General features: G+C 41.0%; 4 protein-coding genes, 1 long non-coding RNA gene and 2 pseudogenes across 8 annotated transcripts; 6 read left to right on the forward strand and 1 right to left on the reverse strand.

The window, feature by feature from the left end:
- The first annotated feature begins 15,303 nt into the window (after positions 1-15,303).
- Positions 15,304-16,202, forward strand: LOC140263735 (tubulin polymerization-promoting protein family member 2-like; annotated as a pseudogene).
- A 5,849-nt stretch (positions 16,203-22,051) lies between these two features.
- On the reverse strand, positions 22,052-84,224 carry SYK (spleen associated tyrosine kinase). 2 transcript variants are annotated; one of them, XM_072358848.1, is made up of 14 exons: positions 84,100-84,224; positions 73,596-74,048; positions 72,860-73,020; positions 64,396-64,534; positions 62,490-62,571; positions 61,521-61,567; positions 57,956-58,024; positions 30,674-30,767; positions 29,853-30,030; positions 28,601-28,810; positions 27,977-28,166; positions 26,527-26,667; positions 26,169-26,281; positions 22,052-23,792 (listed from the first exon to the last, which is right to left on the reverse strand). In XM_072358848.1, the coding sequence occupies exons 2-14, from the start codon at positions 74,007-74,009 to the stop codon at positions 23,720-23,722; spliced, it is 1,911 nt and encodes a 636-aa protein (XP_072214949.1). In that variant the 5' UTR covers positions 74,010-74,048; positions 84,100-84,224; the 3' UTR covers positions 22,052-23,719. The 2 variants fall into 2 exon arrangements, with proteins under 2 accessions (XP_072214949.1, XP_072214950.1); XM_072358849.1 differs by lacking the exon at positions 57,956-58,024.
- Positions 32,471-33,260, forward strand: LOC140263737 (tubulin polymerization-promoting protein family member 2-like). Its single transcript, XM_072358854.1, has 3 exons — positions 32,471-32,640; positions 32,799-32,952; positions 33,078-33,260. Exons 1-3 carry the CDS (start codon positions 32,471-32,473, stop codon positions 33,258-33,260), a joined length of 507 nt encoding a protein of 168 aa, XP_072214955.1.
- LOC140263738 (tubulin polymerization-promoting protein family member 2-like) lies at positions 36,507-37,399 on the forward strand. Its single transcript, XM_072358855.1, has 3 exons — positions 36,507-36,779; positions 36,938-37,091; positions 37,217-37,399. Exons 1-3 carry the CDS (start codon positions 36,610-36,612, stop codon positions 37,397-37,399), a joined length of 507 nt encoding a protein of 168 aa, XP_072214956.1. The 5' UTR covers positions 36,507-36,609.
- Positions 47,063-48,011, forward strand: LOC140263734 (tubulin polymerization-promoting protein family member 2-like; annotated as a pseudogene).
- Positions 84,225-88,767: 4,543 nt separating the features above from the next.
- Positions 88,768-119,208, forward strand: LOC140263739 (uncharacterized). Its single transcript, XR_011905948.1, has 4 exons — positions 88,768-89,113; positions 89,860-89,977; positions 94,869-94,991; positions 119,078-119,208. It is a non-coding gene; the product is annotated as an uncharacterized lncRNA (long non-coding RNA).
- Positions 119,209-122,249: 3,041 nt separating this feature from the next.
- On the forward strand, positions 122,250-137,914 carry DIRAS2 (DIRAS family GTPase 2). 3 transcript variants are annotated; one of them, XR_011906048.1, is made up of 3 exons: positions 122,250-122,567; positions 135,303-135,508; positions 136,045-137,914. XR_011906048.1 is itself a non-coding variant. In XM_072360115.1 (2 exons), the coding sequence occupies exon 2, from the start codon at positions 136,084-136,086 to the stop codon at positions 136,681-136,683; it is 600 nt and encodes a 199-aa protein (XP_072216216.1). In that variant the 5' UTR covers positions 122,430-122,567; positions 136,045-136,083; the 3' UTR covers positions 136,684-137,900. The 3 variants fall into 3 exon arrangements, 2 of the variants coding, with proteins under 2 accessions (XP_072216216.1, XP_072216215.1); XM_072360115.1 differs by lacking the exon at positions 135,303-135,508 and having other exon boundaries at positions 122,430-122,567; positions 136,045-137,900; XM_072360114.1 differs by lacking the exon at positions 122,250-122,567 and having other exon boundaries at positions 135,372-135,508; positions 136,045-137,900.
- The last annotated feature ends 6,265 nt before the right edge of the window (positions 137,915-144,179 follow it).

A 144,179-nucleotide genomic window follows, 5' to 3' on the forward strand; every position in this document is an offset into this window, starting at 1 on the left:
AACACCAAATTAAAAATGGTTGGAATTTCTATCTGCAATCTCTTCTGGATAAGGAAAAGAATTAACAAGACAAGGCTGCCAAGCTCACTATTAATGTAGACATCCAGGATGTCCTGCAGTAATGCTTGACACAGGCAGCACCTTCTCAGAAAAGTCCTTGAGTAAGGTGGGCTGCTGCCATGGGGAGGCACTGGGGAAAGATGGATGTCTCTGCCATGCTAGAGGTGTTCTCAAAGGTCTCAAAGCCTGCCTTTGGTTACTTCAGCTGTTCATCACTCCTATTGCTTAGAAAAAGGCAGAGAACAAGTAGAACTGAAAGCCATATTGCTTTGGAGAGCACAGGAGGTTAAAATGCCCACTTCTGTTTGAAATCTGTCTTTTTCCTGTTTACTCCTTTGGGTTTAGGAATAAAGCTTGAAGGGTGACCAGGAAAGGAAGATTTAGGCTAACCACATCTGTACCAACACCTAGTCCCACCTTCTGTTTCTGTTCTGACCACAAAACACAAACTCTATTTGGCCTGAAGCTGCTGTAAATACCTGCATGGTATTTACAGTTACAGGAACATTCAAGAAAGGCGTTACTGCTGTCAGTTACAGATGCCATGGCAGGAAGGAGAGCTAAAACCTGCACACATCTTCTTGTGTTGGTGACAGAGAGTAAGCACAGCCACAAATTGAAGATCTGAATGAGAAGCAGGTATTTGTTAAACAACAGCAAGTCAGAATTCTGAACTGGAGCATCTGCAGGCATGGGTCCTATATCCCAAAGCCACAGGGTCTGAATGCAGACCACAGCACAGCCCTGAAGGGGTAGCCAGCCCATTGCTGCTGGGCTCTGGCCTGGTGCTGTCTGTTACTGCAAGCAGCATAGCATGGGTGGATAGTGGATGGGTGAATGCATGGATAGACTGATGATGTCATATTCAGTGATGGACCAGTAACCCCATCTTAAAACTCCAGACAGTTCAGACAGGGGGAATTGCAACTGGGGGTGACCCACTCAGCCCAGTTAATTCTCCAAACCCTGTACAACTACTCTGCTCTAAAACAATATGGCTGACTGGTGAAAACAAACAAACAAACAAACAAAACACATGAAATGTTCAGAAGATCAGTTATTATTTATAGTTTAAATTAGCAGCTGTGCCCTGTACACGATCATTAAATATCAGAGGGGTTTGAACAGCAGTTGCATCTTACACAGTATTTTCACCTTTACCTGTAAGACAGTGATCTGTTCCATGTTGTTCACTATGCAAGTAATGTTCTTTTAATTCATCCGCAGGGCAAGCTTCTGTTATTTATTTGAAAAATAAGTTCTCACTGTTTACAGTGAAGTATTAACAGTATTTATTTAAAAACTAGCTAAATTTGGCATTACAGGTGAGGAATGGGGAGAAAGCATGCCCTCAAAATAACTTAAAAAAAGAGTTTATGTCGTAACTATGGTTACAGCAACAGAGCTAATGACTCGGTACTAACAGTTATGGCATAGAAACTATTTGGGTGGTATCTGTGGCTGAGGAAGCTCCCTGATGTTTTTTCTCCTTTTACCATAGAGACCTGATTAGCTATGTACTGAAAGGATCCAGAAGCTGCTCCTGCTGGGAGGTTGAAGGTGATTTAGGCTTGGGCAAGTTCAGTCTAATGGGGATACGGTACTGAGGCTGTGTTCTGCATACGTGTATGCTGACAACATCCAAAGGAGGTCCATAGCTAGAGGCTGGTAAGTCTTCTGAAACTTTTCATGAAAACACGCTAAGATAAGCAAGGTCTCGTGCAAGGGATTTGGAAAGGTTCCTATATCCCATAGCCACACAGTCTGAATGCAGCAACCAGTGGGGATAAAAGTAACGTCCCATAGCTCAGAGTCAGTCTGTATCCGTATGTCTGAGCAGTCCTGTGTGGAGCCAAGAGTTCTACTCAGTGATCATTATGGTTCCCATCCAACTGAGGATATTTTATGATTCTATGAGATTTGGATAAATTTGGCGTGGTAAGAATCTTTCCACCAGGTACTGAGCTAGTGATAGATGGGATTGAATTAGTAAGGCAGATAGATAGATAGATCTAAACTGATGTCCTGGTTGAATCAGTTGTTGGAGCTGTGGGTTGCAGATAATCCTTGGGGATACATGTTCCAAACCATCAAGGGAAAGAGCAATGTGAAGAAAGATTTTGTATTTGTTAGAGCTCTGTACTATGATACTTGTCCCAGAGATCAGCCTGACTTTGGAACTACTGGCTGAATGTGGAACAGAAGCCCTCCTGACCTTGATATGTGAGCTTTACATTGTAGCTTCTACCTTAAAACACACTTAATAAAACTTTCAAATTACCACAATAAATGGTGTATTACTTCTGATTTAGCATCGGCCTTCTGCTAAGAGTATGTGGCAGAGTTTTCCAAGGATTTTTAAATGCGGGGTGGTCCCACTGTAAATTTTGAACATTGCTCTGCTGACCAGCCAGGTCTGGTATGGATTCAGTTAGCACAGTGCTGAGGAACAGAACCTTTTGGGTACTATATGCCTCTGAGGCACATAGTGGGGTAGTGAGTGGAAGTCTGAGACTCTTCTTGCTCCTCTGAGATCAAATGTGAACTTCCAGATGCCTCAAATAACCATGTAGGGGCCAGAAAGGGAAAATGAAGATAAGATCTTGCCCACACTGGAGAGGACGTAATACAGTCTTTCAAAGGACCAGTATTAATGAAACACTGGGTTTTTATTTTTATTTTTGCATTTATAAAGTAGTTCCTTTTAGCTGTGTTGGCAGTTGCAAACCTTTTGCCAGATGGAACCGGTATCTAGAGTTTTTGCCATCACAATCGTGTTATGCAGGGAATGAGAAAGAAATCACTTCTGTGCTGGCAGTACCTTGCAACAATGGTTAGGAGCACCTGTATCACACAGACATAGGAGATGAGTAATAAACCTGAAGTTACACCCTACTTCAGCTACAGTCTGAGGCTGAAGAACAATAAAGTGGAGCACATTGCTCAGGAAAGTCTCTCAGGATGATGGGATGCTGGATGATTACTCAGTACTTTGGGAAAGTAATAGTAACATGTCATAGAGAAGAGAAACAAAGGCACATAGTCTTCTGAAAAATAGTCTACTAGTTCTCTGTTTTTTTCTCCTTTCAGTCCAGGAAAAAACACTGTGCAGATGATAAAAATGTTGCATTTACTATTTCAAAAGATGAAAAGTCAGTTCTTGCAAAACACTTGAAGGATCTCTCAATAGAACAGACCTTGTACTATAAATGATCTGATCATGAATGTAAATTTATACATGTGCTTCTGTGTTTCTACAGATAAGATCTTTATGGCACATTGCATCAAACTTTCCTTCTGTTAGTGGAATTATGAGACAACTTCTGCTACCAGTGAAGCAGAGTGTCAAGCTGCCTTGCAACCTTAGCCTAAATGTTGGTGACAGACAGAACTTTGATCTACAAGATTTGAAAAATTCAGGTTTATTTGTGCATGCACTTTCTGCTTGGGGTTTCTCGTGACCTTTCTCACCAAAATCCATAGATGCTGAAATTCCGCTCATTATTGCCTTGCCAACATAAATATTTCTGTTTGCTCTCTACTTGCAGATATCTGAAGAAAACATTATTTGTCTTTTAAGAAGAGACCTCAAACAGTTTACCTGACTGATTTTCATTTGTAAGCAGTTTATTGCTGGGTACAGCTTTTTATTCTCCTATAATGGTATCAGCTTGCAGGCTTACCTTTTCATAGTTTAAACCTTAAGAGAAAAACTCAGTAAATGAATAATTGACAATCACCAAGCCTTTTTATTGGTATTATTATTTTTTTATTATTTATAAAAAAGTATTTTTTTTAAAAAAAAAAGTATTCAAGTTTAAAAAAACAAAACAAAACAAAAACTTACAACTATGCTAGCATGCCCATTCCTATGGCAAAACTTAGTTTATGTCACCTGGTTTTTACTTGCAGTAACTGTCCCTCTTAAATTACAGAAGCACCATCTTTAATACATTCTTTTCTATGCTTAATTAATCTAATGATACAGCACAGTTTTTCATTCTGTTTCTAAAAATTCTGCCTGTTCTGGCTGCTTTAGGAAGTGTTTGTGATCATGTTCATAGAATCATAGAGTGGTCTGGGTTGAAAGGGACCACACTGATCATCTAGTTTCAACCCCTCCACCATGCAATGGGTTGCCAACCCACTCCCACAGGCTGCCCAAAGCCACATCCAGCCTGGCCTTGAATGCCTCCAGGGATGGGATATCAACAACTTCCTTGGACAACCTGTTTCAGTGCATCACCAGCCTCTTGAGTGAAAAACTTCCTACTAATATCTAACCTAAACCTCCCCTGTCTCAGTTTAAAATCACTCTCCCTTGTCCTATCACTATCCACCCTCATAAACAGCTGTTTCCCCTCCTGTTTAGATGCTCCATTCAAGTATTGGAAGGCCACAATGAGGTCTCCAATGAGGTCTCCTTGGGGTCCACAAGGAGGTCTCCATGAGGTCTGTTGAGATGAAGATCATCTATTTCCAACACCCCTGCCATGAGTGGGGTTGCCATCCACTCGATTAGGTTTCCCAGAACCCCATTCAATCTAACCTTGAACGCTTTCTGTTCTCAAATTAAATTAGCAGTAATATTCTTATCGCCTGAGGCAAGCTTTCTAGTAAAACCAAAATGCATTTACAAATATCAGCAGACAAATAAGAATGTCAAATCTCCTACTTTTCTAGGTGTTAGGTCTTAAGACCTCATCAGGTATCCAGAACTGCTGATGCAGACCTCTAACAGGCAAACAAGAAAGTAAGTTCAGGAAAGATTTCAGTATTTTTTACCATCTCCACATCTTTGCAGTGATCTACTGCTACTGTTGCTTTTTATTTATTTTTTTTTTATTTTATTTTTTTATTTTTTCCCAGCCAATCGAACATCAGCAGTGGAAATTAATTTGGCCCTAAAAAATGAGAAAGAAAAACAAAATCTTTAGTCCAATACCAAAACAACTTAAGTTCACCTTACTGAGAAAAACAAAAAAAAATTGCCATCAAAGAACCACAGAATCACAGAATGGGGTAGGTTGGAAGGGAACTTAAAGATCATCAGTCTCCAACCCTTGCTGTGGGTAGGGTTGTCAACCACAAGATCATAGATGAAAGATGCTGGTGATGCACCTGGTTGTTTTAAACCCTTCCTTCATCAAGCCATGTTCCTAATTCCCAAATAGTCTTCTTGCTTAGGGATGTGAGAAGAGGAAATGTTGGTATTTGGACAGCACACAGCTCTGAAAAAGGCACTCTTGTCCAGCAGCTTTGAAAAACTGGCTCTGGGGTGAGATGGGTGCCCTTACAGCAGTGTTCACCTCTGGGGGCCACAGACCACAGACATGAAGCTCCTGGAGTGGGTACATAGGAAAGCAAGAGAAAGCACAGAGGCCAGAGCACCTCTGTATGGAGACTGGAGAACTGGGAATGTGCAGCCTGGAGAAGGCTGGTGAGACCTCACTGCAGCCTTCTACAAAAATTTGAATCCTACCCACTTTTTTTGTACATTTTCTTTCAAAGCATAGGAAAAAGATTCATGTGAGGCATTAAAAGCAGTGAACTGCTGGGACAGATTGCATGATGAGGCTTTGGGGTCTCCATTACTACTGTTTGATATTTGTCTTATCATAGAATCATAGAATTACCCAGGTTGGAAAAGATGTCAAAGATCAAGTCCAACCACAGCCTAACTATAATACTCTAACAACCCTCTGCTAAATCATATCTCTGAGCATCACATCCAAACAGCTCTTAAACACATCCAGGGATGGTGACTCAACCACCTCCCTGGGGAGCCTATTCCAGTGCTTAACTACCCTTTCTGTAAAGAAATGTTTCCTAACGTCCAACCTAAACTTACCTTGGCACAACTTGCGGCCATTTCCCCTCATCCTGTCACTTGTCACCACTGAGAAGAGACTTGCCCCGCTCTCACTGTAAGCACCCTTCAGATACTGGAAGAGGGCAATAAGGTCTCCCCTCAGCCTCTTTTTCCCCAGACTAAACAGCCCCAGCTTCCTTAGCTTCTCCTCATAGGGTTGATTTTCCAATCCCTTCACAAGCCTCGTTGCCCTTCTCTGGATCTGCTCCAGTACCTCCTTGTCTTTTTTGTACTGAGTTACCCAAAACTGAACACAGTACTTGAGGTGAGGCCTCACCAATGCCAAGTACAGGGGCAGGATGACTTCCCTAGTCCTGCTCACCATGCCATTCCTGATACAAGCCAGGATGCCATTGGCCCTCTTGGCCACCTGGGCACACTGCTGGCTCATATTCAGCAGACTGTCCATCAGCACACCAAGGTCCCTTTCCATCAGGCAACTTTCCAGCCTGTAGGGTTGCCTGGGGTTGTTGTGACCAAAATGCAGGATCTAACACTTGGTCCTATTGAATCTCATGCCGTTAACCTTGGCCCATCAATCCAGTCTATAATATATCCACTCTATATATATATATCCAGTCTTATCTTGCCTAACACAAGAAAAACATCTGTAGGGAACAACATCGTGATTTTGCCCTAAGTAACAGAATAGCTGGCCTCTTGAAGTCTGTTTCAGGCTTCTTCCCATCCCCCTTCCCTAAGATTTATAGTTCATAATTTCTGCCTGCATTCTCCCATTTTCTTGACTGCATATTATGAAGAACTTGCATGTAATTGTTGAGTGTAGCAAGACGGTTTTGATTTTCTGACTATATTTTGGTTGTTAAATATCTGAAATAGCTTATGACTTTGACAAACCACACACACATCACACCACATCATTACAGCATAGTGCAGACTGGAACAAAGAATGCAATTTAGGATTTGGAGTTTGGCAAAGAACAAACTCATCCCATGCAACTGTCCCACCAAAGAAAGATGCAATACACTTGTGGCGAAGGTCCTCAGACAGCTCTTAGAGAGTCTTCTTCATAGGCATTTACTGAGCCACTAAGTGTATGGCTGGATCACAGGGAGGGTATTAATCCAAGGGTTGCTTGGGTGCTCTTCTCCATTAATTAGCCTATGGCTAATTTGCAGACTATGTCAATCTTCTCTCTGCAGATAAACAAAGGAAAAGATGGAAAAGCCTTATTTTATTTTATTTTTTCATGATATGTAAGCGCGCATTTCATTCAGCCCTACAGCCTACGTGAAGATTCTGCCAAGTCTTAATGCTGAAAGTACAACTGAGATCCCCCATCGTGTTGAAAAAGGTAAGGCTTATTCTCCAAAATTGTTTTTGCATACAGAGACTTTAAAATACCTTTTTGTGAAGGATTTTACAAGACCTTAGGAGTAATACTAGAGGGTTATTCTCTCCTTTATGTGTATGATCATGCATATGTATGACTATGCCCTTGAACAAGCAACAATCAAGGCCAAGACTGGGTGCTGCCGGTACTCTGGCAAAGGTAAAGCCCCAGATTTTGTTTAGAATATTTGCCATAGATACAGCAAGAAGTTCTCAGGAGAGTATAAAAACATTGACTGTGCTACCTTCATACAGTCTCAGACAGCATTACTTCTGAACGTAAAACATCATACTGCAGGCACAAATGACAACTACCTTTGCTGCAACCAGAAGAGCAATTAGAGAGTGAGGGTTTTTCACTCTGCACAGGTAGAGGGACTCTACTAACTTACAGCCCCCTAGTTGTGCCTGGAACACCTATGGATGGTAACATGCGCTAGTCTAACTGTGTGGGCACATGGGACAAACGCAACAGATGGCTCTACATGTTGGATTTCATATCACAAACTTGACCCTAAAAATTACCTTCAGGAAAGAATATGAGGTTTAAAACTGAACAAAAAGAGACCTCAGGGCCAAGAAGGTTTATATTTATGTCTTGGCATAAATGAGGAACCCAGGCGTGAAGTTGGCAGTTGAACAGCTGCACTCGCAGAAACTGAGTGTCAACATGTGTGCAAGGGGGTATATTTTTCTGCTAGTACACGCTAGGGAGAGTTGGCACCAGGGCTGCCAGGGGCAAGGTCCTGCCAGGACTTGAGTTTACTCTGACTTCACCCTCAAAAATAGGATCTGGGGAAGCAGAGATGCACAAGGGGTATGTTGCCGTTTCTTTATTTTTACTCAAGATGCACCTAACACGGTAACGCAGGATATGATTGATATCTGTTTGAAGCAAGCTAGATTTTATTTTTTACCATCCTTATCCAGACCTGAGAAGCAGTCCCAGGCTGTGGGCTCAGCAACCTGCAGGGTGCCACAAGCTGAGCTGTGCAGACTCCCACAGAGTGTCTTGCTCCCAGCAGATGTCCCAGATACCAGGCCATTCGATCCCACTTTTCCCTCCAAGGAGAGTGAAGTGCCTCTGTGTGAGAAAGGGAATGTACTGGAGAGTTCTGTCCTCCTTTTTGAGGCTAGGCCTTTAACAGTTTTTTCATATTTTCCTAGCTGGATCCTTGTGTCTAGGCCTGTTGCCAGGAGGGACCAGAGGAAGAGCACAGCTCAAGGTTCCTGACAGATTTTATGACAGTTGCAATGCCTTCAGGAAGATAAGCACATACAGCCAACCTTCAGCTGGTGGTGACTGGCAGACACTTGCTGACTGCAGTGTCAGGGGAGATCGATTGGTACCTGCTGAGAGTCTGGACCATGAGAAGAAGTGCAAAGAAAGCAGGGCCTGTGCACCAAAATGTGGTAGGGAGAGCAAAATTCCAGAGTGGTGGCTGCTGCTGGCCTTTCCAAAACTGCCAAGCATGCTGTGACCCTCTCAGACTGGATGGGAGCAGGATGGTGCATCTGCAGAATATTCAGCAGGTAACTGTTCTTAACCACTGCATATCTATCTATCTATCTATCTATCTATCTATCTATCTATCTATCTATCTATCTATCTATCTATCTATCTATATCTATCTATCTATATCTATCTATCTATCTATCTATCTATCTATCTATCTATCTATCTATCTATCTATCTATCTATCTATCTATCTATCTATCTATCTATCCATCTATTCTCCCCAGAGAAATAATTGTGCCACAGATCATCCCAATTGCTCAGAACAATCCCACATGGCTCAAGCAGTGAATTCATGCAAGACTGCTGCTTCTGAAAACAGAATGTTCTTAGCCAGAAAAGGCTTTTTGTGTTATTTTGTGGGTTTTTTAAAGTTAGCTGAAAAATGGCTCTGCTCCCTTGTCCTTCTTTCTGTTTTTTGTTTGTTTTTTTTTGAGTCAAGTATTGTCAAAGTGAGCTGTGAAACTGAGCAAGGCAACACATTCAAAGAAGCAAAAGCTGGGTACTGGTATCAGTGAAATGATGGCAGCATCCCTCATAGCCCTGGACTGCTGCTTCTGACAAGGCCAGTGATGCTTGCTTTGCAGGCTGTGGACCTCCCTCTGTTGGAAAGTTCAAATGTACTCATACATTTCAAATGTACTCATACATTCAAAGGTAGTCATACACACTGCCTCAAGCATCTGTTTCCACTGACTTGCACTGCTTGAGAACTGTAGACTGTACAAAACAGGTGTCAGCTCTTCCTAAGCGGGCTGAAGAACACCACTATTTCTTAGGAAAATATCACTATTTCCTAAAGTTAAAAATTAGTCATTTTACTAGCTGTAAATCTAGAAAATGAGTGCTCCCTCTTTTCAGCTTCTCTATATCTGTAAGCCTAAAAGAAACCATGTCTTGGGGTGTGCTAGCAGTTTGCTTGTTTTAGAAGAATCACTGATCACAGCAGCTTTTCACATTTTCTAGTAGCAGCGCAGCGAATCAGAATAATGGAAGAAATTAAAACTGGGAAAACATATGATAGACTTTCCTAGGCCTGGAAATCAAGAAAACTGTGATCACTGTGAGCACAAAAGCAACTGCATGGAGTAAGAAGAAAAGCCCATCCCATCCATGCACAGTATTTTACACACAAGTCCTGTATCTGATGTGTACTCAGACCAGAAGAAGCACGTGCTCCAGTCCTAAACCTCCTAGCTATCAGCCATGCTCAGATACTTCCTCAGCCCGAGGATAGTGCCTGCTGACCTTCTTGGACTTTTAAAAACTTCCTTCCATGAATTTGCCAAAGAACTTCTTGAGAATCCTTATATTTCTCTTACAGATGTTGTTCTTGCAGTATTGGGAAGAGGATATGTAATAGGCCTACAACAGCAGTTAAAAGGAATAGAAGAATCAGCTTTGGGTGTAAGGGCAAGAGGATTGGATGGACCTGCTCATCCTGGAGATCATGTATATGTCAAATCCTTTTCAGATTCACCACTCGAGCCCAAGTGGGAAGGATCGTTTTTGGTAATATTAACATGATAGACAGTGATCTAGGTGAAAGAACAGGTGGATTCATCATCCAGGAGTCAAGGAGATGACAAAACCACTGTGGACTGTTGAAGAACCACTTGAGCTTAAACTTAAGAAGGCAAAGTATGTATTTAATTTTCCTTGGAATACTTGTATGCTACCTTGTTTTATGTGGATGTATAGATAAACAGCTGATAGCTAATAACAGAATAATTTAGCAAAAGAATTTGCTAGGACATAGAAAAGGGAATTGAATAAAGGGTTAATCTGTTATATTGAAATTGTAAGAGTAGTTGAGCATGAACAATGAGAATAATATGGGGTCATCAGTTAGGGGTGGAGTTTGAGGCATAGAACAGGTGTGGAATTTCTAGAATTAATAGTAATAACAACTCCTTGTACCATGAATATGCATGTATTCCCTCTAAAAATAAGGATGTTTTCCTGCTTTCGGTGTTCAGGCTAGGAAGGAGTTATCTCCCCTGTGCCCAGCCAGCCAAATAAAATGTACTTGCTCTACAACTACCTCGTGGTAGCAGAGTTTGTTCTGAAAGTCACTTCCAGGATCGGCTATTGCCTTGAAAATGTTTCAGCATGGTATTTCTTGTACCTCCTCCCCATACAGAATGCTTTCATGTGTTGTGGAAAATTATTAGCATCAACATAGATGCTCATACAGTAAGCGTACACAAAGGCTGTAGCTTTTCAGATGGACTTCTGTGTTGGAGTTGAAGAACGGCCAAGACTTTTGCATGCAGAAGGATGTTATTAGAACAGCATGAAAACATCCCCACTTGTTTCAACAAGCCAAAACAAATCACTTATTTCTAGACAATTGCATCAAATCAAGTTTCATGTAAATGTAGTTTTGCCTGTGAAGGAAGCTAATAAAATGTAGCCAAAACAGAACAGGAGAGCACATTAGGAGCAAAATTAGTTCCTAATATAGTTTCAGTGGAATCAGCAGATGTTGAATACAATTCACATTCTCATATTGACAATATGAAAATTACATTTTTTAAGAATATTACTTATCACTTTTATTAAAGCAATTATTGCATGCCATATTTCCTAACAAGTTAGCTAAGATCTTGCAACAGCATTAGTCTTAAGAGGTTGGGGTTTTTTTGAAGTCTTGCAATACCTTCAGCAAAGTGGCACATCTGTTCAGCACTCAAACATTTTCATGTGATACCATGTGCCATAGTCCACTCTCACTGATGATAAGAAATGTAATAGGAAAGCCGAATGCCAAAACCCCTTTCCTTCTGCTCTGCGAGGATTTATCATGCAGCTAAAAACTACTAGCTACAGGCATCTCACTTTCAGAAAATATTTCCTTTTTTTTTTTTTTTTTCCTCAAACATGTAAGTATTGTTTGGATTGTAATAGAGAGCAGAAAAGTTTCTGAATCTTGAGAACAGCTTTTCTGTATTGTGAGAACAGCCTTTTGTGTTACTTGAGCAGATACAAACGGAAGGATGGAAGTTTGTGTAAATGTAAGCTCAAGAACAGAGTGTGGAGGAGACTGCAGACGTCTTGTCAAGTGAAGTAAATAAAGTAAAAAATATGTCCTGTTGTTGAAGCTAAGATGGCAAAACAGATGCCTTAGCTCAACATAACAACAGTGGGAAATGGTTTGGGCTACTCCCCTTAAAAGGTTGGAAATTTACAGCAAGAATGCATCCCACAACCACCAGAGATGTTATTTCTGCCCACGTCCTTGGAATGTAATGAATATGTATACTCTATGCCTTTAAATGGTTAGTCACTGCTTCTCTCTGTGTGCATGTCTGGTGAGAGAATCCCCCCATGCACAAAATAAAAGAAAAAAAAGAAAAAAAGAACAGTTGTTGGTACTGACAAGAATAACTATCTGAAGAATTTTGTTGTAATACACTGACTTCTATCCAAGAGCAACATGTATTCATCCTAGTCAAATTATGTTGGGTGAGAATGGTTATTCTTTCAATATTCCATTAAAAAATAACAACTTTAACATAAAGCTCCTGTTCCCAAAATGAAGTTACATGCTCTTATCAGAATGCATTGACTAGGCTGTAGCACTTTCCTGTGTTACTGATGTCTTTAAAAGGCTTTTTCCTTTTGTCGTTGTTGTTATTGTTGTGACTTCATATTCTTGAAATAACCAGAACCAATTGTGGGAAAAAATACTCTCAAATTTTCATGAAAAAGGCTTATTTTTGCTGTCTACAACTACTCAATCTGAAGCAACAAACTTCTTTGTAGAGTTCAAGAACATGAGAATACATCTAGACCATCAGATGATTTCACACTGATTTTACAGTGCAAAGAGAACAGCAAAGGAATAAGGCATGTGAAAACCAAGAGTCCTTGTGTAAGGGTAGTGTTTGAAGTGCAAAACTTCATTAAGCTTTCCAGCTGAAACCAGTCCCAGCTAACACTTATCCAAAGGGCAACCAAGCAGAGAAAGAACTGTGACTTGTGCTTCCTGAGACAGATGGCTTAGCCTTCTATTTATATGGTTTATGTACTACAGTAATATTTTCAGACGGATAATGTCAGATCAGGGTACTGGTGTTGCGGGCTTCAGTCCTTATCCATTGCCATCCACCTTGTCAGCACTGGAAGACACTAACACAGCCATGTGGAGGGTCTGGCACAGATGAGACAGCATGTCCAATTGCAGCAACAGGGAAATGCCACCCACTGTAAACATGTTTCCTAGTCATCTCTGGGATGTCTTGCTATAGCATACAGTTCCTGGAAAGCCACAGTTACAGACTGAATGCAAGTCAAAGAAGTCATCAACTCTGTGTGTGTTCAGCCTACAGAACAAGAGGCAGGTAGTTTCCTTGACAGCAAACAAATTCATTGTTTGTAATTATCATTTTTTTAACTAAATGCATATGCTCGTTAAGGCCAGTCAATCACCATAGGTGTAAGGAAGTCTTTAGATCACCAGAGGCCCTAGCAGAGTGGAGAAAAATTGTTTTCAATGTCAGCTTTCAAGTAAAGAACAGGGCCTTCTGTTCACATGAGATAGGTTGAGGAAAATAAGTAAAGTCACTTCACTACAAGATGACACAGGTTTTCGACTTAGAAAGATCAGAGAAAGAGACTGCATGGGATTTACCCAGGCTGAAAATGTTCAGCACAAGCTTATTTATAAAACTACACAGTGTTTATTAAACTTGTTCTATTTTACTGCCTTGAACAAAAGTTTGATCTATGTATCAAAAAGAGGTTTTCTAGTTGTTTGTGAATGTGCCTGACAAATTAGAAAAATGCACAAAAGCTCGAGATACTGAAAACAAACCCCACAAAACCATTTTTACACAGAACAGCAGCATGTTTGGTCTCTTAAGCTCTGTTTAATTACTGAAAAGTTATTTCAATTTTATTTTATTTTATTTTTTCCAATGCAGGGTTCTTGTTCCTTTGGCTGTTCTGTAAAGCTTTTCTTTCAAGCCTAGGTATCAACACATTCCTCTGTTCTCTCCTTTTTCTCCACACATCTGCCTCAGACGTTGTATTTGTTCAGCAAGACAGCTAAAGTCACCGCCTTTCGGACTTGCACTATGCATTACACTTCCACAGCTGACTCTTGTTTTAAAGAAAACTTTATTCTTTAACTACCCAGAGACCAAAAAAGAGACAATTTGACTGCAGAAACACATGATCTCAAATTAGACTCAGAGGGCTTGTAGAATGGGTACAGTTCCATATGTGAATTCTGATCTACCTTCATCTTCTCTCTTTTGGGGTTTTCTTGGTCTAGATATAATACGAGCAGCTCATCTTGATAGATTTAGAATGTTTCATTCAGTAACTGGAATTTCATAGAATTACAGAACAACAGAATCACGAGGTTGGACTGGTCTTACAAAATCATCTAGTCCAACTGTCCCCCTATCAGTATTACTACCCACTAAGCTACCAAACCATATCTCAGAGCACCTTAACCAGATACCTCTTGAATACCACCAGGGAGAGTGACTCCACCACCTCCCTGGGCAGGCCACTCCAGTGCATGACCACTCTCTGAGAGAAGAAGTTTTTCCTTGGGTCCGATAGAGATCTCCCCTGGCACAACTTGTGGTCATTTCCTCAAGTCCTGTTTGATGCCTGGGGGAACAGGCTGACCCCCTCCTCATCACAGGCTCCCTTCAGGAATTTGTAAAGAGTGATGAGGCTCTTGTGCCTTTAAGATTTCTGTCTTGAGGAGTGTCCAAGCTTCCCTTTACCCTTCAGGAGCAGCTACCAAGAGACCCCTGTGATAAATGTCCTGAACAGGTCAAAGTCTACCCTCTGGAAGTTAGCTTTACTGCTAAAGCAGTCTTTATTCAAACAGTTTCTCTGAGCACAGCATTGAAAGGGAAGTCTTATGCTATACACAGTTTTATATGAAAAGGGAGGTTTATGTGATTATGGAAATAGTTCATAAAATCTAGCAGACAAGGAGTAATTTAGAATTCATTTATTCATAACAGCAGAAGTTAATATTCTTCTTGCCTACAAAAGAGTTTCAGACACTAATCTTTTCTCCTGGATTTCTGCAGGCTTGGGGCAGGCTTGGGGCAGAGTGGCTGGGAGACTGCGTAGAGGAAATGGACCTGGGGGTATTGATTGATGCTCGGCTAAACATGAACCACCAACATTCCCAGGTGGCCAAGAAGACCAACGGCATCCTGGCTTGCATCAGAAACAGAGTTGCCAGCAGGAACAGGCAATTATCTGAGGTCTGGAAGATAAATCTAGTCCTTTTATTATCTGCAAATGCTCACATTTGTTCTTGAAGCCAAATGAAACTTTTATTTCCAAATGGTTCAGAAGCTTTGGCTGTCCCATTACTTCATGTGCAAAAGTGATCAGTTGAGCCCAAAGGCCCACTTTCACCTCCTTTGCATCCCTTGGAGAGATTAAACCCTCTCCCACATGGATCCTGCCTGTTCTGTGTCGGTGACCAGTTGGTTGCCTTGGCAGCACCAAGGTAACACAATGCCCATTGGTGATGTCACTTGTTCTGAAGGAGACCAGCCACAGTTGGGACATAGACATCAGTCCAGCAGCTCCTCCCCTGTGAGCTCCTTCTCTCCACAGCAGCAAGATGTCTGGGCTGGAAGAATCTTTCCGTAAATTTGCAGTATATGGTGACACAGCTTCCAGGGGTAACAAAATGACAGGGAAAAACTTCTCCAAGATGTGCAAAGAGTGTGGAGTGATGGATGGAAAAGCTGTGACCAGCACTGACGTTGACATTGTATTCAACAAAGTCAAGTAAGTGAGGCAGTGAGGTGCTTTGGGCAAGGGAAATGGTATGGAGCAGCCAGGCACTCACTCACGGGGCAGCCATGGGGTCTTTAATTCCCACTGCCACCCAGCTTGCCTCCTGGTAACTTTTTTAATAACCTTCCTTTTCTTTTGTCTGGCCATAGGGTGAGGGGCTCCCGCACCATCAGTTTTCTTGAGTTCCAGCTGGCCATGAAGGAGATCTGTGTTAAGCGTTTCAAGGGCAAAACACCAGAGGAAGCCCTGCAGGCTGTGTATGGACTCATTGAGGGGAAGAAGCCAAGCAACGCGGGCACCACAGTGAGTAGGAGTTTCTTTGTCCACTGTGCACCTGGAGTTGCCACAGGCCTCTACATCCCAAGGGTTATAATTGTGCCCAGGGGCAAGTCTGAGTCTGCTCCTAATTCTGCTCTCCCTTCTTGCAGAAAGTTGCCAAGGTAGGTGTGGTCGACAGGCTGACGGACACCAGCAAATACACCGGCAGTCACAAAGAGCGCTTTGATGAGAGTGGCAAAGGGAAAGGACTCGCCGGTCGTGAGGACCTGACAGACAACAGTGGCTACATTGGTGCCTACAAGGGGGCTGGCACTTACGATAAGACACACTAGGACTGATGCTACTCAGGGAAACAAGGATCTTCTTCCTCTAATACGTTGAAGGAGAAGCAAATAAAATCTCATGCAACTGACCTTCTGTGTATACTGCCTGAAGGCTTTATGATCGTTAATGACTTTACGACCCTAACTCCCTAGAAGCCCGCAGCTGGGCCAATTACCGAAGTAACACCAAGGAGATGATCGGTAAAATGGCGATTTATTGAAGCAAACACACACTTATTTAAACTATGCTCTTCATGTAGGCCTACTGCATTACACGTCACCGATCCTTCCAGAAATGGGGAAGGGCCTGCCTCATAACAGCCCGATATTCCCCGTATTTCGCCTAATACACAACATCTCCCCCTCCCCATGCTAAGAAAACCTAACCCGTTACAATACGCAACACTATATGCCCACTAATACAACCCACTAGTAAAACCCCACTAATTCCTAATACCTAATCCCTAATTCTTACCCTAAAGCCTATCCTGCATCTTATGATATTCTATTTGCATGGAAATCATCTTTTCAGCCATGCGTTGCAAGCAACCTAATAAGCAGTAAAATACACATGGCACACACGATATTAATGCAAAAAGCATAAGAAGCCCTATCACTAACATCTTAAGCAAGTGCTTGAGCCATGGTGCAATTTTACCAAACCAACTCTCCAACCAATCCCCAAAAGGATCATCCTGTATTCCAGTCTTTCCTGTATGTTCTTTTAGCCACTCCAATTTCTTATATAATGGTTCACTGTGATCACTCTGATTAAAACAACACATCCCTTCAAAATCCTTGCACCCATGATCCTGTGCTAGAAGCAAGAAATCAATCGCCGCTCTGTTTTGAAGCACAACATGTCTAATACTATCAACGTCCATGAGCAGATCACTTAGCAGTGTGGAAGTCGCGTTGGCCTGTCTTGCGGACCAACAGGCTAGTCTTTCTATCTCCTTTAATGCTTGCGCTGCGGCAACTCCTGGGGCTAAAATGGATGCGAAGATCCGTGCCGTTAGCTAGCTGGGCCATTTCAAGGCCTCGAGCAGTGTTCCACCACTCAAGCGATCCTTCCATGCAGCTCTGTAAGATCTTTTGCCAAGCTGCAGCCATTTCGTTAGACAGATTTTGGGGTTCTTTTGCATCAGATCCCTTTAGCTAACCATACAAGGGTTTCATCAGTCGAGAAGGCATCCCCAAAACACCCTGAACCCACTGGAGGGCTCCTACCATATTCTGCGCATCCCATAGTGTCTTAACATGTGGTGCAGCAGGCAGAACCCGGCAGTAGGGAAGTACTGCCCACCCCCTCACATTTCACCGGCAGCGCCACACCTCCCCCATTGGGGAGCGCAGCTAGTGTGCTCTATAGTGCAGTATAAAACTCGGTTTTGAGGTTCTTCAGTACTTTCCAGCCCCATCCTCACCCCTTACAAAGGCTTACTAACACATGATGGGCAGCAAGCACCTGGCATCAAGCAGAAAGCCACACTGGATCCACCAGTCCTGCAGGTTGTTAACACCCAGACAGGTGTTAGCAGCTCAGGCAGACGATGCAGGCAGCAGCAGTCTCACAGCCATACCAGTTTCCAGGCTTTGTGTGGTGCCGGGTGCTTCCATTCCTCCTTGCTGCACTTTAATCAGCTCAGGATGTTTACATTTTGCAGAGGGTGACAAAGGTTGTCCTCAAAACCCAAGCAAACTTCCTTACATTTCTTTGTTAAGGCCTCGATTTCCTTGTAATTAAATCAGACAAGAAATAGCCTACATAAAATTCTGCCAGTGCATACAGGAATGTGTTGTAGTACTAGGTTTTTTAGTTGTTGTTTTTTAGGGTTTGTTTCAATATAGCTGGCACAAAAAAAAAAGCTGTGTGAACCTAGGGAACAAATCGAGAGTTTTGTACTCGTGCTTGTGTACTCTGAGTTCCACGAGGTCTGGTTTGCATTAGCAGGGTACAATGTGACACTGGAGAGTGAATTTCTGAGACATGATTCAATCTGTACTCCATCCTGTGCAGCACTTCAGCTCCAGCAAAAATCCCTGGCTTGTCCTGCCTACTTCCTATGGGCAGAAACCACGAAAAGAAGAGGAATGCCATGCTTGCTCCTTCTAATAGCTACAGAGCAGACAGATGGAAGTCACAGTTGACTAAGGAGTTTAAAAATAGTACTTGATTGCTACATGCTCCTGAGGAAGATTAAAAAAACAAACATCAATGACAGCATCAGTAACATATCTGCAAAGAAACAGATAAAACAAAATTTGTTCTCTAGTACCTTGGGAGCATGCAGAAACATAGAAGATACCCCACTCTGAAGCAGGGTAGGAGGCTCCCGTCACATCACCGCCATCTGGTACCAAATGTTTCCACCATTTTTGTATTTCCTTTAAAGAGGCCATATTGCCCAGCAAAATAGGAAGGGTGGGAGTCATCCCCCAGCAGAGGCAGGAGTGCACTGTGCATCTTCTCCCGGTGCTACCTGCCCCCTGATCTTTGTGGAGGAAAGGATGGCTGCTGTGCTCCTCTGCTGCTGGAAGAGCTGTACAGATACAAATTGCTGGATTTGGAGAATCTGGTGGGAACTGTGGAAACCTTACTGAAATAGAACGGTTCTCATCTAGAAGTTTATACTGAACTGTGGCTAGATCTCTCATGGAAAAGAGAGAAGCATTGGCTTCAAAATATGCATCTGTTGGGGAAGGAAAATCTGGAACTAGATGTGCTGTCAATTTACAACCATGTTAAAGCAAGCAGGGCAAAATAGCCCTGAATCCCATTGCTTGAAAAATTCAGTGAGCTGGTAACTGTGGAGTAGCTCTTCACATCCCTACTGTCCCTTGCTCCCTGCCTCTCCTATGGAGTTTTCTTGCTGTCTTCCAGAAATATGACTCTCAAACAAGCTCAGTAATTCTTTGCCAGCTGGTCACTGCTTCAGTATACTGGAACATGTTGCCTGATATGCCAGGCAAATATAGAAATAATGGGACTAACAAAATCTGCCCACAAAGGTCTAAGATACAGCTTCATGACTGACTAGCACAGGAAGTCATCTAACACTGGTAGGAGGAAAAGATAGGAAAGTACAGATGTATGTGCATGTAATGGTTTTAGAAAACAAAAGTCTTCAAGCTTTCTTTTTTGGAAATGCTGCATGATGATTGCAGGATCCATGCAGGATGCAGCAAGCAGAGTGATGCTCACACTGCAACATTATACTTTTGCACAGTTGCTTTGTTGTTGCAACAGCAGAACTGGGGAACCGAACACCTAGTTCTGGCACAAGGCATGCCAGGCAGGCAGCTCTAGCTCTGGCAATGGGACATGCCCCAAATAGGCACTCGGATTCAGCTACAGAAGGCATCTAGGTGTAACCAGCTCTTGCCCTAGCAGCTCAAGGCATCTGCAAATGGTAGACAGACACAGGGAGTTAATGGTCTATGTACCTTTACGCAGACCATCCAAGTGATATTTAAAATCAAAGTCATGAATATTAATGAACAACATGTAATGCTTTCCCTCATTTTCCCTGCTTCTCTGATTAAGCACACCTCCTGCCTCAGGAAACAGTGGTTAGATTTGGCACAGAATTAATGATGGGCTGAGAAAGCCAGTGGGTATTTGCCTCAACTGACACATATGTAACAGAAAAGGAAAAATAATAAAAAAAATATCACACGTGTGGATATTAATGCATGATGTTAGCCTGGATTCACAGAGCTCCAAGTAATTGGAAGACTGCTGCTTTAGTGAGGCTACCAGTATGCCGCTCTGGCTGTTTCATTGGAATTCATGGTGAACTGCAAGACTGAAGAAAGGTGTGTATGCCACAGGCCCGCCTCTTTTTCTACCAGTATTAACCAACAACTTATTTCCCTACACACGCTGCCTTTCTGATCCCTGCTGCATGCCCCACCCATATTCATCCGCTCCTTTTCCAGCTCTGAGGCTGGCTGCAGACTTCAGGGTATCAAGGCAGGCTGTGTACACCACTGGCTGCTTGTAGTTGAAGTAGAAGGGCTTGGTGCTGAGCCTGGCTACTCCACAGCAGCACTGGTTCCACCTGCAGCGATGGCCAGGACCAAACACGTCATGCCATAGCTTTGCATTGCACCACGCTGCGCAGCACTGGCACAGTCCTGGTATATGGGTCACAGCAAGTATGAGGTGGCTCTTTTCCTTCCAAGCTTGGGATTGTTTTGCATCCCATGCTGTTTCTCTATTTTTCTTCACTGTGGTTGTCAGGAATCATGTGGTTCTTTTTTTTTCTTTTTCTTTTTAAATCATTTTCTGCATGATTTACTATGGTTTTGTCCTCGTGAAATGTAACACTGCTGATTTTAATTGCTCGTGTAATATCCCTTGTATTCAACACAGCTACAGCATTTTTCCTTAAAAAAAAAAAAATATTCTTGTATGGCCTTAGACGATGTTATAATTGATCTTCAGGCTGTGTCCATTTAATTCTTGGTAAGTCCTCTGTCAGTTCATGCCCCACTCATACCCTTCCACGTCCCTGTGGGATGTACTCTGTAGTGTGCTACTGCGATTTCCCACTTACAGCACCATGTACAGAGGAAGAATCATCCACAACCAACCATTCACAGTATAAATCATTCACAAACATACTCATGTGGAGCTCTGCTTTGCAGCAAGCAGTAGATAGATTAGCAAGTTCCTCTGTGCTGCATTGACACAGCAAGAACTAGGATGGGACAGACTGCCAGCAATAGTCACCCAAGTGCATCAGCCTAGAAGTGTTCATGTATTGCCACCTCCTGGCAGGGCCATGTACAGCTGATTGTGCATAGGCCCCTCTTGATGCTCGCTTTTTTGAACCTGCGGTTCTGGCTGCACTCAGCTCAGAAAGGAAAATTATGGATATTTTCCATTATCCAATTAAAAATCCCTGCTCTTCACAACGTTCGAAGCATGCAGAGATTGGTGTGGGGACTTTAATCAATTTGGGTGGTAGTGCATGAAAAATGCGTATAGACTCCTGTGCTCAGAAACTACCATACATTCACTGTTTCCTTCAAGGAAAAGCTGGCTTTACACATTCTTGCCTACTCCTTCCTCGATGGGCCAATTATATCAGTTCCCCCTGCCCTATGCTGCAGTTTGCTAACCCTTGGCTCTGCTGTAACAAATACTTATGGGACTACACTGGCAAATGACATTTCTGGTACTACTAATAATAAATCCACACAACCAAAAAGACAAAAGCTCCTTCATAACAGTGACTCTGGACAGTGCAGTCCACCAGTCTTGAGGACACGTCCATGAGACAGTGTTTCCCATGAGAGGGAGTCTTTAAGTACCTGCTGGAGGAGCTGTCTACCTTTAAGCCTTTATTACTATTATTCAAAGTCACATTCAGTCACATCCAGTCCTTTGCTTTCCTGAAAACTTGACCCTGCAGCAAAAGCTAAATCAAAGAGTAAGATCTCTCTGTACATATTTCAGAACTCAAAAGCAATTGCCTCCACTTCTAAGAGAGTTTTCATGTGTATAACGTGCTGCTAAATCCTGCATGGCTGACACCTGGCATGGTGCAGAAATCCCTGGATAGCTGATGCGCTTCACTGACTCTCAATACCTCTAACTTCCCAGATCCAGCACAACGTCATTGAAAAGCAGTGTCTTGGACAGGCTTAGGTGTGAAAACAGCAATGCACATTTTTAAGGATTTTGGGGAATTAGTGGGTTTATCTGTTCTGCCAGGTACCGCCCAGTGCCAATAAGGAAGTCTTCAGTCTTCTGCAATAATCACAGTAATTCAGCAAACATATACAAGCTTTGCACATTGGCGACAAATTCAGAAATTTAAATAATTATTGTTAAAACAACGTATTTTCTAAAACAATGCATTTAATCTCAATTTACAAATTTAATCCAGTTTTTTTCACAGTATTTTATATTCTTAATGTAATTACAGAATAGCGAAGCTAAAAACAACTAACACTAGAAAGAGACATCTGCTGCAAAGAGAGGGGAAGAACTATTCCTCCCATTTTCTTTAGCTTTCTTGTATTTAGTAAAACTTTGGTAAAACACACACACATATTGCAGGGAAGTAGTGCTGTCGCTCACTGGATGTACAATTGGTTTTGATTTCTGCAGCCGTTTCACAACTGATATCCCCATGAATGTACTAATTGCACATGTAGAGCTCGACAGTTTCTCTGCAACAGGGATAATGCTAAAAAATGGCTATATATAATCACAAGCAACATCTACACGAGCAGTTCTTGTAGAAAAAAGTTTGTTAAAAAGCAATAAAATAGATGAAATCGTCATCAATATAAGTCATGTCTGAATCACATCTAAAACATGACCTGTAACACTCAGTATCTTTCAGTAGCACGCACCTTCTGAACTACCTTGCACTGGATTCCCAAAAGTTAAAACTACCAAAATCACTTGGCTTTTTATTTTAAAACAAATGATGAAATTAGCATCAAGAAATACACTGCTTCACAGTAAATCCAACATTTTTATAGCTGTATTTCATACGTATTATTTCATTTTCTCAGTGTAACTACCCAAAAAAGTCCTGTTCACATAACAATTAAACACATATGTTCCAAACATTTGTATGCAATAGGCTTATCTAGCGCTAAATCTTACTTCTCATATTTCTCTAAAATCTCTGTATCTAGTAGAATCCCCAAATATACACAGGTACCTGTCAAGTGGCTGCTTGTGGGGAACACACAAGAAGGAATTTTGATGGAAAGCTGCTGCTCCTTCAACTTTCAAAGAACAATTGTTTTTTCAGGAGCTGCAATGATGGACTTCAGGTTAAAAGACAGAGTAATTGCCTTAGGTGCTGATAACTTTTGTCCCAAGGTGAGAACAAGCCTTTGAATTCCCTGGTTTTACCATTAATAAAGTAATTCTCAGTTGGGATTCCACAAGAGATGAGGCAAGAGAGGAGCTGATAACACCAAATGGAGTTGATGATTCCTTTTATTTTTCTACATTCCAGAAATTCACATCTCCCACCTCCTGACTGCAGATGTTACTAACAAGATGAGCACTAGTTGGTTATAAAGTGGTGGGGCTAAAATCAAACACACTGTCAGTCAAAGTGACTGTCACTGTCACAGTGACTTTTTTTTATGGTGAAAAATGTTTATGTCATTCTTCTCAAATAGGGAGAAGGCTGGAACAACGCAATTTGAGAGCTAAGAATATTAACAACAAAACTTAAAATCCCCATCTGCACTCAAATAGATAAGAGGAAGACTTAAAAATAGGTTTTACATGACAGAAGAATGTAAAGACAATAAAGCTGTAAATAAAATGGAACGTAATGGAAGTCTACGCATCCGCACTTATGTTGCGCTGCTCTTTGGAGCTTGATATTCCAGAAGAAAGCCAAAAAAAAAAGGCAACCTCACACACAGGGCTTAGCTCTTCACTTTATATGGTCAAAGTGACAGTACAAAAATAAGTCACTCAGTTTCAGAATCTGAACTACTTCTCTTTGCTGAAGAAAGGCAAGCTGCTGTCCCCACTGTTAGTGGGAAATGTCATAATAGTAGTTCCGTAATCGCAGCTCCACTGCACTGAATCCTGGTCGGTCATCAACACTGTGGAAACATAACAAGTATGACAAGGTGATGTATCAGGTCTAAGAAAGCTGAAGAGGTATGTAGGCCCTGCAATATCTGGGACTTCTCAGCAGTGACAACACCTAGGGGATACCAAAATGTTGCTACAAAATAAATACCAAGAGGCTAATATCACTGCAGTGCACTCAGTCAGTGGATTTATCGTCATCAAAGCTATTTTGTGATTGTAGAAAGTACTATGATAAATGGTAAATCAATCTCAATCAATCTGCTACTTCATTTACTTCTATCATAATCTAGAGAAAAGAATACTTACAATGGATTAGCTTCCTTATAATGAGTTCTACAGCCATATAGATAAGCTTTGGGCCATTAAGAATAGCCTCTGTAAATACTATATGGCTGTTTTGTCTTGATTTCCTCTGTATCTTACCTCTTTTGATTTGGGAGAATATGATTAAGCTGACAATAGTATGTTACATATTGAGATAGACGCTCTGCGTAAGCTGAACTTTTTTTGTTTTTGTTTTTTTTTTTCTTTTCCTTTCAAATATTCAGGATATTCGAGTACAAACAAATAAAAAGCAATACCCTTAACAGTATGTATACTAAACGATGAAAATGATCCTGTTTCACTCTACAACTGCTATTGCAGTACTGTCGTACAAAAAAAAAGGGCAGAAATTATTTAGTGGTTCCAAGTTCTTTCTAGAATAATAGATGTAATAAAACTAACAAAGAAGCAAGGTACCTAGAGGAGAAATAGCATGACTCTTCAAGCAGAACCTAAAGATCTTTAATGCATGTATTATTCACAAATTCTCCAGACAGAGAATTTGAGCAGTAAGCCATATTACAGTGGACTTTATTTGCTTTATGAAACACTTTCTACAGCTAAAGATAACTTCAACAAAGGAGTTCCCCTCCCAGTCTTTACTTCAGTTTAGGATTGCTCCTGACCTAGATGCAGCACCCTGCATGTGGCCTTGTTGATCCTCATTAGGTTCACATGGGCTCTCTTTTCAAGCCTGTCCAGGTCCCTCTGGATGGTATCCCTTCTATTGTAACACCCTCCCTTCTATTGTAACAACCACACCACTCAGCTTGGTGTCAGCTACAAACTTGCTGAGAGTACAATCAATTCCACTATCTAAGTCATTAATAAAGATAGTAAGGAGCACTGGTCCCAGAATGGACCCTTGGGGACACCACTCACCACCAGCCTCCACCTGGACAGACAGCTGTTCACTCTAACTCTCTGGCTATCCTGCCAATTCCTTCTACACTGAATAGCTCACCCTTCAATTCAGATATGGCAATATAATGTGAGACCGTATCATAGGCTTTACTCCAGGTGTATGACAGTCTTTCCTTGTCCACTGATGCAGTCACTCCATCACAGAAGGCTATCAGATTGCTCAGGCCCCAGTGAAGCCATGCTGGCTGTCTCAGACAATTTCCTTGTCCCACCTTTGTCCCTTTTGAAAACCTTGTAACCCTCAATCATGTTCTCACACCGCAATTCATCTCACCTTGTTTGCATGAGAGCAATAGTAATTAGGCCATACTTTTCTAATTGTACCACAGTTTCCATCTCCTCCTTCTTATTTTCCCCGCTGCATGCACTGATGTAGAGGCACTTCAGCTGGGCTATTGGCTGCACTACCTTCTTGGAGGAGCCCTCCAAAAACTTTCTGGGACAAATCTAAGGTTCTTCCCTCACTTACTAACATCCTTCACACTGAGTCCTGTATGTGTTTGGTAGGGCTGTTCGGGGGGCAAGGACCTGTCTTTCTGTTCTGCGCAGTTTCCTTTGTCTTGTGTGATAGTGCAACCCATCAGCTCAGATCTGGATAGCTGTTTACCTTCCCCTTGCAGGAATTTAAAACTTTCACTAACAGGAATCCAGGTATCCAAATTGAGGACATTTAGAAATAACAGAAAAAAAAAGAACAATAATAATTACAAGAATTAAAAACTGAGACACAGAATGAATAATTTGGCAACAGGACTTTGAAATTTCTGTCCTGGAAATCAAAATGAAACAAAAACATTAATTTTCCTTAATTTCAAACTTACTTTTCTAAATGCATCAGACTGATGTTTTGGTGGAATAAATTGGTTTTGATGATACACAAACATTTTTTTTGTACATTTTTACTCAAGGAAAAAAATGGGTCGTCTGTGCAAAATCAGATTCCTGTACTATACTCATTACGTAACACTGTTCTCATTTGAAAGCACAACCGACTCCTCCCTTTTCAGGTTGTTTGTAATCTGAAATCTAGCTGATACAATACACTTTGAAATATTCTTATTTCATGCTTTCTAGCTACCAACCATGCAGATTAAAATATACTGCTATTAAAAGAGAGAGTATTACATCACACTCACTTGTACGTCCAACATAATTTCATTAAGTCATAGACTTCCACTGGACATGCTTCAGGACGTTCCATTCGTTCTCCTCCTTCAATCATCTGTGCAACTTCGCCACCTTTCATTCCCTGGAATAGGATGATTAGAGCAGTCTTCTGAGTTGCAAATGATTACAGCACACATTAGTATAGTATAAAACAAAGAGAAGTCTGGAGTTGAACTGGGGGCTGTCCTTGGACTTGTCTGTTACAATAGATAGGTTCTAAAGCATTATTTGACCAGTAGCAACACTTCCAGGAAGGAAAAGAAAGGTGAAGGTTTGAATTTGCTCTACATTTTTATAGTGAAAGAACTGCCAGATAGAATTACTCACTTTATAGGGCTTTTGCCCATAAGAGAAAGCTTCCCACATTAAAACTCCAAAGCTCCAGACATCACTTTTGCTAGAAAACTTGTAGAAATTCATACATTCTGGAGCATACCACTTGACTGGCCATTTTCCATGACTTTGTGCCTAAAGTAAGGAATAACAGAAAATAAAAGAAGCAGATTTTAGACAGCAGTTAGTAGTGAACAACATTCATATCCACAGAAGCCAATTTAACTTGGATTTTCATATGTTTGTACTAAGTATTTCTGATACAGTTTGCCGTAGAGAAATTGGCAGCAGCTTCTTCAGTGCTGTTACAAAATTGTTCCTCATCTCCCAAATTCATATAAAGCACTGGAATTAATGCTATGGTAAAGCAAAGAGTTAAAGGACCTAATGTCATGTTTGTTAAGCTCTGTCAAAGAAATATTTTTCAGCTATTACAGAAGAGACACCAACTCAGCCAGAAGGAGTCTTGAGCCTTATTTTCAGATTAAATCGATGCTTTACTTCAAAGCACAGCAACTGCTTTGTGACAAACTGCAATTTGATGAAATTATGCTGTAACGCGCTACAGAATTGCAGTCACAGTGCTGGCACAGTGCTAAATCTACTGAGATAACCCTGCAGCATTTTGTGCAGTTGTAAATGGAATGAGCCAGATCCAGATTGCAATCCCCCTGACAAACTAGGCAAGTTGGAAGTGATTTAAGATGCTGCTGCCTTTTCTAGCAGTGGTTACTGTTCCCATAGGAAGGTCATCAGAAGGGAGCATGGGCTTGCTACTCCTCTGCACTGTTTCATGGTCTGGCTTATTGGTTTTAATCAACTGATGAAAGGAAAGGCAGTGGGATGAAATAATTTTAACTGTAAAAGCAATATATAGGAAAAGAAGATGCACACACAACTAGAGGCTTTGGTTCCCAAGGATATATCTATCTTACTCAATGTGGCACATACTTTAGTCTCTTTTGCTGCACAAAGATTGTTGGTAATTGAAAATCAAGCTCAACAAAATTTACCTAGATCAAATGATTATTTACCGCCTGTACCTCTTTGACAAACTCCCCAAATCTGATTCTGTTATTTAGTTAGACAGTTTGCTAGCCTGTATTTTCCACTAACATGATGTAAAACAAGTGCTAAATTCGTATTTGCAACAGATAGTTTCAACTTTTATGGGAGGAAATATCTCATTTCCACAGTAAATTTTAATCTTCTAATGGCAAATTTACCAAATTAATAACTTAATAAGAGGCTAGCTTTTCCCTTTCTATTCATCTCTTAACTTTGATCACACATTGTGGAAATTCGTGACTACTTGTAGGCTATAAAATGATTTGTGTACACAGTATTTCTTACTTTCAGCTTTTAAACACAACTGCTCTTAAATAAAACATAATCTTCTTAGGCCATATTAGTAAACAGTCATGACAGCTTGTGCAAATCTTACCTTGTAATAACTTTCATCAGCACTAAGAGCCTTAGATAGTCCAAAGTCACTGATTTTGGCATAATGCTGGGTGACTAATAGCACGTTCCTTGCAGCCAGATCCCTATGTACAAAGTTATTCTCCTCCAGATATTTCATCCCCATGGAAACCTGATGTACCAGCTCTGTTATATTCTTTTCTGTGACGTGTCTGAAAATCATAATTGAATCTTTAAGAGGTCAGTAGTTCATTTTCATTATTTTTCAAGGAGTTCAAACACAAACTTGTACACTGAACTTCCTCATACATTAGTAAAGTTATCCATTTATGTTTAGCTAAGATTTAATTAGAACAGGCAGCATAATAATGTCTTGATCATATCAATAAACTGTGATCATATCAGTAAACTGAAGAACACCTGAAAATTCCTTTATTCAAAATGCACTATTTTACAATAAATATGTCATTTAGGAGACATTTGCAATATGGCTATGTCCCAGTGAAGATTATCTACAATAGATAATTGTTACATAAATTACATCTCAAAGTAAAATATCCTACAATTTTAAGATAAAAAGACCTTTCTCTTGTTTTTTTCCACCCCTTTGGATAAATACTCTGAAATGGAATTAAAGTTTACACACCTATTCTTTTGCAAAAACTTGTTCAGTGGTCCAAGTTCAGCCATTTCCATTACTAACATCCACGCCTCTGCTTCACATATACCTATCATTCGGACAATATATGGGTTGTCCAGTTGCTGCATTACATTCGCTTCTCTGAGTAACTCATCCTTTATGGCTGGATCATTACTCTCATTTTTAAGAATTTTTACGGCCACTGGCTTGGCCCCCCTGCAAAAGAGAATCCTTTGGGATTAGTGGATGAAAAATCTGCATGCAAATCTCCAAATGATGCTTCTGCACACATAGTTCAAACTGTGACAAAAGACAGAACTGAATACTTGGACAGGAAAGAATTTGATTGCAACAGGAATCTTGCAACTCTAGCAAATGATCAGAAGACAGCTTAAGCAGAAGAAATAAAATGGAGGGAACGAAAATCAGAAGTAATCATTAAAAAATCTAAACAAGCCTGAAAACAAAGGCACTGAACAAAACTATCTTGCCCATCCTGACTAGTCCTAACTAATAAAAGTGGAAAGATTTCCAAAAAGATATCTGTTATGATGAGAGTCCTCAGAGGAAAAGCTGTAAGGGCTTTCTCAGCATTGATGTGTTTTGGACCATTGCAAAGCTCTGACCTGCTGAGAAACCCTGCTCCTGCAACCTACAGAACACGCATGTGAAAAAGTCACTGATGACAGAGTTCAAATGTGAACAACTACTGATAAACAAGACTACAGCTCTTCAAATTCCCTCAGACAATACTGGACAATGAAAATTCCTTGATTCTAAACATCTCAGTTAATGAACTGCCTTCAGCTTTGACTGGTGAAAGCATATACATAATCAGCCCATGCATTTAAGCAACACACTGCTAATGGTTTATAAAGAAAATGCATGAACAGTCAGTTGACCTGACTTTTGTCAGTATAAACAGGGTCTGTTCCTACTGTAGTTTCATGATAAGAGAAGCCTCAGCATTCTCTGTCTGCTTCATGAAACAGGTATTCATCATACTTGCTTTAGGTGAAAATCCATTTGCTACAGGTAAGCTGTACATGGCTCTTTATACTACCTCTCACAGAGAGAGTATGAGACCAGAAACATGAATGCCCACACGATGTCTGGAGAAAGGCACAGAGATTCTTACTCTACTGCAACTGACAGCTGAGTCATAAAACTATACGAGGCACTTCCCCACTTTGAAGACAAAAATAACAGCTGGGCAGTGACTATGCTGTACTTCCTGAAAACAGAAGGAAACACTTACTTTTTCATCTTATAGAACCCTTTCTTTACAGTACCAAAGTTGCCAGAGCCAAGTTCTCCTTCCTCCAGTGTTAACAATTTCCTGTCAAGAGTGACATTTTTTGGTTTAATTTCATCTGGATCAGCGTATGGACTTTCATAAACCTCAGTGTCCATGGGTAAGGCCTCTCTCTGATCACCTGCAATTCAATTAATAAACACGTTAGAGATTATGTGAGACTATTTTGCTCCCACAGGTGCTATTTTCAACATATCCATGCTTAGGATTAACTGCTGCATCTTTATGTTTGCCTTATGAGAGCATTATAAAGAAACCTCATACATTCCAGCTACACGCACTTTAGAACATTCTCAAAAAGAATGACATTTGTCTGGTGACACACTCTAACTACTGAGCGACTGCTGAACGTGAAACAAGGATGTTCCTTGTCAGAAGGAAGGTCAAAGATATGCTTTTCTCCTTAGCACTTTCTGTTAGTGCTCACACAGTTCTTCACTCCAATTGCAGTATTTGCAGCTTTCCTAAAGCCTAGGCATCACACCGGCAGCGTGGATTCAGTGAGGCACAATTTTCTTTATGAAGGGCAATGATGCAGCTTTTAGTCAAGGAGGTAATAAACCTCCACTTTGACACGGAAAAAAGAATTCCTGTTAAATCACTTTTATTATAGACAATGACATCACGCTTGAGCTGTGGTAGTGAAAAACCAATATTCAACAAGATGTAAAATACAAGCAAGTAAAGAAGAAGAAATATAGGTTGTGGTAAGAGCTCTGGAATAAAGAAAAAAGGTGGTATATGTGTAATAAATTACTGCCTACCTTTCTCTGCTCCTATTAGACCTCTTGCCCTTTGCAGTACATAAGGATTAAAAGGTGTTTGGTCATCAGATGGGGGACCAATAGGTATCTGGAGCTGCAGCACACAAACAGAATTTTTAAACTGAGCAATACAGAGTAAGTAAAAAACTTTTTGTTTTTTCCTCCCAGAAGATTATCACATGATTGCAAGAGAAACACAGGTGAGAATCAAAGAATAAGACAGAGATTAAAAAAAAAAAAAAAAAAAAAAAAAAAAAAAAAAAAAAAAAAAGCTTATTTAATTATTGAGGCTATTGCTTGAGTAAATATGCAGGCCAAAAAAACACAGGCATTGTTGTATCTCAAGAAGTTACAGGAGATATTTCAAAACATCTAATCTGCGAAAAGTAACTGGAATAGGTCATGCACAAATCTTATCCTGCAGATGTTCAATCTACATGTGATTTTAAATCTGCCACGTAACATTATAAGTATTCTAATTTCCCTTTGATTTGTCCTTCTTCCCCCTCCAAGTTCTCTCTCATCATATCCGGGCCACAGAGAAACTGCCAGTACTAATGAAAAAAAAAACAAAAAAACAGCCAACAACCTTCCCCGTTTATCTTGTGGATGTTACAAAGAAACTCCAAATGAGTTGTGATACAGTTCTGACATAGGAAAGGGATAAAACTGACTAGCCAGCTTCAAGAACAAGGAGAACAACGCTAAGAAACAAGATTCATTCTTTCTCCTAGTCCTAATTCTGTTTTCTAGCATGGCAAACCTTGCCAAATCTGCAATTTACAATCTGCATTTGCAGTGCTCAGATCACTCTATTTGAAGCACAGGTCACATGCTTTGTTTAAAATAATAATAATAATAATAATTAAAAAATCACTGAAATGGTGGAATGGTTTGCCCAGGGAGGTGGTGGAGTCACCGACCCTGAAGGTGTTCAAGAAACATTTGGATGTTGTGTTGAGTGGGAACTATTGGTGATGGGTGAATGGTTGGACTGGATCATCTTGTAGGTCTTTTCCAACCTTGGTGATTCTGTGATTGGTTGACTGATTGATGATTGATTCTGCGATTGGTTGACTGGTTGCCTAAAAGCAATCTTGAGACCTGGAGACCTGGGGGAAGCTTGTGGCTTTAGGAGTGGCTGGACTATTTAAAAGGACTCGAGCGCATCTTCCTAGCAGCAGGAGTTGACTGTCCACATTGCATCGGGCTGATTTACTATTTGAGCAATGGCTTTTATTCCCTCAGAGATCCCTAATACCCAGTTGCAGTGGTCTAAGTTAATCACAAGTAGAAAATTTACAGGGGTCAGGAGGAGGACAGCCTTGTTCAGAGAATTGTTCAGATGACAAGGTATGATGGGAAAGATGTGAACAGTTTGGTAACTACTTGAAAGAAGATGTGCAATATGTAGGCAATTATCTGGGGTCTGGAAGATAAATCTAGTCCTTTTATCATCTGCAAATGCACACATTTGTTCTTGAAGCCAAATGAAACTTTTATTTCCAAATGGTTCAGAAGCTTTGGCTGTCCCATTACTTCATGTGCAGAAGTGATTAGCTGAGCCCAAAGGCCCACTTTCAACCTCCCTCTGTAACCCTTGGGGAGATTAAGCCCACTCCCACATGGATCCCGCTTATTCTGTGTTGGTGCCCAGTTGGTTGCCTTGGCAGCGCCATGGTTACACAGTGCCCATTGGTGATGTCACTTGTTCTGAAGGAGACCAGCCACAGTTGGGACGTAGACATCAGTCCAGCAGCTCCTCCCCTGTGAGCTCCTTCTCTCCACAGCAGCAAGATGTCTGGGCTGGAAGAATCTTTCCGTAAATTTGCAGTATATGGTGACACAGCTTCCAGTGGCAACAACATGACAGGGAAAAACTTCTCCAAGATGTGCAAAGAGTGTGGAGTGATGGATGGAAAAGCTGTGACCAGCACTGACATTGACATTGTATTCAACAAAGTCAAGTAAGTGAGGCAGTGAGGTGCTGTGAGCGAGGGAGATGGTATGGAGCAGCCAGGCACTCACTCACGGGGCAGCCATGGGGTCTTTAATTCCCACTGCCACCCAGCTTGCCTCCTGGTAACTTTTTTAATAACCTTCCTCTTCTTTTGTCTGGCCATAGGGCAAAGGGTGCCCGCACCATCAATTTTGCTGAGTTCCAGGAGGCCATGAAGGAGATCTGTGTTAAGCGTTTCAAGGGCAAATCACCTGAGGAAGCCCTGCAAGCTGTGTATGGCCTCATTGAGGGGAAGGAGCCAGGGAACGTGGGCACCACAGTGAGTAGAAGTTTCTTTGTCCACTGTGCACCTGGAGTTGCCACAGGCCTCTACATCCCAAGGGTTATAATTGTGCCCAGGGGCAAGTCTGAGTCTGCTCCTAATTCTGCTCTCCCTTCTTGCAGAAAGCCACCAAGGTAGGGGCAGTCGACAGGCTGACAGACACCAGCAAATACACCGGCAGTCACAAAGAGCGCTTTGATGAGAGTGGCAAAGGGAAAGGACTCGCCGGTCGTGAGGACCTGACAGACAACAGTGGCTACGTTGGTGCCTACAAGGGGGCTGGCACTTACGATAAGACACACTAGGACTGATGCTACTCAAGGAAACAAGGATCCTCTTCTTCTAATACACGGGAGGAGAAGCAAATAAAATCTCATGCAACTGTCCTTCTGTGTATACTGCCAATCTGTAATATGATGGGATGGGAATGGCTGGGGTACACACAGGATGATCAGCAGTGCCTGACCACAGCCCAAAGACCACTCTTACTGTGCATACAATTTTATATAGGCCATCCCCTGGAGAGGGTAGGAGTCCCAGTAATGCTGCTTTTGCCACTCCTGTTTCCTAGGTAAAGCCTCCTCAGCCAATCATCACTTGGCATGGTGATTCATAGCTATTTCCCCTGCTTCAAGCTGCTGGCATCTGGGAAGGTCCATGATCAAGAGGAAAGTGAATAAAGAGTTATGACTGACTCTCATCTCTTGCTCTGCTCTCATGTTCTCCCTGAGGAAGAGGGTAGAAGTGGCATCCAATGGAAAGCCACAGTGTTTTCTATAAGTGTTTGTAAATTACTTTTTTTTTCTCTCAGAACAAGAACTGACCGTAAAAGTTTAAATAGGGAATAAAATAAGTTCTGTGATATCTGGATTCAAGATGGCTTCTTTGCTTGTTTTCTTTCCTACACATGGCAATTGTGGAAGTGCATGCAGTAAAATGGATAGAATAGCACTGAAATAATAGCAAAAAATTAAAGCCTTATGCCACCTCCTTTGCTGACTTTTTATAACTCAGATATTATTTATTAAAAAAAAAATAAAATCACTTAAGTTAGATAAGTATATCTAATCAATGCTGAACAGCAAGACAAAAACTCTTTAAGAAGTTCAATAGGCACTGCACAATCCCGCAAACTTAAAAAACACAGAGGACATATGCTCACATAGAATAACAGAATGGTTGCATTGGAAGGGAACATTAAGATCACCTAGTTCCAACCTCTTGCCATAAGCAGGGACACCTGCTTCTAGACCAGGTTGCTCAAAGCCCCATCCAGCCTGGCCTTGAATGCTTCCATGGATGCAGAATTCATAACCTCACTGGGCTACCTATTCCAGCATCTCACCACCCTCACAGTAAGGAATTTCTTTCTAATACCTAGTCTAAATCTATCCTCTTCCAGATTAAAGCCATTTCTCCTCAGCCTGCCACTACCTGCTCTTACAAAAGTCCCTCCCCAGCTTTCTTTGTAGGCCGCCTTTTGAGTACTGGAAGGCCACTATAAGGTCTCCTTGGAGGCTTCTCTCCTTCTAACTGAAGAGTCCCAGCTCTATCAGCCTGTCCTCATAGGAGAGATGCTCTACCCTTCTGATCATCTTTATGGCCCTCCTCTAAAGGACCCATTCCAACAACTCAGTGTTCTTCTCCTGTAGGGAGCCCAATACAACTGGACATGATACTCCAGGTGGGGTCTCATGAGAGCAGAGTAGAGGGGCAGAATCACCTCCCTTGACCTGCTGGTCATACTTCTCTAGATGCAACCCAGGATACTGCTGGCCTTCTGGTCTGCAAGCACACATTGCCAGCTCACGGTGAGTCTTTCTTCAAACAAACACTCCCAAGTCCCTCACTGGAGATCAGCCAGTGCAAGGGGAAATGAGTTCATGTCATTGATAATTGATGAAATGATGAAATGAATTTTTGTCGATGTGTAATTGATGAAGAATTATGGTCATCTCAGCAGTAAGACCAGAGGTCATAAAGCAGATCAGAAGCAGTGAGTGTGCACATAGTATTTTCCTTCTGGAATAGGCAGACCTTGGCCACGCTCACCCCGCTGCTTAGAGTTGTGTTTCTGGCAACATGATCAGAAAATACTACCCTGTTAAATAGTGGTAAGAGTAAAGTATTACCCAAACAAGGTACATTTGCATGTAATTATGTTACTAAGTACAACTGTCCAAATTTCTGCTCTACTGAGTTATTTTCTTCATAGTGTGTGGTATAGTGCTATGTTTTGGCTTTTAGGGGAAAAACAATATTGGTGTCAGATCCATGTTTCACTTGATGCTGACCAGTGCTGCTCATAGCCAAGGACTGAATGGCTTCTTTTACTGTCCTGCCAGTGAGTTGCTGGGGCTGCATGGGGACCTGCAAGGGGACAGAACCAGGGCAGCTGACCCAAAACAGTCAAAGGGCCATAACGTGTCAGCTGAAAAAAAATGTATAAAACTGAGGGGAGTAGTCTGGGGGCACTGCTGCCGCTAGGTGACTGACTGGGCATCAGTTGCTTTTTGCATCACTTGTTTAGTAAATACATACATACACACACACACAGATATGTGTGCCTCCGGCGGCGCAGTGGTATAAGTTGCTGCTTGCAACACCAGAGGCCCGGGGTTCGAATCCCCCCTGTGGCGTAAGTGGCAGAAATGCTGCTGTGCTACACAGAGGGCTCGAATCCCGGGAGTTGGACTCGATGATCTCTAAGGTCCCTTCCAACTCACACGATACTGTGATACTGTGATACTGTGATATATATATGTATATATATATGAAGAGCACCAGTCCCAAGACTGACCCTTGAGGGACATCACTTGTGACCAGCCACCACCCTGACCTAGAAACATTAATCACAACCGTTTGGCTGCATCCAGCCAACCAATTCTTAAACCATCGCATGGTCCACCCTTCAAATGCCCAGGTTTATACCAAATGGCAACCGACAAGCAATCTTGAGACCAGGAGACCTGGGGGAAGCTTGTGGCTTTAGGAGTGGCTGGACTATTTAAAAGGACTCGAGCGCATCTTCCTAGCAGCAGGAGTTGATTGTCCACATTGCATCGGGCTGATTTACTATTTGAGCAATGGCTATTATTCCCTCAGAGATCCCTAATACCCAGTTGCAGTGGTCTAAGTTAATCACAAGTAGAAAATTTACAGGGGTCAGGAGGAGGACAGCCTTGTTCAGAGAGTTGTTCAGATGACAAGGTATGATGGGAAAGATGTGAACAGTTTGGTAACTACTTGAAAGAAGATGTGCAATATGTAGGCAATTATCTGGGGTCTGGAAGATAAATCTAGTCCTTTTATCATCTGCAAATGCACACATTTGTTCTTGAAGCCAAATGAAACTTTTATTTCCAAATGGTTCAGAAGCTTTGGCTGTCCCATTACTTCATGTGCAGAAGTGATTAGCTGAGCCCAAAGGCCCACTTTCAACCTCCCTCTGTAACCCTTGGGGAGATTAAGCCCACTCCCACATGGATCCCGCTTATTCTGTGTTGGTGCCCAGTTGGTTGCCTTGGCAGCGCCATGGTTACACAGTGCCCATTGGTGATGTCACTTGTTCTGAAGGAGACCAGCCACAGTTGGGATGTAGACATCAGTCTAGCAGCTCCTCCCCTGTGAGCTCCTTCTCTCCACAGCAGCAAGATGTCTGGGCTAGAAGAATCTTTCCGTAAATTTGCAGTATATGGTGACACAGCTTCCAGTGGCAACAACATGACAGGGAAAAACTTCTCCAAGATGTGCAAAGAGTGTGGAGTGATGGATGGAAAAGCTGTGACCAGCACTGACATTGACATTGTATTCAACAAAGTCAAGTAAGTGAGGCAGTGAGGTGCTGTGAGCGAGGGAGATGGTATGGAGCAGCCAGGCACTCACTCACGGGGCAGCCATGGGGTCTTTAATTCCCACTGCCACCCAGCTTGCCTCCTGGTAACTTTTTTAATAACCTTCCTCTTCTTTTGTCTGGCCATAGGGCAAAGGGTGCCCGCACCATCAATTTTGCTGAGTTCCAGGAGGCCATGAAGGAGATCTGTGTTAAGCGTTTCAAGGGCAAATCACCTGAGGAAGCCCTGCAAGCTGTGTATGGCCTCATTGAGGGGAAGGAGCCAGGGAACGTGGGCACCACCGTGAGTAGAAGTTTCTTTGTCCACTGTGCACCTGGAGTTGCCACAGGCCTCTACATCCCAAGGGTTATAATTGTGCCCAGGGGCAAGTCTGAGTCTACTCCTAATTCTGCTCTCCCTTCTTGCAGAAAGCCACCAAGGTAGGGGCAGTCGACAGGCTGACAGACACCAGCAAATACACCGGCAGTCACAAAGAGCGCTTTGATGAGAGTGGCAAAGGGAAAGGACTCGCCGGCCGTGAGGACCTGACAGACAACAGTGGCTACGTTGGTGCCTACAAGGGGGCTGGCACTTACGATAAGACACACTAGGACTGATGCTACTCAGGGAAACAAGGATCCTCTTCTTCTAATACGCGGGAGGAGAAGCAAATAAAATCTCATGCAACTGACCTTCTGTGTATACTGCCAATCTGTAATATGATGGGATGGGATGGGAATGGCTGGGAATGTTTCAGCTTGGTATTTCTTGTACCTCCTCCCCATACAGAATGCTTTCATGTGTTGTGGAAAATTATTAGCATCAACATAGATGCTCATACAGTAAGCGTACACAAAGGCTGTAGCTTTTCAGATGGACTTCTGTGTTGGAGTTGAAGAACGACCAAGACTTTTGCATGCAGAAGGATGTTATTAGAACAGCATGAAAACATCCCCACTTGTTTCAACAAGCCAAAACAAAACACTTATTTCTAGACAATTGCATCAAATCAAGTTTCATGTAATTGTAGTTTTGCCTGTGAAGGAAGCTAATAAATTGTAGCCAAAACAGAACAGGAAAGCACACTAGGAGCAAAATTAGTTCCTAAATATAGTTTCAGTGGAATCAGCAGATGTTGAATACAATTCACATTCTCATATTGACAATATGAAAATTACATTTTTTAAGAATATTACTTATCACTTTTATTAAAGCAATTATTGCATGCCATATTTCCTAACAAGTTAGCTAAGATCTTGCAACAGCATTAGTCTTAAAGGGTTGGGGTATTTTTGAGGTCTTGCAATACCTTCAGCAAAGTGGCACATCTGTTCAGCACTCAAACATTTGCATGTGATACCATGTGCCATAGTCCACTCTCACTGATGATAAGAAATGTAATAGGAAAGCAGAATGCCAAAACCCCTTTCCTTCTGCTCTGCGAGGATTTATCATGCAGCTAGAAACTACTAGCTAGAGGCATCTCACTTTCAGAAAATATTTCCTTTTTTTTTTTTTTCCTCAAACATATAAGTATTGTTTGGATTGTAATAGAGAGCAGAAAAGTTTCTGAATCTTGAGAACAGCTTTTCTGTATTGTGAGAACAGCCTTTTGTGTTACTTGAGCAGATACAAACGGAAGGATGGAAGTTTGTGTAAATGTAAGCTCAAGAACAGAGTGTGGAGGAGACTGCAGACGTCTTGTCAAGTGAAGTAAATAAAGTAAAAAATATGTCCTGTTGTTGAAGCTAAGATGGCAAAACAGATGCCTTAGCTCAACATAACAACAGTGGGAAATGGTTTGGGCTACTCCCCTTAAAAGGTTGGAAATTTACAGCAAGAATGCATCCCACAACCACCAGAGATGTTATTTCTGCCCATGTCCTTGGAATGTAATGAATATGTATACTCTATGCCTTTAAATGGTTAGTCACTGCTTCTCTCTGTGTGCATGTCTGGTGAGAGAATCCCCCCATGCACAAAATAAAAGAAAGAAAAGAAAAAAAGAACAGTTGTTGGTACTGACAAGAATAACTATCTGAAGAATTTTGTTGTAATACACTGACTTCTATCCAAGAGCAACATGTATTCATCCTAGTCAAATTATGTTGGGTGAGAATGGTTATTCTTTCAATATTCCATTAAAAAATAACAAATTTAACATAAAGCTCCTGTTCCCAAAATGAAGTTACATGCTCCTATCAGAATGCATTGACTAGGCTGTAGCACTTTCCTGTGTTACTGATGTCTTTAAAAGGCTTTTTCCTTTTGTCGTTGTTGTTATTGTTGTGACTTCATATTCTTGAAATAACCAGAACCAATTGTGGGAAAAAATACTCTCAAATTTTCATGAAAAAGGCTTATTTTTGTTGTCTACAACTACTCAATCTGAAGCAACAAACTTCTTTGTAGAGTTCAAGAACATGAGAATACATCTAGACCATCAGATGATTTCACACTGATTTTACAGTGCAAAGAGAACAGCAAAGGAATAAGGCACGTGAAAACCAAGAGTCCTTGTGTAAGGGTAGTGTTTGAAGTGCAAAACTTCATTAAGCTTTCCAGCTGAAACCAGTCCCAGCTAACACTTATCCAAAGGGCAACCAAGCAGAGAAAGAACTGTGACTTGTGCTTCCTGAGACAGATGGCTTAGCCTTCTATTTATATGGTTTATGTACTACAGTAATATTTTCAGACGGATAATGTCAGATCAGGGTACTGGTGTTGCGGGCTTCAGTCCTTATCCATTGCCATCCACCTTGTCAGCACTGGAAGACACTAACACAGCCATGTGGAGGGTCTGGCACAGATGAGACAGTATGTCCAATTGCAGCAACAGGGAAATGCCACCCACTGTAACATGTTTCCTAGTCATCTCTGGGATGTCTTGCTATAGCATACAGTTCCTGGAAAGCCACAGTTACAGACTGAATGCAAGTCAAAGAAGTCATCAACTCTGTGTGTGTTCAGCCTACAGAACAAGAGGCAGGTAGTTTCCTTGACAGCAAACAAATTCATTGTTTGTAATTATCATTTTTTTAACTAAATGCATATGCTCGTTAAGGTCAGTCAATCACCATAGGTGTAAGGAAGTCTTTAGATCACCGGAGGCCCTAGCAAAGTGGAGAAAAATTGTTTTGAATGTTAGCTTTCAAGTAAAGAACAGGGCCTTCTGTTCACATGAGATAGGTTGAGGAAAATAAGTAAAGTCACTTCACTACAAGATGACACAGGTTTTCGACTTAGAAAGATCAGAGAAAGAGACTGCATGGGATTTACCCAGGCTGAAAATGTTCAGCACAAGCTTATTTACAAAACTACACAGTGTTTATTAAACTTGTTCTATTTTACTGCCTTGAACAAAAGTTTGATCTATGTATCAAAAAGAGGTTTTCTAGTTGTTTGTGAATGTGCCTGACAAATTAGAAAAATGCACAAAAGCTCGAGATACTGAAAACAAACCCCACAAAACCATTTTTACACAGAACAGCAGCATGTTTGGTCTCTTAAGCTCTGTTTAATTACTGAAAAGTTATTTCAATTTTATTTTATTTTATTTTTTCCAATGCAGGGTTCTTGTTCCTTTGGCTGTTCTGTAAAGCTTTTCTTTCAAGCCTAGGTATCAACACATTCCTCTGTTCTCTCCTTTTTCTCCACACATCTGCCTCAGACGTTGTATTTGTTCAGCAAGACAGCTAAAGTCACCGCCTTTCGGACTTGCACTATGCATTACACTTCCACAGCTGACTCTTGTTTTAAAGAAAACTTTATTCTTTAACTACCCAGAGACCAAAAAAGAGACAATTTGACTGCAGAAACACATGATCTCAAATTAGACTCAGAGGGCTTGTAGAATGGGTACAGTTCCATATGTGAATTCTGATCTACCTTCATCTTCTCTCTTTTGGGGTTTTCTTGGTCTAGATATAATACGAGCAGCTCATCTTGATAGATTTAGAATGTTTCATTCAGTAACTGGAATTTCATAGAATTACAGAACAACAGAATCACGAGGTTGGACTGGTCTTACAAAATCATCTAATCCAACTGTCCCCCTATCAGTATTACTACCCACTAAGCTACCAAACCATATCTCAGAGCACCTTAACCAGATACCTCTTGAATACCACCAGGGAGAGTGACTCCACCACCTCCCTGGGCAGGCCACTCCAGTGCATGACCACTCTCTGGGAGAAGAAGTTTTTCCTTGGGTCCGATAGAGATCTCCCCTGGCACAACTTGTGGTCATTTCCTCAAGTCCTGTTTGATGCCTGGGGGAACAGGCTGACCCCCTCCTCATCACAGGCTCCCTTCAGGAATTTGTAAAGAGTGATGAGGCTCTTGTGCCTTTAAGATTTCTGTCTTGAGGAGTGTCCAAGCTTCCCTTTACCCTTCAGGAGCAGCTACCAAGAGACCCCTGTGATCAATGTCCTGAACAGGTCAAAGTCTACCCTCTGGAAACTAGCTTTACTGCTAAAGCAGTCTTTATTCAAACAGTTTCTCTGAGCACAGCATTGAAAGGGAAGTCTTATGCTATACACAGTTTTATATGAAAAGGGAGGTTTATGTGATTATGGAAATAGTTCATAAAATCTAGCAGACAAGGAGTAATTTAGAATTCATTTATTCATAACAGCAGAAGTTAATATTCTTCTTGCCTACAAAAGAGTTTCAGACACTAATCTTTTATCCTGGATTTCTGCTATTTATCAGGGCAAATTTGGTTTTCTTCAGTTTTACATATGTACAAATGCCCTAACTTTTTTTTTCTTTCTTCATCTTCTTTTTTCTTTTTCTTTTTTTTTTTTTTTTTTTTTTTTAATTTTAACTTTTTGTCTCTTCAAAATGCTGTTTCTCCTTAAATAAATAATGCTGATTCAGTGAAGATGGTATCAATGCTGTCCTCCAGATTTATTTAAGCGTTTGCACAGAACACTTCATTTTGCTCTCTGTTCTGCAGCTAAGCATTTTACAGAATAGATCACCTCCTTACAACTGAAGATTTTAGCAGCTTAGTATTTCCCTTCATAAACTGGGAATTCTTTTTAATGGTTCATCTGCTTCGGGAACAGGAGAATATTGTTTGTGCATGTCTTTTTCTGTATGTTGTTCAAATTATTTTAACAAGGTACTGCTTTTTCCCTTTTTACTTTTCTTTCTTTCTTTCTCCCTTTCCTTCTTTCTCCCTTTCTCCCTTTCTCTCTCCCTTTCTCCATTTCTCTCTCTCTCTCTCTCTCTCTCTTTCTTTCTTTCTTTCTTTCTTCTTCTGGTGATTTTCCTCTGTTTCTATAGCAGTGGTCAATCTAAGATGCTTCATGTCACCCTAAATGTAATTTTTAGCTGAGCTCATAACAGTCTGGCAGCAGCCTCAAATAGTTAACTAGTTACTTGGGACCAAATTCTACACTCCCATAGCCTGACTTTGTCAAAACCCCTCTAACTGAAAGCAGAAAAAAACTGGCACGTAACCATAAGAGAACTGAAGAGCAAAAACTGTAGGGACAATGGTTCAGATTAATCTCTGCGTTTTCTTCAATGGAGCACTATCTGAAACACATTAAAATAATTTTACCATGTGATATGTCATTTATGTGCTGTCATTCTAGAGAGAGGCTCTAAAACGTCCTGTCCTCTAGGTTAAATTAATTTAACAATAGCAAACTGGCAGATCACAGGAGTTGCCTGCTTTTAGTGGTTTATGTAGTGAGAGTCTGCAACTTTGGTGCTAGGCCCAATGCTTTTCCATAACTTTTTATCTATGAGCTGAAAATACAGCTAATATTGCTATTAATGAAATTTCTAGATAACAAAAGGAGCAGAGAAAAACAAAAGTTCAGAAGAACTGAAACCTGGCCATTTGCCTTTTTGTTAGTGAGATGTATTGGTTAGAGAGCCATCTCTGGCCATATACGCATGACATTTTTTATTGCTTCCCCTCAGGAACTGGAACACAAGATTAGAAATAAACATATTTCTCTTAAGTATATTACTACATAGAAACTACTGCATGCAAATATAGTATTATTAAATACTACATGTGTTAAAATATAGCAGGCTCTGTCCACAAAGCACGTGACTGGTGAGGGCTTTATCCTACAGGTTAGGCAGGGTTGGATGAGACCACCTGCTCAGCCCAGACAAGCCCACCTGTGTTTGCCTCACCTTTCAAGGCAGTCTCTCCAGTTTTGGAAACATATCTGGTTTGAGCTGTTTTTGTTTAGAGTTTTGTTGAGCTTATGGCTGGAGAGCATTGCCTCAGTAACTTTAAGGAAGTGACCTTTTGGTCACCATTGTCACCCAGAAACTGGGGGCAACAGGAACAAAAAAGCAGCCGTGATCAGAGCGGATTTGAAGTGGTTTTGAATTACAGACAAAAAAAAATGGTGAATTCTTGGCATTCCTGACCTTGAAATTTATGGGTCTTCGGCTACTCACTCTGTCAGAGTATTGCCTTCTTTCTGAAGGTATCAGCTTTATCTAATCACCTTAAACAAGCTACACATTTCTCAGTTAAAATAAATAAATAAATCACATACTGCAATTAAAAGGGAAAAAAACATTTCAATTCCAAATATCTGCTTTGCTATATGAAAGATGAGCCTTGCCAAACTGTATGAAAAAACTCTGCCCACAAACATGCACATCAATCCCACACCTCCTCATCACTGTGATTCATCTCCCACGTCATTTATTCTGCACTTTCCTTATATAGGCAGCAACACTGGCCCCAAAACCTGTAGCCTTCAATAAGGAAAGATAAAACAATTAACTGACATGAATAACATTTGCCTAAGATGGCTACAAACTCTCAGGAAGGATAGGCAAGGACGGAAGGGTGGCAGTGTGGCTCTCTGTGCACTATAAGAGTGCTTTGAAGTTACTGAGCTTGTGGTGGGGGATGTTAAGGTTGAATCCCTATGGGTTAAGATCAGGGGAAGGGCTGACAAGGCCGACATCCTGGTGGGCATTTGCTACAGACCGCCAAAGCAGGATGAAGAGACAGATGAGGTGTTCTATGAGCAGCCAGAGGAAGCTGCACAATCACCAGCCCTTGTCTTCATGGGGGATTTCAACTTCCCCAACATATGCTGGGAATACAACTATGGGAAACTGTTGATCACAGCCTAAACTTCTAATTAGCCATCTGAGACAAGCAATGAGTCAGCTGCAGGAGCACAGGTGAAGGTAATTCAGCTGTGCTCCCAGAAGGGGTGGAGCTTGGCTCCACCTCTCCCAGATCTCATTTAAATGCTGACCACCACTAAGGCCAGATCTCTTTCTGGAGACTGCTCCTGTGTGGAGCTTCGCAGTAAGCCTCAACATTGGTGAGTATCTATCCTTACAGTGTGCCTCAACATTGGTGAGTATTTGTTTTATCTTCTCTACTAAATAACCTCTGGTTATCCATCAAATTTACAATTATACAATTACAACTGCACAACAACACAGTGCAGAAGAAGCAGTCTAGGAGGTTTCTTGAGTGTATTGGAGATGATTTTCTGATGCAGCTGGTGAAAGAGCCTACAAGAGGAGCTGCCCCGCTAGACCTGCTGTTCACAAACAGAAAAGGTCTTGTGGGAGTTATGGAGGTCAGGGGCCATCTTGGACAGAGTGACCACAAAATGGTAAAGTTCTTCAATTTTTGGTGAAGCCAGGTGGGGGAGTAGAAAAGCTGCTACCCTGGACTTCTGGAGGGCAGACTTTGAATTGTTCAGAAGACTAGTACAGGGAGTCCCCTGGGGTTCAGTCTTAGAGAGTAAAGGGGTCCAAGAGAGCTGGTTGCTCTTCAGGAAGGAAGTCTTAAAGGTGTAGGAGCAGGCTGTCCCCTTGAGTTACAAAACGAGCCAGCAGGGGAGAAGACTTGTGTGGATGAATAGGAAGATATTCTTGAGGCTCCAGGAGAAAAAGAGAATCTACCTCCTGTGGAAGGAGGAATGGGCAACTCAGAAAGAGTACAGAGAACTCGTTAAGATGTGTAGAGAGAAAATCAGAAAGGCAAAAGCCCAGATTGAAGTCAGCCTGGCCACTGGGGTGAAAAGGGACAAGAAACTCTTACAAATATATCAGTAGTAAGGGAGGACTATGGAGAATCTCCATTCTTTACTGGATGACACTGGGAATGTGACGACTGAGGATAAGGAAAAGGCAGAGGCTCTGAATGCCTTCTTTACATCTGTCTTTGAAGATCAGATCAGATACCATAGAATCATAGAATAGAATCACAGAATCACAAGGTTGGAAAGGACCTACAAGATCATCTAGTCCAACCATCTTCCCAATACTGTAGCTACAACAAACCACTTAACCATCTCTCATACCTCCTCATCCAAGATGCCTCTTGAACACTGTCAGGGATGGTGACTCCACCACCTCCCTGGGCAGCCCTTCCAGTGCCTGACCACTTTCTGAGAGGAAAAAGTTCTTATGTATAATCTAAACCTCCCCTGGTAAAACTTGTAGCTATTTCCTCAGGTCCTATTTGTTGCCTGGGGGGAGAGGCCAAGCCCCTCTTCCTCACAACCTCCCTTCAGGAAGTTTCAGAGTGCAATGAGAACTCCCCTGAGCCTCCTCTTCTCCAGGCTGAACAATCCCAGCTCCCTCAGCTGCTACTCATCAGATTTGTGCTCCAGACCCCTCACCAGTTTTGTTGTCCTTCCCTGGACACGTTCCAGGGTGTCAGTGTCTTTCTTGTAGTGAAGAAGCCAAAACTGAACACAATACTTGAGATGCAGACTCACGAGTGCTGAGTACAGGGGGATGATTACCTCTCTGCTTCTACTGGTCACACTATTTCTTATACCAGCCAGGATGCCATTAGTCCTCTTGACTACTTGGGCACACTGTAGGCTCGTGTTCAGCCAAGCTTTGACCAACACTCCCAGATCCCTTTCCTCTTCACAGTCCTCCAGCCACTCTGCCCCAAGCCTATAGCGCTGCATGGGGTTGTTGTGGCCAAAGTGCAGGACCCGGTAGCCCAGCCTCAGCCCATTGATCCAACCTATCCAGATCCCTCTGAAGGGCCTCCCTACCCTCAGGCAGATCAACACCACCTCCCAACTTGGTGTCATCTGCAAGCTTACTGAGAGTACACCCAATTCCCTCGTCTAGGTCATCAATGAAGGTATTAAACAAGATGGGCCCTAGTACTGAATATACTGCCACAAGTCCATGGGGCTGCATGAGATTCACCTGAGAGTGCTGAGGGAACTGGCAGAGGAGATAGCTGAGCTGTTTTCCATCATCTATCAGGGCAGGTTATGGAGCAGAGTGTCTTGAGGGAGATCACACAGCATGTGCGGGACAACCAGGGGATCAGGCCTTGCCAGCAGGGGTTCATGAAGGGCGGGTCCTGCTTGACCAACCTGAACTCCTTCTATGATCTAGTGACCCATCTGATGGACAAGTGAAAGGCTGTTGATACAGTCTACCTACACTTCAGCAAAGCCTTTGACACTGTGTCCCCCAGTATTCTCCTGCAGAAGCTGTCACTTGGATAAGTATACCCTTGGCTAGGTAAGGAACTGGCTGGGGGGCCAGGCTCAGAGAGTGGTGGTGAATGGAGCTCAATCCAGCTGGAACAAGTGGTGTTCCCCAGGAGTCAGTGCTGGGGCCTGCCCTCTTCAATATCTTTATTGATGACCTGGATGAGGGCATTGAGTGCACCCTCAGTAAGTTTGTAGATGACACCAAGTTGGCTGAAAGTGTTGACTGGCCTGGGGGCAGCAAGGCTGTACAGAGGGATCTGGCCAGGCTGGAGAGCTGGGCTGAAGCCAGTGGGATGAGGTTCAACAAGACCAAATGTCATGTTCTGCACTTCGGCCACAAGAAGCCCAGGCAGCACTACAGGCTTGGGGCAGAGTGGCTGGGAGACTGCGTAGAGGAAATGGACCTGGGGGTATTGATTGATGCTCGGCTAAACATGAACCACCAACATTCCCGGGTGGCCAAGAAGACCAACGGCATCCTAGCTTGCATCAGAAACAGGGTTGCCAGCAGGAACAGGCAATTATCTGGGGTCTGGAAGATAAATCTAGTCCTTTTATCATCTGCAAATGCACACATTTATTCTTGAAGCCAAATGAAACTTTTATTTCCAAATGGTTCAGAAGCTTTGGCTGTCCCATTACTTCATGTGCAAAAGTGATCAGTTGAGCCCAAAGGCCCACTTTCACCTCCTTTGCATTCCTTGGAGAGATTAAACCCACTCCCACATGGATCCTGCCTGTTCTGTGTTGGTGCCCAGTTGGTTGCCTTGGCAGCACCAAGGCAACACAATGCCCATTGGTGATGTCACTTGTTCTGAAGGAGACCAGCCACAGTTGGGACGTAGACATCAGTCCAGCAGCTCCTCCCCTGTGAGCTCCTTCTCTCCACAGCAGCAAGATGTCTGGGCTGGAAGAATCTTTCCGTAAATTTGCAGTATATGGTGACACAGCTTCCAGGGGTAACAAAATGACAGGGAAAAACTTCTCCAAGATGTGCAAAGAGTGTGGAGTGATGGATGGAAAAGCTGTGACCAGCACTGACATTGACATTGTATTCAACAAAGTCAAGTAAGTGAGGCAGTGAGGTGCTGTGAGCGAGGGAGATGGTATGGAGCAGCCAGGCACTCACTCACGGGGCAGCCATGGGGTCTTTAATTCCCACTGCCACCCAGCTTGCCTCCTGGTAACTTTTTTAATAACCTTCCTCTTCTTTTGTCTGGCCATAGGGTGAGGGGCTCCCGCACCATCAGTTTTCTTGAGTTCCAGCTGGCCATGAAGGAGATCTGTGTTAAGCGTTTCAAGGGCAAAACACCAGAGGAAGCCCTGCAGGCTGTGTATGGCCTCATTGAGGGGAAGAAGCCAAGCAACGCGGGCACCACAGTGAGTAGAAGTTTCTTTGTCCACTGTGCACCTGGAGTTGCCACAGGCCTCTACATCCCAAGGGTTATAATTATGCCCAGGGGCAAGTCTGAGTCTGCTCCTAATTCTGCTCTCCCTTCTTGCAGAAAGTTGCCAAGGTAGGTGTGGTCGACAGGCTGACAGACACCAGCAAATACACCGGCAGTCACAAAGAGCGCTTTGATGAGAGTGGCAAAGGGAAAGGACTCGCCGGTCGTGAGGACCTGACAGACAACAGTGGCTACGTTGGTGCCTACAAGGGGTCTGGCACTTACGATAAGACACACTAGGACTGATGCTACTCAAGGAAACAAGGATCCTCTTCTTCCAATACGCGGGAGGAGAAGCGAATAAAATCTCATACAACTGACCTTCTGTGTATACTGCCAATCTGTAATATGATAGGATGAGAATGGCTGGGGTACACACAGGATGATCAGCAGTGCCTGACCACAGCCCAAAGACCACTCTTACTGTGCATACAATTTTATATAGGCCATCCCCTGGAGAGGGTAGGAGTCCCAGTAATGCTGCTTTTGCCACTCAGTGTCCTTGTCCTGTAGGGGGCCCAATACAACTGGACATGATACTCCAAGTGCCTCTGGATGGCATCCTCTTTCCTTTAGGGTGTCAACTGAAACAGCTTGTTTTTTTCTGCAAACTTGCTGAGGGTGCACTCAGTCCTCTATGTCTATGAGCCCTACAAGGATGTTAAATAACACCAACCTCAACAATGATCCCCAAGGAACACCACTCATCACTCATATCCACTTGGACACTGAGCTGTTAACTCAGCTCAGTGTAACCATCCAGCCAATTCCTTGTCCAACAAGAGGTCCATCCATCAAATCCATTCTTTTCCAATTTGGTGAATAGAACTTCATGAGGGACACTGTCAAATGCTTTGCAATGGTCTAGGTAGATGATGACATTTGCTCTTCCTTTATCCACTGATAACGTGGATAATATCATAAAAGACTACCAAGTTTGTCAGGCATGATTTGCCCTTACTCAAACCAAGCTGGTTACCACCAATCACTTTGTCTTTATTTTCCATATGCCTTAGTATGTGATTAGGACTACCTAAGGACCAGAGAAGTAGTTAAATATCCCTGGTTTCAGGCTCAGTATATGAACTAACATGTTCTTCATTGGCCAAACATTTATGTACACCATATTTTCCTCACAAGAAGACAATCACCTATGCAGAACAGCTGGTAAAAATATTCTGATTATAAGGATTTGACTCCATAAATGGGAAGTACAGAGACATTTCCTCTCATTTGTAATTCAAGAGCAAAACAAATGAATCTGAAATAATTTGGTGATCACATTCAGGAACTGCACTAATAAAAACGAGTCCATTAATTCCCATGCTTGTAAACAAAACTGTAGGTATGAACTGGAGATTGCCCGCAACACTAAATCCAACAAACTTCTAAATGGATTCTGTCTCAGAAGGCTTCTACTGCTTGAAATAAGTAATAATGTCTTATATATCATTAGAGCTAGTTTAGTTAACTAATAGTTACATAATTGTGGAATGATATTCCTTATTGTTGCAGTTCAATTAAACAGCTTAACAATGGCTTTTTCATTAATATTTTGGTTTAAACTGTAATTAGATGTTTCAAATGTACCTTTTCATAGTTCCTACCAGTACTTGAGAGATCTTGAACAACAGGGGAGGTGCCTGAAGACTGGAGGACAGCAACTGGAAGTCAGCAACTGGAAGTCACTCCAGTCTCCAAGAAGGGCAAGAAGGAAGACCTGGGTAATTATAGGCCGGTCAGCCTCACCTCTGTCCCTGGAAATGTGATGGAACAGCTTGTGCTGGATGCCATCTCCAGATAACTGGGAGAAAAGAGGGTTATCAGGAGTACTCAGCATGGGTTCACCAAGGGGAGGTCATGCTTGACTAACCTTGTGGCCTTCTATGATGTTGTCACGTCCTGGGTGGGTGGGAGGAGAGCAGTAGATGTAGTCTACCTTGATTTCAGAAAGGCATTTGATACTGTCTCCCATGACATCCTTATAACAAAGCTGAGAAGTGTGGGATAGATGAGTGGACGGTGAAGTGGATAGAGAATTGGCTGACTGGCAGAGTGCAGAGGGTCGTCGGTGGTGGTGCAGAATCTGGCTGGAGACCTGTAACCAGTGGTGTCCCCCTGGGGTCTGTGCTAGGTCCGGTCTTGTTCAACATCCTCATCAACGACCTTGATGAGGGGATAGTGACCACCCTCACCAAGTTTGCTGATGATACGAAGTTGGGAGGATTGGCTGACACACCTGAAGGCTGTGCTGCCATTCAGCGAGACCTGGACAGGCTGGAGAGCTGAGCAGTAAGAAACCGGATGAGTCTCAACAAAAGCAAGTGTAGATTCTTACATCTAGGGAGGAAGAATTGCATGCACCAGTACAGGCTGGGGGAAGACCTGCTGGAGAGAAGCTCCGCAGAGAGGGACCTGGGCGTCCTGGTGGACGACAGGTTGGCCATGAGCCAGCAGTGTGCCCATGTAGCCAAAAAGGCCAATGGCATTCTGGGGTGCATTAAAAAGAGCATGTCCAGCAGGTCAAGGGAGGTGATCCTCCCTCTCTACTCTGCCCTGGTGAGGCCTCATCTGGAATACTGTGTCCAGTTCTGGGCTCCCCAGTACAAAAAAGATAGGGACCTCTTGGGAAGAGTCCAGCGGAGGGCCACAAAGATGGTGAAGGGCCTGGAGCATCTCCCCTGTGAAGAAAGGCTAAACCAACTGGGTCTGTTTAGCCTTGAGAAAAGACGATTGAGAGGGGATCTAATCCAGGTTTATAAATATCTGAGGTGTGGGGGCCATAGTGGCAAGGCCAGTCTCTTTTCAGTGGTATGTGGAGACAGGACAAGGGGAAATGGACATAAGCTGGAGCATAGGAAGTTCTGCACGAATGTGTGCAAGAACTTCTTTACAGTGAGGGTGACGGAGCACTGGAACAGGCTGCCCAGGGGGGTTGTGGAGTCTCTTTCTCTGGAGATATTCAAGTCCTGCTTGGACGTCTACCCGTGCGACCTGGTGTAGGGAACCTGCTTTGGCAGGGGGGTTGGACTCGATGATCTCTGGAGGTCCCTTCCAACCCCTACAATTCTGTGATTCTGTGATCACAGGAATAGTCTAGCACTCCGAAAACTCAAATAGCATTCTCAACCTTAGCCCCACCAATTATGTATTCATAATTTAGAAGAAACAACTTGTTTCTGCTCAAACAAGTTGTTTGAGCAGAAATGCCAGAATTTCTCTCTTGCAGTCAAGAGCAGCTGCCTATAAATGGAGGAAGGAGGTGCTTACCTTTGCATCTACGGTGGACTAAGTAATAGTACAAAAATCCCTGCCTTTTTTTGAACTGTTGTTTCAATTCAGAGTCCTTTCTGCCCTGTGCTTTAACAGCAGCAAGCTTAATTGTGCAGGTCTTTCTGAGAAAGGGAGCTTTGCCTTAATACAACCAAATTATAGACTAGGGAATTGCTTTCTACTTTCTTACCAGAACAGAAAATGAGCAAAACACCTATGGATTTGCTCTTACAGTTAAAACAGAAAGAGGGAAGAGTCTGCCAGAGAAACCCAATAAAAATGGTACATACTATGCGACATCTTATGGTGTGCACACTGGTAAACTGTGAAGCAAGGTGTAACTTAGGATGAGAGGTAATGGCTTTGAGTTGTACTGGGAGAGTTTCAAGTTGGATATTATAAATAATTTCTTCTCAGAGGTAGTGGTAAAGCACTGGAATAGACTGCTCAGGGAGGTGGTAAAGTCACTGTCCCTGGAGGTGCTCAAGAAATGTGTGGATGTAGCACTGAGGGATGTGCTTAGTGGACATGGTGGGGATGGACTGATGGCTGGAATACACGATCTTCTTACAGGTATCTTCCAGCCTTAAAGATTCTATGATTCTATGATTTTATTCTCATTTCATGTCCTCATACTAGACCTTTACACTGGTTAAAATTCTCAGATGCACAAGATAACCTTATCTTGCTACTTTCCTTAAATAACAACTGGCTATACAGATGTAGCAGTCCTGTGCTAACACATCAATACCCACAATAAGAAGAAAGTACAGGAGGCAGTATTTGCACTCACATGAAGATACTTTTGTAGTAGAAGGAATACCACTTTCTATTTATGGATAAGGCCACAGTGGGATAACCCCTAAGAACCCCCTAGTTGAAAGAGATCCACTTACTATTTATTTTAAAATATGAATGAAAAGACTCAAATTACTTCAAATCTCATTTTTGTTGTAATCATTTTCATTTCATGATAGAGATTATATTTATGAAGTTAATCTGTACAAAGTCATTTCTTTTCATGTTAATAATTCTGATTTGCAATAACCCAAACGTAAATACAGAACCACAAAAGTCATCTTCTTTTGCTGAACCAAACTGTGCAGCAAAATGCAGAATGAAGCCAAGTCATCAATGAACTTTGGCTAAAACTTAATAGTAGCCACTAGGTGGCACAAGTTCACTTACAGTCTCAGAAAATTTAATGAGTAAAGAAACTGGAAAATAAATAAATAAATATAATAATAATAATAATAATAATAATAATAATAATAAAATTGTTCAGTGCTAAAAATGCATCCAAATAACCAGACTGTGAAATAAATATTTAAAAAAAAAAAAAAAATCACACAAAACTAACCTGCTCTTCAAATATGAAAAATATATATATATATAACATTGTAAATTTTATATTTTACTGACTGAAAGGATTTGATGCAAGAAAAGCATAAAAATCAAAACCAAAAAGTAATCAGGTGTAAAGGTTTAAAGTCAACTTTATGTTTGCCTATTTTTCTGAACAAAGCCAAATCACAAGTCTCTTGTCTAATATACCACAGAATCACAGAATCATAGAATGGCCGGGTTGAAAAGGACCACAATGATCATCTAGTTTCAACCCCCCTGCTAAGTGCAGGGTCACCAGCTACTAGATTGGAGCCACATCAAGCCTGGCCTTGAATGTCTCCAGGGATGGAGCATCTACAACCTCCTTGGGCAACCCGTGCCGGTGCATCACCACTCCCTTTGTGAAAAACTGCCTCCTAATATCTAACCTAATCTCCACCGTCTTAGTTTAAAACAATCCCCATGTCTTATCACCTCGCTCATAAACAGCTGTTTCCCCTCCTGTTTAGATGCTCCCTTCAAGTACTGGAAGGCCACAATTAGGTCTTCCCAGAGCGTCCCCTTCTCTGAGCTAAACAAGCCCAGTTCCCTCAGTCTTTCCTCACATGAGAGGTGCTCCAGCCCTCTGATCGTCTCAGTGGCCTGCTCCAAGAGCTCCATGTCCTTACTGGACTGGGGGCCCCAGGCCTGGAAACAGTACTCCCAGATGGGGCCTCACAGGAGACGAACAGAGGGGGACTATCACCTCCCTCTCCCTGCTGGCCAGCCCTTTTTTAACGCAGCCCAAAACACAGATGGCCACCTGGGCTGCGAGTGCACTCTGCTGGTTCATGTCCAGCTTCTCAGCCAGCAGGACCCCCAAGTCCTTCTCCACAGAGCTGCTCTCGTGGAGCACTTCACCCAGTTCCGACAAGAACCTGGGACTGACCCGACCCAAGTGCAGCACCTTCCACTTGGCCTTGTTGAACCTCGTTAGGTTTACATGGGCCCACTTCTCCAGCCTGTCCAAGTCTCTCTGGATGGCTTCCCTTCCTTCCAATATGATAGTATGGCAATTTTTTTCACATAGCTTTAGAACATGTCTGTATGTCATGTATTTAATTATAATACCAGCTTCAAGCAGGTAAGGCTGCACTGGGGAAGGAAACTGAAGTAAAAAAAGTGAAGAAAAGCGACCAAAAAATGCTCTTTTTAGAGTTTTTTTGGAGCTAGCAGCAGTGCTCTGCCTGGACTAGCAGTTGGCAGCTTGTGGGAGGGCTCCTGACTCAGCAGGGGCGGAGCTAACACTGCCTGCTCTTTATCTCTGGTAATTAACCTTGACCCATTTGCTGTGTGCATAAAGGGAGGCCTGGGAACAAGTTCCCACCCACACAACACAAGGCAGAAGGTGTGGAAAGCCTATCTGAGCACCTAGTGTGGAAGTAATCAGTGTCTGAGGGCTGCCTGCTCTGCCCTCTCAGTAAGCAGCAGTGGGAGTGAAGGCTGTGTCTTGTGTCAGCACAGGTGGGTGCTCTTGTCTTTCCCAGGTAACTCGCACTTCTGTTGACAGGCCCTGACACCGATACTTAAAACATGGTCCTCACCAGTAAACGGGCATCCCATGCAAGGACCGTGGCAACTCAGACAGAGGGTCTGCTCCACAATGTGGCAGTTCAGGTTTCTGTCTGCCAGGAGTGCCTCAGCCTGCTGCTGCCAGGAGAGGATGGGAAGGATGTGACTTGCGTGAGGTGTGAGCAGCTAGATGAGCTGCTCAGCCTTGTGGTGGAGCTTAGGGAGGAGGTAGATAGACTGCGGACCATCAGAGAATGCAAGCGGGAGATTGACTGGTGGAGTGACTCTCTGCGAGAAAGGCGCAGAAATTGCACTTCCCAGACTGAGGGAGTATTGGGAGAAATGGCACCTCCCTCTCACCATAGTCAAGCAGGGAGAGACAGCTTGAGAAGAGAGGAGGAATGGCAGCAGGTATCAGCTCGGCGTCGTAGGCGACCCCCATCCCGACCTACCTCGGTTCCCCTGGTCCCTCTCTGTAACAGGTATGAAGCACTGAAACCAGAGGGAGAGGTGAGTGATGATGATATGGGAGCGCTGCCACCAAGCTTGCCCAAGGTGAGGCAGACGGCTCCACGTTTGAAGACTGCCTCCTCCAAGAAAGAAAGGAGGGTGATAGTTGTGGGTGACTCTCTTCTGAGAGGAACAGAGGGTCCAATATGTCGGCCTGACCCTACCCATAGGGAGGTGTGCTGCCTTCCTGCAGCCTGGGTCAGGGATATTTCTAGAAAACTCCCCAGCCTCCCCTCTGATTATTACCCTTTATTGATAGTTCAGGCTGGCAATGATGGGATTGCTGATAATAGCCTGAGGATTATAAAAAATGATTTTAGGAGGCTGGGGAAGTTAGTTGATGGAGCGGGCATACAAGTAGTGTTTGCCAGTATTCCTTTGGTGGCAGGGACAAACACCGAGATAAGCAGGAAAAGCCACCTTATAAATGCATGGCTAAGGGGCTGGTGCAAACGCAAAAATTTTGGATTCGTTGATTACGGGGCGGTCTACTTGGCACCTGGCCTGAGGTTCACTGATGGGAATTGCTTGTCTCCGAAAGGGAAACGGATACTTGCCCAGGAGCTGGCAGGACTTGTAGAGATGGCTTTAAACTAGATAGGAAGGGGGATGGGGATAAAGCCAGGCCTGCCAGAGATCGGCCTGGGGAAGTGGTATTGGGATTAGGAGAGAGGCGAGGGGCTCAGCTGAGGTGCGTCTACACTAATGCACGCAGCATAGGCAACAAGCAAGAAGAGTTGGAAGCCATTGTGCGGCAGGCAAACTATGACCTAGTTGCCATAACAGAAACGTGGTGGGATTGCTCCCATGACTGGAGTGCTGCAATGGATGGCTACAAACTCTTCAGGAGGGACAGGCAAGGAAGGAGGGGTGGTGGCGTGGCTCTCTATGTCAGGGAATGCTTTCAAGCTCAAGAGCTTGCAATTGGGGACAATGTGGTTGAATCCCTATGGGTTAAGGTCAGAGGAAGGGCTGACAAGGCAGATATCCTGGTGGGCGTCTGTTATAGACCACCAAACCAGGATGAAGAGACAGATGAGGTGTTCTACGAGCAGCTGGCACGAGCTGCACGGTCGTCAGCCCTTGTCCTCATGGGGGACTTCAACTTCCCTGACATATGCTGGGAGTACAGCACAGCACAGAAGAAACAGTCTAGGAGGTTTTTGGAGTGCATAGAGGATGCCTTCCTGATGCAGCTGGTAAGAGAGCCCACGAGAGGAACTGCCCCACTAGACCTGCTGTTCACAAACAGGGATGGTCTGGTAGGAGATGTGGAGGTTGGGGGCTGCCTTGGGCAGAGTGACCATGAAATGATACATTTCTCGATTCATGGTGGAGCTTGGAAAGGGAATAATAAAACTGCTACCTTGGACTTCCGGAGGGCGGACTTTGATTTGTTCAAGAGACTAGTAGGGGGAGTCCCCTGGCATTCAGTCTTAGCGAACAAAGGGGTCCAAGAGAGCTGGTTGCTCTTCAAGAAGGAAGTCCTAAGGGCGCAGGAGCAGGCAGTCCCCCTGAGCTGCAAAATGAGCTGGTGGGGAAGAAGACCGGGGTGGATGAATAGGGAGCTGTTCTTGAGGCTCCGAGAGAAAAAGAGAATCTACCGCCTGTGGAAGGAGGGACGGGCAACTGAGAATGAATTCAAGGAAGTCGTTAGGCTGTGTAGAGGTGAAATCAGAAAGGCAGTGTGACCGGGTGGCCAAGAAGGCCAACGGCATCCTGGCTTGTATCAGGAATGGTGTGGTGAGCAGGACTAAGGAAGTCATCCTGCCCCTGTACTCGGCATTGGTGAGTTCTCACCTCGAGTACTGTGTCCAGTTTTGGGCACCTCAGCATAAGAAAGATATGGAAGTACTGGAGCAGGTCCAGAGAAGGGCAACGGGGCTCGTGAAGGGCTTGGAGAATCAGCCCTACGAGGAGAGGCTAAGGAAGCTGGGGCTGTTTAGTCTGAGGAAGAGGAGGCTGAGGGGAGACCTTATCGCCATCTTCCAGTACCTGAAAGGTTCTTGCAGTGAGAGTGGGGCAGGTCTCTTCTCACTAGTGACAAGTGACAGGACGAGGGGAAATGGCCTTAAGTTGCGCCAGGGCAAGTTCAGGTTGGATATTAGGAAGAACTTCTTTACAGAAAGGGTGGTTAGGTACTGGAATGGGCTCCCCAGGGAGGTGGTTGAATCGCTATCCCTGGATGTGTTTAAGAGCCGTTTGGATGTGGTACTCAGAGATATGATTTAGCAGAGGTTTGTTAGAGATGGGGTACTGGTTCATAGTATCATAGTATCATAGTATCGTGCGAGTTGGAAGGGACCTTAGAGATCATCGAGTCCAACTCCCGGGTTTCGAGCCCTCTGTGTAGCGAAGTGGCACTTCTACCCCTGCGCCACAGGGGGGATTCGAACCCGGGCCCTCCAGTGCCGCAGGCAGCAGCTTAAACCACTGCGCCACTGGGGGCACACCAGTGCCACACTGTTAGGCTGCAGTTGGACTTGATGATCTTCAAGGTCTTTTCCAACCTGGGTAATTCTATGATTCTATGATTCTATAAGAGACGACAGAGCACAGAAAATGAGGCAAAGGTCCCATAAGGCCTTGGAAGATACACAGATGTCAACAGCTACTGGTAGCTTAGAGCAACAGTGAATTGAACTTATAAAGAAAATATATTTTAATCAGGACTATCAAGTACTATATCAGTAAAACAGACTTTCACTATGAACAGCAGTGTATCTCCAAGGCTTTTTGTGCTGATCATTTTTGTTACAGAGCAAGTGGCACTAAATAAACGAGCAAATAAAAAGCAAAATGAGAGACTCACAGATCCACTTCTATGTAGAAAAGGGACATAATAGTTGTCCTTAGCACAAAAATAAAAAAATAAAAAGTAGCATGTTTCACAAGTATACCAACTACTGAACAGCATAATTTTCTGTCCATAGACCATTTTTACCAGTACCAGACTCTGTTTCCCTTGACTCCCTCACATCTTACCAACTTTCCCATTCTCCTTGATCTTGCAACACCTTACACTTGTTTAAGTGTAATTAACTTCACTGCATAACAAGATTTGTGCACAAGTTCTGCAGGAATATATTTTGTGTTTGTTATTAACAAGCCATGTCCCTGAATATCTTCTGTCACAGTTTGGTGAACAAGCCAATTTTATAGGCATTATATTTTCCAACAGAAATGTCACTTCAGTTTTTTTAGGTGACTACTTTGTGAAATATATTTTATCCCTCGCATTTTTTTTGTTTGTTTGTTTGCAGACATGCTGAGAACAGTACTAATTGTACATTTTGGGGCGTGAAAAATTACTTTAAAATAGCCTCTGATTTTCAAAACTTCTTTAGAAATTGGTTTAGTTCTATAAGATTAAGGCTGCAATTGTGCAGGTGATTTGTAAAGAAGTTAACTTACAAAACATTCACAATCTGCTTGTTAGTAGTCAAGACGCATATTTAGTAATAGCAAGCAAAAAGGAAAAAGAAAGAGTGAAATTAGCCAAGTGTAAGTCCTTTTAACTCAGTTGATATCCTAAAAAGACTGTATAGAGCACCTTTTTGCTGCCAGCCTTTGGAAAGGTGTACGATTTGAGTCTTGAGATAATTCCACCTCTTGCCCAACTCTAGAAACCACAATGTCAAAGAGGAACAGTAAATGTGCCAGAAAAGTTACTAAATTACAAAACACATGTAGTATACAAAAACAAAGCACTCCCAACATTTCTCTTATATGTGCCTGGTAAGTGCATCAAACAAATACAGTATATGAAATCTTAGCAATAAAATTGATTTAAACTGTATTTTTCTTAAACCATCTTTGATCCGTACGTATGCCGAAGGACATCTGTTCTGAGAGAAAGCACTCTAGCAGACCTTAGCAGAAGTGAACAAACTGGAAACAGCTGTGATGTTTCACTTTCATCTACCACTGTGCTGGTGCATGTCTGTGTTCCTGTCTGATCTCTTATAGCCACCACATCCTCTGAAAAAATTGTTGCTCCCATGCTGTATTCTGCAGCTGATTATTAAAATGCAGGATCTTGCACTTGTTCCTAATGAACTTACTTCTGTTTTGTTTTGTTGTTGTTTTTTTTTTTTCTTCTTCTTCTTTTTTTCTTTTACAAAACTCCTTAATTTAAGCTTAATGGCAGTAACCTAAGTAAAAAGAAGATGTGCATTTTCTGCTTAAGGGCTTGTAATTTTTCTTTGTTCTTTTCAGGGTACATTTCTGCTTTTACAATCTGAATTAATTATATTTCAGGCCCTGCATATACAAACACCTACATAAGTGCTCATAATTGAGTTACTGGTTTTGCACAAATTTGTTCATGTACGAGAACCTGTCAATATTAATTGCAGTCTCTGAGCTCTATAAATAGTAGTATTAGTTTGATTTTTTTTACTTTGTATATTTATTTCCCATATCTGTTGTGTTTTTTCTTCTATCATGGCAAGTCTTAAGTATAACAACTACTGGTCAATTCTGAAAATACGCATGTGTGACCAAGCACCTTTTTGTCAACTACCTGCCAGAGAAATACACATTCAAGGTTGGAAGTGATCTCATCCAACTGTGACTACTTATAAATAAGGCATGTAGTCTTGACAGATCACCAGGGCCTCTTCTGAGTGGAAAGAAGTAGGCACATATGAGTGCACAGTAATGGATTTTACACTGAAGTGACTGTTAGGCAAGTTCTCTCTTTTTTCCTTAAAAAAAAATATCCTCAAAAACAAGCCAGTCAGAATTTGATAAGAGTGGCTGCTCTTTTGAGTTGATTTATGTTAGGCAAGATTAGTCATAGCTTATTAGCAAGTCTTCTACCTGCAAAGCACAAGAGTCATTATTACTGCAATACACTGATGAAAAAGAAAAGAATTTGGCCCATTTACTTTGTTTATTCAGTCCAAAACATCCATCAGTGTAAACAGATATATTTTTCTTACTACTGCTTTGAGATGTTATACATTTAAATTAAGATTTTAAAGGTTTTCCATTTAATTTCATTTATACTTGAACTCCAGAATTTTCTATGAATAGTCTAATGCTTATGTAGTATTACTAAACTGAATGTGCTTGCTCTGTCAGTATAGCTGTGTATAACTGTGTATATGCATGTGACCTGCCTGGTGCGCTTAAACACCCCATTCATACATGTAAATTGCATAAATCCAAACCTGGAGACAAAACAGCACCTATTTTGACTGTATAATTCCATTACTTTAAATGGGTGCCTGATTATCACAAACAGGTATGAATATGATTGCTCATGGGCCCATGGATACTGAACAGCAAAATAAATTAAATAGGCTTATTTGAATGTTTTCGGTTTTTTTTTCTGTAATGTGGGACTACATCAACTGTAGAGATCCACCTAGCAAACTCAAGAACTGGATATATTTTATGTTGCGTCTGTCTCCAGTAAAATTCTGACATAATGTCAAGTCATGAGGGCCTTTACACTGGCACAAGATATTACAGCTTTGATATTTGGAACTCAGTTTGTCCAACTGTATCTGTTCCGTCAATCTGTAATATTCTTTTTGTGACTTTTTACAGAGTCATATCCTTCGATCGATACTTTCATTTGAAATTGTCTGTTTTCATTGTAAAGTATTTAAGAATTACCAGCTTATGGGTACAGGTTCTGCTGACAGACTGGTTCTTTGTATTGCTGAGTCAGAAATGCCAGGAAAGCAAAACACTTCATGCTCAGATGTATACTCAAAAGCAGACATCTCACTGCATGGCCTTTAAAGCCCTTTCCCTATGGGAGAGAACCTGAAACAATCACTTTTGAGAGGTTGTGATAAGTGCATAAGTGGCTGTGGAGGAGATTTTAGAGTAGTCAGCTCCATATACAAACAGGGTGGCACACAGTGCCTTTATGCTCAGCTCTCACCCCAGAGACTGGAAAGTTGAAAATAGAGTAACTGAGGCCAACGTGGTAGCTGGAGCAAATGCAGTCTACTGGAGGCCACCTTGAAGTAACTAAGCCCTACACTGTCAAGATAGTGACATCACTGACTCCTGTGTTGTTCTCCTTACACTTTTTTTCCTCCTAGATTTGAGTTTAAAAATGCCTTTGCCCTTCCAACCAGCAGCCTCAGATATGTAAGGATAATATGTAACAACTTGGTAGGGTTCAGTCTGTCAAAGACAGCTGCCTTTTTATGTACATGTGGATTTAGTAGGAGGGGGTGCAAATATAGCAATTCATGTGCTCTCAAATCTCCTTCTCAAGTCTCTGCTTCATGCCCAGTCATTCATTCAAACTGGCGTCAAAATATAATTCTGGAACAGGTATTTGCACGCTCAGTCCCCAGCCGTTTGGTGAGAACTGATACGTAAGCCACATGGTGTGGATAGGCAGGCAAATTCTTAAGTTTTGCAGTTGGACTTTATTTTCTTTAAAGTGTTTTCCAACCTGAGCAATTCTATGATTCTATAAAAAACCTAGGTGATAAGGTCCTCCAGGGAGTGGTGAAACAGCTAAACTGAACTCCATACTTCAGATCAGATCAACTACAGCTGAATGAGAAGGTGTTATATATCACTCCTCAGGTGGCTCTTGTAATCAAAGGAGTCTAAGAGTGTAGGCAATTATAATCACAAACAGGCATGCTCGCTCATAAAAATGTTAACAAAAAAAAAAATTCACTTCAAGAGGAATCAAACCATCATGCAAAACTGTAGTTAAGTATGTAGTTAACATCAACTACATACTCAAGGTATGGAAATATCTGGCTTTACTCAGTAAAGTGAACCTTCATTTTTGCTTCAGCTGCCAATGTCTTGTTTTAAAAAGTACAGTATCTGTCCTCCTACTGTTGATACAGTCACTAAAGAACTTGACTTTTAATGTTAATTTTACATATTGAAACAAACTGATTTTCACATACATTATGTATATAAAACAGAATCACAAAATTAAATGCGTAATAGCAAAATACAAAAATCTTATGAAAGCAACAGGCATGACAAATACGCTTATTTTCTACCTATAAAATAACCCCTAGAAAAATAAGTTCACTCCCACAGTATAAACATCAGGATTCCCAGAAGATTATGTGACAAAAAGGCTTCTTAAAGAAATTTATTGCTACATCACCACCTACCTTAGAAGGGGTTCCAGGGAGAGGACGAGTGTCAAAAACAACATTATCTGTGAAAGAATCAAATGTGGAAAGATAATGCAAAAGGCAAGAAATGTACCAAAGTAATAATTCACGTGAAAGACCAACTTTTTACTTTCAAATCATACTGCAGCATTTCTCTTAGCTCATTTTCTTGGCTTTTGGGTTTAATGTGCACCACTCACAGTTTGGTACTTACTGCCAGAGAGACAAAAGTATGTGCAGTGCCTTAATAATGATTCAAAGGAGTGTAAAAAGTGAGAGCACATGTGTTCAGCATGGCTCTACTTTCCAGTTAGAAAAACAGAAAAGGGCTCATATAGAGAGAACACTGCTTCTGAAACAAGAGTCAGAGAAGGATCAGGCAGCGAAAGAGGATGTGGATGTGATCTCATTTGTGTAAACACAGGTGGCTCATGACATTAAAGAAGGAACGAACAGGTCCAAGATTGCACGGGATCTCAGGACTCCTCTTATCTCCCCAGACAAAAGTGCCCCAGGCACTGTAAGTGGGTGGCATTTTAGAGACTCTTCTTTTTCAGCATCAGGTGCAGTGAAATCTTTGTCTCACTGCACCCTACCCTTAAATGTCAGCGCTGCCATGCTGGCATCTCCCTGGAGTAAAGTGTGTTGGAAGAAAGTCAGGACGAGCAACTCAGGAGCACAGATAGACCAAGCAAAACAGAGTGCCACTTCAAGTAGTAAAGTGCATTTTTGATCTGATGTTACTTTTAGATCATCTGCAGGTGGTATGCTCCCATAACATACAGGATCTGCTTCCAGGCTGCATGATCTAGTGGATATCAACTCACTTTAGTATTTCATTTCTTTTTTAAACCAAATTTAAATTACACCTATGACAATCAGCACCCACCTAGTTTGCAAGCGCAAAAAATGCACACATGATCTACTGATCTACTTATGCTTTTCAAAACAAAAGAAATAACTTACCACTTTCTGAGCCATGTCGTGGACAGGGAATGGACAGAACCCTTAATAATCCATCCGGTTTGTATGAATAATGCTCAACTAACTAGCAGAATAAGAGGAAAAAAAAAAGAAAAAGAAAAAGAAGAAAGAGTGAGATACCAAAAGGTTAAAGGGGTTTTCACTGTCTTCTAATCTTTTACTTATGTGCAATAATCTATATTTCTCACAGCAAATGATCACAGAATCACAGAATTGTAGGGACTGGAAGGGACCTTGAGAGATCCAGCACCCTGCCAAAGCAGGCTCCCTACACCAGGTCGCACAGGTAGGCATCCAGGCGGGTCTTGAACATCTCCAAAGAAGGAGACTCCACAACCCTCCTGAGCAGCCTCTCCCAGTTCTCCATCACCCTCACTGTGGAGAAGGTTTTTTTTGGTGTGGTTTTTTTTGTGCCAAACTTCCTGTGCTTCAGTTGGTTGCCATTTCCCCTTGTCGTATCACCACACACTGCTGAAAAGAGTCCGACCTCATCCCTTTGCCTGCACCTTAGATATTTATAAACATTCATCGGATCCCCTCTCAAGTCTTTTTTTCCTCAAGGCTGAACAGACCGAGGTCACTCAGTCTTTCCTCGTAACAGAGGTGCTCCAGGCCCTTTATCATCTTCACATCTAGAACCTTACTGTAGATATCCTTAGGCCATCTTTACTTTTCTCTAGCAGAATCGTATATTTGTGAAGGGATTTTGTGGCTGAATCTGGAACCCAATCCAAGTACTGGATTTGCGAGACGCTATATTCCCCACCTGGCTCTGCTAACAACAATTTTTAAGCTCTAAATAAATAACTTATTTATAAGTTTTGCTGGTGACAGAGGTGGTGGGTTTTTTGTTTTTTGTTTGAAAGATGCATTCTTTGGCCTCGGGCTCATAATGGGGTGTAAACAGTTAAGACATATAAAGCACCAATAGCTTTGGACTTTTCTGTTCCGGTATTATCCTATCCATGCTTTTTGTCACTACAATACAGGAACATGACTCCTATTTTGGTGTTGGTGTATTTGGGTAGGAAGGAAGGGGTCTGCAATTGAAAAAATACATATGCTCAAAAAATGTGGATATCTTGCAAGTTGCTTAAAATTTCCAATAATTCGACAAAGGAAATGTGCAGGATATTTACAAGAAATGCTAGGAGTTAATATACACAGGTAAAAACTTGTTTTTTAAATTCACGACTCACTTTTTTTTTTTTTACTAGAGTTATAAGAAAGAGGACACAGAATTCTTCAAGGCTTTTACTTCCTCTAGGTTCTTCAACCTATCCAACAATTTCTCCAGAATTCAGTTTTATTTCCAATTATGGCATTGTTAACTATCCAGTTCCCAACTGTTTTATTTTTAACAGAATTCAGACATCTTCTTGTGGTAATGATTACAAATCATGTTTGCTCAGTTTACAAAGTAAGGGATTTCGAAGCTGAAGAATGTATTATGTATACAGCATGCCAAACCAGCCTCCATGATACTAAAAAATTCTCCTTATCATTATTACAAAGGGCATAAGACAAACAGTGTACCAGGCATAACTGTTATTGTATACAGTACGTCTCTTACAAATTAAATTAGTCTTCCATTCTAGAGAATGTCCAGCTAACTGAATAAAGATTACAGCAGTTTAAAACTCTGTGCAGCTGTAGCATCACATTTTAAAATGATTTATATCTTTGTGTTTACTTAGCTTTCTACGTTAGTGAACATTTTATTTGTGTAGGAAAACCACAGAAAGTTGCAAGGAGGACAAATAAATTGCTCTAACATGCTTGCTATTTAGCTAAAGACAGTTGAAGCACAGCAAAGTTAAAGAGACCGCCTAATAGGGTAGAACTGCAACATGATGACAGATACCCAAGTGATTCAAATTAAACAGACCTGCCAGAGGGTATCAAATCTTTTTCCATCTGGTATGGAGAGCTTTCCTGTCTTATCTTTGTCAATACGGTAATGCAGTACTTTTCCATCATTCAGCAGACAGAGGGCATAGGAACCATTGCTGTCCCTTTCTCGGATTCTGTAGGATTAAGAGAGAATTTTAGGGTTACTCTTTACTATCAGTGAGGAGTTGAAGATGCTTTTTAAAATCACCTTTTCCTTTAAGCTTTTGAATTACAGAACTGCAAAGTCTGAACAGCAATTTCAGAAGACATTTTGTTAAAGCATTGATTTATTTCCTAGTGTCACTTGTTTTCAGACAGACTTCTGTAATTGTTCTCTTTTTTTCTCCTGAAAGTCATCATATGACAACAGAAAATACATGATGCGGAGCTCTTTGTTAGGCAGCTACAGAACACTGCAGTGCATACTGTACTCTCTGAGCTAGGAAGCTCATGCACTACAGCCCTACAAAGCCCATGGAAAGCCATTGTGTATAGGTAGCTATACTTCAATCCCAGCTACAGGTGACCCAAAAATTATTAAAAACAACAGATAAGTGTATTCATTAAAATAAGACTCTCTTTTTAATTCTGAAATTAACAAGGGTAGAAAGCAAAATACTAGGAGAAGATAACGTGGAACATATGTAGTGGGAAACTTTTGTCTGTACAGTAGGTGAGCTTCTGGAACTGAAAAAAAATGGTACATTTCTGTAATCATTAATTGTAATTTCCAGAAAGACAATAATGCTTTCTTTCTAATTTCACATAAAATTTACCTGAAATTTCACATAGTATTTTTTTTACAGATTACATCTAAATTTTTGCTAGGGATAAATAATTGAATATAATACAAAATAATAAAATAATAAATATAAAATTTATAGGTATCCAGGATGATATCCTGCTTTCACTGTGTTTAACAACTGTATACTCAGGGCTAATGCACACTGAGACAAGATGTCTTCTAGTGACTGGATCCAGAGTAGTTAAGAATTTGCTACTAGCTCCATCACACTTGGCTCAGCATTTTTAAGTTCAGAAAGCAGCTTTTAGTTTAAGCTGTATGTGCTCAGTTGCAGCTGACAGCAGCAGTGAGACAGCAGCAGAATTAGCTGAAAATTGTCTGGAATATATATATATATATTTGTCCCATGAAAAGCCCAGATTCAACAACACCTGCATTCATTTCAGTGTGCACAGAAAGGTGCTCCCTCTCCACTGAGTTTGCCTCCTTTCCTCTTCATGCCCCCCCTGCTATGGCAGTACACGATGCCCACGGTGTCGGTTTTGAAATTAATTGATCTTTAAGGTCCCCTCCAACTTATGGCATTCTATGATTCTACGCTGATCAATTCTGACAAGCTATGGAGTGACCCACTTGACCACTTGATTTCCTAGGGCAGTGTGGGACACTGAGCAGCTCAGTAGATTCCCATATCAATGGAGCCCAGATCTGAATGACCCTCAAGAAGATTTTCAAAGAGCTGCTCAGAAAGAATTGAGGACAGTGTTTACAAAATCCTGTTTTTTGCAAGAAAAAAGACCACTGTGGTCAAGTACATCTGTCAAACAGTTCTCAGATTTGATGCTGAAATTGATCTTAGTTGTCACCACATGCATCTAGAAAAAGCAAGCATTAAATTCTATTCCTCAGTCTCTCAACTCTGAGCTAAAACACAGTTTTACTACCCAGGCAACTATTTATCATGAAGAGTGATTTTTATTGCCTAACATGTGAACAGGACACCAGATAAAGGTAGAGGGAAGTAGAGATTCTTTTTTTCTGAAACCAAAGTAACTTGCATACTGTTTCCAAAGCAACTTGAAACACATCGTGGTTTTTCATGACATGCAGGTGTTTTCTCAGCATGCTGATTTCCTGTGCTTACTGACCAGTGGAGAGAAACAGGTTCTGCTAAATTGAAGAATGACTTCTGCTTTGTCTTCCTCTGACTTGCTCCTAGCAAATGTGTGGAAAGATATTTTCAGAATAGAAGACAGTGTTTCCAAGACATGGATAATATTTCATTGTGTTCAGAATACAGCACAAGTTAAGACTGTAAAAATTCAGTGGTTTGTTTCCCAGTTCCAAGTTTGCTTCATGTTTCACTTGTGGAAATGGTGGCTTCAATATGATTAGTCCTACCGAAACTGATGCCCTTTTGCAGCAGTTCCTACTGCCACAGGAGGTACTCTAATTATTAAGAGCACAGATATCAATGAGAAAAGTCCCGATTCCTTAGGAGCATGGCACAGATCCAAACACCACCATCAATATGCAATACAGAATAAGCAAAATTCATGTTTGTAAGTTTTCTTCAGCTGTGCCCAGTCAACTTGAGAACAGTCTTGTTCCCTAACAAACACAAAAGCAGAAGACACGTGTACCTTTTGAAACGTGTCTGAAAAACAAAAGAGCTTGGAAACTACAAAGTACTGCCCAAGTCTTAATTTGGCATTAACGTCACTTACTTATTCAAAAAGTGCTCCCACAGAATTTGTCATTACAGTTCCAACTGAAAGTCTTTTTGCCTCTGTTCATTATCATAGGACAGATTTCAGAATTTCACAGAATCACTGAATCACCAAGGTTGAAAAAGACCTACAAGATCATCCAGTCCAACCGTTCACCTATTACCAACAGCTCCCACTAAACCACATCCCTCAACACATCATCCAGTTGTTCCTTGAACACCCTCAGGGTCGGTGACTCCACCACCTCCCTGGGCAGTCCATTCCAGTGCCTCAACACCCTTCCTGAGAAGTAGTATTTCCTAATGTCCAGCCTGAATCTCCCCTGCCGCAGCTTGAAACCATTCCCTCTGGTCCTATCACTAATGACATGAGAGAAGAGGCCGACCCCCAGCTCACTACAACCTCCCTTCAGGAAGTTATAGAGAGCAATGAGGTCTCCCCTGAGCTTCCTCTTCTCCAGACTGAACATTCCCAGCTCCTTCAGCTTCTCCTCATACGGCCTGTGCTCCAGACCCCTCACCAGTTTTGTTGCCCTTCTTTGAACAGGGCCTCGATGTCCTTCTTGCAGTGAGGGGCCCAAAACTGGACACAGTTTTTTCATTACAGTCTTGTAGACTGTAATAACAGCTGCATAGGTTAGGTTAGCCCTTTAGAACCTAAGCTACAGTATCCAGTATTTTACATTTATCATAAAAAACTGAATCCAATAAAAAAGCTCAAACTGAAAGTCTGAAACCTATTCAAGTGAAAATCGATATTTTGACATCATCTTGATGCTGCCTGAGCTACTAACAGTCATTACATCAGTTTTGGGGTCTCTCTCCGTAAATGCAAATTTGATTCTATATAAAGTGAGCACATTCAGAGTTCAAGAACATTCAGAAAAAAATCCAAATTTCAAACCGCACTATGTGTCCTAATGTGCTCTGAAGTTAAGCATGATATTTTCCATTCTCTAATACAAAATGAAAGCAAAAAATCTTCTTTGAAAGTTCATTTTTAAAGAAGTATTTTTTACGAGGAAGGAAGCCAGCAGTGAAATATCAAGCACTCTTCCATTTCATACCATTATAGCTAATTATAAACTTGCATGAAAAAAACAAAGAGAATAAAGAAATAACATAAAGAGAATAACAACTGTAAGCAAGCAATACTGCCCTTTTGCCCACTGACATAAGCCTGAAAAAATAACAACTTTAATGTATGGAAATCCAAATTCACAGATATAATAAAGAGAAGAATTAAAGTATCTGAATTCTCTAGTACATATATAAACAAAACAGGAATTTTAGAAGTAATGGAGAAACTCAAATTGCTAAACAATGCAATGTAAAATAAGTTCGATTCTAATTCTCCTGACATCAGTGCTGGAGTACTACTTTTATGGCTTTTATGTCTGCAATCCAAATAGCAATTGTTAACTATTTAGAATATCATTATAAACTCTGTAAACAGCTACACAGTCTTTCCAGAGTTTCTGTCTGGAAGCAACCACACCATCTCATTTTTTTCTGCTTTCATGTGAAAGGCCAAGTGATCTTTCCCTATAAATTAAAGATTCCTTGAGGGTTAAAAACAAACAAACAAAAATTAAAACATGTCTCACTGACTGTATAGGAAACAAAAAACAAACAAATAAATAAATTAAAAAAAAGACAGAGACTAATAGGGAAAGCAATTAGCTAAACGCTTGCTTCAGGAATGCTAAGAAATTAATATAACAACAGAATCACTGAATCACCAAGGTTGGAAAAGACCTACAAGATCATCCAGTCCAACCGTTCACCTATTACCAATAGCTCCCACTAAACCATGTCCCTCAACACAACATCCGAACATTCCTTGAACACCCCCAGGGTTGGTGACTCCACCACCTCCCTGGGCAGTCCATTCCAGTGCCTCAACACCCTTCCTGAGAAGTAATACTTCCTAATGTCCAACCTGAATCTCCCCTGGCAAAGCTTGAAACCATTCCCTCTGGTCCTATCACTAATGACATGAGAGAAGAGGCCGACCCCCAGCTCACTACAACCTCCCTTCAGGAAGTTACAGAGAGCAATGAGGTCTCCCCTGAGCTTCCTCTTCTCCAGACTGAACATTCCCAGCTCCTTCAGCTTCTCCTCACACGGCCTGTGCTCCAGACCCCTCACCAGCTTTGTTGCCCTTCTTTGAACACGCTCCAGGGCCTCGATGTCTTTCTTGCAGCGAGGGGCCCAAAACTGGACACAGTACTTGAGGTGCGGCCTCACCAGTGCTGAGTACAGGGGGACAATCACCTGTCTGCTCCTTCTGGCAGCACTATTTCTGATGCAAGCCAGGATGCCGTTGGTCTTCTTGGCCACCTGGGCACACTGTCGGTTCAGCCGAGCATCAGTCAATACCCCCAGGTCCATTCCCTCTACGCAGTCTTCCAGCCACTCTGCCCCAAGCCTGTAGCGTCCCCCAGGGTTGTTGTGGCCGAAGTGCAGGACCCGGCATTTGGTCTTGTTGAACCTCATCCCATTGGCTTCAGCCCAGCTCTCCAGCCTGTCCAGATCCCTCTGTAGGGCCTCGCTACTCCCAGGCTGATCCACACTCCCAGTCAACTTGGTGTCATCTATGAACTTACTGAGGGTGCACTCAATACCCTCATCCAGGTCATCAATAAAGATACTGAAGAGGAGAGGCCCCAGCACCGACCCCTGGGGAGCACCACTAGTGACCAGTTGCCAGCTGGATTTAACTTCATTCACCACCACTCTCTGAGCCCAGTCCTCCAGCCTGCTCCATACCCAGCCAAGAGTGCATCCACAGGCATAAACAAGTTTTTTGTTGGTAGTGCTTTGTCTTCCCAGCGATAAGAACTTCCCTGATGTCAAAGATACTGACATTTCCCACTAAACATGGAGACACAGCCACTCCCTGCTTGCCTGTCCTTGTGATCATCTTTCTTGTAATGTTATTCATATTGCTGTTCTTCATTTTCACTTCAGAAATCTGCACCACACTGCACATACTGCAAATCTGAGGACAATGTGTAATCTGTAAGAGGACCACACAAAGGTGAAAATGGACTGTAGTTTTCTATTATACCAGTTCCCTTCCCCTCTCTAAGAACGTATTAAAAACCACTTTAGAAATCACAGAATCATAAAATGGTTTGCATTGGAAGTGATCATCTAGTTCCAACCCTCCTGCTATAGGCAGGAACAATGAGCAGCCTTCTGATGTCAGCATACTACAACATTTAAGAGCTAGATCAGCCACAGGTTGTTGTTATTGAAAATGGAATGCAAAACTTTATTTCCTTCTGAGACTACTGAGATTTTCTGCAAAGTGATGGAACAACTTGGCAAGCAGGACTGCATCACCACAGTCTATTTTTCTCACAACAAAATACACTATACTGCCCTTAAGCCCTACTAAATAGCTTTCTTCTAAAACTGCATCTGACTTTTCTTACTACAACTATTTCAGTCAGGTATCACATATTTTCCTTATACCTCTGATCCACTGTGTTCCTGAAGCAAGTAACATAGAGTTTGCCCTGAGAAGTCTCAGTCCGGTCACAATGGTTTGCAATGGGCATCCACCGATGTACCTAATTGAAGGCAAATGAACAGCTCTTCCCAAGAGCTCTTCCGTTGATGTGGAAGGAACTACAAACACCTCCAGGAGCTTGGTTAATAGTTGGTATTTTGTCATTTATCCTATAAAATTTCTGTAACTATCTAAGCCTAGCAACTGCTTGGCATCTCAAAAAGAAACTTAATCTTTAATTAGCGTCCCTGAATTAAGGTCATGTTTACTAGTATTATTTTCATCTTGTCTGATTCCAACCATGTCCAGTTCTAATTGTGGATACAAACATAATAAGAATAGATGCACTGAAAAGAATACTTTACAAGTTCTGATAAAGGCCCACCTAGATCATCTGCCCCTTAGTGGTAAATGTCTTGAAGATATTAAGAGTAACACAAATACAAAAAGCTACAGGTACCACTAACACAGACTTGATCAGACAAAACAGAAGTGAGCTCTTACAGATAACTGCACTTGAGAACTTATTTCAGAACAGTGATAACAGTGTTGACTGCCGTGACTTTTTAGAGGCAGCTTGGTCCCTAGAGGTCATGAGATGCCATTAAGAGTAATGCTATCAGACATTTTCATGGTCTACACTGGTCTTGTATGTTTTTGAATGTCTAGTTACATATTAAAGACAGTTTTATGACACTAAAATAATGTTTAACTTTTCACATATTATATGAATTACATATGGCTATGGACTGATATAAAAGTTTTATGGAGGGTAAACTGCTAATTGTGTAATGTCTTAGCCACATTTTCCTTAAGGATGAGCTTTTATGTTTAACAGTATTTCTGAATATCATTTATCTTCCTTCAGCTTCAGAATTTTTGATTCTTAACACATAAACAAGAACATGTACAACTGAAGTTCTCACTATGAATGACAAAGACATGCCAAAAGCATCTCATGCTGTACTGGAATTGTAATTGCAGGGAAAGCTAGTATTTCTTACACTGCTAGTCTATACCTGCTGGCAAAATTTAGATCATTTTTCTACTAGTTCACACACAGATGTACTCACATGGATAATACTAACATTATTAATAATAGCACTAATGATATTATCCATGATCACCCAGATAATGCTGATCACCGTGTTCTATAATTATGCCTTCTACCAGATAAGGCTGAATGAAAAAAAAAAAAAATACATATAGCTTATCAAAACTCTGATAAGAACTAGAGTCCTATACAGCATGAAAAGTAATGCTAAAGAAGCCAACAGAGGTTTGAAACTTAATTTAAATCCTCTACTTTCAGTTGCTCTTCAGATCATTTCAGGGATGCTGTATTTACTTTCCGTTCTGATGCTGTAAGCTTTCTTCCAAATTTTGCAGCAATCTTTTTCACAAGTGTTCTTTTTGGAGGAAGTGGGCACATCTTCTAATTTTATGCAATATCATCATCATGTCATGTCATGGTTTCTATATGTGGATTTGAAAACAAACTCTACAGCATTCAAATAAGCATTTACTTCTGTGACTCTTCAGGCATGACAAAAACTTTGAAAAGACCTTTGAAAATTCTTTAGCATTATATTAATATATTATATTATACAGTTAGCTCAGAACTCTTCCAGGAGCTTGAATAAGTGGTGGCTCTAGACTTACGACGCTATTTTGGACATTTTGAAAGGCAATCAGAAATCTTTTCAAGTATTTCCATAATTACTGTTTGTATTTGGATTAATAATCTTGTAGTGACACAGCTACAGAAGTCTTAAGGTTAGATGAAAAGCGTCTCTCATGGAGGCCAGATCACCCGCGGGCAGGTGAAGGCTAGTACTGACCTGTAACTAGTTACAGCTAGCCCTGTGAGACACCCCAAGGGCACGGCTTGTCCCCTCAGCTGCACAAAGTGTAGCCCTCTTAAGCAGGAGGATGGCTCAAGAAGGAACTGCAGTCTGCCAAGAGCCCACATTGCAGCAGGAAGTGTGAGAAGAACGGAGCATCAGAAGGAAACTATTGCAGAATGACCATAACCCCAGACCCTGTGCTTTCTGGTGGGAAGAGGAGTTGGGCATGAAGGAGTGAAGATGAGCTTGTGAAAATGGAAGGGGGAGTGTTCTCAGGGTGGTTTATGCTTTTGTCTTTGTTATTTACTATCCAAATTTTAATGTGTAATAAATCAGTTTTCTCCAAGAACTGGTAAACAGTTTCCCAGTTTTCTCTCATGTTGACCAACAAGTTTTTCAATCCTCTTTTCTGACTCCCCATCCAGCTGCAGTGGCAGATTGTGAGAGCAACTTGGTGGGCTAAGGTTAACTCACCACAGCCACTTAGTACTTGTGGCTTAACTTGGCAGGCAGCTGGGAATAAGCCACCTCTTTGGGCATACTCTCACTTACTGTTCATTCAAGTGAACTATTTAATGGTGCTAGTGACAAACAATAGCAATGCAGGAAAACACTCACAAAAATTTTCCATTGTTTCTTGCCCCAATGAGGATACGGTGCTCTGACTCTTCCCGGGAGATCCTCCCATGGAACCAAGGCATCTTCTCATGGGCTGTAGTGGCAATCAGTTTCTCCAGCTGAGGCTTTTGGCTAATTATAGCTTGTTCAAGAGCATGACCCTGGAGTGGTAAAATAATAAGACATTCTAACTGTCTTCTGCAGTAGAAAATGTACAGATATAACCCCAGTGTTGTACTGCTTTTGGGACACCTAAAACATGCACGTATTTATTTTATGTGAAGAAAAATACTAGTTGCTACACAGATACTGAAAGACAAAATACAGTAGAGCAAGTTAAACATCACAAAGCTGGGATTTTTCCTTTATCTCTGAGAAAGAAATGAGTAACTTAAGACATCAGTATATCAACTGAAAAGATAGTCTGACATAGCTAGGTATACTTAATATCCCTGAGATATCAAATTGTATCTCTGAGAGTGGTGTCCAATCACTGCTCCAGCTCTGGCAGCTTGGTGCCATGACCTCTGTTCTGGGGTGCCTGTTCCAGTGTCCTATCACCCTCTGGTGAAGAACCCAACCAGACCCTCCTATGATGCAGCTCCATGCTGTTCCCTTGGTGGGTCCTGCCACTGTAATCACAGAAGAGTGATTAGCAGCAGCCTCTACTGTCCCTTAGTGAGGAAGCTCTAGGCTGCCTTGAGGTCCACTTTATGGCAAATTCACCTGGATTTACCTGCAGATTCCACGTTTGTTTGACATACTCTCTGATGAGGTTCTCTTTTAAATCTTCAAAGGGCCCTGTTTTGGGCTCAACGCCTGGTGGTCGATTGAAAGATTTTCTCAGTAGACAGATAAGGCCATCTGCTTCCTCTGAATGATAGTTAATGAGTTCAGCAGGACTTGCATGTGATTTGCCTCCTGCAATAGCATATGTCCCACTCAGCTCTCTCTCAATTGTGTAATGATGAACCTTCCTTCCATAGGCCAAGGATAATGCAAAGCCCCCTAGGTAGTTCCGGCTTTGGCGAAGAAGGTATAGTCCATCACTCATTCCTCCTTGCATCAAATACTCCTCAGCTTCCTCGCGTGTAATATTGCCAAAGAAATATGGCAAATGGTTAGCAGGGCTAGCCATGTTGGAAGCCATGATTTTTTCCTTTCCAAGTAGTCAATTAATGTTTAATGCCTGAAATGAAAAAAGGAAACATGAGCATCACTAGAAGTTATTAATGCGATAGTGTAATCTTGAACAGCTTTCATTTCTAATTGCTTATATTGGAATAATATAAAGAAACACAACAAAAATACAGAAAAGAATGAAGTTCGGTATCTCTGAGGAGTACTGAAGACAATATAAATAGCTTAAATTCTTTTATTATTAATTTAACAGTTAAAGAAATCTCTTACAATTATGTATTTCTGAAAAAGACACACAGAGTCTCTACAGAACTCTAGCTACAAGAGTACTGTACTTGTTTCTTGTGTTCCCTTGAGTTACCTCAATCTCAATCACCGCCATCAGAGAAACTTACCTTTATTAAACCCTAAGATATGCTTACACTGCCTGGACAGCTAGGTACTGTCCTATAGAAAAAGACTGCTGTTTCTCCGTCTTTACAAGATCGCTGCATGTCTTATATTCTTTTTTTCCAGTGCACGTACACTAAGAAAAAATGTATGTATACAAAGTACAATAATCAAGGACATTAATGTTGAAAATACTTATTGGTTTTATTTGTGTTACTGTTAATCTGTCTTCCCATCTTCCTTTACTCTGAATAAAGGCTGAATAAAGGCTGACAAAAGAATGAGAAGCTCAGCTGCTGTTTCAGTTGCTGTTCAGGATCTAGCTGCAGCACCAGTACACCCTTCACAATTAAAATAAAATGGCAGGATGTTAGAGAAACAAGACAGAAGTCCATAGAATCAGGATAAAAAAATGCAAGTATACGTTAAGATCACTCAGTTTGCTGAGTGTGCAACTGTCTCCTATTTATTTTCATGGAAAAACATGTATAAAGAGCACAATAACACTACTTGATAGAGCAAATTCTCAGCTACAAAATACTGTTTACCAAAATAGTCACCACCATTAGCAAAGCATTTTCAGCATCAATGAACAAAAGCCTACGTGCTGTGATTGTAAAAATATGCACCAGCAGATGTGAACAAGTGTCACTGTTGCCACTGTTGAAACAAACCACCGACCACATCAACACAGTCACATCCACTGTTTAGTCTCTACAAACATTCAGCAAGAGTCAATGGATGTAATGGAGTGCTATTATTTCTATATGGAGGAATTCAGTGACACACTTTTCCTTGATACACACTTGCATGTCAATACCATTAACTCAGACAGCACCTTTGCTGCCATATGTTGCATGGGAATAGAGGAGGCTGATGCCCCATACATGTCAGTGTGCAGGAGGCATTTTGACAGTGTCCCCGTTAATGTGCTTAAGCTTTTGTTTGGTCCTGAAGTGCTTAGGCAACTGGTCTTGAAGGTCTTTGAACAGCCCTTGCAACCGATCTATTCAATTTATAAGATAAGGAATATAGCAGCTTTATACCCTGAAGACTTTTCTGCTGGGGATTTCACAACCTAAAGCTACTAATACCATCAGTAAGTACCCCAGCAAGAGAGTGCACAGCAGATCTCTACAGCAGCACGACAATGTGCACAGACAGTCCCCAGCCCTCCATACCTCAGCCAGAAGGAGGGGACGTGCAGCACCTCGCCAAGCATTGAGGGTGTCACACAGCACTGAGGCCTGCAAATGCCACCTTCTGGCAGGCCCCTGAACCCCATGCTTCTCAGGAGCTATATCTGCTGAAAGCAAGGGAGTACCACACTGACCTGATGGCTCTGCTATACTTCATCATCCTGGAGGTTCTGGGAACCATGCGTTTTTGAACTCTGTGTCCAATAAATATCCTGTTAGTTTTCAGAGCAAGAGTTCTTCCAGAACCAAACCCCAGTCTCCTCTGAAGAGCACTTTCCAGCAGTGTATAAGCATCTCCCTTGCACATACCCAGTCTCTCACTTCCCAGAACCAGGCATTGGCTCTCCAAGGCCATGACCAGCTGCCAACTGGCAGGTCCTGAAGAACTGTGTCCAGCTGCTCTGAACACAGGCCATGTTGACAGCTCCATCCCTGCTGTGCAAGCCACCCCAGTCTGAGCAGCCAAGGATGGCTCTCTATCCAGTATGAATCTCTACTGAACCCAGCAGCAGAAGCAGCTGAGATACTGGGCACAGCTGCCATATATTATCCTGAGAGTACAGGACATTTGCAGTGGCAGGTTGGTAGCGAGGTGACTGGCGGTGAGGTAGACACAGAAACATTATGCAGCATAATTTGTGCTGGCTCTTCACTAGCACTATACAGCCAATTTGGAGAAAGTGCCCCAATAATTCTGTGTCATCTGCATTCAAAGAAAGGCACAGCACATTAATAACACTGTAGTGAATATACAGTTCCTACATAAAAAAATGCCACTACCCTCTGCATCTGTTTGAACTTATTTTCATGGGAGTATTTCAAGGAAGTTCATTTCTCGGTACTATCAGTTTCAAACTTCAAATACTTTATGCTAGCAACTCCATCTCTAAAATGGATAAAGAACTTAGGAATAAGTACGTAACAGAAAATAAAACAGCAAGAAAAAAAGCTCCTGAAGATCTTGATCCTGACACAAGGGCTATGCAAGTTAAAATTCAATTTGATTCTGCTGTGTTTTACTTCAAGCATCTGCTGAGTGTTGCTGACTCTTCAACAAATGTTGAAAAATCTGGAAGTCACAACAAATACCTTAAGCAGAAGCAATGGGCATGCAAAGTAATAGGACCAACAGCCTCTGGCTAAGATTTCTTCACTCCTTCTAAAAGATGTTCAAATCCACATTACAAACAGGTAGTGTGCGCAGTCATGCTAAGTTAAACTGAACTCCTCATCTCACATACGGAAAACACAGGTGTTAAATCAGCACATTCAGTGGCAGTTTAAGTGTTGGCCCAGAAACCTCACTACATACTTGGGAAACCAGTCAATGCTGAGAGTCACGCTGCTGTTCTGGCACTGCTGTAGCCCACCTATCATATTTGAAAATATTTAAGCATATCTGTGACAGGTGTAGCTGCAGCTTTGGACAGCACAGCACTGGACCACCTGTAGAAAGGCAGTTGAAACTGGAAGCTGCCCAGTCAAATCAGAGATGTGTTGTGCTCCTGGAGCTCCTCACCTGCACATTCCTCATTCACACGCTGAGGCTGGAATTGGTCCCTGCTCCTCCCTCACCATTGTGATGGCTAGGTGTATGTTTTTATCAACACTGGAACACGTGGGAATGGCCTTAAAATTTTTCAAAATGACATCTGACATTCTGATATTATCTGATCATTGCAGGCTGTATAGCTACTGAAATATTTCCTGAGGAAATCATACTTGACTTGGTAGCACTGTTAGTGTACTTTATAAGTATATAGTGTGCATTTATAAGGGGAAGACATGCTAATAAAAAATACTACAACAGTTGTATAGTATCCATTGGTTTCTTAGGTTCTCCGTACAAATTTTAAACAAACAAATGAAGTGAAATTCGCTCTGGTGGTCATGAAGTGTCTTTTGGAGCTTTCTATGAGCTTCTGCAATTAGGGAACAGACAGTCATTTCTCAAAAATATTACATTTCCACAGATGTTAGGCATATTTTTTCTGCTCCACGACACTTTCCTTTTCAGATTCCTATACCTGATGAACTTCACACATTTCATAATTTTTCTCTAAAAATCTTTTAAAGTGCTTTAAGAAGTTACTGGGAGACATTTGTGAATTACTTCCTTTTTTTTCTTGCAGTATAAACTGTCGATTTTTTGCAGACATGTAAACAGATAAACATTTTGTTTTTCTTTAGAAAAGAGAAAGAAGAAACAAAAAAAAAAAAAAAACAAATAAAATAAAATCAACATTTCCTTTCCCTTCCTCACTGTTCTCTACTATTCTTGCTTCCCTTGTCTTCTTTCCCAGTGAACTCTTATTGCGTCACAGTTTCAACTACTGCATTTAGCTAATGGTTCCTCCTGTCACAGCAAGCATTTCTGTCTTAGAACAAGTAGTTTCATTTGTCTGGAAGCCTGCTCCCTTTTAGGTACAGTAGTTTCCTTCGATTAGTACACATTAAGCCACCTCACTGGGTACAGAGAGAACTCTCCCTCCCCAGTGCTGACAAAAAAAATCCTGGGCAGGGATGCAGTTAAAAAAGCCTATTTAGGGAGCCTGAAGCTATTTCTGAATACTTCAGGATAAGCAAGCTGAGTTAACTTTAGTACAAGAAGATCTTCTCTGTTATTGCTTAATTTAAAGCACCTGCAGAAAAGCAAAAAGTAAAACCTTTTTTATATACTATAGCAGCTACCACTGCTTCTTGATAGAGCTTTAAAATCAACTTAGAAAGTCAGTGAGAACATGCAGAACAAAAATACCAGTCTACTTGCAAGAAATGTAAAAATAACTGGAACTGCGAGACCAATGGCCTGGCTATTTTCAGGTTCAATCGCAGAGTGACATTAAGGATGTCAGTATAGCAAATTTCCAGATGAAATACACTATTTTTATGGAAGACTGCTACAGCAGAACAGTTATGAAAAAGAAAGCCCTGTAAAACCAAGGCACGTCAAGATGTTACCAAATTTTCTCTAAAAATGACTCCAAAATCTGTTTTCAAGGTTCGCTACTGCCAGTTGCTTTTCATAGATTTACCAAGAGAAGCAAATCTACCAGAACACTCTACTAATAACAGTGTTTAACCAAAACAGAAAGGTAAATAAACAAATAAATAAATAAAAGCTGCTGCTCTGATCACACAGCTGTTGATATTGTGAATTTGTTTTACCATCGTAACAGTACAAGACTGATTTCTTTCAGAAGGATGAGGCCTTTGATGTGTGTACCTGCACAATCCCTGACTTAGTTTAGATTTCTTGGGAGTTCTCTTAGCATCAGCTGATAAACAGTACATCCCTCTGAAGAAAAACATCATTTTCAGAAGATAGTCATTGTTAAAAAATTAGATGGAACAAAAGAAATGTATCCTCTCCACTTCCCTCCTCTATCCCCTCTTCTTTCTTCCCCTCTCCTCTTTTGTCTCTTCTTTCTTTTTGAAAGGGAGAGCGAGGGATGATCTGATACTAGCTTACACTGCTAACATACACTAGCTAACATTAAAGACTGGTTTCTTAAGCAAAATTACTGAACAATTTTCTAATTAGGACCTAGATCAAAGGAAGGGCTTTCCAGAAATAGTTTCCACCAGCACAGATCTAGAAAGGCAAGCTATGCAGAAAAAATGCAAATGCTACCAATTATCATGTCAGTGAACTAGCAGTCCAGTCTCCTGAGGAGCAGGAATCCCTTTTAGCTAGCAAACAATCACTTGGAAGATGTGTCACCTCACTTCTCACAAGAAGTGTTATGCAGAGAGAGACAAGGGTTCTCTCCTTCCTCTGGAGGAAGACTATTTGCAGCACCTGGACCAGTGAAGTACTCTTGATAAGGCACGTTTATCACTGGGAAAAAAATAGGCTGTAGTCAGGCTTCTTCGTTCATGATGTGCACTGTCAATGGTTACACTGCTAAACAGTCCAGAGTGGTGGTTACTACGACAGACTACCATCCTTTGCAGAGGGAAGGCTTCAGTGTATTGAGTGCACTCTTCCCCCCTCTTTCTTCAGGAGTCCTAGCTGTACCACCCCAACCTTTACGCTCACTGGATGCAGATGGTCACAAAGTTAAGCTAACTTAAAGCAGCAGGTGGTTTCCTTGTGAATCCTGAGGATAGAATATTCACCCAATGTCACCTGCCTCACTGTTCACTTTGGTTCTGGGGCTGTCCTGATGTGTGCATGACCAGAATTGGTCATAACAATGTTATGTAACATAATACTCAGAAGTTTGCAAAATGATTCCCCAATTCAAAAGGGAATGGCTAATCCCATTATCCAGTTTCCAAATACAGTTCTCTTATAGCCACAGCCACTTCCTCAACAAACTGTTGACATTTCCCCCCTCTGCCGTGGCAATTCCGGCCCCCAGCCTGTCAGACCATCTGTCAAAGAGGGTGCACTTAAACATCTGATTGGCTTTACCAACTTTTGAACAAAATATCATGAAAATCATGTGTATTCTTTGAAAAGCAGATGTAAAGTCTGACACTCTATGTCAGAGATAGGCTGCATTAATGTTGTTTTGTCTTAAAGTTTCAGGTATTGGTGTCCTTCACCTTGCAACAGCTGCTTTTGTTTTTACACACAGCAAACTGGTTGTCTTGATTCAACTTATCAAATTTGGGCTGAGTTTCCCAGAGAAAAAACTTATCCATAAACATGTTTCAAACACTTACAAGCTTGCTTTTTTATATTCTTTTCAAGCAAAATGTCAGAAACTGTTTTTCAGTTAAAATTTTGCTGTACAAGATATTTTAAAGAGCCTGAAAAGAAAACAAGTCCTTATAGCAAATTTCCAGACCCAAATAAAGAAAACACCTTTTCATTCTGCCCTACCAAAAATAAAAAGTTTCTTTAAAAAAACCAAAAAGCACTATTCAAGCTAAGGTTAACTTCTCTGAAATTTGTAGAGCCAATTCTGAAATCTGAACTATTTTTAGAAGGAGAACTTCACACTCAGTGATCAGCAGCAGCACCCATTTTATCACACTACCTCTGGCATCTCACAGTCTAATTTTGCACTCTGATGCCCCAACTTTAACTATAAGAAAATGCACTGGATTTTGTGTGTTCTAAGGGCTGTGGATTTAAAGAGAAAAAAAAAAAAAAAAAAAAAAAAAAAGTATACTTTTTATTTTCCCACTATTTCATTATCTTGTCCAAAGAAAGGGAAAAAATATAAGAAAAAGACTATCTAAGACGGTGGGTGTAGCACGGCTGTGGCTGATGTATTCAGTGATGAGCACTGATGACCTTTCACTTATTTTAATGAATCTCTTGCTGAATACAATAATTCTAAAGTATTTCTTTAAAAAATAGACAAACTCTGTTTTTATTTAATTTACAATGGGAAAGATATTTAGATAATTTTACACCAATTTTACAATGAGAAAGATATTTAGATAATTTTACACCAATTTTCCTTGTACGTATTCTCTGCATCTCCGAGCACAACTGTAATTCTTACAACTGCAGCTCTATCTTCAGCCTAGGATTTACTCCACAAGGCTGAATTAACATCCAGTACTTTAGTCCTACTTTTTTATAAAAGCTTTTAGCACTTCTGAGTTTACCTCTACTGAGAATCAACTCTGAAAGATTCCTTGCATCATCTTCTTGCATTTTGGAAGGTGGAAAAGTTGCTGGACATATTCAGGACACTGAATTACACATTCCATACTTCTCTTGAGGAACACTGTTCCAGAGCAACTTAGGACAAAGCAAGAGGAAAGGCAGGGTAGTCCTCACTGTTCAAATTAATACATACCACCATCAGCTAGTTACAAACTAAGTGATAGTGAAACCACAGAAAATAATACTCTATTACATTTATGCATTCTGGCTATTTAAGTTCTAATACTAACTACATTTGAAGTTGTTCTGTTACCTGGTACAGAGAGGTGGCAGATACCTAGCAGTCCCTACAAGATGAAAACTGAAGCTCAACCAGTCTCAAAATATTTTTCCCTTTCTTTCCTTTCAACAAACTCATTTAAAGAAGTGGTCACTTAGTCACTGTACATACAGAGACAGGAAATTCTGAACTAATTTTGGTTTTGGAATGTAAAGATAAAGCAACACACTTTTATTTTACTTCTCTAAGGCAGATATCAAATGTTAACAAGTACCAATTATCCTGTCCTAGTATTCCACTCTTCTGTTGAAAGTATTAGGAACATGTCCCTGATAAAACTTTCCTAGAAATGCCAACTAAAATGTCAGAAAACAAGCTACCAATGCTTCCTCCTACAAGACTTTCTTATTTTACAAATGTAAGCAAAACAAAACTGTTTCCTTACAATAAAATGGTATTTTCTCCAAATTAGAAATTAAGATAATCCTGCAAATGCATGCAATGTGATAAGTTTTCACTCTTAAGACTGAACTACATTTCTCATGTTCACAAGATTATCTTGAGCCTTTAAAGAGAACCACTGTGCTCAGACTGGAGTCGTGCATAGTCTTAATGGCACAAGTACATTCACCCCAATGCAGAAGATCACACAAGTACACACTCATCTTTAAGTACAAAAGAAAGGATTTTAAATAGCTGACTGGAATGATCTTTCTGTAATTGTTACTCACATGCAAAGATATGCACTGCACTCCTTATAATTACAATACAAAACCATACATGTTCCCCTTTTCGGCCATTTTATCCTGGAGCTTAACACGTAACTGGTGTGCACAAAACAGGTATCGAACCGCTGATCCAAGAGTCCATAAAGCTGAAAAATGGACACCACCACCTAGTACCTTTCTGCCATGGATACAGACACAAACACAATTGCTGACAGTCACAGTATTCTAATTAGGAATGTCAGCCAATTTACTGTGGGGTTTGTTGTTTGTTTTTTGCTAAATATTGAGTAAAGAAAAAGCATAAAGCAAAATGAATTAAAGCTGAATATATAAAAAAAACAACTTTGATTGCAATCCCATGAACTCTGAACACAACATACATTTCAGTAGTGATTTCTCAAGTCTCTGTTGTAACATACACACACACAAAAAAGACAGAAGTGTATGGTAACATGTCTATGTTATATTTTTTGATATTAGGGTGCTTAAATCCAGCTTTTAGTTTTACCATCGGTGCTCTAAAATGCAGTTTAGTTTCCAGCGTAACCTGCTAGTTCCTTCTAAAATCGAATTTCTGGTTTTGTCTTCCTGCAACTTCAGATCTAATTCTGCTCTTCTTTCAAAATGGAAAAGCAGCACTGTTCACCACTTATGGACTTAATGGACTTAATATTTTCTAAAGGCAGCAAACCAAGAACACTTCAACAGTTTCTCATGGGGTTTTGCAGTTATTTCATGTACATTTGAAATCTGAAGCAATTACTTACATTTTGGGGCACGTTCAGTGATTCCAAACCTTTTAGTTCAAAGTCTTTGCCAAACTATAACATTTCTCCCCCACAGGAAAACTGTCAGAAATAAAGAGCATTCAAACTTCCTTATTTGTCTCTATCACTGAATGTTCAACAGAGGGATGAAAAAAAGACACAGTTCCTCTAACTGGGCTGCCTCAACGTATTCTGCTCTGCTTCTGCTCATGGCCTCCAAGCCTGTAGTAGCACAGAGCTTAAAAGGCTGATAGTCACTTGAACCAGATAGCTGTGCCTGTGGATTAAGCTGCAGATTCAGCCCAAAGAATTGAGAATTCTAAACTTCTTTGGATAAAAAAAAGAGTATAAAAGAAGCCCAACTGAAAAGAACATCAAAAAAGTTACAAGCTGTTCATTCCCTTAGATTGAATAGTTTTGTTTTAAAATGGAATTACTCTGCAATACTTCATGTATTCTGGCCAAATTGTGTCTCCATCACCTCTGGTGGGGTCAGCATCACCCAAAGAAAGCAGCATCCAGCTCTGCCCAGGGTAGCATTACTACACCCACACCCGATGAACTCTAGCACAAACTGCACATAGTACAGAGCTACAGAAGACTGCCCAACACTGAAATGATCAGCAGCAAGTCAGCCATCGTGCCTTTAGTATGGACTTTCAGCACTTCTAGCAATGCTCTGTGATTATTCTGACAGACACAAAATCAAGAATTTTTATAAGAAAGAAGCTCTTTTTTAAAGCCATTTTCCCAGGTGCCAAGTCTTTGATATATTATGCACCATTCAGAAGCCGGACAATTACTTTAGTGTAAATCTTACGCTGTTAAAAACTACTCCACAGCACATCAAAACATGACTAAATCTATATATTTTCTGTATTTAAGTTCCATATTCTAGTTCCGCAAATGACGGGCTAACGATGTTATTACAGAAGGACGGAACGTTCCGGCTTGCCTCAGCAGATTGGTACATTTGCTCGCCGCTCTCCGGGTAAAGCTTGCCACTCCTTTCCCGGAGCGAGCCCCGCCGCTGAGCCGCTCCCCGCATCCCGCTCTCGTTACCGGAGGCGGCTGGCAGACCCCGGCCCACCCCTCCCGTTGTTGGCGGCCCACCCCTCCCGTTGTTGGCAGCTCTCCCCCCCGCCCGGCGTGGTCTCCACTCACCGCTGCCGCGGCTCCTCCGCTCACTGCCTACTGCCGCCCACCGGCGGCTCCTGCCGCTCCTGGGAGCAAGCAGAGCGGCGCGGCTAAGCCGACAGCGGAGCTGTGCCCGAGTTAGGCGTTGCGAGAGCCGCCGCTTCCTCGTTTTCTCTCGCAGCCGCGGCCACTTCCTCAACGAACTGTCGGCCCTCTGCTCCCTCCCTCGGGCAATTCCGGCCCCCGGCCCGTCAGACCGTCCGTCCAAGAGGGTGTGCGGTGTGCGACCCGCAGCGCCCCGAAGTGCGTGTCGCGGTGTCCGATGGTGTGAGGTGAACGTGGGGCAGCGTGAGTGGGAAAGCAGAGGGCCGCAAGGGTGGTCGTCTCTTGGGAGAAAATGAATAGACCCGCTGATTGTCAGCATTTAAATTTGATGTATTTCGGTACTTTTGTATTTTGGTGAGAAAATTACTTCTGGAGGAGCAAAAACGGTTTGTATTTGAAACAACATAGGGTCTTTGTGCTATATACGGTATTTACTCGTTTTGTAGCAGCTGCTGGTGTGGAAGAGACTACACCTGGTGTGGAAGAGAGCTGAAGAAAACCCCGTCCCTAAGACTCCATGTACCAGGGAGTCAACTCCACTACAGATGTCTGCACAAGCAACAGACAGCAACAGGTTTCTCCAGGATGTGCTGCCGCTGGCATTGAATGGCACCCCAGATGCACCCGCAGCCATGCCTCTCCTTCAGGCATGGCCACTGCATGATGGTGTTGTGTGCCATGATGAGCAGCGCTGACACGAAGCGAGGTCTGTTTCCTGCTCCCTTGTAGTAAATGATTGCTGCAGTGAGTGGGCCCGCTTACTGTTTAAGAAAGAGGCACTGGGAGGAAGCACTGGTTCTCCTTCCACATCCATTATACTAAACAGAGCTGCCAAAGGGCAAAAACCTCGTGTTTCATACCGGTTGAGAAGGTCCCTTCTTTTGGTCTGATGGCCAAAGTGCAGATACATTTCTGAATTGGCACTACCCGTGTGTTAAGAAAACTTGGTTCTTGGAGGGCTTTTGATGGCACTGCTCTTTTCCTAACACCATCCAAAAGTAGAGCACAGTCTACAGGAAATGGCTTTTGGAAAGTCATTACTGTGCTATGAACAAATTTTAAGTAGAAGTTTCTTCTTAAATTGGTGGGAAAAAAATGTTTCATGACTTTTAATTATATGTGAGCAAGAGTACTTGACCTGGTAAGGGTGGAGTTAACTTTCCGCAGCAGCTGATATGGTGCCTATCTGGGATTTTGAGTAATAGCATTATGAGTAAAGCATTTTCTTTGCTGCTGGGCACTGCTGCTCAGTGGTGAGGCTTCCTGTGTTTTGCACTCTGCCCCAATCCTCACCAAGCATGCAAGTAATGGACAAGATGGAAGGGAACACTGATGGGACCAGCTCCAGCAAACCAAACGGTTATACCACAGCGAGAATCAACGTAGGGATAGATGGAAAAGGGCAGGGGCTAGTGCTGTTTTCCTGCTCACAGACCAGCTGAGTATCACTCATCTCATGGGGGTGAGCAGGTGGTGGAGAGAACTGGAAGGGACAAAGCAAGAAAACATGCATTGGGATGGGAACAAGTGAGGGAAGGGGGAAGATCATATCAATGTAGCCACTCACCTCATGGAGGAGGTGATAGGATCTTCCCCCTTCCTTCACTTGTTCCTATCTCAATGCATGTTTTCTTGCTTTAGCCCTTCCAGTTCCCTCCACCATCTCTTGTACAAGGGAAAATTAGCAAGTGGCTGTGTGGCTGCTTGTCTGCTAGTCAGGAGTAATGCAAAACAGAAGTCAGGGAAGTAAATATTTTATAATGCTCTGTGAAATAAATGTTACAGAGTTCTGCTACCATTTTGTTCTGGTAGGGGTCTCACGACATTGTAAGATTCTATGTTATGTGTTATCATTTTGAACCTTTTCAGTAATGCATGGGTGAACTCTGTAGGAGACCAGTAACTAATGAACTTATTCCTGTAGTTAATGTCTTGGGGGGAATTAATGTCTGGCAAAGTCAGGCAGATTATGTTCTCTAAAGATTCAGCAGATTTGTGGAATCTCTTGCCCACTCTGAATGCATACGGTAGAAACCAATAGTTTGTCCATACCCTCCCACTAGATGTTCCATTTAATAACGCCAGTAATTTATTTGTAATCCCCTATAGTTTTTGTAAGCATCTGGAGGATGCTTCAAATGCTCACCATATTGCAAACATTATTTGAAAGACATCCGTTTTCAAAAGATAATGCAGTTTTCCTTAAGACCAGGATACATGTAGTGTGGTGAAAGGCTTTGCCATTTACAAAACCATTTACATATCTATGAGTTAGAGTAGGAGAGGAGACAGGCAGAGTCTGGCTGAAATGCCATGACTGGTGAAACAAGGCTGATATCCTGTTGGAAGTCTGTTATGGACCAGTCAACAAGGATGAAGAGGCAGATGAAGCATACTTTGAGCAGCTGGCAGAAAGTCACACCATTGCTAGAGCTTATTTGGGGGACTTCAACTTGCCTGATATTTGTGGGGAAAACAATGACCACAAAATGATTGAGTTCTCTGTTCTCGGTGAAATAAGCGATCAGGAGAGCAAAACCTGGATTACTGTAGTTGTACTTTGGACTGTTCAGGACGTTGGTTCAGAGAGTCTCTTGGGATACAATGGTGAAGGGTAAAGCGGTCCAGCAGGCTGGGCATACTTAGAGAATGAAACCTGAAAGGCACAGGAACAAGCCATCCCTGCGTGCTGTAAGATCAACTGGTGGGAAAGAGGACCAAGGTGGCAGAACAGGTAATTTTAACTGAGACTTGGGGAAAAGAAAAAGATAGTTCACTGCTATGGAAGAGGGGACAGGCAGCTCAGGAACAAGTACAAGGGTGTTGCTAGGATATGCAAAGAAAGAATCAGAAATGCAAAAACCCAGCAAAAAATTAATCTGGTCACCATTGCATAAGGTAACAAAGTGTTTTTTTTACAAATATATTAACAGCAAGGGTAAGGCCATGAGGAACCACCAATCTTTATTGGGTGCAGTGAGAAACGTTTCCTTATCCATCAAAAAGGCAGAAGTGATTAATGCACTCTTCATTTTGTCTTTAGTTGTCAAATCAGTCATCCTCAGCGTACTTAGTCATCTGAGCTGGAAGACAGGGATGGGGGGCACTATAAACTTCCTCATAATTCAACCTGCCACTGGCAGATGAAGTTGCCCAGCTGCTGTTCATCATATTTGAAAGGTTATGGCAATGTAGTGAAGTTCCCACTGATAGGAAAAGGAGAAACATAACCCCCCATCTTCAAGAAGGGAAAAAAAGAAGATGCAGGAACCCACAGGCCAGTCAGTCTCACCTCTGTGCCTGGCAAGACCATAGAGCAGATCTTCCTGAAGGCCTTACTAAGGCACATGGAAAATAAAGATGAGGTGATTGGTGGTAATCAACATGGCTTCACCAAGGGCTAATCCTGCCTGACAAATCTGATGGCCTTTTATGATGGAGTTACAGCATCAGTGGATAGAGGAGCAAGAGACATCATCTACCTGGCCTTGTGCAAAGCATCTAACACTCTCTCTCCTGGTTGCTAAATTAGAAAAAAAATGGATTTGATGAACAGACTTTGTGCTGGATAAGGAACTGGCTTAGTGGTCACACTCAGAGAGCTGTAGACAATGGCTCAGAGTCCAAATGGATGGACTGGTGATGGGATGACTGGTGATGGGTGGCATTCCTCAGGGATTGGTGCTCAGGCTGTTGCTCTGTAAGATCTTTGTAGGTGACATGGACAGTGGGATCGAGTGCACCCTTAGCAAGTTTGTGGATGACACCAAGCTGAATGCTGCAGTTGACATCTTAGAGGGAAGAGGATGCTCTCCAGAGGGACCTGGACAGGGTTGAGAGATGGGCTTATGCTAACCTCTTAAAGGTTAACAGGGCACAGTGCAAGGTCCTGCACCTGGTTCATGGCAATCCCAAGCACAGATAACAGATTGGGCGAACAGCTTGATTTGGGGATGTCAGTCAATGAAATACTCAACTTGAGCTGACAATGCCAACTGTATGCTGGAGTCAACAGCAGCGTGGCAAACAAGTTGTGGTTCTGCAGGTCTGCTCTGCTCTCATGAGACCGCACCTGGAGCAGTGTGTCCAGCTCTGAGCCCCCAGCACAAGGACATCAGGCTGTTGGAATGGATCCAGAGGAGTGCAATGAAGATGATCAGAGGGCTAGAGCACCTTCCCTATGGAGACAGGTGGAGAGAATTGGGGCTATTCAGCCTGCAGAAGAGAAGGCTCCAGGGAGAGCTTGTTAAGAACTGCGCACTTCAAGGAGATCTTATCTTTCAACCACGAGAGGTTGAATTTCTTATTTAGCTTGCAGCAGTATTTGTAGACCATTGCCAGACTGAGTGGTCCAAAATCTCCATAGAAGTTCTCATACACAAGTTCATTGTCTACACAGAAATGATGGGTATCTGAAGCTGCAGCTCCACTCTTTGGTTTTTGGCCGAGAACTGCGAAATACAAGCGATCGGCGATCTGCACGCAAGTCTCGGGCCCGGCGGCGGAGGGCGCCTGCTGCCGCCGCTCGTCCTGCTCCTCAACCCCCACCGCCCTCGACGCTGCACTCCGAGTTCTTTTCACAGCCGGCGGCGGGCTTCGGCCCAGCTGTTCCGCTTCATGGCGGAGGCGGCCGCGCCACTACCGTGGGTGCGGCAACACGGCCCGCTTCTTCCCCGCCGCGCCGCTCCACGCGAGGCTCTGGCTGCCAGGGGAGGGACCGGCAGCGGCGGCTGACGCGTCTCCGTGGACGGATGACTTGCCTGAGAGGCTGTTAAAAGAATTTCGGTGGCTTTTGGTTGACTTTACCTCAGGCAGTTCAAACTCAGGCTGCACAACGGCAGCGAGAAGCCCCTTAAAGATCCGGTGGACGATTGGTACATGACCGTGAAGAACTGCGCACTCCAAGGAGATCTTATCTTTCAACCATTAGAGGGGGGTAAGGCCGCTTGTACGCCCCGAGGTACGGGATCCTCAAGGCCGGCCCAACTGGGAGCCTTTTGATTGGCAGCTAGTTAAGGAGTTAAGATCGGTGATGGCTACGTCAGACTTGGAAAGTCCCGCCTGCCAAGCTCTATTGGACATGATACAGATGGAGCTCATCACCCCTTTGATTGGCATAGTGTGGCCAGGGCGGTCCCATCGCCCGCCCAAATGGTGTGCTTTGAAAGTAAATGGGAGTCGTTAGGACTGGTCCTAGTATCCAGCTTTCATTGTGACTGGGACTGTGTGCTTCTTACTGACTGGTATTGCTTTGTAACCTGTTATACTGCAGATAACAATGGTGTGGCATAGTGGGAGAATTTCTAGCATTTCCAATGCAGTCTCTGGAATTAGAATTATTAGGCATTATCAGGTTTATTGTGTGCTTCTGTTTTATTAATAGATTGGATGTGAATCAAATATGATCTAATGTTGCCAATGCTGGAGTCTACAGGAATAGTCATTTGATGTATTAGTAATGCTCAGTTATGATGCTGTTAGCCTATCGATTAGCCTTTTCTTAATTGGAAAAGACAAAACCTGGAAAGAAATCTTAGGTGAAGGGGATGACCCTGTATCATAGAGTGATCACTTCCTTTCATCCCGCTAATCAGGATTGCTAAAATATGACCATGCATCACTTGAGATAAAGGTGCACGCTAAGAGAGCTGATTTTAATGGCTTATTCTGTTTTCCAAGCAGGTATTCCATTTGGGCTCTGTATCATGCACTGGCCATGTGGATATGGTGTACAATTGGAAACACCCCTCAGGCTCTGCAAGAAACAAAAGCAGGAGAGAATCTGTGATGGGAGAAAAAGGTAAAGTGCACTTTGAAGCAGGGGATGTCCTGCTGGCACTGCCTATCGCATCCACTGCAAACACATTTTTGGCACATTTGCCCTCTAATAATGATTCTGTCTGACATGCAACTTCATAAATTTGTGCGACCATTAATTAGGTATTAGTTTAAAAGGCATGGTTGCGAGCACTCTACTAGTATTTGCTGCACAAATTTTATTGATCATTCAAATCGATATATCAGAGTATGCAAAAGTTGAAGGTTTTTTTCTAATCAGTTACAGATCAACACAGAGTGGGACCCTTTAGAGATTTATTTTCAGGTTGCAGTAAAAATGTTTCTGAATTTCTGAAAACTGGATTTTCTCTTGATGGGGATCTTTGGGTTAAAATTGGTACAAAACTCCAGCAGACTTCTACTGTTGGAGACAGAATGGCTGCTAAACTGTTGTCTCTTTGGTACTAAATAATGGAAGGGCTTAATCAAATTCAACAAGGAATAATGTCTTCAAACTGTTCCTGCCTGGATTGAACCTGTGTCTCATCTCCCCTGACACAATGCAGGTGTCAACTCTAATGACCCCTGAGTCACTGGGGAATTTTTGGCTGCAGTATGCGAAGCCGACTAACTCTTCCATGGTGTGCTTGGCTCTTTTGGTGGTAGGTGATCCATTTTGTACCTGTGCTCTTGCCATACGTTATGCCTTGTTTCAACAAGACAGCCTGTGCCAGTAGTGATTTGCTGAATCGGATCAGGGTGGTGAACAACAGAGGTAGTTGTCTGCCCCTTGTTAGGTGCATGTACGAAGGGATCTGGTACAGCAAGCTCCTGTGGCAAAAGGCAATAGCGATGGGGTTGCTTATTCTCCAGCAGCCTCAGGGCCCTCGAGCAAGCAATGTTCGATGGCAGGCCCTGGCCACCGTGCGTCCCAACATATCAGTGGTGGGGTGGGTCTGGTTTCACTCCAGCTCACCTAGTGCCAGGCTGCAAGGCAGCCAGGACTACGATCCAAGGGAAAGTGAGACCTTCCCTGGACGCAACACTAAGTTCCATGTGACAATCGAGATGGAGAATGATGCCCCTATACATCTGCCCCCAGGTATGGTCCTGATTTGCGGGTCAGGATAAGTCTACCCAGTTATACCCATTTGACCTATGGGTGGTCCCTGCAGCCTGGGCAGGCTGGGAATAGCGCCTACCTCACTACGTGACATCCAGCAATTCCTCAGAGGGTTCACAACAATGGCAAAGTATAGAAAGGCTGACACCAGAATGCAGTGATCGCGTGTATTTCGATGGGAGCGTGCGCTGGGTCCTAGGTACTGTCTTTATCTGGCCCCAAATAGTTCGTAATACACACGTGACTGCACAGCTTGCTTGTTGGGCAGAAAAGAATGCGAATCACACTTCCCATGTGCTGACTGATACAGCTGAGTCACTGAGTTCCCTTGACACTGGACTGACTGAGATGAAGATGGCGGTAGACTTTCTGCTCGCTCGGACTGGTCTAGGTTGTGCTGAGATGGAACAACACCTATGGCTGAAAGGATTCTGCTGTCTTGACTTCAGTGCGAATTCATCTTCAGCCATAGACAAGATCCGACGGGAACCGAAGGACATAGCTGACTCGACGTTCCAGATAATGAAGGATAAGAACTGGGGTTTCTTTTCCAATTTACTTGGTCTTCCTAGGCAACTTGAGAATGTTCTTACTGTGGGTGTGATTGCTTTAGTAGTTATCCTGCTTGCTGTGTGTTTGATTCCTGTTATAGTTCATATTGTTCACCATGTTTTGGATCGGGCAGTTAGTCACCTTCTCACAGTTAATTTAGTTTTAAGTGCAGCACATGGAGATGGTTATCAATCACTATTCATGTGTGACTCTGAAACATCACATTAGCAAAGAAAGGGGGGAGATGTTGGAGTACTAAGTTGTCTTAGTAAGGATTTATGAGTGCATACAGTAGTTCAAGTAGATGGAGTGTTCTAGAATAGCTGAGTTAGGCCTGTAGATTAAGAGTTAGTGGGTGGGAGGTTTAGGTAGGTGTGTGTACAGGTTCTCTCACGTCCATCGGGTTTTGCGTAGCAGGTGTACGTGTCTGCGTGGGATTTAGGATGGTACATAAGGAATGTGACACAGCAATAAATTGAGAGAAGACGTCATGGCATCCATGTTTGTGTCTCTCCCCTGGACAGTCAAGGTCCTGGGATAAGTCGGGTTAATTGGCGGATACGTCAGTACACACTTCCATTTGAGATGCCATTTTGTCAGACTGCCCTTCTGTTGCTATCTATCACAGGGCAAGAAAATGTGATAATATTGGTGGGAACGTTCAAACTGCACTATTCCACCAGTATCTGCCTCTGATGTGTGCAGTATAGTAAAGTAGGAGGAATTTCTTTTGAAGCAGCCTCGATGTGTACCACAGACAGACAATCTCATCTGAGGTTCAGATTGCAAATTCTTGTTACTTTCTCATACCTACAGCTAAAAGTTAAAGTTGTGTCAGAGATAAAAGCAATTGACAGTAAGATGGCTCTCCTGCACACAAAGAGAAGAATGCAGAGGTGACTCATAATCCCTATGGAATAGGAAGTTTCTGCACAGTTCAGTGAATTCTGTCATGACATAGACAAAAATGAATAAATAAATAAATGTGTGCTATTTGGGAGTTACTTACTATCTGTTTCATTTTAATTTTGAAGAACACAGCAATTCAGTTTTAGCACAATAGCAGTTAACAACTGTATAAAAAAAAAAAAAAAAAAAAAAAAATAGAAGTTGTTTGCCTGAAAGCAAAGTCGTGACATAAAAACAAATTTCCTATATTGCATTTGGAAAGAACTCTGTACAGAATTCTGCCATGTAGGTTGCATTCACCAGATGCTATCTAGATCTTAGGGTAGCTGCTCATTGTCCAAGTCAGTATGCATCATCTCTAGCATACTTCTTGTGCTGCTTGCTGTCTCTGGAGTCTGGAATAAGGTTGTTTTCTTTTATGTAATGTGTAACAGTCCTACTGTTTACCAGTTTTGAGACTCAGCTGGTCATTGTACTCAGCATTTCCATCATCCCAATCCTTAAAGAGCCAATCTATTGCTCATTGTGCAAGACCATCAGTTATAACTATTTTGCTAATTTACTATTTTGACTAGACAATGCCAGTATCAATAATCTTTGACATAGGCAGTTAAGAATAATAGCAAGAAAATTCAGGGCCATCAAGATTTTTTTCAGGTAACACTAGATATAATGATATCTGCATTATTTTGTGTTTGTAGCTGCAATAGTTTTTTTAAAAAACAAAACAAAACAGTGAACATAATGCTTTTAAGGGTCACATTTATCTCTTTTCCCATATCCTTTTACGTTAAAACAAAAAATGGAGCATGCTCATCATCCATGTCTATTATAAAACTAATGAAAATTTTGCTTACTAGTCAAGAAGAGTAATCTCAGGATGTGTTCATTGTTTGTGGAAGGCTATGATGTGAGAGAAGAAGAGACCTGCATTTTTTAATTTAGATGGAGTGATACAGGCTGTGGTTGTAGGCTGGCTAAGAAAATCACACAACCTTACAAAATAAGTTGTTTTGTTAAAGTTCAGATATAGGCTTGTGTCAGTCCTGTTTTTATGACTTCATATACTATATTCAGTAAAAGTAAATAGACATGGAGATAGAAGGAGGAGTTTCTAATGAAAGCACACTGGCGCTCCATAAAACTCATCAACTTCAATTTTTTTTACATCAGTGTGTACAGTTTGTTGTTTTTGTTTTTTTTTTCCTGCATGGAAGAATTCAATGAACAATTCAACACCTTTGCTTCATAAACACATCCATATTAGATGTCATTTTGTCAGACTGCCCTTTGGCTGCCATCTGTCACGTGGCAACAAAATGTTACAGAACTTTGGGGGGAAGGTTCAACTTCTACTACTGTGCCACCATCATCTGCCTCTGACTGTTAATATAATTAAATAAGAGGCATTACTTTTAGAGCTGCCCTTGTACTTGCAAGTATTATGAAGGTAGGTCAGTACCAGACAAGCTTATGGGGCTTTTCTACAGTATTTCTCACAGACTCCATGCTCTGGAGATATTTTCATTAGTTGAGTGTCTGATGCCGTGTCTTTGTTGATGAGCCTTTCCCTTATCTCAGCACTGGGAGCAGATGAGAGACTGCAACAGTCATTTTGGATCCAGCTGCAGTTGCATTCTGGCTGCAACAGATGTAAGCTCCTTCCTAAAGAGCCAGTTCGTATCTTTGCCCTGTGGTTTAGAACCACTTATTTGCTTAGATATGGTGCTGATGCAGTTTGCATTTGTGTGCTTCAACTTCTCTTACTTAGAAGAAGATTTAGCAGCCATCCATATTGCTGAAAACTAATGATCTAAGTTGGAACCACACTACTTCCTGAGTTAGCATAAGTGGCATTTGCAACAGCAAGAAGTACTCCTTTTCATAAGAAACAGAGTGTTTACCACACCCGTCCTTTAATGAAGCCAGTTTGTAATTGTCACAGATTCTGATTGATGCACAGAAAGTAGATGTGTTATTTCTTTGTTTACAGCTAACGCTGGAAATAATATGATTGCATTCCCACATTGCTGTGTCTGAACTAATAAGGTCTGTCAGACCTGAGCTGATATTGCATCCAAACATCCCCTGTATATTTTTCCAACCAACCTTCATGGGCTCTACTCAGAATTCACGGTACAGATTTTTTTCTGTACATTTACATATGTATAAGTGCACTTTTAAAAAGTTTTTTGAACAGTCTTCAGTAGTGTATGTGGAACTAAATCAGTGTCAATTGAAACAAGGCACGCACCTTTAGAATTATGCAGAGGCATGAAAAATAATTACATCAGCATCATAATAGTTTTTTCCTCTCTAACACTCCCAGGTCTGTCCAGCTGGTCTGTGCAAGGAGGGAATGAGCAATATGGTCCTGGAAAGCCTTCAGAGTGAAGAACCCAGAAGCTACATACAGATTAAAGTAAAATTGATGCTCCCAAGGGCAAAAAAGGTAAAAAAAAATTATAAAGAAATATGGAATGGGCCGGCTGCGTACTGTCTGTCTTCTCTGTTTTTACTTCAGAATGTGGACATGGGAGGAATTCTCCTGCCTGAGTTCCTATCAGAGTCAATGCAAATGTGGATGTAAAAATATTTGTAACTTTTTGAGAACTGAAACTGCTGGGGATCTCATAGGAAGTAGATAACAGAAAACAGAATTCAGTTTGATATTCAACTTATTTACACTGATTTTATTAAACGACTTCTTTAAGTTTACTAGCCCTCTTGGTTAATGGTGTCAGAATCATCCTTAATGCCTGTAATGTATGTTGTGTCCACTCATGATCATAGTGAAGCAAAACTCTTACAAAGCTTCACTGTGAAGTTGAATAGATAAATTTTATGTAACAAGAATATCTATTTATTTTATTGATGTAAAAATGGTGTTTGAGATAAAAAGCAAAAATAGTAACTGAAGACTAGAACCCTTATAGTCAGGCACTGTATTGCAAACAGTACTCCTTTGAGTTGGAATGAGATGCACTTATTTATTTCCAGTGACCTTAATCACTTAATGAGTAATATTCCCTTTGATGTGTCATGACCGCAGCACTTCTAACAGCATGTGAGTGGTTAAGAATGAAATAATACTATGTAATCGCTGTTGAAAGCTTTTTCTTTTTTTTTCTTTTTTTCCCCTAATATATATATATATTTTTCTTTTGTAAAAGTGTTATGCATTATACATAAAAGTTAAAATCAAACAGTTGGAAATTTGGGCTTATTTAGACTTAGAGAGCCAGGCTTTTTTTGCCTCTCCTATTTAATAAGGTGGGGTATTTCTGATTGTTGATCATATAAGCTTTTCTGTATTTCATATTTTTCAAACAGATCATGAAAGAACATGTCTGTATACCATATTTATTATCATAACATTATAGACAAACAAGTCTTATATCTGTGTTACGGAGTCATGCTGGATCAGGGAGCACTGAGCTGATGTTCAGCATTTGAAGTGGGTCAATATATTCAAATATCTATCTATCTATCTATATATACACAAATATCTATCTATCTATATATATATATCGAATATTGCATGTTTTAAAGCAGTGTAGAGGCTGCCAAAGCAAAATCTTTATCTGATTTCTAAGTGACATAATCCCTAGACTATTCAGTTGTTTTTAAATCTTGTTATTTTTCAAAGAAATTAAAGGTAGCTCCATGGTTACTGTTTCTACCAATCTCACCAGTCAGAGAAGAAAAGATTCATAAAGAGATGATGACAGATGAAGGAGATTGTGATTGCAGGATTACATGTTATAGATATATCTGTGCTGCATCAGCTGTCTTTTGACTCCATTTTATAGAGGTGGTATTTCTCTTGCAAATGTAAGAGACACTGTATTCTCACTGAACACTTTATTTTTGTTCAGTTGTCATTTAGAGGTTTTACCAAATCCAGGTAGAAGAGTATTTTTGTTATTCTTCCCTCATTTTTTTTTTTTTTTTTTAAATACCATTTCATTTCATGTCAGTTAAAGATAAGTGGCTTTTCCTGCTTAGCTTACACACCTTTAAGAGCCTGAAAAATGTATCTGCTGCAAAATGATAACAGCCCACAGATAGCTTGTATAGCTAAGCCCACTACCTAGGTATCTTATGAGGATACCAGGCAGCTGATTTTGAGAGATCAGGAGTAAAGAGATGCCTTTATGTACAGATTTCCTCATAAAAAACGGTAGAAGAGACAGCAGATTTTTGCTTGATTTTTATGGCTTGGACTCATCCTTCTTTTTTTTTTTCTTTTTTCTTTTTTTTTTTTTTTTTCTTTTTTTCTTTTTCTTTTTTTATTTTTTTTTTTTTTTCCTTTTTGTAAATGACAAATTTCAGTCAACTTTGAGGATTACCCTGTTTTAATAATAGTTTTTAAAACTGTTAAGTGCCTCATTTTATGATTTGTATATGGTTCTGAAATATCTTCTCCTGACTTTTCATCAATTCAGCTCATTCATATACTTGGAAGTATGTGATGAGTACTGGTCTTATTTATTGCCTCAGGTTGCACCAGGAGCGTTTCAAGTTGGAGTTAGGAAATACCTCTCCAAGAGTGGTCAGGTACTGGAACAGACTGCCCAGGGTGGTAGTGGAGTCAGTGACCCTGGAGGTGTTCAAGAAGTGCTTCGATGTTGTACTGAGGGACTTGGTTTAGTGGAAGATATTGGTGATAGGGAATGATTGAACTGGGTAATATTTTCCAACTTTGATGATCTTATTATCTTATGATTATATATTCATGTGTATGTATCTTATATTAATGTAAGGCAGTGGTAGGCTAACTAGTTATGCATGTAGTGATAATTGATGTACTTTTTAAAATCCACACACATTGAGACATTTGGACTTCCCAGCATCATTTGTTTGTTTCTGTTCTCTCCAGACACCAATAATAGATACTTAGTGTATCATATCTGTAACTCTTGTATGACAAAGAAATTGACTTTAATTTTTTATTTTTTATGTAAGGTGATTCTCAGTGAAAGGTTGGTATGTTTTTTCAAGAGACTGTATTGCATTAATACATACTGTGCCATTACATTTGAAATTCTATCATCTCCTTTGTAGCACCATGTGCTGCATTAAAACTACCTAAAATAAATAATTTATTTTGTATTGAATACAATGAATTACGTAAAAAAGCTACGAGAGGACATCAAATCTGTCTTTAGTGAGCTGAATGCTGAAGCATCTCATTCAGAAGTCCTTTGAAACATCATAATGTAAGCTGACAAAATAAGACTGTGAGTTATCTTTTCTACTTATTATTGTTTATATAGCACCGTAGGGGTGTGTGACATCTGGGAGTTTATAACGCGTATCTTCAGTCTTCTGACTGTGAAACAAACGTGACAAAGAATAGTGTAGCAATACATGGGTAGGAGTAAGATGAAAATGAAAAAGGGCAGGAGACCTTACCTGAGGAGGCAACAATAGAAAAAGAGTGTGTAACAAAATGTCATCTATGCAAGGCCACACATAAAAAATAATGCAGCAAGACAACATTGAGATACCAATGTTAGTTCATCAAAATTAAGAAATGATAGAATTTACATCATTTATGGAGCATCAAGTCATCCTACTTGACTGCATATCTCCTGATATTATATGACCCATCCAGGATCCCTGACTCATGGCATGAGAGATACATGCTTGCTCTAGCAGTGACTCAGGTAGGGTGGACGTGAGTTCCACTGAAAGCCCTTTTTCTTTCCCTGTTCTCGCCTTCACGTACTGGAAGTGGTTGAGAGCCTTCAGAGAGTGCAGTGCTTAGCTTCAACTCCAGCTTACTGTGCAGCACACTTAGGTTGTTGCAGAGCATTGGAAGAAAATGAAACACCAACAAGCTACTGAGTAAATAATTGCCGAGCCTCTTAGAAAATGGTGTAAACAGGATTCTTGTGGAAAAACTAGGTTGTGCAGTTAGTGGGCATGTACTGTAAAGTGTAACACAATGACGTGTACTAAGGCTATGTGGATACCTTCATTTAACTTGTGAGAACCTTAGTTTGCAAGTGTTATGGAGACATTAGGCAGACTAAGAAAACCAAAGTTGCATATTAGAAGCTGGTATCAGTTGCTCAAACATACTAGTGAAGGTTCATCTCTAGGGCATATACTGCTTTTCAAGGATTTCATCACAGATATGATGTGTGCTTCAAAGAATTTAAGTGTGATTGTCTTTAGTATAGTACATCTGTCAGTTTTCTAGAGCAAATTTTCAGCAGAATCTGATTTTCAGAGCTCAGTGACTTTATTTCACTACAGAGGTCTCCTCAAATCTGTACTGTTTTCTGGCTTTAGTTGTTTCTGTAGTAAATTCTTTTGTGAGACTGACTTGGCTGGTGGGATTAGTTATTCCTAATCCAGTGGTCTTAATCTCCCTGTCAGGCCATTCTCCAGTAAAATAAGCTGAAAAGATATCAGCTGCACTACACTGTGAGGTACACGTTATGCTATTTGTTGTTTTCTTCCATTATCATCATATATTTCAACAGTAGTTACTCTGGTGTCCTTAATTTCATTATTTTTTTTTTAATGTTAAATTTTTGAAATCTATACAAATTCTCGATGGTTAAGATGTAGCCTAACATTATTCACAATATCATTTAATGCTTTCTATTTGCCTTAGTTTATCTGTTAAGATTTTTACAAATATGAATTAAAGTTTAAATTTAAAGTCCAGTAATTAACTGGACTTCAACTGTTGATTTTCATAAGAAGTTACTGTGCTAGGATATTTTTAAAACTGTGTAGGAAAAAAGGGAGCTTAAGAGTTTGGCTAATCAGTTTTAAGGAATTCTGGGACAATCTGCAGGTAAATTTATTGCAAAGGATTTCAGTGGTAATCTTACATTGTGAGACTGTTTGGCTCAGATGGTCTCATGTGAGTTTGCCTTCTTCAGCAAGCTAGCACAGTCTTTGCTGGCTGGTCTCACATTCTGGTGTTTAGACTTCCTCAGCACTGTGGCATCAGTGACATGTTTTGCATTGGTTTCTTCCCAGCACCTCAATTTAGTTATCCAAATACAGCAGTTTATGCATGGTTTGTTTGACCAATTATGATTTAGACATGAGTACCACACAGTGTTTCAATAAAAATTTGAAAGGAGAATATAAGAACCAGCTTTGGAATGAAGTAGACGGTTTACTCTGTATCTGAATGATGATAACTTCTTGGACGTTCTTGGGGCACTGGTTATACCTGACATAACAAAAAGTAATATGCTGTAGACACCTGCTAGTTGACATTCATACTGAAAACACCCCCTCATTTCACAAAAGCCATTGGTAAGTCATTAGGAGATGCTGAACATAGTTGAAGAGTATAAAATGATGCTCTCGTGACCCATTTGGTACAAATTCATGAAACGTTCATTTTCCCCAGCTGTCTCTCACACCTGACATTTTTTGCATAGTCTTTGTTATGTACAAGTATGAATTATGTTGAATGCAAAGTGTAAAAATTGGTGTAATGTGTTTGTCACTGTTTGATTTGAAATGGTGTAATGTGACCATGCAAAGGGCAGATTCAGTCTAGGTGCCTGGTTGGATGTGTCAAGCCTGGAAGCAGCCTACTCAAGAAAACTAGTTTGATGTGTTAGGATGCAAATTTACATTGTACAGTTCACACTCTGCATACGTGTTAATTCACAATTCAGAGTTCTCACGTCACATAACTTTCATGATCTGGAATAGTATGTATATTTAATTAATACAGCTTTGAAATTCAGTCTCCAAAAAAGAACAAAGTAATACTCTTTGCTGAAAGAATATTAATTTTATAGCAAAATAAGTGTCTAATACAAGCAGGAAACTGAAAGGCCGAATGTTCCATACAAACACAAGAAGTGACAGAGCACTAGAACAAGCTGCCTAGAGATGCTGTGAAATCCCCTTCTCTGGAGGTTGTCAGAACTCACCTGGATGCTTCTTCCTGGTGTAACCTGTAGGGACCCTGCTTTAGGGTTCACTTCCAGCTCCTACAATTTTGTGATTCTGTAATTCTATACCTTATCTTCTGATTTTCTCTCTGTAGACTATGGTGGCAATTTAGGCTAGATGTCTAGCTCCTGTATGGCTGAAGTTACTTAAATGGGATGCTGGCAGACTGCAAGTCTGACTGATGAGCCTGAGGCATGTTAGCTATAGGGTTAGGAACTGGCACTCATGGACAATGCTGTTGGAACAGTATTTAATACAATTGGGTACGTGTTTTGACCTGTAGGTTACAGTTCTATATAGTTTTCCAAAATCATATCCTGGCTTAGATTTTTGTACTTAAATGTTCAAGGAAAAAGTCTAAAGTAAAGGAACAAAAGTTAGTATTTTATTGCACTAAAAATAAAATGCTGCTGATAAATAGTTGCTCTGAACATGAAGTTCCTAACAGCTCAGAAATGATTTTTCAAATAAAAAAGACATTTCTGTTTCATTGTTCTTAGGTAAGGACAGTGACTAAGATGAGAGAACTCTAACTTACATAAATTAATAAACACCAGTGTTGTAATTACTTTAATTGAGCTATGGAGACATGTGCCATTAAGTATACAACTTCATATGTTCTCTTGATTGCACACATTCATATAATTTTCTAGGGACAATTGAAAATTGAGCTAGCATTAAGGGTTATCACAAATTCTGTTGAGCTGTAAGATAAGCATAGATATTAAACTTGTACAAGGTAATTCTCTTAGTACAGTTGTGAAAACAAGCATATAGCCTAGTTTTGTTTTGTTTTGTTAGAAGACAGCTAGCTTCTGTCTCCTTTTATTTCTTTACTTTCTAAAATGAATAGGAATATCAGTTTAGAATAGTGTCTTCCATAGTATCTGAAAAAAAATATATCTGTATACTTTAGTACTCTGTTACTTAGAACAAGAGTACTGTTAATTAGAATAAGTCATCATGAGTAAAAACAGCTGCTGTTAAATAAATGAACTTCCACTGACCATGACAGATAGGAAAATGGATGAAGTGGAGAGGGTTGTCTGTGGCTAGCAAATGGTACAGATTTCGAGCCAGCTTTAGTCAAAATAGCTCTGCTGAGATGCCTTGTGTGTTTATCACTGTTTCTCATGTACAAGGGAAGATTCCTGTTCAGAGTATCACTGTACATGTCATGATAGCTATGGATTTTAAGTAACCAGCAAGGTGCCAGGTAAGTGGTAATCTCTAAAGCAGTATTCTGCTGTGTTCCTGTATGATTTCAGTGAGTTCCTCATAAATGATTGCATATATTACCTATAAAGGAGAACTAAGTAAAAAGTCAATTTCACCTAAGTTCTGTGTTCACAAAAATTACCTTCCAGTTTCACCTGCTGATTTATGACTTCTTTAATGATTTTCAGTTTTGGAAGTTCATCTGATTTATCCCTCTACAGTTATGTGCTACAGATGCTGCTGAGGTTACTACTTTTAGTTTGGAAAGCTCTACTTTCAATGCAGTGTCTGGCATCTAGGAGGTAGCTCTCACAGATGCTACAATTGTTTTCTCCTGTAGCTCCTTTTAGCCCACTGTTGCATGTACTCCATAAATTAATTATCCCCTTTATGTGCATTGGGCATGCTCTGCTATGTCTGTTCATGCTATGGTTTCACCTGGCAGGCACCTGAACAACTGCATAGTGTGCAGTCAACAAACTGCACAGCTATTTGCTCACGCCCTCTCATGAGGCTGGGGAGAGAATCAGAAAAAGGTAAAACTCACGGGTTGAGATAAAGCCAATTTAATAGTACTGAAAAGGAAGGCCAAATAATATTTATGATTACCACAGAATCACAGAATGGCTTAGGTTAGAAGGGACCTTAAAGCCTACCCAGTTCCAGCCACCTCCCAAGGGCAGGGCTGCCTCCCCGTAGACCAGGATGTCATTGGCCCTATCCAACCTGACCTTGAGCATCTCCAGAGACAGAGCATCCACAGCTTCTCTGGGCACCCTGTTCCAGTGCCTCATTGCCCTCTGAGTGAAAAATTTCTTCCTCACACCTATATTTTCCCTCTTTACTTTAAACTAAATAAAGCTCTTCATCCTTGTCCTATCACTACTAGACAGTATAAAGAATTGCTTCTCTTCCTGCATAATAAGTACCCTTCAAGTACTGGAAAGTTTCACTGAGGTCTCCTTAGAGTCTTCTCCAGGCTGAACAAGACTAGGTGTCTCAGAAATTTTTCATAGGAAAGGTGCTTCAGCCCTTTGATAATCCTTGTGTCCCTCCTCTGGATCCACTTCAACTGTTCTGCATCTTTCTTGTGTTGGGATCCTCAGGCTTGGGTACAGTACTCCAGATAGGGCATCATGAAGGCAGAGCAGGGAGAACCAATCACCTCCCTTGTTCTATTGGCCACCCATCTCTTGATGCAGCCCAGGATACTGTTGGTAAGAGCATATTGCTGTCTCACGCCCAGCTTTTTGTTCACCAGAACCCTGAAGTCCTTCTCTGCATGGCTGAATGGCAGAATCACAAGGTTGGAAAGGACCTGAAAGATCATCTAGTCCAACCGTCCTCCCTTTACCATACCTACAGACAACCACTAAATCATATCAGAACTCCTCATCCAGATGCCTCTTGAACACTGCCAGGGATGGCAACTCCACCACCTCCCTGGGTAGGCCATTCCAGTGCCCAACCACTCTCTGAGAGCATAAGTTTTTCCTTATGTCTAATCTAAACCTCCTCTGGTACAACTTGTGGCCGTTTCCTCAGGTCCTGTTTGTTGCCTGGGAGGAGAGGCCAAGCCCCTCTTCCTCACAACCTCCCTTCAGGAAGTTGTAGAGTGCAATGAGGTTTCCCCTGAGCCTCCTCTTCTCCAGGCTGAACAATCCCAGCTCCCTCAGCTGCTACTCATCAGATTTGTGCTCCAGACCCCTCACCAGTTTTGTTGCCCTTCTCTGGGCATGTTCCAGGGTCTCAGTGTCATTCTTGTAGTGAGGGGCCCAAAACTGAACACAGTACTCGAGATGCAGCCTCAACAGCGCTGAGTACAGAGAGATTACCTCTCTGCTCCTGCTGGCCACACTAATTCTAGTGCAGGCCAGGATGTCTGCGTTGTACTGTTTTGTGTTGCACTTTTGCTTTAGTGTTGTTCTAACTGTCTGTTTTTTCTGTGAATTTTTTTAATCTCCATTTTTTGTATATATTATGATTGATCTCATCAGAGCTATCTAAGGTGTGTTTCTATATAGATGCTTAAGTGTTACTATCTACCTTCTAGTTGCACTTCTTGATTTTTGTTTGCCATATGGAATATAGCTTTTGAGATTCTGTTTTATTCTCATGAGAAAAGAAGTTCACATTCCACATAGAAAGATTTCTTTGGGAAAAAAAATGATCTACCATTGGTTATAAGAGAGGTTGTGAAGATGTCTAGTGAAACTATGAACATCCACGTATTTGGAAGAGAAAAAGTAAATCTGATTTATTCTGCCATGAATGGAGGAAACATACTGTTCAGTGTTTACTGAATGATTGTGTTGTGTGCTAAGTGTTTATGTATGGGGTAGGATAAACTATCCTAAATCAGCAATTCAGGTGATAGAGTGGTGGACACTAAGCAAAAATGGGAATAAACACAGCCCTTTCCTTCTTTTCTGTAATTCATAGTTGGATTTCAGGGAAATTGATGGGTAAGAAATCATGAGGTAAAGTAGAAAGAGTCGTGAAAAGAGGCTTCAGTAGAAAATTGACCATGGCAGCTCCTCTCATGGTTAGGTAAGTCAGGTGGAGTGACAAGGGCAAATTGTATGATTTCATGTATGGATTTTTTTAATATTATTTATTTATTTATTTTGTTTATACATTTCTATAACACTTCAGGAGGAAAAATAATTGCTTTGGCTAAAAACAGTTGTGTCATATGATTATTGTAGAGCAACCTCTATATTGCCATTTCACTGCTTTATATTGAGTTCTTGGATTGGCATGAATTTGAACTTGAGATACAGCTGTTTATACTATTGCGGTTGCTGCAGTGATGGGTTCTGTTTTAAAAGCAATAATTGAGATAAAGAGGCAAACTGTGTCTCTTCAACCTAGGAAGCAGTCAACTCGGGAGATGACAGAGGTCACTTGTACACCCTGGCTGGAACTGAGAGGACAGGTTCAAAGCAAAGACTTAGTTCTTACAGTGTTAAGGTATGCATTGCTATGGGCTCAAACAGTTGGTGCTAGATTAGGATGCAAACAGCCAAACCTGTAGAAGAGAAATTCTTTGAAAGATTTTGAACAAGAAGTTCTTTTTTATTCAAAGATTCCATGTCTAGATCAGAAAGACCCTCATACTCAAGCAGCTGAGCCCTGTTCATAAGGTTCACATCTTCCCTTGATACTCATCTGACTTCAGCAGAATAGAATCTGGGTGTTGTAAAACAAGAACTATTTTCCTCCATACTTTCAGTTTAAAAGTATTGTTCTCATGCACCAGTAGCAGTTAAGCTGTGTTCTGCTTGTTATCTGTGTGGCTGTTGGAAGTAGTCTTCAGCTGATTCCCAGGCTAGATTAAACTGCAAAGCTGATAAAGTTGATTTTTGCTTCATGGCAGGACAGCAGTGCGGAAGAAATTTTCTATCACAACACTGGTACATAACACTACATGCTCATAGACCATATAGTCATTAATTAAGAAATGAAACATTATATTGACTTTTTACCTACACTGGGCTGTTATTTTGAATCTTTCTTCATTTACTTTTCTGTGTACACAGGCCCTAGCATTACTGTCTGTACCACTGAAAAGCTATCATGCTGTTATTTACCATAATTAAGCTGATATCAAATCTGTATCATTCTAATCTATCTGACACCAGCATCAAACTCTTGTGTCTCAGCTCAGTCAGAAGCAGTGTTTTCAAGCTGTGGAGGAAATGACTCACTGGAACTTTGATTTTGTCATGGAGTTGTCTAGATCAATCTGTGCCCATGACAGGGATCAGCAGGCCCATAGGCCCACCGGCCCAAAAATAGGAAGAAAAAAGGGGAAGGGTAGGGAGATGGGAGCTGGGCCCAAAAACAGAACAGCGGCAATGATCTAAGGAGGAAACTTAATTTTACTAAATATGATATCAGGATACAAGATAACAAAATGTAATACAATTGGAACTGAGGCTAATAAATCAAATAGAATGAAAGTGTCCAGAACCAAAAACCTTACTTTGAACTGAAGGCACACGGCTGGGGAGCACACCCACACACTGCCAGGCAGATAGCAAGAGAGAGAGAGAGAGATCCAGTGACTTCCTCCCATGACATATCTTCCTCTCTGAATGTGAAGTCCTATGGGATATGCAGTTCTTCTTCTCTTAGCTACAATATATGGTTTAGTGGTTTGCTGTACCTATGGTAATGGGAGGATGGTTGAACTAGATGATCTTGTAGGTCCTTTCCAACCTTGTGGTTCTGTGATTCCATGATTCTATGATTATCTTCTGAGAACCAGGTATCCATCAAGTTATCAGTCCGTGGAACTGGTCTTTAAGTTTTTAATTCCCTGTGCTTTACATGATGTCACAATGTGTAATACCAGTAACAAACATGGAACTGGTCATTAAGTCTTTAATTTCCTGTGCTTTACATGATGTCACAATGTGTAATACCAATAACAAAATCATAAAACCATGACAGATTTTTACTGATTTGATGAGAAGCATGGACATGATGGAATTGAAGATGATTCAAGAAGAATGAATGAGAGATATCTTTCAAATTTCTACATTATGAAATAATAGATTAATTATTAGTGTTCATCACTCATTGCAGTCTAGAGACATTATTAATGAGCCCGAGACTTACTGCATGCATCTCTCATCACTGTCTATCTAAATGGACATAAAAGATGGCAATACCAAGCATTATGTAATTTCCAAATGAAAGAAATCCAGTCTCATGTGGCTGCATGATTGTTTTAGAACCAGAGAGTGTCTGATCACTACTAAGCACATAGTATCTCACTGATGCTTATTGCCAATAGAACTCCTCTAACTAATTATCCAGTAAGAAGCTGATAGAACACTGGTAATTCTTGACACTGCTGGAGTGTTTGTAGGTAGTTGTGTAGAAATTCACATTTTATGGCTGATTGTTCTTCTGACAGGAGATTCAGGGCAGGAATATGATATGAAACAGCTTGGAAATGTCTCTGTTTCCATGGGAGAAAGGAGGAACTAAGTGCCAGATAGAAACTGAGTGCAAGCAGTGACCTTTGCCAACTATTTGCCTACCCAGGGCTCTGGCTGCATGTCCTCAAAGCCAGCACTGATATTACCATAGATCATGTTCTTGGGAAAGAGTGGTGTGAGACAGACCTGGGAGATAACCCACTTGTGCGTTCCAGCCTCTCTCACTTTTGTGCATATCTGCTAATGCAGAGCAGCTGGCCATGGTCTCTCCCTTACAGTACAGTCTACATTTCCAGGGAGAACTGTATGTACAAAATAGTCCATATTGAGTATCAGTGTTATTAATAGGGAGGCTGGAAGCTTTCTGGATGCAACAGTCTGTCAGAAAGAGCATTCTTGTCAAATGCCAAATCTGCTGCCGTGAGCTGTCAATAATAAAATATCAGAAGAAGCCAAATTCTCCATTAATATCAACTTCTTTGACTTCTATGATGCATTATAGCAGAAGTGTCTGAAAAAAAAGTCTAAAATTGACAGTTTCCCACCATCATAACGGAATGCTTCTGTGAGTTCATTCTGAATTTAGAAAGTACTTTGTTTTTCATCTATAATAGTTGCTACTTTTCTGTTCTTCCAGTTGAGAAAGAAGGGGAAAAACTACAACAGAAAAACAGAGGAAATTCAAGAGGGCAAGAGAGAGATTAGAGATTTTGCAAAGAGATGGTACAAACACATGTGTGCCAACCTGAGTGTCTGTTTGATTTGCTTATCTGCAGTAGCTAACAGCAGTAGCCGTTGGGTTTTATTAATTCAATGCAGTGACTAGATGTGATGCTGACATAAGCATCAAGATCCTTTGCAGTGGAGATATACTTTGTGTTACATTCTAATGTAAACTGAAGAGAGGAATGGAGAGAGGGAGAGAGGTAAAGATGAAAAAAAGGGAGTCACCATCTTTCTATCTGGTGATGTCATGGTAGTCAGGGTTGTTCCTCTGGTGGTGAGCATGCATCCAACATGGCAGTTCTTTGCATTTATGCATTTACACTCTCCTTGCAAGGAGTTCAGTCACTAGTTGTAAATGAGTCCAGGTTCTCAACTCAGGTGGTTGCCTGGCCTCCTCTAATGGTAGGATCAAAGAATAGCCTTAACCTCTAGCAAGTGCAGTTTAACATCAGAGTCATTCTGAAGGGGATAAGTGGATCAGAGGTTTCAGAGGCCTGGGAGCACGGTGCTCCACCCAAATGACTGCTAGTTCACCCACTTTGATGTATGGGTTAGTTTGACAAATGTCTCCCTCCCCCACTTAGTTTGCATGTTGTAATGCAGTATCACCAGATAAGAGAAGTGGTCAGGACAAGCTTGGTCTTGCCTTCACAAGGCCCCTTATCTTTAAGTGTGAAACCTCCTTTTCAGTCATCTGTTGTGACATTAACCTTTTGCTTCTCAGTTTCTTACATACAAAGAAATGTATGTTTACTTTCTGTTGTACCATAAATACCTTCAAATTTGCAAACCTATTCTGTCAGTGTGAAGGGCTGAAAATGAAATGGTTGAAGCCATGACTGGCTCCACTCTCTTTTGCAGATATTCTTCTGTGAAAAGACAGTTGAAAGATCCTTGTAATGAAAACAGCACTGTAAGAAATAACAGGGCTTATTTAATTACCTGGAATTGCTTTGTCCTGGCTTGCAAGGCTAGGATTGTGACAATAGGGAAAAAAAGGTGAAAGGAGAGACCATGTGAGTACAGAATTAGTTGAAAGTAACCATTTTGTGGAGGGGGTGCAAATGGTTAAGCAAAAAAATCCAAACCACCAGGGGCTGAAGGTCATCTTATTCATACCGGAATTGTGATAAAAAAGATTGTAAAATGACCAGAATTTTCCTACCTGATTCTATATCTTTTGAATAATGATGTATGTTTTTCAAAATCTGTTTATGTGATGTATCTCATAATACGTTCATTGCTAGAGTCAACAATTTTAATACCATTGGTTTTAAGAGAGCCACAGTTAAAACTTAAGCCTGCTGTATATATTGTGCTTTTAATCCTTCCTCAGAGGATTAGAACTGAAGCAAATATTCTTCCACATATTTATTTCAGTATTTTAAGTTGTACTCCCTGAGAATTCCTATTTTTCAGGGTGATGTATATTGAAATAGATTCTTTTTCTGTAGCTGCAGTGCCAGAGAATAGAGTACGTTGCTATTATTGGCTATTCAGGCACTGTAGATCTGCTGAAAATGCAACAGATGGCCAAGTCTGGTTTTTTTTTTTAACTCCTGTATGTAATCTCAAATATGATATGAACCATCCTTTTAAGGTTGTTTTGCTTTTTTTTTTTTTTTTTTTTTTTTTTTTTTACTTGATGAGTTGGGAATCTATTTTGGTGATTGAATCCTGTCTCAGTATAGCTTTCTGTTCTGAATTTCCAGAGAGACTTGTGAACTTTAAAAAAAGATACTGGGAATCTCATTGAGAAACTCTTGCTTTCTAATTTCTGACATAAATGTCTGCACATGGTATTTCTGAAAAGAATTTAATAAGTAGTGCCTAAGGAACAGATAAAAAAAGAGTTCATATAACTTCTGTTGAACCATAATGTTCACTTCTTAAACTTATTTTAAGGATTCAAATAATGAGCAAGATGAGGCACGTCTAACTAAAAGGCTCAGTTTGCTGGAAGTAATGGGTCTTTGTGTTTCAGGCTTGTTTACTTTGTGATGGAACTAGATTTACTACAGTCTTCATCCGAGCATTAGGTCATATAGAGATTTCAATGAAGTGCTGATTGATAGTGTTTAGGAACTGTATTTCAGACATGCATGTCTTCTGCAGACTTATGTGTGCTAATCACTACTGCATACAGTCCTATTCAAAAGTGAGCAATGAAGATAAGGATACTGAGCAAAGGAAGGCAACTGTCAATAAGGTGAGGTCACAGTCCGGACATGCAGAGTATCTTTTGAAAGACAACTGCTGGTTAAAAACCGCAGTGCAATTCACAAGTTTCTTTGGTCAGTCTAAATGTTGTTTGAACAATGTAACCTGTTATTTTATTCACCCTACGCAAGCATGATTAAAAATATTTTTCCTTATTCTGGCCAAAAAGGGGATTGTTTATGCTGATGCTTTTTTAGAGTTACTGCTTCACTGGAGTGAGGATGGCAGTCCCATGCCTAGCTAATGAGAAATCCAGTCATTCACTCATAAATTAAGTTTCAGATCTTGCTATGTGGAAGAAGATCAAAGCCACCCAATCCTGCAGGCTGCAGGCAGTGTGACAGAGTCTTCAGATCTGATGCTACAGTTATTGTTTGATACTGAAAACTGGACTAATCTTTGCTAAAAAAGAAGATGAAGAAGAGGAAAAAGAAGAAGAGGAAGAAGAGGAGGAGGAGGAAGAGGAAGAAGAGGAAGAAGAGGAGGAGGTAGAGGAGGAAGAGGAGGAGGGAGAGGAAGAGGAGGAGGAAGAAGAGAAAGAACATATATGATTACTGAAATCATCAGAAAGGAAGAACTCTGTCATTCAGGGTTCTTATCAGTTATAAGCACCTAATGGGTGGGAGTCAAGAAGGTGGGGCCAGGCTCTTTTTAGTGGTGCCCAGCAACAGAACAAGGGGTAATGGGCACAGACTGGAACATATGAAATTCCATATAAACATGAGGAAAAACCTTTTTACTTGGAGGGCGCCAGAGCCCTTGGACAGGCTGCCCAGAGTGGTTGTGGGGTCTCCTCTGAATGAGAGGAGAGCATCCACCTAGATGCTCTTCTGTGCAACGTGCTGTAGGAAACTGCTTTAGCAGGAGGTTGGATCTGATGCTTTCCAGAGGTCCCTTCCAACCCTTGCAATTCTGTGATTCTGTGAATATCAAGATAATCTTTTGTCTATACGAATTTAGTGAAAGGCTCAACACTTGTATTTTCATATTTTTCTAAATTAGTGAAGATCAGCAGGACATGCTGATATTTTGCAAATGATAGTACATGGAAAACTGACCCCTCCAAAAAGAGGAAGAAACTGGGATACTGCATTTAGTCAAGCTGTCCGAACTGTGCGGACACGTAAATCTAAAATGTTAAGTTAACTGAAATAACAGACATTAAGTGCTGCTTTCACAAATGAAGCTCCAGTCTTGAACTGGATTTTGCAGCTTCATCTGGTATTGGGAAGCACCAGTCTTCCCAATGAAAATGCCATGGTTGTCACATTTATTGGTAGCCCTTGTAAAGTTCACTGATACCAGGATATTTTTAAAGAAGCATACAAATCTCCGCAAAGATGCCTCTTTGAAAGGCAAATTGAAAGAACTGAACAGCTTCTCTGTTGTTGCTTGGAGATAGGTGAAGGACTTCAATGAAATCTTTCAAAATATTCCTCTCCCTCTTGCTTTCTCCAATAGCTCCTGCCTCTGGGGAGAAGCATTTGTGATTAACTAGGACAGATAAGTAATCCATCTCTAAGCAAACCTTTTCTAGATAGTTTGTTCCTGCCTAAAATTTGCTTTAATAAACTGCTGGTCTGTTTCCAATTTGTATATACTAACATAGTTTCCCTTGAAATTATATCAAGAATTTTTTATAAATGAAACATTCAAAAGCCACAGAGCAATGAATTACAATGATTGGGGTTACCTGTGAAACACCAGCAAATTTAGCAGGGGAAGAACATCTGCTAGGTTTAGTGAGATCATGTTTCTCACAAAATGATCAAGTGGTAGTGGCTAATGCAAGTATATTCTCTCTGTCTCTGCCAGCAGAATTGATTTTGGAGGAATGTCCCTGCATTCATCCTTGTTCCAGGACAGCAACGGCTATAGAACAGAACAGCTAGGTCCCAGTTCTCAGCTTTATAAACTGGCATATCTTGTAGTCTTAATTACAATGAATGTGGGCTTTCATCCACTGATGATTTGGCTTAGCATTGCTTAATCATATCTCCACTAGAAAGGGCAACAGAAACAGCATTCTTCTTTGAGCTAGCTCAGAGATATTTTACAAACCAGCAAGAGAGCTCTGATAAGCACAAAAGTTTCTGTATCCACTGTAGGTATTTTGTGTATAAAAATTCAGTTTATTATGAGGAAAAAAATAATAAAAATCCACCAGCCAAATTTTGTCTTCAGCAGAAGTCCACAAAGCTCCAATGTAAAAAGACTCTGGTGTCACGAGCATTACTGCTGTGACCATGTCTATATAGTTACATATAGTCTATATAGCTATGTCTGTATAGGTAGATGGGCTCTTCAGGACAAATTTTGTTCTAAGAAATACCATTTATATCCAGCTTATTGTGAGTTACATAGTATACAGTACTGTTAGTTGATGTAAATGTAAATGTAAATGTTTGCATGGCTGCACAGTGAATAAAGCTGTTTATAATCATACCACTGTGGCCAGTGGGCTTTTTGGACATTTCTAAATGCAGCATACTTCCATGTAGCAGTGGATCAAGGTTCTAGCAGAGGTCCAGAAGTACAGTCATCATGCCTCTGAAGGCATCTCACTGCAGTTTTCAGTAGAGTCAATTACTTAGAGGAAACTGCTGAGCTGAGATGACAGTGCTGTTTTTAATTTTGGAACTAGCTTATTTGGCACAGATTTAAGTATCTCTACACAGGCTACATTATGCTTTTTAGCCATTCTCCAAAAGACCCAGACTTCATGAGCTGAAGCTCTAACACTTTCTTGCATCTAAATCTACCACCTTTATTCAAGAGAAATGTTTGGAGAACTGATGCACTCGTCTAGCAGCTGGTAGCCCAGGTATTGGGAGGCCTGACAAGCTCTCTAAACAAAGAATGTTCTTGATTACTAAAAGCCTATGTTTCAGTAGCAGTGGCAAAGAGAACTGTGTAAGTAGCTTGCAGAAGTGATACAATTTCTTAAGATTTTTTCTTTTCTTCTTTCTGAAGAAGTTAAATGAACGTTATTATACTTTTATGAAAATGTGCTACATTAGTATTCCTTATTTCTTTTTAGGGAAAGAAAATGCTATATATTCCTTTTATGTTTGTACAGTATAATGGCACAGAGCCCACACAGTAGGTAATTTAAATGAACAGCATGCATTCAAATTATGCTGAAAGGGCTATTATATTTCAAGCAGGGAACGCTTTTATTATAGTCACATTCGTGACATCCTACAGGATGCATACATTTTTTTTTCTTATTTCTTCATCTTAGACCAACATGCAACCAGCTGTGATAAATGGGCATTTCTGAGATGCCCATGAATGATGTATGAATACAGGTACATCACCTTTTTGTTACTGACATATTTTGTACAGAGGAAAAAATGTATTTTGTACTTGGGAACAGTAGCATGAACTGCATGCGGGAAGCCTCCTCATATACTCAGTAATCCACAGTTCTATTCAGAGCAGCTGACAGCTACTAATGACATTATCCAGCCCAGTAATCAGGGATTTCTTTTACCAGGGCTTCCCAAAAGTATTATCACAGCAGTGAAGGGAGGCAGCAGCTCTGTATTTTCTGTTTGCATTTGACCTTTTATCAAGTGTTGGACATTGATGATGCAGCCTTGACTGTTCTCATCTTGTTTAGGAATGAATCTGACTATTTTTCCTGGAGTCTTACTAGGACAATAGCTAATGGTAGCCCTACCTTCATGTTTAGTGTATGTTTGCAACTCATTAGTTTTCTCCTTTCTCACCCTCACTGCCTCTCAAACCCAAGGCTATAGAAGCTGTACTTCATTATTCATGCTTTTCCAACAGTAGAATACTGAACATTGCTTAAGATCACCCAAATTAATAAGCTAAAATACCGGGATTTCTTCAGTGACCAAATAATGATTTTGCAAACTCTCAGAATCCAGCGAAAATGTCTGAAATTTATGTTTGTGAATGACAGAAGTATTCTGAAATACCCTGGTCCTTAAGACCAGAGCTGCAGTATCATAACAAATAACAAACAGGAGCTGTGCTAGTGTGCAGAAAGCTCTGCTAAGACTCAGCAGTGTCTACTCTACTCTAGAGTCACGCTGGACTAGATGACCTTGGACAAACAAGTTCACCTCTCTGGGCTTCAGCTCTGCTTGTAGGAGGGCAGAGATGTGTGTTTGGATTATGATCTGAGAGGTATTTGGGAAAAATGTAATTATCAATCTTGAAATATTATTCAGAAGGGTAAATAACTTCCTCCAAATGAATATATAAGAATGATAAATTTCTGCCAAGACATTTTGCTTACACCTCACTATCCCTTGGAAGTTTGTTCGTCATACTTTGGCTAACACTGTGAAATGGCTTTGAATTTCATCATGTCCTGTGAAAAACCTGCACTTTGCAATCTCTAAGATCATTAATAACAAATAAAGAATAAAAAACTTTGTTTTTTTTTGTTTGTTTGTTTGTTTTCCGCTTAAGCTGTTGAATATGATAGTTCGAGAGAAAGAAGTTATACATATCACATTCTTCTTCTATGTTGTGTCAGTTTCTCATTTTTGTGTGGCTAACAAGTTTCTCTCAAGATCATTTATTTTGAAGGATATGAGGAACCACTGGGAAGAGAAGCTGTCCTTTTTACAAGGACAAATGTATCTGACTCGCTGGCTTCTGCAGTGAGTCCGTAGTGATGATATTAAAATGCAGCAAGTGGTGAAAATGATCAGTTATCACCAGTGCCAAAGCATTATCTGCAGATATGGTTAGGTGCACTGATCCTATGAAACGTCTTAAAATGTTAAGAAATTTAATAGACAAATATGAAGCAAGAACGATAAAGGAATCCAAAGAATCACCATCACATAAGGCAGAGATAGAAACATTCCTTTCATTTTCATGGAAACACAATTAAAATATGGTATAATACTAGGCAGTGACATGGAGGAATCTACCAGACATGTTACCAACTGGCTTTCACATTTCTATTAGTTACTTAGTTTTCATATCTGGAAATGAATATAACATTTTTGCCTGAATGTGGTTGTCATTGTAGGATACCCTGTGGGGGTGGAGGCAGATCGCTGTAACACACGGTGGTGTTAGGCTGTTTGCATTGCTGATATAAGCCTTCCTGATCAATGCCAAGAACAGGATGTGTGAAAGGGATAGTCTGATCAGCTTTCACTCTGACAAGCAATGTCAGCTAAGGTGCTCTGCAGAAGCAGAGGAGAACATGGCACAAGGTTGTCATAACTGCCATCCCAACAAATTCTATACCATCATCACTGGGGGGAGATTTTAGCAGACTCAACCAGTGTTGCTTAATTGCAGTCAGGTGACTATGGCATTGTGTGTTCCTTCCTTAATCTTGACAGGTATATATGAATTTCAGCATAGAAGATAGAACTTCTATTAAATCCGCAGCAATTCTTGGCAAGGAAAATGGAGTACTGCTTGTTAAAACATTGCCAGAGACACATAAAATTTCTATAAAGACAGAAATGCTGATGGGAGCATAGAACCAGTGGAGTAAAGGACGGGAAGAATGGGAAATGGAAAGTGAAGTGAGAAGAAAGAAATAGATATGCACTTAACCTTGCTTCACAGCACATGTCTTATTCAGGAAATAGATTCTCACTAAATAGATTTACACTGGGCCAGAAAGTGCTGTAGTATTTAACATTTAGTGATGGATAGGAGAGAAAACCAGTAGATAGTACTTGAAAACTGTAAGGCCCAACTAAAAAGATAGCATTGGCTCTATTATCCTCTGTACATCCTCAAGAAAGAGATGTACAACAGTGCACAGCTCTGGATACAATGGCTTCAAAATCTAAGACAACATCAAGATACAACTGCCTCAGATCTAGTTAGCAGGAGTGTGAGTTTATACTAGACAAGAACTGAGAAGATGAAAAAGTCATGCTGATATTGTAGGTATACTGCAGAAACCAGAGAATTTCTTACATTGTGCAAAATTTGTGCACACTGTAGGACTTCAAAACAAATGCCATTCTTGTCCCTGGACATTTCTGCAAAAACATGAGAAATTATACTTTTGGTATTAGAACAGTATCACTTTAGTGATGTTCAAGTCTAGTTAGCAATTCCCTATTGCCTCCTGCTTCGGTACTCTGATTCTACTCTGTGCTTGGTGTTTCAGGGTACATTTGGATCTGAGAGATTGGATGTCTCAGGAGCAGAGGGAAGCAAACTACACACTTAGAGTATCACAGAGTGTTACAAGTTTTTGTCAACACACACACACACACATACACACGGGCATCCATTTTAGATAATCCCAGTAAGTGGCATGCAGAAACATTCTAAGCAAGTGCACTATTGCTTACCAATCCTTGAGAACAGCGAAACGCTGATAAGGAGAGAGCAGTGGATTCAGTCGGTAGAGCAAGGAGCCCCTGATTGATTCAAAGTGCACTTCTTTCTCTCCCACGGTAGCCTCTCTCTAGCTTTATTCTCCCCAGGGTCTACGTGGCTTTTTCCAGTTGTACACTGTACCTGTGTGGCCAGTGCATGATGCAAAGCCCAGATGAAACACCTGCTTGCAAAACAAGCCCTTGCAAAAACAAGATGAACTGCCAAGGTCAGCTCTCTCAACAAAAACAAAACAAAACAAAACAAAACACTTCCCTTAAAACTGTTAGACTACTTTGTTCCATCCCAGGATCATTCTTCACTCAGGGGCCTGTAGGTCCCCAACACACATGGATACAAATCCAAAAGTAGGAGTAGCTGCGCACACATATTCTGTTATAGCTGATATATATTCTAAACAGATATTACTTACGTATGTAAGTTATTTACATTTAAAGTGCTGCAAATGTAATGAACTCAATACATTACATGGAAACATTATTATTTACCTTTATGAGTCTTACACAGAATATCTTAACTTCTGGCTATTAATGGTAAACAAAATCCTTTTTCAATTATACTGAGTAATATAATTATAACTCTTTCACCAGCTATTCAGTCTGTGTGAGCCCAATAATGGATTATGCCTAATAGCAGCTGTAAAACTGGAATGGTGTTGTCCTCCTTTTTAGGGATACAAGACAAGTAGATGGTGTATAAAATGAAGGATTTGCACAGTTATGGCTTTTTTGTCCTTTTAAACAAATTTATTGTTGAGAGCAGTGCAAATAGTTTTTATGACTTCTGAATTTTTAGGACTTCATGTGAATGTGAATCTAAGTCTTTGACTACCTCACGTATCTTTCATCTCACTGTGAGCTGTCATTACATTTGTAGTAGCTCAGCTCTTTTGCTGATTCTCAGCTCTGAAAATTTGCTTCTCCATTGTTTTCAATTTACTCTAAATACTTGGTATAAAAAAGCATTTATGCTGCGTAACACATTGGCACCTGTGAGCAGCATAGTTAAAAGCAATGTCAATCATCTGGACAGTGTCATTAATCTACATTTATCAAGTTACACATATCTTAACCTTCCTTTTCTGCAGAGGTTAACCTTCCTCATTCAGCCTGGGTTATTGTGGATCAAGGACACTGCATGGTTTATGGTGAATATTATTCAACAAGAGAGAAGATTGCTGTTGATATACTGATATCCAATATGTTGTGTGATGGATGCTCATACAAGTTTGAAGATGTGGCTCCCATCTTCAGAAAGGGCCAGAAAGATTGTTCTGGTAGCTACAGACCTATCAGTCTCACCTCGGTGCCAGGGAGGGTTATGGAACAGGTAATCTTAGGAACCATCATGGGTCAATCAGAGGTCAACCAGGGGATCAGGCCCAGTCAGCATGAGTTCATGAATGGTAGATCTCCTTTGACAAAACTGATTTCATCCTATGACAAGGTGACCTGCTTAGTGGTCTGCCTGTACTTCAGTAAATCCTTTGACTCTGTTCCCCACAATATTCTCATGGAGAAGCTGGCTGCCCACAGTTATGATGGGGTATGTACTGTTGGATGAAACACTGGCTGGATGGCCAGGCCCAAAGAGTTGCGGCCAATGGAGTTAAACACAGTTGGAGGCCAGTCATGAGTGGTATCCTCCAGGGCTCACTACTGGGACCACTCCCATTTGACATCTTTACCAGTGATCTTGATGAGGGGATTGAATGCACTCTCAGTAATTTGCAGATGACACCAAGTTGAGAGGGAACGTTTATCTGCTAGTGAGTAGAAAGGCATCTTATAGAAGGACCTGGATGGGCTGGATTGATGGGCCAAGGTTAACAGCATGAGTTTCAATAGGTCCAAGTGTTGGGTCCTGCATTTTCGTAACTACCTCAGGCAACACTACAGGCTTGGGGAGGAGTGACTGGAAAGCTGCCTGATGGAAAAGAACCTTGGTGGGACCTGATGGGCAGTCAGGTGAACGTGAGCCAGCAGCGTGCCCAGGTGGCCAAGAAGGCCAATGGCATCCTGGCTTGCATCAGAAATGGTGTGAGTAGAACTAGGGAAGTCATCCGGCCCCTGTAGTCAGCACTGGTGAGGTCCCACCTTGAGTATGTTCACCTATGGGGCACCTCAGTACAGAAAGGACATTGAGGTACTGGATCAGATCCAATGAATGGCAACAAAGCTTGTGAAGGGCTTGGAGAATATGCCCTATGAGGAGAGACTGAAGGAACTGGGGCTGTTTAGTTTGGGGAAAAGGAGGCTGAGGGGAGACCTTATTGCTCTCTTCAAATACATGAAAGGTGATTGCAGAGAGAGCAGGGTTGGTCTCTTCTTACTGGTGAGTGGTGACAGGACAAGGGGAAATGGCCTCAAGTTGCACCAGGGGAGGCTTAAGTTGAATATCAGGAAAAACTTCTTTACAGAATGGGTTGTTAAGTGCTGGAGTAGTCTCCCCAAGAAGATGCTTGAGTCACTATCCCTGGATGGGCTTAGGAACCACCTGGATGTGGTGCAAAGGGGCGTGATTTAGCAAAGAGTTGTTAGTTTAGTATGACTAGGTTGTGGTTGGACTTGATGGTCTTGAAGGTCTCTTCCAACATGAACAATTTTATGATTCTATGTTATGAAGATAGAAATGCTATATTTTGCTTCAGATGATTCTTAATGATTTAGAAATGTAATAAAGCCTTATTAAAAAATGTTAAATATTGTTCATGTATTTGTAAGGCAGCAGTCACTTCATAAAGATTTATGCTGTACAGTTTATTGATGTTGAATCAATGATGTTTTATGTGTACACGTATTTATCATTTACTGCTTATCTCTGAGAAGAAAAAAAAACCTGGGAAAGTCTATGGTCCTTTCTTGCTCAGCAAAAAGACTTTCTGTAAAGATGATGTACAGCTACATACAGCTGATGAAGCCAACTCTGCTGATTTTTAAGTCAGAAATAATGAGTAGGAAGAAAACATAGCGTTATTATAGGTTGAAGATATCTATTAGCCACTTTCAAAGGAAGAAGAGCTCGCTCTTTGTGACCTTGCATAGCTAAAACAGTAGTTTTCCAAGTAGGCAAGAAAAGATGTTTGTATTTAATCTACGGTGTGGTTTACTGACAGCATTCCAGAGAATCAGGAACATCAGCAGGAGGGAAGTGACAGAAGATGAAACTGAGCCTAGTCATCGTTCTCTGCTGGATGTTATTTATCAAGACTTTGTCCTGCCTTGCAGAGGAGAGACATCTTTACATGTGAGTTCTTCATTTTAAACTTAAAGGGAATCTTGAGAAACTTTCTCATTTTTTGTGTTGTTGTACACAAGCCACAGACTGAATTTTGACTCCAGATCTGTACTTTTCAATACATGTGTAGTTTCACGATCAACGTGCATTCAATCTTTAGAATTTAGTTTTGCTAACTAAGGTCTCTTGTTTACATGCAGTACAGAGACACAAAAATCATGTAGTCTGCACGAGGCTTTTATTGACAATGTTTCTTTAATGGAAATAAGTTCAAAGGGCTTAGTACTCTTGCTCTCTCCACTTCTCCTTGCACTGAGCAATGCATGGAACACACTGTATTTAGGGGCTTTACCACTGAGGTCCTTGGGCAGGAGCAGTTCTTCAATGTGAACAGCATTGTGAGGAGTATAAGGCACTAATGAAAAAGGATTGACTGCATGTCAGGCTGAAGGACCCAGTATTGCTTCTGTGAACCCTCTATCTCTGCAAACCACAAACCTGTAAGGGGCACTGTGGTGCAAACATGGCTGCATGGCTCCATCTGTGGGGCTGCATCCCCTCTGCCCAGGGCTGGCACCTAGCACAGCGCAGTGCGCTATGCACAGCCTGGGGTTCAGCATTTCGTATCTTGCTGCTATTGGCCTGGGTTAGGCCTTTGGAACGTGCTGGGATTATGCTGTATTTACAGTGAGGTGAGGCTCACCTGGGATTTTCTGACCTTGCATAGCCTGGAATACCTAGATAAAACACTGTTGAATACAAAGCTGTTACAAAGTCACAGCTGAGGGTGTTCATTTTCAGCATATGTAGGAAGGGAAATCTCACACCCAAATACATGGGTTGCTCCAAAAGTAATGCCTTCTATTTTATTATGTGAGAGGTAGATGGTGGTGGTACAGAAGTAGAGACTGAACCTTTCCACCAATATTCTGTTACATTTTGTTGCAGTGTGACTGTTGGCAGCAGAGGGGAGCCTGACAAAACGGCATCTGACATGGAAGTGCATGTGAACCAAAGGTGTGCCACTGAATTCCTCTATGCAGAAAAAAATGGCACCCACTGACATTCATCCACATCTGCTGAATGTTTATGGAAACCAACCAGTGGGTGTGAGCACAGTGAGACAGTGGGTGGTACATTTCAGCAGTGGTGTTGTGGTTTTGTGATTTTGCTATCGATATTCTACATAACAACGTCATGTAAATCAGTGTGAGTTAAAGAGCTAATGCTCTGGTTCTGTGGACTGTCTTTTGTGAGCATTCTGGGTTCTTGGAAGGGAGGGGAGGGGAAGAGCAGAGTTCCCGGAGGACTTTACACACAGAGGTTTGAACATCTGTCTTCCTGGGATTAAGACTCAAGAATTAAAGTCTCCCTGACTAGTAGTGTAAATCAAGTGAGAGAAAGTTGGGGCAAATTGTGATTCTGATGCTCATCAGATGCTTTTAGCACTTTTCAGGCAAGTTAAAAGACATACTGGTAATAAGGGTACACTTGCTGAAATCTGAGATCTGCTACCTGGAAATCACTGAGAAACTGTATTTTTGTAGCTTCACAAGCACACTGTGGACTCTGGAATAAGCAGAGCCAGGTCCCAGGTCCTGCATGCATGCTGCCATGGGCAGCACCAAGAAAAAGCCAAATCCTTGTCTAATATTACACAGTCAGTAGACTAAGCTTTGCTTTGTTGCAGTAATTGCAGTCTTATAATACCTCGACTTTTTGCTTTCAGTATATTAATTAGCCAATCCTCTGAGCACACGGGGTTAGATTATTGTGGTAGGACTCTGCTGGCAGGCTGCTCCAGAAGGCCTGTGGCTGGGCTCATGCCTGCTGCCTGGCCACCTGCACAGCAAGGGCAAAGGCTGGTCTGTACCAGACCTGCACCCTGTACAAATCAGTCCTCAGGGCTAGGAGGACAGGTCACACAGCAACCGATAATAATGCCCTTAGACATCTACAAAAGGCATATGTAAAGGAAAAACCTTTTCGTTTCTGTGTCAAGCAAAACCATTAACATGATATATGAATGTTTCATGAAAATGAGCAAAACAAAGCCTCTCTTTACCAAGAGCGGTATTTAACAAACCCTACCAGCTGTTGCGAGCTGACTACTCAACCCTTGGTGCCCTCCACAGTCACAGCAAGCTTAAAAATAATATGCTTTCCATACCACCACATCTGGTGCTGGAAGCCATCTGTCCTTGCAGGGCAGCTTCTTTTCCCTACCAGGTTGGCAGCTTGGCTCAGCTATGCATGCAGGCTGAGAGAAACTGTGGTGCATCCAGGCTATGAGGTGCCATCACCCCACACCATCCCTTCGTCACACAGAGGGACCCGTGACCAGGGTGAGGGAATATGCAGGCATATCCCCCTGGAGCCTGCTTCTACTTTGAAAGCTTTTCTGGGCACTGCTAGGAGGTGAGTAGGATATAAACAGCTGAAGGAGGCACTAGAACTTGTCTCTGGATTTTTCATTAAAAAATTGCAATTCAAGTTGGAAAAATCAATGTGCTTGCTCATTTCTCATTTGACTGTAATACCCAAAAAATGACTTTTCTCTGCTGTCAGAAAAACACAGAGAAAATTTATTACATTTGCTTCCAGTGACTGGAATGTTGAAGGGCTACATTTGATGGCATCTGCTGTTAGGGCATGCTTTTAGCACTTCATTTCTATTGTATTTTTGCAAATAAATATTGAACTTAAAAGACAAATCTCTCAGCTAGTACACATCAGCAGAGCTCCATTAATGTGGATGGAGCTAGGGTGAGTTAGGCCCACTGAGGATTAGCCTAACCAAAGGCTTTGCAAGCTTTTTGTAGTCAGAGGAGTGGGCTTGCTCCATACTTAGATGCTGGGAGAATAAATAAATAAATATTCATGTAAACTGCAGTTTTTTAACTACTAAATACATCGAAGGCTTGGAGTTTAATTGTAAAAATTCACTGCATTTGGGGAGAATGCCAGAAATACATGTGTAACGTGCACATCCATACACATATTCCACAGTTATGCAGTAGGTGGCAGTTAAAAGCCTAGATGAGCCGTGCAGTCGCCATTTAGGCAGCAGCACCAGCAGAGGCTGGAGCCATTCCATTTGTAACAGCAGGAAGCAGGAGTAAGGCTGCAGCCCAGCCAACAGCAGCACCCACCTGGCCTCAGCACCCGGGGAGAGTGCAGAGCCGCAGCCTAGTGCAGGCAGCAAGCAACGGGCAGCACAGGACGCAAAGCAGAGGAGAGGATAGAGCTACAGCCCTGCGACTGAGACACACTCCTAGTAGAGAAAAACCCACGGCAGAGACCGTGAGCAGCTGGTGTGATGACAGGCAGAAACTGAAAAGCTTTTGGAGCCTTCTGTTTCTTCACAGGTAATTTTCTTTCCATCGCTTGTCTTCATTGCCTTATACATAAACATAGCTTTGCAAAGGGAGTAGAGGTTCTTTTTATCTTCTCTGACCAAAATCCACAGTCCTCACTCTGGAAGAATTTTAGTAGAGTTTTGCTGAAGTTACAACTGCAAGATCTGAACCAAATCGTTACCATAGGTAGAGAATATGGCATATTACAAGCTGGGGGTGATATGGAAGCCAGCAACCTGTCACATGCATACTGAGCAGCTTAACAGCAATATTTTGCTGTTTATTGGGATGCTAGTCATGGCTTTTTATTTTTTCAAACTGCCTTTCATTAAAACTAAATGTGCTGAATTTTGCCCTACTTATACCATTGCAACTGCAATGGTGCAAAGAGAAGGTTTTCCATTCTCTTTAAAAATACGTATTTTTAAGTTTAAGTTACATTTTTTCCTCATGTGAGGAAAGAATATAAATATGTTAGGGGTTTCTTTGAAACAAACACAACTTTCAACATTCGTCTTCCAGACGAAAAATATTTTGCTTGCTCTGTAGATTGTGCTGTTCTCAGCCGAATGAATGAAGATAAATAATGAGGGGCTATTCTCAAGTGTCTGTAAGTGACATGAATTCAGAGCTGACTGTACTTTCTCTCCTGGTGTCTCCGCTGTAAAATGTGAGGTGTTCTGTATGCTGCAGCCCTCAGTCACAGCTGGGTGAGCTCAGGATGAGTAACAAGATTTGAAATGTTTCATTTTAGAATAATTCTCTGTATCTTGTGTTTTTTATGTGTGTTTGATCATCGATGGATGTGTCATTCCTGTTTTTGATTGTACACACTTGCACGTGTGTGATGCATGCACTCACATCCCTTTTCATATAAATGAAGCTGTTACAACTGGTTGCTGTTTTACTTCTGCCGGAGTTTATACTTTATTGTACCTGGAATGTTTTTAGATCCTAAAATGGTTAATTCTGGGTCAGATGCTTATTTTGGCTGTCGTTTCCCCCCCCCCCTTTCTGACTTCACTGGTTTCAGGAGCTCCCCGCAGGGGGACCCAGCTGTGCTTACCAAACACCATAGAGCCTCGTTCTCATGGAATGGCATCTGTGCCGTTGTTCAGGGACTATGAAAAAGCTTCAGGTTTCACAATACCCCTTACATTGCGCAATGCATTTGTATGGTTTTTCATGAAGAGCTGTCCAAGCATGAAATAGGTTCAAATATGTAATCTGTAAATCAGTGGCCCCATGGAACTGAAAGTCTGGGAAAATGATTGCAGTATACAGCAGTCTTCATTCCTGGGAAAAGCAAAGAACAAATGGGTATAAATGGGGTGTGAATACACTCAGGATGGATGGTTTCAAACCATTAAACCACTAACCTACCGAAATTACCTTCTTGTTGACGTAATAAAAAGAAGAGGTTCTGCATGTTTTTCAGACAGAAGTCTGGAACAGAGATTATGAAATTGTTGCCTGCAACAGCAGTGAATTGGATTTCATATTCCAGAAAGTCTCTTTTAATGCCAAATACAATTCTTGCCTCTCACTGGAAGTTGCCTACACTGAAAAATCTCCTTGCAAATTGGTCAGACTCATTGGAAGCACAGTTTTCTACATGTCCCACGACAAAACCAAATGAAATGAAACTGTAGCACTAGAGCAGATACATAAGACCTGATACTCATTAGATTGAATGATATTCCCTTTGTATAGTGCAGAACAGGTCTCTGTGGAAGACTGGAGATCAGAGAGAAAGTTCCTTCTGCCCAGGTGTTCAATATTGTGTTATACCAGCACTGCAGTCTGTAGTGTAAAAAAAAAACAACCCAAGCCTCCCGAAGTGTATAAGATTTGCTCTGTCCCTGCTGATTCTGAAGTTGCTACTAGTGTTGGTCCTATTTTCCTTTGAATTTCAACTGAAAACTTCACTTTTATGCTAACCAATATGTCTGTCCCTGTAAAGATCCCATCATCATGTGTGAAAATCAAAGCCACACCTTTTCATTGCGACAGTGTACCCAGTTCCCTCAGGCTTAGCTTTAAAAAATTGCAGTAAAGGCTATTCTGGCTCAAAGATTTTCTTACAGAAGAGAACTCTATATTCCCTTTTCCTCTACTTTACTTTCTTTTTAATCAAATAGTTTACTTTTTTTTTCACAGTATTGTTTTTATCAAGAGGACACCATTACATTGGATTGCTCTCAATTTGCTGTAAACCTCAATAATTATTCATGTGAGCATGAGGCCATCTATACATGGAAACTGAAACAGAACTTACTGATGAATTGTCAGTATTACGTACTAGAATAAAGTTTTTTTATTAAAAAAAAATTGTAAAATAGAGAAACACAATATCAGAAATATTACTTTTTTCTTACAGGAAACATAAAAAAAATTATTCTGAAAGTTATTTTTTTAGTTTCCATTCAAACAAAGATTTTATCAGCAAATAATTCACTGCACTCTTGGTGTTGCAGTAAAATTAAAAAAACGTATGATTTATCTTATTGTTGCAAAGGCAGTGATAAAAGACGATGTGACTATTCAACTGTATGTATAAATTGAAACAGGCTTTTCTCTTCTGAGAAAACAAGGAAAAATACTGATTACCATATCATTCTTGATATGAGTATCAAAAGAAGAGAGCAAATGTCAAATAAGTGGGTGTCAGAGTGTGGTAAACACACTTGTGCACTCACACTGAATTTAGAAGCACTTCCTCTTGAGTAAATTGGAGTTGAACGTTAGATTTATGTTTATGAGATCAAAATAAGCCTCTGATTCCTCTGACTGTGCAGAGCAGCAGTACGCTGTGGCAGTGAAATACAATCTCCCTCACCATGATTTCAAGTAATGGAATTGGTTTAAGGTGATTCCAGATTGGTGTCAATGAAATCCTTACAGACTTTCAGCATCACTGTTCAAAATCTACATGTAGGCAACCAGTCATATGAAAAGTGCAAATACATTCCCGACTTACTGACATTTCCCTTCCAGTAAAAGTTCAGTAGTCCTACCTTAAAATGAATGTGAAGTCAGGAAAAAGAAAATTAACGTCTTTTGTTGATTTTTATATTGCTCTCTCAAAATATAGACGGCCAACTTTTTTCTATTATATATATATTTCCTACTACATCAGCAAATGGCACATCATAGACAGCACATACATTGTTGTGAAAATTTTGAAACTACTATCAGAAATCTTCACTCTTTTGTCACACCTTTATATATTTCTTTTCTTTGTCACACATTTATATTTTACGTGCTGCTTTCCAAACTTTTTGATTTGCAGACAATTTCTGGTGAAAGCACAGGCTTCTTCCTAGCACATGGAACCTTACTGACAACAGAACTGCACTACGTAGTCATATAATCATATAATCATTTGTCAGGTATCCTTTCAGGTCCTGAAACCCACTGTATTAGTCTGTTCACAAGTTCTTGCCCAGAAGTTGCCAAATGTATTTCATTGACTGGTAGTGTTTGTGGACAGAACGCTATGCGAGGCATGGACTTCAAAGCAAATAATGATACCCTTGTTTAGATCTAATCCACATTGTTTTGAATGGGAAAGTTTCAGTCTGTGTAAGAGTATCAAAACTATCTCAATAGTCAAGACAGCAATCATTACACGTATGGCAAGAAAGGGCAACAGCAGGAGCTATATACTCTTGAACAAGTCATCAACCCTTGATCTTTGATGATTCTACTTCTACAGAAGTGTTGTTTAAACGGTCTCAAGTTTATGTGAGGGAACTGAGGACTAAGGAGGAAAGGCAAAAGGGCAAAGGGAGGGCAAAAGGGACAGTTTGTTTCTACTGAACAGAAGCAGTCTTCAAAGAACATGCACAGTGTTATATGTAAATTTGTACATTTATATGCCTATGTTTTTATCATGAATTTCACAATATATGGTACTTAACGCTCGAAGCATTTAAAGTCAAATGTTTACTTGAGAAATGTTGATCTTTCATTTATTTATTTATTTATTCATTTAAATGTTTTCGTGTTCATATTTTTCTGACTTCATTCATTCAGGAAAACTTTTAGCCACACATCTTTCTGTTAGATACAATAGAAAAGGGTTTTTTTTTGTTGTTGGGTTTTTTTGTTTGTTTGTTTGTTTGTTTGTTTGTTGAGGGGTAATGGACATTTAGAGAAGTTCACCGTAGCTTGTGAAGTCATACATCATTTCCATAAGGAACATTCTGCTTTTGAAAAAATGGACTGAGAGATGAGACTTAAGTCTTCAACCATGCAGATATTTATATGAGTGGAACTTTTCAATGAACAGTTGTACAGCTCTATCCAGTGGCATTACGGGTTGAAAAGTTTATATATAATATTGTCATTTTTTCTTTAGTAAGATGAATGAAATCTACAGTAAACAGAACAAGACCCCAGCTGTTATGCCGGGGAGAAAAATCAAATCAAAGCATATCTGTCCCACAGTGATATAATACCATGCTGTTATCTCAATATTTTTATTTCTGTGGGTGAATTAACAAATACCTATCTCCATATATGCATCTCAGTGACATTTGTCTCTAAGCACTTAAAATATTAACAATGCTTTACCGAGAACGCCAATAGATAAATAAATCTAAAAGTAGTTCCAGTTAAGTAAAGTATCTAACATGCCAAAAGTAAAGATGAATTCAAACAGAACTTGAGTGTAGATACTCTTTTAAGATTACCCAATCCACTGACTGGAAAGTGACAACCAGTAGAACATCAGTCCACCCTTGGTAAACTTTTCGTTTGGTATAATTACTGTTTGTGCGATTGAGAAAAAAAGAAAGAAATCTTAAAGATCTTTGTCACTGCATAAATACTTTGAACAAAATACAGCACGTTGTTACCTTGAAATTATGTAACTGATTTCCTTGCATTTCAAGACTTCATTAGCTATGGTCCAAAATGTTTCCCCATAATTTTGTCTTCGAAAGGTATTTAAAAATTGTAACAATTATGAGTAAATAGTGTTTTGCTTTGTATAACTTTATTTAATCCATTTTTTAATGTTATCCAACAGTCTGCTGCTTACAAAATTATCAGACTTAAAAGTGCAAGGAATTCACGAAATTATAAATAAACATTTTGAAAATAAGCCAAGATTTTTCAAACTGAAATTCTGATTTAGGAAACAGTTTTGCTCTGAATGTCAAATAAGTTTTATTAACTCCATTGTACAGCTAATCCATGCCTAGGTATTCATATTGTTGTTACTTGGCCAGTTGACCTCCTATTTTATGTAAATGTAATTCAAAAGTAGAAGGTGTTTTGAATGGATGCTTATCTCTGACCAAGGCTGCACTCAAGTATCAACACAAACATCAACAGTACAAAAATATTCATCTCTGCTTACAAAGATAGCAAGAACAACATAAAAACCAGAGCTGACATAAATCAAGTGTTACAGCATTCCTGCAGTGAAGAAATCACAATTTATACCAGCTGATCATCAAGAAGCATGCTTTCAAAGAACATTTTGTTCAGCATGGAAATAAAAAAGTGCTTTCCAAATGCACTAGAACATCCTGTTGCAATGAAAAGCTGTTTTAAATGCCTTTTGAAGCTGTTGAGTTTTCAAATATGTCACGATTTTCATTGACAAGAAAGCCTAAGAAAGCACAGGGAAGAGGAAAGAATGGAAAATACAGTATTGCATTAAAAGATGGAAATACTAGTAGTATAAAATCCCCATTCTGTAAGTCTGTATTCATTGGCAGACATGGTGATAATAATCCTACAGAAATATTTTTCTACAGACATGTAAAAAAACCTTTCAGAGTCCTTTTTCTCTCTTCATTCATAATGCTCATCTTTTTCAGCTTTGATGTCATCATAAACCGTGCTCATATCCACCATATCTCTAACAGCATTCTCTACTATTGTCCACCTTCCGCCATGTATCACTGCAGAGTGATGTCATCACTAGATAGCCTTTATGGGTTGTTATTTTACGTTGATGTAAGGTTTTGCACCAAATGCACTGCTGAAATTTCATTGGATTTTCATAACTATGAGAATAAAGGAACGGTTCCCTAAGCTTAATAAATAAATAAATAAATCTGACTGACATGAGATGATTTTGCCTGAGGAAAAAGAGCTTTCAGGAAATTAATACAGAACATTTGACAAATGTTATGCTATATATCAAACTGACATCCCAGTAGGATAAGTTTCATAAGAGCTCAAGAACTGGGTCAAAGTCTCTGGTTCCAGATAACAAATGTAGGGACAGATTTTTTTGTAAAAATGAATTCTGCCCTAAAACATCTAGCCAAAAAGTTTCAAAGAAATTTGCATCGTGACTTTGCATGGAATTCTAACAATGCAGCATGGTGAGAACGTGTTGCAACAAAAATAAAACTGTGATAGATCTCGAGTGAGTATCTTTTTCTTAACTGTTTTCAGTTATAAAGGAGAAGGATTTTACCAGCACCCAAGGTCTGTATGATCATAGAGTCATCTAACCATTGACACTGAAAAAGACCTCTAAAATTAAGTCCAACCATCAACCCATTACTACTACACCCTCGAAGTTCTACATCTATATGTTTATTGAATACCTCCTGGGACGGTATCACCACTACCTCCTAGGGCAGCCTGTTATAGCACTTGACTGCTCTTTCTGGGAAAGTTTTTCCTTAATATCTAGCCTAAAAATCCCCTGACAGATCCCCCTCATTCAGTTGACAGATGCCTGGGAGAAGAGTTCATCTCCCACCTCACCACAACCTCCTTTCAGGTAGTTGTAGAGAGCAGTAAGGTCTCTCTAGAGCCTCCTGTTCTCCAGACTAAACAATCCCAGTTCCCTCAGTCTCATAAGACTTGTGCTCCAGACCCCTCACCAGTTTTGTGCCCATTCTCTGGACACACACCATGATTTCAATGTCATTCTTGTAGTGAGGACTGAAACTGAACACAGCATTCAAGGTGTGGCCTTGTTAGTGCTGAGTACAGAAGGATGACAACTTCCCTGCTTCTCCTGCTGGCAGTACTACTTTTGATACGATCCAGGATGCCATCTGGGCACTCTCCTGCTCATGCTCAACTGACTGACTACTAATACCCCAAGTTGTTTTCCTGCACACTGGTTTCCAGCCACTCTGCCCCCGGCCTGTAGTGCTGCTTGGGGATTTTGTAACCAAAGTGCAATACCCAGCATTTGATCATTCTGAACTTCATCCCCTTGGTTTCAGCCCAGAGATCCAGCCAGTCCAGGTCCATCTGAAGGGCCTTCTACTCCCAGGCAGTCTGGTATTTCCCCTCAGCTTGGTGCCATCTGCAAACTTACTTGAGGGAGCATTCAATACCCTCATCCAGATCATAAATAAAGACACTAAACAGGACAGGTCTCAGTAGCAACTCTTGCGGAATACAACTCATGACTGGTTGCCAGCTGAATTTAACTCCATTCACCATCACTTTTTGGGCCCAGCCCTCCAACCAGTTCTTTACCCAGTAAGGTATGCACCTGCCCAGGACATAAGCTGCCAGCTTCCTCAGGAGAATACTGCAGGAGAGTGTCAAAGGCTCCTCATCTACCAGGTGGGTCACCTGGTCATCGAAGGAGATGATGTTGCTTAATCAGGACCTTTCTCTCATGAACACATGCTGGCTGTGCCTGATACTCCAGTTGTCCTGCACATGTTATATGATCACACTCAAGACAATCTGAACTAGGACCTTCCCTGATACAGAGGTCAGGATGAAAGGTCTGTAGTTCCCTGGATCCTCCTTATGACCCTTCCTGTGGATGGACTTCACGTTGTGAAGTCTAATTCTAATGATCTGTCTGTATTCTAGCCTGATAACTCTAACTTAATTTTACTGTAAGGGGAAGTATAAAAGTCAGTTCATTTTCAGAACTTTTGGAAGGTATTTATTACGCAGGAACTCTGTCTCTCTGTCTCTTCTGCAGTGAAAGAGAATAAATAGATTATTAATGCCTCAAAAACAAACATAAGAGGCAAGTCATAAATAGAGCGCACAATTTAGACCAAGAAAATAACAGAATCATAGAATCATGGAATGGCTTGGGTTGGAAGGGATCACCAAGTTCCAACCCTCCTGCCACAGGCAGGGCCACCAACCTCCAAATCTGGTACTAGACAAGGTTGCCCAGGGCCCCATCCGACCTGGTCTTGAACATCTCCAGGGACATCCACAACCTCTCTGGGTGGCCTGCCCCAGCACCTCGCCACTCTCTCTGTAAAGAACTTCCCCACGACATCACTCCTTGAGCTTAAAGCCATTCCCCCTTGACCTATCACTGCCTAACCTTGTTGATTCCTCTCCTTTTTATAATCCCCTTTTAAATACCTGAATGCTGCAATGAAGTCTTCTCATAATCACAGTTTGCAGATGCCTTTTCTCCAGGCTTAACAAGCTTAGCTCCCTCATCCTGTCTTCATAGGGGAAATGCTCTAGCCCTCTGATAATCTTTATGACCCTTCTCCAGACCTTCTCCAACAGCTCCACATCTTTCCTCTATTGGAAACCCCAGTATTCCAGATGGGGCCTCATGAGGGCAGAGTGGAATGATCAGTTCCCTGTCACTGCTGGCTACCCCTCCTCTGATGGAGCCCAGGATACCATTGGCCTTCTGAGCTGCAAGAGCACACTGCTGGCTCATGTTCATTTTTTCATCCACCAGGACTCCCAAGTCCTTCTCAACAGGGCTGCTCTCAAGGAGTTCTGTGTACATATCTGGGATTACTCCAACCCAAGTGCAAAGGCTTGCATTTTGCTAAGTTGAACCACATTAGGTTCACACAGGCCCATCTTTTAAGTTTTTTGATATCCCTCTGGTTGGTATCCCTTTCTTCTAATGAATCACTCACACTATTCATCTTGGTGTCATCGGCAAACTTGTTGTGCTAGCAGGCCACTTGCAGGAAACAGAGCTAAGTCAGAGATATACAGGGATGCTCTAACTTCCTGAATTTTGGAAGTGACTAATTAAAAATGAAGGCTGCGGTTAAACTGAAGGGTATAGAAATATATAATGTAAGTGGTAATTGAGTCAGAACAGTTTTATTAAACTTGGCACTTCAGAGATTCTAATAAATTTTCATTGATGTAATTTGTAAACACAACAAAGGAAGCGACTGAGGCCTTAATACACACAAATTCATGAATAAGTCAGTCCTTAAGTGTACAGAACAATTGCTTTCCATGTGCAAAATATGAAATGGACGGATTTGCAAGGTATGATATTATTCATCTGAAAATTTAGTCTTCTTCCAAGTTCATTTTTCTTTACTCCCATTTAGCAGAATAGTGAAAACTAATGGAACAACATAGACTGTACTTGTTTCTCTCATGTGTTTTAGTTAATGTATTTTAGGCAAAGAAAAATCAATACACTTACAGGGCAGGATAAAACACATTTACAAATGCACTACTGGGTGTAAGTACACAACAATCACACAGAATGATTTTCACTGCAGGAGAATCTCTGTCCAGAGAGAATATAACCACATAGTAAAAATGTCAAGTCTTTCTGCTGAGTGATTTAAAATCCAAGTTGAGCATTCCGTTTTATTTGCTAAAAACAGACAACAACAACAAAAGTATTTATATTGCTGTAATTGATGAAATTTAGGACATGTGCATGGGGAAGACTAATCTCTTGCAGCAACCTAAGATGTGGGCTGCTGGAAACATGGGGAGCAACTCTACAGAAAAGGTCCTGGGACCTTGGTAGGCAGCAGAATGAGTATGGAACAGCAGTGACCTTGGAGCATTTTGAGTTAGTGGCAGTACAGGAAACATAGCAGGACCACCCAGATGTTCAGGACTGGAGTACTGTCATGCTCTGCAGGCTGAGGGACCAGCTGTGGTTCAGCACAGTGCACTATATGCAGTAGCCTCCTCAAAAACTTACAAGGAGACCATCAAGAAGCTGGAGTAAAGATCTTCACAGCAAAGAATGGTAGGAGGAGAAGACAAGAGATGAAATGAAGCACAAGATGTTCCCATTTAGATAGAAGGCGAGGAAAAAAAGTTACTCTGATCATAATTTAGCAGAGGAACACGTTGTCCCAGCTAGGTTGCGGGAAATATTATAAATTTTCAAGCCCTAATGGAAACAACCTGTTTTCATGCCTGACCCCACTGTGATCACTGGACTGGGAGAACTCCCCAGATCCCTTCCAGTCCAAATTATCCTGTCGCTCTACAATCATTTCTGAAGCCAGTCTGAAAACCTCCCTGAGCTGTTGGTATCTGTTCTTCCCACTGTCAACTTTTCCTTCCGTCTAAGGTGAACACTTCATCTGCAATTTAAGCTCACTAATTCCTGTGGTTTTTTTGTTGTTGCTGTTGTTTTTGTTTGTTTGTTTGCTTTCCCCACTACAGATATATACTCTTCCTCCTTGTAAAAAAAAAAAAAAAAAAAAAAGAAAGACATAGTATTTGAAGACTATTACTATGTCATCTCAGGTTCTCTTAGTGGCTTTTCAGATGCTTAATGCTTTTTGCCATAAATGTCACATTTCAATTTGTTATAACTTTTGGGTAATCATGTGTGCCAGCTTTCTTGAAGATTTGTGAAGATACTTCAAGCAAGCAGTTTAACATAGCAGCAGTACATTAAGATAGCTTCTTTAATATATTTTTTCTCATATTATTTTGCTGCTTTTCATAGTCAGATGTATTTTTTTCTCATCATCCTGTACTTCCTAGGTGTCACATTATATAATTGTGCAACGCTTGAGCGACTTCAGAGGTGAAATCGCTGTGTTTTTCCCTCTTGCCTTCTTGTTCATAGAAATTATAAAATTGTAATTCTCCTATTTGCTTATTCTCTGCAGTCACCTATGACTCTAAGCTGTATGACTGTTCCCAGTTTGCACATCTGCAGCTGTAGTAGGCATAGGTTTATTCTCAGTGGCATAGATTCCTGCTAGCTTCCTTTGTTCTCATTTCTTGCTAGCTCCTTTGATTTCATTTATTTTCTCAACAGCCTGAGCTGTTTGCCCATTTTCCTTTTTCCTCAGAGGTCTTTCCCTCTTGTGTAAAAACATACACCATTTTCTGTGACAATTCCAAACCCTGAATTCTGTTTTTCAGAGAGAAACAATTTTGCTTCATTACCTCAGGATTAGCACCCTTACTTACTAGTCTTTCCCACATTTGAACTGGTTTCTGAGAGTGACAGTGACTGTAGCGCAGGAGGGATGGAAGAGCAAAGCTGCCTTCTGCCTGAAACCAGGATGGGTGGACAGAGCTGTCACTAATCTTCATTATGCCTCTGGATCAGCATCCCCAGTTGCACTGGTTCTTGCAGATGAGGAAATTTCTAACACAGTATGTAAAGACAGATGTTTTCAGCTTACTCAGACATAAGAATTAAGATAGAATGGACCTTGAACAGCAAAATGAAGAGATTAGCGCAGCATGGGTAGGCATGGCTTTAATCTATGTGGCACAAGTAGCGATAGCATTGAAGATGAGGAAGCATAGAATTCAGCTTGAGCTGGCAATTGGTATATGGCTGTAGGGGCTGTACATCTGTATCACTACAACAACACTGCTATTCTTCCCCTGCTAGACAAATAAATAGTAACCTAAAATTCTGTTCCACAATGCAACCACCCCTTCAGCTGCTGTGAAGAAATCGCTTGAAAGCTTTCCTTACTCAGTGAGGGAGCCCTTTGTGTTGTTCTGGATTAGCTACTACAACTACAACACTGCACCTTCAGCCACTACTATGGGACTTGGACAAGAGAATGCTATTTCACTTACAGCCTTCCCTAATAAATCAGTTCATTTTCCTCTAAACAAACAAGTGTGCAATAAATGATGCAGTCTGTCATACATATTTATAGAACACTATATCTAGCTTTGGCCTGAAAAGCATTGGTATCCTAGATTCTCTTTGCCTCTTGTGGTCCATTTGTTTAGTGTTTATTTACTTAAATTTCACAGAGCAAAAAAGACACTTGTACTTGCTGCGTACAAAACTAACTGTCAGTAGTATAAAAACAAGTTCTTTTTCACATTTATTTTACTTATTTCTAGTGGAACTATAGCTTGCAACTCTGGGAGAGCCTTATCAGTTTTATTATTTAATAATAATGACAATATCTGTAGTCCTAGTGTTTAAAGTTAGTTTTTGTCATCTGTCATTTGCTTCAGGTTTCACAGTGAACACTGACATATGCATTCGCTATACCTAACAGTATGCACTTAAAATGTTGTGAAGATGCCTGCACAACCTTTCTGATAAGTTTAGAAGTCAAATATCATCTGCTGTGAAAAAAACATTAGAATGAAAAAGTGATCCGAACATGGACTATCTCAGTTTACCAAATACGACATGAAATGAAAATGGAAAAATGCATGAAAGTGGGACACACACTCTCAAAGTGTTAAAAAGAAAGCATATTTTATGCTATTGCTGATTAATTATAGAATCGTTGAATGACTGAATCCTTAGAGCTGGAAGGGTACTTTAAAGGTCATCCAGTCCCAACTCCCTGCAATGAACAGGGGCATGCGCAGCTAAATCAGTTTTCCCGGGGCTTGATCCAGCATTACTTTGAATGTCACCAGGAACAAGGCATCAACCATATTTCTCAGCAGTCTCTTCCGGTGTCTCTCCACCCTCACTGTAAAAGACTTTTCTTTTTTTCTAACCTAAATCTACCATCTTTAAGCTTGAAGCCATTTCCTTTTGTTCTGTCACCACAGACCTTGCTAAAGAGTCTGACCACTTCTTTCCTGTAGCTCCCCTTCAGATACTGAAAGGCCACTACCAGGTCACCTCGGAGCCTTTTCTTCTCTATGCTGAACAGCCTCATCTCTCTCAGCCTGTTCTCATAGAAGAGCTGTTCCATCCCTTGGATCGTTTTTGTGGCCCTCTTCTGCATGTGCTCCAACTGGTCTATGTCTCTCTGGTACTGAGGACTCCATATCTGGATGCAGTACTCCAGGTAATCTGCAAATACATTTTACAGGTCATGAAGACGTATTGTCCAGGGGCACTGTAGATAAATTCCCTAGCTGCTGAAGAGATGGCATGTTCAGAGCAGTGGACTGATAGATGGATTAAATGATCTTAGTGGTCTTTTCCATCCTTAATGATTCAGTGATTCTCTGACTGTTATACACATATGTAGCAGTGTGTCTTAACAATGATTTGAGACACTTCATTGGATGCAAAGGAGGAGTTCAGTCTCAGTTCAGCTCAGTTTGTTCAGGACATGGCCATGATGAAACACCAGTTCTTATATGTAGCATTTTGCTTTGGTAATGTTAGCCCAGTAGGAATACTACTTAAAATCATAGTGTTCATTTTAAATAAGTGATGAAGATAGTCATTTGTTAGTTATCCAGGCCAGACTGCAACTCTGACACATGAATAACATCAATTGTACCACATTCATTTCTCTTACTGGGAAAAATAAGTTCAGTTACTAAAGTTATCTGCATTAACATCTTTGTTGTTTTTTGTTACTTTCTTTCCTAGATTTTCCCCTCTAGCTGAACAACAGACACACTAAGAAACATGCCGGAGCAAAGCAATGATTACAGGGTTGTTGTGTTTGGGGCTGGAGGAGTTGGCAAAAGTTCTTTGGTTTTGAGATTTGTGAAAGGCACTTTCAGAGAGAGCTACATCCCCACCATTGAAGACACCTATCGACAGGTGATCAGCTGCGATAAAAGCATATGCACTTTGCAGATAACTGACACTACAGGAAGCCATCAATTTCCAGCAATGCAACGTCTTTCTATTTCTAAAGGGCATGCTTTCATTTTGGTTTACTCCATCACCAGCCGGCAGTCCTTGGAGGAACTTAAACCAATCTATGAACAAATATGTCAGATTAAAGGTGATGTAGAAAGCATTCCAATAATGCTGGTGGGGAACAAAAATGATGAGAACCAAAATCGAGAAGTAGAAAGCAGTGAAGGAGAAGCTATGGCCAAGAAGTGGAAGTGTGCGTTCATGGAGACCTCTGCCAAGCTGAACCACAATGTGAAGGAGTTATTTCAAGAGCTGTTGAATTTAGAGAAACGCAGGACTGTGAGTTTACAGATTGATGGCAAAAAAAGCAAGCAGCAGAAAAGGAAAGAGAAGCTGAAGGGCAAATGTGTGGTCATGTGAAATTGCATTGACAGGAGTCTCATGAATTCCCACCTGTCTGATAATACCCACATAAAGCCTATACACAGCAAACAATCAGACAAAATTGTATTGATCGGCATCTGTTTTAAAACAAATATTCAAAATATGAAAAAAATTTAAAAAATTTAAAAAATAAAAAAAGAAGAAGAAGAAGAGTTACTGTTGTTACTATGATAAAAAACAGCCAACAACTGGAAGAATTGCACTTTCTAGATACTAGTGAAAAATTCAGGACAAGAAAAATCATCTTGAGCATACTGTAGAAATCAAAATCATGATTTATATTCTCATGTAACTACAGTGGAAAGCAATGTATAATGCTAGAAACAAAACAAAACAAAAACCAGCAAATGCTTGTGCTAGGACATATAACTGCATGCTGGATGAAGTTATCATACCCTTCAAGAGTGCTGTGGACAAATAGTTCTGTGCAATTTTCAGTACCGAATGCTGAGGTAGTGTGAATAAAGTAATAATCTCAGATCTGCCAAATAAACTGTTTCTGACCAAAAGGAAGCACAGTTAAAAGAAGTGGAGATTTTCTCTACCTCCCTGAGCATGAGATATCTTTCCTGTATGATACAGTGCTTGAAATAGAGATGACAAAAAGCCAGCCCCTGTAGGACAGATGGAGATTCACCTTCTCTGTACTCATCAAACCAGAAATGACCTGCAGTGTTGACCCCAAGGTCCTTTCAGAGAAGATGCTTGCTATTGAGGAACACCAGGATATATAAAAACTGTGTATATGGGAGCATATAACTTCTTCAGGGAGGACTGGCTGGAGAGTCACCTACAAAGGCCTCTGTGGGAAAGGCTGAATTCAGACACTTCTGATGGATAAGTGAAAGCTCAGCATGATTTGTGAATGAACTGGGGGACTACTGAATACATGCTGCTGTTGGAGAGGAGTCAGTGAAGTAACAGAAGGGTTTTACTCTGTTTACCAAATTAGCTGAGTAAAACTTCTTTCCATTAGTATATTCCAATATGAATGGTTGCAGATTCAAACACTGATAGATTTATTGTGTTTACATTGTCTATGGGGTTTTATATTCACCATTTAAACATGGAGATGGGAGGGGAGGGGAAGGGGAAGAAGAGAAGGGCATGGGGAAGGGAAAAAGGAAAAAGGAGGGGAAGGGGAGGGGAAGAGGATGAGGAAGGGAGAGGAAAGGGGAAGGGAAGGGGAAAGGGAAAGGGAAAAGGGAAAAGGAAAGGGAAAGGAAAAGGGAAAGGGAAGAGGGAAAGAGGAGCAGGGGAGGGGAAGGGGAAGGAGAAAGGGAAGAGGAAGGGAAAGGAAATGCGAGAAAAGGGAAGGGAAAGGAAGGCATAGGAAAGGGAAGGGAAATCATTCAGATACTCTGTCAGGGGATATTTCTCTAAACATTTTGAAGGGGATAAATGTCCAAAATGTGAGTTTTGCTGGATATCTCTCTAAGCTTTTTTCTTTTTTCTTTCTTTTTTTTAAATAATAGGAGTTACTAAAGTTTGTATCCTATTGATAGCAAAGAACATCAAATATAAAAGAAGCACATACATTTCTTAGAGTACACACAAGAGTTGTATAAACTACAATTTGCACCTTACGAACTGCTTTGACATATTAAACAAACAAAGAAACAAAACTTATTTTTGGGAAACTTCTATGTCAAAATCATACTATAGGAAAATGCAGTCTAGTACTAGTATTAGTATGCATGCTGTTGCATTATAAATGTCTTAGAACTATTCAAATACATCATTTACATTGAAAATTGTTACCTGGATGCTCTCAAAGCTACTGCTTATCTTCTACCTACTAAAGTGTAGACATTTCATAGGTAGGGTGATAGTTAAATGACTTTGAGCAAGAATTGCTGTTAATGCTTTCTCTAAAGGAGCAGAATTTCTGTCCTTCACTCAGAAAAGGTTCTGGCAGCATTATTATCAAGTGTAAACCTCCTGCTGATTTCAAAGAAGATGGTTTTTATGTTTATTTTATTAGAAAAGTGAAAAAGGAAAAAAGGCTAAGGCTCTTCCTTAGCAATAAATTTCTCTCTCGTAAGCAATGCTTCTTTTCCTTTAATTCCAAAGCATTTTATACAAAAGACAGAACCATTAACTTAAATTTGCAGGTGGTGAATCTAAGGCATAAAGAGAAGAAGCAAGAGCACATAGATTACCCAGCAGTGATAGACTCAGGAAGAAAAGCAGATCTCTCCACTCCCACTCAAGTGCAGTCTGCCTTTGCTCAGACCTCTTCAGATTCTTAGTTTCCAAAATATATAAAGAAGCTTGGTTTAGGTTATGTGGCTGAGTGCATCTTCTCTTTAGCAGTGTGTCAGTAGATCAAACACTATTTCAGATCCAGGATGCAAAACATGTAAAAGCACTATCTTTAGCATGTGTTTTCTACATGTTCAAACATATACTCTGTTTGTAAGCAAATATATTTACTGCAATGGAATCTACTAGCAGAACTGGAAAGTCAAGAGAATGACAACACTCAGGAGTGGTGAGTAATACACAGAGATCAGCAGTACAGAGATCTCCCACTGACACTAATGGACTGGCGCCCAAGGGTATTGTGCCTGGTCCACTCCTAAGTGGTCAGTGTGGAATAACTATAGGAACAGAAACAAGACAAGTCCATGTAAAGAAACGATTCTTTCAGAATTATTTAACTGGAGGAACTATTTGTATGATGAAGAATCTTGCAGAAGTAGAATACAGAATGTCCGAATTAGACTCAAAATGTTAAGATGGTAAGTACATTGCAAACTGAAATTCGGATTTTGGCTTTTTTTTTTTTTCAAATGCACCTCACAGAAAGAAAAAAAGTGTATGTGGAAGCAGGAAATGTAGCAAGTAGTTGCCAGTTATTAGACTTAAGGACTATTTCCTCTAATCCCTAGTTGATTCTTCTCCAGTTAAATAATAGGCCATGGACTATTTCATAGACTTGCATGTATCAAACCAAGTCCAGTAGAGAAGCGATATCACGCATGGAACATAGACTCAAACAAGAACGTATTTTATACCCTTGCATTTTCATTTTAGTTTATACTACTAGAGTATACATATCTTACACATATGTGTTTAAAACACTTGTTGTGTTACTACTTACCTTATTTATTTATTTATTTATTTATTTATTTTTGCCTAATTCAGGAAACAATCTAAAGAAAATACACAGCTTTATGACAAGTTTCTTTTCTTTGGGAATGTGATATTATAATCTATTTAAAATATACAGAAGAGATATGACACATTTAAAATATAAGATCTGCAGTGGATTTTAGCACCCAGATGTTTAGACAGAATAAGTCTTTACAACGCATGATTTTTGTATGTACAAAAGATGTATTAGATTATGTAGTTATCATTAAAATGTGTCACTGACTTCATTAGCAGATATTTTATTAAGAAGCTCTGGATATTAAGTTGTGCTTGCCTACAGCTTCTATGTTTCCAGTGATGTTCTAAACATAAGAAATAAAGTTTTAAATGAAAATATGTTTGGGGAAAAAGCCTTTGTGCCTGTATTGTGTTTGTTTCCTAAGTAAAGTGACCATACTATTTCTAAAAATGGGAAAGAAAATACCCTAATTCAAAACAGATTCAGACATGTTAGCTAATGTCCTAAAGTCTGCACCCATACAAATTAGAGCCCTGAAAAGTCCTAAGGGTTGGAGGAGTATCGTCTTATCTGACATTTACTTTTCCTTTATTATAGTGAGACAAGACCCCTACATGTTCTAAGCAATTTTCTTTCCACATAAATCAGGGGGTGTTTATTTTGGCTATCAGAAAGCAGAATATCTGTAGAAGCTAGTCTATATTCTCTTATTGAGTGCAGGAGTATTGGACGCAGTGATCTCTAAAGATCCCTTCCAACCTGTACTATTCTGTGATTCCATAAAGTTCAACTTCACTTATGTTGGAATCAGAGGAAGTGCAGAACATAGAACGTCTTTGAAAATATGGACATGTATACATCTTGTGAAGGATGCAGACTCTGCTTTAAACAAACCAGAACAATATAAGATTTCATGTAGGTTACTTTGGTCAAGTGCTACTTTTTATAATGAGTCATAATGGAACTACTCTGAAGTCATAATGGAAATGAAGCACAGAGGATCATTTGTTTTTCAGTCAGATGTAGTTATGCCTCATTCAGACACTAAGAAATGGCCCAAAATGGATCCTGCAAGTGTGAAGACTTTAAGACCCTAGAAGCCCGCAGCTGGGCCAATTACCGAAATAACACCAAGAGGATGAGTGGTAAAATGGCAATTTCTTAAAGCAAACACACACTTATATAAACTATGCTCTTTGTGTACGCCTCTCTTGTACACGTCATCGATCCTTCCAGAAATTGGGGAGGGCCTGTCGCGTGACAGCCCGATATCCCCGTATTTCGCCTAATACAACACAAGTGCTGTTTTATTCCAGTGTCATGAATGCTGTGGATGACAGTGTCTGTCACATATAAGCTGCCGCTGTATTAATTTTAGTAGAAAAAGCAGATGAGGTATAAAAAATATTTTTTTTCTGTAAGAAGAAAAAAATCATTTTCATTCATTTTCAGATAGAAATGGAGAGAGTATCAAGGTGCTAATCACTCTAATGTATATCTGCTTTTGCTCAGTAATGTTGAGAAGAGCCCTTGCCTGTGAGTCTTGCTGCCTTTATTTGGTTCATTTCCTGCTTTCAGTCAGCTTGGTCCCCTACCATGCACCAGCATCTGGAAAGATCAAATAGTACAATAGGTTGTTGAAAACCATGTTGAAAGCAAAGGGTGGCAGAACATTTAAGCACTGGGAGAAGCATTTGGTAGAAGCCACCTGGCTGGTCAACACTAGAGGATCTGTCAATCGAGATGGTCCTATGCAATCCAGCTCCCTATATACTGCAAAAGGAGATAAGGTCCCTGTGGTACATGTAAAAATCATGTTGGGAAAAACAGTTTGGGTCTTGCCAACTTCTGGAAAGGACAAACCTCTCCTTGGACCTGTTTTTGCTTAGGGACCTAGATCTGCTTGGTGGATGATGCAGAAAAATGGGGTACAATATGTAGCACAAGGGAATTTGATGTTGGGGGAGTGCAGTCAGTAATTTCATGTGTATATATACATTTATGTACGTGTGTGTTTAATGCTTATTAATTATTGTTTTTTGTTTGTACATTTTAAGCATGATGTAGTGATGTGGAATAAGGAGTGGAATGTCATGGTTTTATGATTTTTGTCTATTGGTATTCCACATCATAACATCATGTAGTGCACTGGGAGTCAAAGAGTTAATGCTCAAGTTCCAGGTACTACATACCACAGAGGACTTGGCTTTCAGAGAAAAGATAAAGCCCCTGGCAAGGTCAGAAGACCGTCTCTCCTCCCTGCCACTCAACCCTACTGCTCGTATTGCTTTAGCAACAGCATAAGGCCTTCAGTTTTCAGACACTCTCCCTCATTATATTTGATTTATTAGCTACAATTCCAATTATATTGTATTATATTGTATTATAGTGTGCTATCTTGCATTCCAATATCATATTTAGTAAATCAGTTTGTTTCTCCTCAGCTCATCACCTCTGTTTTGTTTTGGGGTCCATCTCTGCCCTTTATCCCCCTTTCCGGAAGTGAGGATCCATGGGTCCCTCCTGCCCTCTAGTCATAGAACCAGTCCATAAATCAGTGCATGAACCATTGACGGTATGTCACAGGAGACAGTATCAAACACTTTGCACAAGTCCAGGCAGATGACATCAGCTGGAGGTTCAATAACAGCACAAGCCCTTCTCCCTGTTATGCAGACAGGTGTCTATGAAAATGATCTGCAAAAAGCTGCAAAGTGATTATCTGGTCACCTCAACTGAGAAACAGGCAACAGGGAAGAGAAAGTCTCTGTCAGTCCTCTTTCCCTACTACATGGAAAGAGATAGATGTTCTCCTGCTGAGCTCATAGCCATTATAACCTTCCAGTATGGTCCCTGCTTTCCACAAGCCTTGGATAAGCCTATTTCTACAGTGGGAATAAAATTTATTTACATATAGCTCTAGGAAGAGCATATTTAGATGCAGAAAAAGGCATGATTACAGGTGGACTGTGGAGTGACTGTGGATGCTGAGTGTGGAGGAAAAATGAATTAGTGTATTTTCAGTGGTAAAATTTAGGAAGAAAATGATGAAATAAAGAAGGAAATAAAGTATTTGTATAATGTATACAATTATATGCATATAATTACAGTTATCTCTGTAAGAAAATCTATTAGGGTATGGAACTCAGAGCAAGCAGAAGTCGATCTCAACAGTATAAAAAAATATTGTTCTGAGTAAATTAAACAGCATTAAATCCTGCCTTCCTCTTTTGCTGTCAAGGATATATTTGGCACAGTGGCTCTCTGTTTCTTTTCAAACTCAAGTCTGAGTTTTCATGTAGCCACATTCTGAATTTGAGCAGCACATAATTGTTTCACAGCCTTTGCTTTGCTAATCACCAAAGCTGAATGCCACTTTACAAAAACTGACAAGAAATTCCTCTAGAGCAGATGATCATTTTCTTTGATTAATTACTAACAAGAATTTTGCAGTAATTTTACAAGTCCAGTGATCAGAGGGATAGAGTAACTCTCTATCCTCATGTCAAAAATAGTTATGCAGTAGTACTTAAAAGTATGCCCAGATTGCAGAGCTGAAAAATATCATTAAAGACAGGTGGATGCAAACACAGAATTTTATTAATGAAAGAGTGGGGAAAAGAAGCAGCAGTGTCTCTGGCTACTCTGTCATTGCCCCTCCTCTCCCTGGGAAGAGCAGCCAGACAGGCTGCATTCACCACAGCTACAGCACTCCCCTGAGTGCTGGAAATAGCAGAGCGGAGAAGCAAGGCAAAAAGACAACCTTGTCAGTAGCATACAAGTGCTTTTTCCCCTTCTCTAGAAGCAGCTGCTGCTACATGTGCAGCCTTGCATGAAGGGAGGGGAAGCAGGTAGTGTCTTGCTCCAATTTAAAGGAGAGAGAGGAGGTTCTTTTAATACATGTATGCCTCACGGCAAGATTAAGACACAATGGGTCAAATGTTAGCCTGACCAGTTTATTACAAATCCTAGTTGTCTAGGGAGATAGGGAAGGGAAAATGGGTAATAGAAATGATAGGAAATCAAACCGAGGATTCTTCGTAGGAAGCAAGAGGGGGATTGTCACCACCATGGGTCCAGCATGGTTTGTAGTTCAGTCATTAATCTTCAGTAGTGGTGGGTTGTCAGGCACTGTTCAGTTGACGACAACGATGGCAACAACCTCTTTCCAATGGCAGTACAAACTCACTAAGTCCAAAGTGGTCAAGTTAGCTCCTTTTGGAGTGTCAGCTTCTCACTTATGGATCTCAGCAGGAACTCCATTTGTTCTCATCTTTTGGGTCTTGCCGGCAGATAAGAGGGAGCACGGAGGCACCAACTTTTATCTTGCCTTCACAGAATACAATGGTATCAT

Source organism: Excalfactoria chinensis, chromosome Z, assembly GCF_039878825.1.
Source record: "Excalfactoria chinensis isolate bCotChi1 chromosome Z, bCotChi1.hap2, whole genome shotgun sequence".
Lineage (NCBI taxonomy): Eukaryota > Metazoa > Chordata > Aves > Galliformes > Phasianidae > Excalfactoria > Excalfactoria chinensis.

Excerpts from the sequence above, each read along its gene's own strand:
- LOC140263738 (XM_072358855.1), top strand. The coding sequence starts at position 36,610 with ATGTCTGGGCTAGAAGAATCTTTCCGTAAATTTGCAGTATATGGTGAC. Across the intron at positions 36,780-36,937 it reads ATTGTATTCAACAAAGTCAA|GGCAAAGGGTGCCCGCACCA; the intron begins GTAAGTGAGGCA and ends GTCTGGCCATAG. Across the intron at positions 37,092-37,216 it reads CAGGGAACGTGGGCACCACC|AAAGCCACCAAGGTAGGGGC; the intron begins GTGAGTAGAAGT and ends CCCTTCTTGCAG.
- SYK (XM_072358848.1), bottom strand. The coding sequence starts at position 74,009 with ATGGCTTCCAACATGGCTAGCCCTGCTAACCATTTGCCATATTTCTTT. Across the intron at positions 73,021-73,595 it reads AACAAACGTGGAATCTGCAG|GGTCATGCTCTTGAACAAGC; the intron begins GTAAATCCAGGT and ends TTACCACTCCAG. Across the intron at positions 23,793-26,168 it reads AAATTATGTTGGACGTACAA|TGTTGATGACCGACCAGGAT; the intron begins GTGAGTGTGATG and ends ATGTTTCCACAG.
- LOC140263737 (XM_072358854.1), top strand. The coding sequence starts at position 32,471 with ATGTCTGGGCTGGAAGAATCTTTCCGTAAATTTGCAGTATATGGTGAC. Across the intron at positions 32,641-32,798 it reads ATTGTATTCAACAAAGTCAA|GGCAAAGGGTGCCCGCACCA; the intron begins GTAAGTGAGGCA and ends GTCTGGCCATAG. Across the intron at positions 32,953-33,077 it reads CAGGGAACGTGGGCACCACA|AAAGCCACCAAGGTAGGGGC; the intron begins GTGAGTAGAAGT and ends CCCTTCTTGCAG.
- DIRAS2 (XM_072360115.1), top strand. The coding sequence starts at position 136,084 with ATGCCGGAGCAAAGCAATGATTACAGGGTTGTTGTGTTTGGGGCTGGA.